The sequence below is a fragment of the Bradysia coprophila genome, unplaced genomic scaffold (genome assembly GCF_014529535.1).
Source record: "Bradysia coprophila strain Holo2 unplaced genomic scaffold, BU_Bcop_v1 contig_151, whole genome shotgun sequence".
Classification (NCBI taxonomy): Eukaryota; Metazoa; Arthropoda; class Insecta; order Diptera; family Sciaridae; genus Bradysia; species Bradysia coprophila.
The window spans coordinates 9,767,862-9,903,006 of NW_023503423.1; the positions used below are offsets into that span (position 1 = coordinate 9,767,862).

Below are 135,145 nucleotides of genomic sequence, written 5' to 3' on the forward strand. Positions count from 1 at the left end.
TAATCCAATAAAAATCCAATCTTCGAACTTCACTACCCACTGGTCGGAACCACCAGAAAATATTTAATGTCATGTAAATCCATGCTTAAACTTAATTTCAAAACTCACTTTTCTGAACTACGACCGAATGAAGTTTTATAAGACCCATGTACCTCCAAACCACAGACTACGTAAACCCTTATCTCTATAAACAATATGGACAGCAATTCGTATCATACAATTAAATTTCGTCTTTCAATGATTTCATGTGTATTTTATATAAACTCAATTTCTAGAGCATAATGACTACTCAACCACCCAAAAAAAAATTTCGCGGCAATAAAAAGAAAAAAGCTGTGTATAGAATTACTCCCATCTCACTACTTCAATATTGTCCATCTACGAAATTAACGTCATGATTTTCGTTCTCCATCGATTAAAATCAAAATTTTGAAAATCGGTAAAGAATTACTTGAGTTATCGCGGAAGCAAGTGTACGGACGTTTTCTGTATTTAACGTTTTATGCCAATGTAGAACATTTTCAAAATATCATATTGAACTTAGCGTTACGTACATTAAGGTTATTTTCTGTCATAAAACCCTGACTTTCATATTAAATGCAAAATATTTTTGAATTTTTTAAAGGAACTTTTTAGGAATTTTTTAAGAATTTTTAAGATTTTTGAGAAATTTAAGAATTTTTTAAGAATTTGTAAGAATTTTTAGAATTTTGAGTACTGAAATTCCCAATAATAAGCCCTGGTTTATTTTAATCACTGTCACTGTCACATGCGGAAAGTTACATGAAATGAACACTTTTCGCGGGGGAACATATACATGTAATGTTAACTTTCCGCATGGGATAGCGATCAAAAACCTTTATGGGAGAGGATTTGTTTCGGATCTCCATTCTCGATATACTCAGTACACCCGGCTCTCAATATACTCGAATGCATCCGAATACAAAAAAATACCCGAATATTCATCGGTTCTGTCTGGTATTATTTCGACTTCCGTTAAATATGGATTTCGTAACACCGTTCCCTTGAATTGATAATGCCAGAGTGGCCTGGTTTTTAAATTGTATTAGAAATTATCTTAAATTTTGGTTTCTTGTACCGTCCACAAGAGGTAGACAAATTGCACCGCAATTGTGTTTATTTATAATTTTGGTTTGAGGTATCTTTAGCCTGATGATCGATAGAACTACTGTCCAAACTACGGCAAGAAAATCTTTACAAAAATTATATAAATTGAATGCCAATCAAGAAGCAAACAAAAACAATTTCAATAAAGTCCGTCATTGCTAATTTTGTATCATTAGTTTTTGCATTAGGTTAAAACTAATGGATTGACACTTATAAATTTCTGAGGAAAATCTACAATTAAAATTGTATTTCAATAATTTGCAAGACCAGACGAGTTTTAATTGCACAGCACTGTAGTCAACCGAAGTAGTTTGTTCTGTTTAATTGACAATAGCACTGCTGTCCTCATTTTGCAAGACATTCGAATTTCAGTGGAAGTAACATAAACTGACTCTGACACATTTCAACGGTGTAATGCAAGAGCTTCAAGCAAAAATAGAAATAAGTCGACATAGTCTTCGGATCCGATATCATTCTGCCTAATTTCCCTCTTCGTTTCAAGTTTAAACTTAACTCATCACGGAAGAGATCCGGGAAACAATTGCAGTTTTGGATTACATTGCGCGGTGTTGTGAGATCTTCACGTTTAGCGGATATGCCATATAAAGCTTCTTTTTTTAAAACCAAACAGTCTTTTGATATTAAAATTTTCAATAACATTGGATTTATGTAAAGACAGGATTAGATGAGTCTCGAGTCAGTTTATCTGAACTTGACTTAACCTGAACCTGATTGATCGAATTTTGACCTGCCATGACTCCACTTGAAATCTGTTTTGACCTGAAAAATAATAACTTGACTTGACCTGGCTGGTTTTCAGGTTATCTGAATTTTTTATGTAATTTTTTTTTATTTTGCCAAATCACGTGATATCGGGTCGCGTCAGGTCATCAGAAAATCAGGTTAGCGTTCAGGTAATTTTCATGAGGAACCTGAACATAACCTAAAAGTCTACGGTCTGAGGTTCAGGTCAGGTCAAAAACGACCTGTTCCACAAGGATTAAGCAAATTAGACATCACATAGGAACATGTTCAATATATGTGTTAAATGCTTTGTAATAATCCTCATTAAAATGTACAGCCAGTAATTATGTTGAAGAAAAAACGAAGAAAACATAATATGTTGCACAACATTCATTTCCTGCATCTCAACAAATCCAGATATCCAGATATACGGTCATGTCAAGTTGATTTTATATATTTTAATAATGTCGAAACCACATAAACCGTCGCACAGCCAATATATTAAAGCTCAATTAAACTTATTAGATTGGGATATGACACGGTCCGTTAGTCTACACAGAAATAAAGAAATAATTTATTTGACAAATTAATAAGGGTTTTCCAAGTCTAGAGTTAATATTCGAGTATATTGAGTATTTCCACGGCAGATAAAAAAAAAACAGGCAGGAGCGGTTCATTTTTAAAACGTCAAATAAGTGACCTAATACACTGTATAACAATGCAAAATATAAGGCTTCTAGATAATTCGTCAAATCGAGCACTCCTGCCTTGTTTATTTTACTCGCCGTGGTATATTTAGTATATCGAGTATAAATCGTGAAACTGTCAATAGGAAAACAAATAAATTTTGACTCGACGGATTATCGTCAACCAAAATGCCACAAGTTCCCACATGTAACGGCCGCTTTCCGCGGGTGGGAAATGCACATGTAAAAACAATATTCCGGAATGGAGAGATGGAAAAGTCACACTAATGCAAACTCACAATATGTACAGTAAAATTTAATTGTTTTTCTCTTAAAGGTGTTGTCATTTATACGATTTATACTCGATAAACGGGATATTCGTAATATATTCGAATATACACTAGAGACTTGGAATACCCTTAATATTTTCGGTGATTAAGCGAAACTATGAATAATCGTAATTCATTATCCGTGTTATGAAATAAATTGTTATAAATATTAGCAACCAAATTAAACTGGATAGCTTTTCAAACTATACTATTGAATTATGACTGGTCTGTGAAACAGGGTCTATTTTGGAGAAATTGATTGATTTATTAAAAGTAAGAGACTATTGCCATTAGCCAGAGTATTATAAAGAAACTATTGGCACCCAGTGACATTAGCCACAGTATTACAAAAAGACTATTGGCACCTGGAAAAATTAAAATTTGAAAAAAAAGTCCGGATTGTTCGATCCTGAGGAATTCATCCTTTTACGAAATGTAACGTAAAGGTATCGAATCCGCCTTTACGTTACATATCTCAATAGGATGAATTCCCTAAGATCGAAGAAACTACCTTTACGTTACATTTCGTAAAAGGATGAATTCCTCAGGATTTAACAATCCCCCTTTACGTTAAATTTTGTAGAATGACGAATTCGCCAAGATCGAAAAAACTATCTTCACGTTACATTTCGTAAAAGGAATAATTTCTTAGGATCGAACAATCCGCTTTTACGTTACATTTAGTAGAAAGACGAATTCCCTAGTATTCTACAAAACGCATTTGCATTATATTTCGTAAGAGGATTAATTCCCTAGTTTCGAACAACCCGTCTTTACGTTACATTTCGTAAAAAGACGAATTCTCTAAAACATCGAACAAACTACCTTTACGTTATATTTCGTAAAAGATTAATTCCTTAGGAACAATCCGCCTTTACGTTAAATTTCGTAAAAGGACGAATTCCCTAAGATCGATCAAACTACCTTTACGGTACATTTCGTAAAAAGATGGATTCCCTAGTATTCTGCCGTAATTTGCATAAGAAACACTTAACGGTACTTTACTATTATTATATTATTTTTTATCAATTTTTAATCAAGTAGTTGATAGAAGAAACTTTTTCTACAAATAATTTGCAGAAGAAACACTTGTTTCTTATACAAATTACGGCAGTATTGTGCACAAAACAAGTTTAATTTTCAAAAAATCCAGATTTTTTATTCAAATTTTAATTTTTCCGGGTGCCAATAGTCTCTTCCTATTATTCTGTGGCTAATGGCACCCGGTGCCAATAGTCTCTTTAATAGTAAAATGCATGTTTAAAAAAAATGAAATACAAGATTTGCAATCAACCGATTAAAAATACTTTGATCGATGGAAGTAATAGATCCGATAATAATATTGGTCATATGCTTGATAATAATATTGGTCATATGCTTACCGTCTGTAACAGGTTAAGCATACTTCGTTCCATTGCTCTTTATGCTTCTTTGAGCTTGCTCTCGGATGCTTTCGTTAGTGTTAACGTTTCTGCTTCATACGTCAGCACCGGTAGGACACACGAATCAAACACTTTTTTTGTTCATTTTGCCATTAAAAATCATCCTTAGTTTTCCGAACGCTGCACATCCAAGATCAATCCATCTTTTGACCTCTGCTGTCTGATTGTCTAGACCTACTTTTAACTTGTGGCCAAGATACACATAGTTGTCGACTCTTTCGATGTCCCTGTCATCATCGATGTTTGTCATGATTTTTTTCTTTGATAAGTACATTTTGAGACCGATTTTGCCCGATTCTTCGTTCATCTGTTGTAACTTATAATTCCCTTTAAATGGGCGAAATCCTGACATTTTGCTAAACACCAAATGTCAGCCCTTCCAAGTGAATGCGTTAACCACCATGTTTGTAACAAGTTGAGTTCGACTCACTGAGCAACGGAAAACTTATATTGTGGTTGCTCAGATATGCCAAAGAAGCTTCAAAACGGAATAATCTTGGTTATAACACAAATACGTTAAAGTCTTAGCATTGATAATACATGTGGAATGAATAAAGTGAATTGATTGAAGTTGTGACATCTCGTTTTTCTCCGCTGTAATTCGTGTTTTCCCAATTTTGTGATGGCAAATAGATCATTTTCACAGTAAATACACATAGCCAAGAGCCAAAACAAAGGAATTGAGGTTAGATTTTGGTATTATGTCTGACAGCTCCTTTGTTTTTACTGGTATTGGTATCGTGGCTGACGTTTACAAGGTCAAGAAAATGATGTATACTAGCAAAGCACCTAGCAGGGTAATAGAGGTTTTTACACGTCAAATAGAGTAGTATTTTGATACCAATGATACCATTAGCAGCCTTAATGGTAATTTTGCAATGACATTACGAAAAAAAAGGTATGGAAATATTCGCATACTCCTGCTAGGTGCTTGATACTAGCCTAAATTCAAAGATGAGCAAAATCGGTAAAGTATGTTCAGAGATAGGGTCGAAAAAGTGTTATTTTAGAAGGTTTAGTAACAGGACTACAAGAAAAATATTTCACCGTGATCAGCCTAACTAAATAGTTTTTTTTTAACTTTAGTTATTTTCACGTTTGTTCAAACAAAACCACATAGAACAACCAAAACACAGGTGTGATGATTCATGCAGCGAAAATTACAACGGTTGAATCAACGCACTGCTCCTAGCATGAACATAAGAAATATTTGGAGGCTGACGAAGTCACAGTAAGCACTTCGTTTCTTTCGTAAAGACTGATGTCTTGTTTCGTTGTATGAGTTAAAACACACAATACAATCAATCTTAAGCGGTAGCTCTCATCACAAAAGCCTCCGAATTGGACATTTGTCAAAGTAATGTTCATGCTAGACGCAGTGCGTTGGTTGAACATTTTTTCTAGCGAATGCTCTGCTTTCGTTTCAAATATCAAGCCAAGATAATAATGGAATAATTTAACAAGCTTTAAATAATGGGATAATAACGTGGGTATCTTAACAGATATATCAGAGGATTGTAAGGTGATGTTTCTGATTTGATTGGATTTTATTTTCGTTACCAGTTCTCTTTTCCAGTAGATCATATCGTTTAGTATGTATTTATTACGTAGGTTGATGCATCGGTTTCCAGAGGCTTATCATGTACCACTGGCACCAACGTGTACAAATTTAAAAATAATAAATAAAACCCACCGCTTTTTGAACGAGTAATGCGAGAACAAATTCCTTATTTTATAATATAAGTACCCAGAAACATCGGATTTAACTTCAATTTATATATTAATAAATTAAGTAACCGTATCACATCACAATGGGAAGTATCTGTGTCTTGAGCTCACCCACTAAAATAAATATTTTACGAAATAAAATCTGCACAAAGTTTAAAGCTCATCCCCCAAACCCAATGTCAAAAGTTTCAATAAAATGAAAATTTAGAAAATGTAGGGGACATAAAAAGCTCAGTTTACGGAAAATAGTCAGACGTACCCAGTAAGTTTATTATTTTATTCGAACCCGTAAAATAGGAACATTTTAACTTTATGTAAATAACAATGTTCCGACACATCATCATTTATTTGGCAAACGCACCAAAGGTTAACGACGTGAGTAGCTTTATCCAGGCTCAATACCAAAGTAAGATAAGAATGTTTTGTTTTTCGCATATATATACTTTTAAACAAGATTGATCGGTTTAATTTAAAGTTTATCCCCACACGAAAATGCTTTTCATCAACAAAATGTTCGTGCAAAAAGGTTAAGGTTTTTAGGTAAAGCATAACTTTGTTACATGCCATCCGAAATTGTGGGAAACCATTCTCTGATATGCAATGGTTTTAGGTTGTAAGGTAAGGTAAGCATTTATGTATATTATACGTATAAGGTAGGCACGGTGTTGTTACATAAAGTTTTGTGTACGCTAAGCCATTATAACAGACCTAATTTGCTCTCGTGTACGTAAGAAACGTAAAATGATTCGCCAAAACATTATAAATAAAAACCTTTTTCATTAAGATTTTTCATACATTACCATCTCGTACATACAGACAACTTTTCAACTTTATGTGCGATATTATATTAGATTTTCAAGTTTATTATTACATTTCATACACTTTATGGGATATGAGTAGAAAGTCTAAAAAAAAAGTTTTTTTTTCATTTTCATTTTGAAGCAGGATGGTTGCTTCTGCTGTGCATATACATACATCATAGTTATTTATGCCACTCAGCATCATAATATGCAAAATTTTCAAACTTTAGATGCCTCTGCGGCATAAAACGTTGTACTGCGGCCTCGTGTCATAATAACACATCTAGAGCCTAATAAAGTACTTTGCACTCGATGTCATAAATAACTACTATGCAATTCTGTAGCGGAATAATCTGTTTCTATGTTAAAACATAAAAACATTCTGCGCTACATAAATCATAGCCACATGGCCCCTGTTGGAATCCTGAGTAAAACTACAGTAAAATGCAAATGTCCTCAGCACCGCAGATCGTCAACATTTTCAATAAGCAGTAGGAAAAATCGTCTCCAAACTGAAACTCGATTTATCTTATAATTCGCTAGAGGCGCACATCCATAAAACTAAAACTAAGTCACTCTATATGGAGATGGAGAACGTTTTTCCCACTGCCTGATGAGACATGTAAAATGGTGCAAATATTTTAGATTTCTTCCCCGAACCCGGCAAAATGGGCCACAGGTTTGTTCGACATGGAGTGGTATCGAATCAGTAGAAGGAGAGAATGACTTACACTTACTTACTTTACATTTACTTTTCCAGCGTTACAGCCACTTGTGGGTTGAGAATTCGGATCCAGCGTGTCCGGTCGTTTGCTGCACTTTGCCAACCTAGCGCTTAAAGTAATATGTACTAGTGCACTAGTGCTAGTGTCACACTACGATTATCTTCGGTAATTATTCGATTTTCTTCATTGCATAATTGTATGCAACACGAATCGTATGGAAGTATATTATCGCACTAGATGTGAAATTGTCAATCCGATTCCAGTTACATAAAACTAATTGGAAGAGACTATTGACACCCGGTGCCATTAGCCACAGTGTTATAAAGAGACTATTGGCACCCGGTGCCAATAGCATATTCGTTTTACTATATAAAAGACCATATTACCCAGAGCTTGTATTCATTTTGGCGTCGTTACCGATAACAGATGAATAGCCGTATGTGGCAGGTTAAGATTTCGCTTAGAGATAAAATGACGAATCAGTGGATTCGGAAACAAACGAAAGTGGTAGACGTGATGGAAAGGATAGCATCTCTGAAGTGGAATTGGGCAGGACACATTGCGAGAATGGCAGACGAACGTTGGACCAAAGCCATAATGAATTGGAGACCACCAATGCACGACCAATGGGCAGACCACCAGAAAGATGGGCGAACTCGATCAAGCGAATGGTGGGGACAAACTGACAGCAATAATGGCAATGGATCGTTCAGAATGGAAGACAAAAGGGGAGGCCTACATCCAGCAGTGGATATCAACGGGCTGATTAACAAGAAGGAAAAGAAGTACAAACCCATAGCCCTTCGTACGGGTCTAAAAAGACTGAAACAAAAGAAATTTCAACAATAATCTTCGACTGTTCACAGAATCAGCGCTACGACATAGCATTGCTCCTAGCACGAAAACTAATTTTTCCAACGTCAAAAAGGCTACAAATTTTCAAACATATACGCGTGTACGATGGCGTGTGTTGTGTGTACGCACAAAGAATAATGACTTATGTATTTACAAAAGGAATGCAAGGACTATTACCAATAAATTCTAAATGACGAATGTGTGTTAAATTAGTTGCTATATGTTCCGATAGCAATAAAATGAAAATTTAGATTCGTCTAACGATACAAACAATTGACGTTGCAAGAAGACTGATGGAAGACATCCATAGCTATTTCCCAAATCAATGGATATATGGGAAGTTTTCTGCAATGGATTTATAGATTGACAATACTCTACAGCATTAAGAAAATCTAAACAGCCTCGATGAAGCGGGTCTCTAAACTCGCTTCATCGGGGCTGTTTAAGAAAATCTATTGAGGTTCGGCTCTGATCGCACTACATTCCATAAAAATCGTTAATCCACCAAATTTTGCACCCCCCTCCTTTGTTCTTCTCAGCTCACAGTCTAAATATTTCATTATTTCTTCTCGCATCGAGTTTGTCATTCTTTCTATATTAATATTGTATGTGCACAACCGGGATGGAGAAGAGGGCTTTTTTCCATCCCGGTTGTGCACATACAGTCAATCCGGTACGTCAAAATAACCTTGCTCGGTATAATATTACGACTTCATTATGTCTAGTGGTTTTGATGATGAACCGCACGGCATTCATATTGTAACAAAAATGACTTCTTTGCAAACACGTATTGTAAACATCAGATAATTTGCTCATCATCGTTCGCTCTATATTCGTCTTCTACTAAAGACGTAAATTATATCTAATAGAAAAAGTTCTTAGCGACTGGTTGTTATACCTACCTTTCTTTTGACAATGTAAACGTGCTGCAAAAGCCAATTACTCACACCACATATTCTGATTTTAAGGACTCATTAAAAAGCATCCGAAAAAGATTCTAAGGAAAAGGGTGCTTAATATCTAGCATAATGTTGTTTGGATGCCTTGAATGCTGAAATGTTAATATTATCTTCATAAATAAAGGCACAAGGATAAGGAAAATTGAGATTGTCGATGTTTCCAAGGATGATGTTTGTTATTTTAAGAATTTTTGTGGTTAACACAAATTAAGTACATCTTACGGAAAATAAACGGATTAATCAAAATATGTGCTCCGACATTTCCTTCCGACTGTATTTACACGGTAGAATATTTACAGATTGAAATATTTTCTGGATTATGTCGAATGACCGAAATACTTTTGCCATGTTGAATTCCATAGTCGAAAAGGTTATACTCGTGTTTAATCACACAGATAAATATTTGGATTTAATTAAACATTATACCGACACAGCTCTACAGTTCAACAAGTCCGAGCGGAAACCTCATTAGTGCCGTATGGGACAAGTGGGTTGGCCTGTAGAGGCGCCTCATTTTTTTCATAGTACTTCGTTCTCTGCGGCTTACTTTCATGTGAACTGTGAACCAACTTCACATTTGTCATTACAGAACAAATGTCACCATATGAAGTTGGTTCAGAAAATAAGCGCAGTAATTGCGCAGTAATAAGAGCAGTAATTTTATGACAGAATGTTTTATAATATTAAAAAATCTATTACAGTTCTTCTTAGTTTCTATACATCATTCTCCTATAAGGGCCCTGACCGTGATTTGTGGTGTCGTGACAATTTTTAACGTTGCACGCATCAATTAATCAATAATTTATTAATATTTAATGAATTTCTTTAATTAAGTCCATAATTTGTGGTATTTCACATGAAGTTTCACATAGACCGCTATTTCGTAGCATCCAGATTTTGACGACTTCTGATTTTTTGTCTGGATTTTGACGCCTCCTTACTTTGTGCCTTCTTTTTTTGTAGTGCCACCCAAAGCATGATGTGTTACACGTGTTGTAATTACATTTTTTCAGCACACGTCGCCAGTGAAGACTCTGCAACCGGTGCTGCTGAGTCGACACCTTGGCCAGTAAGTATTCACAACATTCCATGACAGTAGCTGAACTCTTTTACAAAATATTTGTCATTTAAAATTCACAAAATTTGATATGCCCAAATACAAACAAGCATAAAAGAGACCTAAACTAAAACTCGCGCAAGGACTCGTGTACGTACTCGTCACTTATATAATTCATTATAATATGCAGGCCTCTCACACCTCCTTATTTCCTTATTTTTCCTTATTTTTATGAAAACCTCCTTATTGCTCCTTATTTTCTTAAAAAATCCTTATTTTCCTTATTTTTCGCAAATTTCACCGACAAAAAAATAAAAATTCATTAAAAAAATTCGTTGCGCGACGTTTCCAAATTACTTTTATTATGCAACACAAAGAACTCTAATAGAAAAGTGAAGTGGGGGCGCATTGTCGTTCCAATATGATTGATTTACTGGACCTACCATATATTTTTGTGGTTTCCTTCGATAGTTAGCACCACCTAAGAGGTGGCACCTCTCGAGTAGAACTATTTTATTTACCATTAACATCACCTTTAAGAGCGATATCGCGAAAAAATTAGCACGTTGGAAGACAAAGGTTTTTTTAATGGAATGACTAATGGCTCATTTTATTTGCAAAACATTTGTTTTAGTTGCAAAACGATTTTTTCGATATAACTGAAGCAAGAGGCAATGAATTAAGTTGTTATTAGGTTAGAAAGTGGGGCATTAATAGACACAAATTTTGGTTATGGTCACCGGTTAGTTCCGATTGATCTTAGGAAGTTATATTCGAAAATAAGGTCGATTTTCAATCGAAATTGGAGGCTTGCAATAAAAGAGCTCTGCGAAACTTACCCATGACAAAAGTGGACAATAACATCCTATGAAAATAAAACCCCATGACTGTTCTATTGCAAAATTCAGTAGGCACTATAATTTTAAATTACAATAAATGACTCAAGAAAGCTTTCACCAGGATTTCTTAGATAAAAATCTGCTGAAAGTTTTCTGTAAAGATGACTGATTGATTCCATCAGAAGGTGTCAGGAAAAATAGGGAAAAAGAATATGAATTTTATGCACCCCCGTGAAACAGTTCGAGCCTAAAACCTCTGCTAATCAAATTACTATGTGCAATCTTTAGTCTATAGTATAAAGACTGCCCAACTTTTGAAGGATAACGCACCCTATTCGGTTCGGTAAATATCAATTTTCGTTGCTCGAAGTCGAGTAAACTCGGTCAACTCCAAAATACATGAAAAATCGATTTTGTACTTTTCGAACAGACACTTTCAGTTCATTTCCAATCGTTAAATTTGTAAAATTTCGAAAGTTTTAAGTTGAAAAATTTGAACTTTTCTCCTTATTTTTCCTTAATTTCAACAAACGATTTCCTTATTTCTCCTTATTTTTGTGCTAAATACTTCTTAATTCCTTAATAAGGAGTCCGAAATTAGAGTGAGAGGCCTGAATGTGTGCTGTACTCTACAATGTAAACAGCCCTTATGCGATGAATTTCATTCCATTAATTCAAATTTTCGTTGAGCTATCGATCCAGGTGTTATTTATTTGTTTAACTAGAGCAGAATGGGGAAAACTGACTTTTATACCATGCAACCTTCCCAGAAGTCCCGAAATAGATACAATATTTTTCGCCGCAAAGAGCTACTGAAAGTTGCACACCCAAGAACAAAATTGCTACTTTGTTCCCTCTTACTGTGTTGTGAAAATAATATTTGTGTTCGTTTCATTGCTGAACGAATTCTAGAATTCTACCACTCCATTTCAATTGTTCAACTCCATCTCAACACTTAACAGATCTTCATCTATAAATAACTATTATGGCAACTTAATACCATAGACGGGTTTCATTTAAAAGTATCTACAGAATTGCATTCGCTATGTAGGAACTGGGTGGAGATGTGAATCGCTTTAAATAAAAACCGTTTTACGAAAGCATTAAGAATCATATAGTCGTAAAGAGGTGTACAGAAGAATATTTGATAAATACATTTTGTACAGAAGAGCGTCACGTTCCAGTCATTACTTTGTACCATTTTATCACCAAGTTTAAAATGAATTTAGAAAAGCACCAGACAAACGGGAAATTACAAATGTAATAACACAAACAATTAATCTCAATTCAATTTCATCAACGTATATACTGACACAAATGCGGGATGGAGAAAAATGTTTAAACGATGTCATTTTGTAGCTGGTGTTTATTCTAAAAGGGCTTTTTAATATTTGATGAGGACTTATACACTGAAATATTGTCTCAGAAGAATATTTCGAACGAAGTGAGTGAATTCTAAATTTAAAGAGATCCCTGATGCAGCGTAAATCGTATCATCCGTGGATAGTGGTCGGACGAACCGTTCTAGTGGTCTGGCTCCGAGACGCATATTACACATTTTACTCCAACGCGGCAGGTTTTGTTCCTACAGGTATTTATGAACTCCTCATCTGGTAGTTCATAAATACCCGACATCCAACATCCTAAGATAGTAAATCAATTTTATTTTTTAAAGGAGAGTATCTAAGAAAATTAGCCAGCATTCGGTGGTAAAAGGCTAAATGACAATAGCAGGCAAGGGCTGTTTAGAACAATGTTTTACGTTCATTTTGTCGACAATGCTACAATCTATTAAAAATTTAGATTCGACCGTTTTAAATTTACAGTCTTTGGATCAACATTTACCTGGGAAAACTTAACCGATTACACTTTACTACACTTACACCTAACGGGCATTACCCACGCCACTACCCATTTTAATAAAAAGAAGATAGAAATACACAAATTAACTTCATACCATCACCGCTTTCGTTCAGATCTTTTAATGGTTTCAACGCCGTTGAAAAGAAAATTTATTTGAAAAAATGGTAAAAACAATTGAGCAAACATTTGTGAAGAAAAGCATGAAAAAAATAGAATGTGAAAATGTCAGAAGGGATTTGCAAGCAATATTATACTCTGGTGACTGAAACGTTGCTACTGATGATGATGGTGTATGTGTGTGTGTGTGCAGCATCGAATGAGTTTAACTTGAAAACTTTTGGCAACGTGAGCAGAAAAAACCCCTCTTAAAACCTCTTTCGAAATTATTTATATAAGTTTGAAGTAAGAATTGAGAATGAAAGTCGAAAATTTCCGATTTCAATGTACTTTTACAATTCCCTATTTTTCATTAATGGTTTAATGGATGTTTTATGCTCTAAATAAATTTATGGTGCTCTATACGGAATTCGGTTTATAAATGTATGTAACGTATTGATTAACAGCTCGTACGGATGAAGTGGTCGATCGTAAAGTAATTTTAAGGTTCATATCGATGCTACCGCAACCATTTACGGCTGCGTCCCAATAAAGCTTGAAAATACATGGAAATGATCGATTGTTTGATAACAATAATTTCCATTTCCACAGGGCTTTGTGAGGAAGTAACATTTCCATCATTTATCTCATTGGTAACTGATTGACTATTATATGCTTGAGAATCGAAAATTGTACATTACTTACCAACAAGGCAAATGATGGAAATGGAACTTCTTCTGTAAAATTTATCGATCGAGGCAAAACCGAGGAAAATGGTATTTATTGTGTGAAGTTCGACGCGAAACCGAGGTCGGGAAACACACAAGTACCATTTCAATGATTTACCCCTTTGCCATAATAATGATGTTACCTCAAGTTTTTGTGCGGAAAATCGTTGTTTTGAAGAGTGTGGAGTAAACCACACGTGTCAAAACAACGATTTCCGTACAATTATGTAAACTATTTTACTTTGCTAGTGAGGTAATGTGGCCTTTCCCTCACTAGTGAAGACCCTTTCCATCGCTCGTAAAGTAAAACGCCATACTTTACACGTGAAATAATTTGATATCTCGTATCACGATGATTCATCTGGATACGAGATATCAAATTACTTCACTGGTATAGTAATGTACTATTACCTCTTAAGTTCGGCGAAAGTGAATTTTTCTTTTGCAGACCCACTGCGAAAAATGAAATTTAGCATCAATCGCTCCAAGTGAAAACGAGGAAGACGAAGAAGAACTCTGGGTGCCCCTTCCTTACATTGGAAATGCTTCCAATAAAGTTGCGGGCTATCTACGGAAACAACTCAAATGGAAAGTAACTTTCACTCCAGGAGTAAAAGTACAAAATTTTTAGACCCGTACGAAGTACTGGGGTCTTATAGGTTTACGCATACGTTTGTAACACGTCGAATTGGACTCCCTGAGTAAGGGGAAACCTATTGTGGTTGTCTAGAGATGCCAAATCCGCGAAAAAAAAAATGTCCGTCTGTCCGTCTGTCTGTCTGCACGATAACTTGAGTAAAACGCATCCGATTTTGAAAATTCTTTTTTTTCCCGTTTGGTAATGTCAAAAGACAGGCTAATTTCGAAGATGAGTGATTTTGGATCGACCCCTCCCGAGCTGTGGCCCAATAAGTGCTTTACGGTTTTTCGAAGATATCTCCGGACATTTAAACGTTAAACTTGTAAGTGATACGTCAAATAAAAGGTATTTACAATACCGATCGACAAAAAAAGGTTTATGGAAATCGGATGACCGACTCGTGAGTTAGACCCCTTGGTGTGGAACAGGCACAGGGCGGCAAGCAGTTTTTGCTTGTAGGTCGGCCACATTTGAACATATTTCGTCTGTTTTAGCTTTATTAGATAGGTATTGACCGTACCAATCAGGGAAAAAAAATTTATGAAATTATGTTCTCCGGAGCGTGAGCTAGGTCTCTTGGAGTGAGCTCTTATCTGGCTACTCGGAAGTACAATGAACGTGGTGTATTTTGACAATATATCGAGTAAATTTTGACCGAATTTCATGAATTTTTTTTTGTTTGAAAGGTATTAACGAATGTAAAGCGTCGGTACTATTTCCGATGTCTCCTAACAAAATGGCTGCCGGCGGCCATATTGGATTTTAGTAAAATAGAAATATCTTGGGAAAAATGATACTTAGAGAGTTTCTGTTAACATGGAAATAATTTGTTATGTGTGTGGGGTGTTTCAGGCATTCCATATATGGACATCTATATATATCTATATGCAGCTATATTGAGCTATATACAGGCATATTGAGCTATATAATAGCATATTCCTCTGTGAAATGTTTATTTATAGTAAAATATAGTTAAATATAGCGGTATATAGCTGTTTAAATAGGAATTTATGAAATTTGTCTTCGTACGGGGCTGTCTATATTGCCTCCGGCAATTTAGTTGTATATGATAACAAGGCAAAGAGTGGATAATGTAAGTGATTTTAAAGGGAGAATAGTTTTTCAGCAGAGAAGAAAATGAAGTAAGAGAAATGAAGAGTTTCACATTAAAGGCTTTTGATACGAATAGGTGTTTCGTACGGGTCGGCGTTAGCTATGTTTTAAATAGCGTCAAAGACAAAGAAGAGAAAGAACCACCAGGAGTATACAAGATTCCATGCAGTTCTTGTGATTCAATTTATTTGGGTGAATCACTACGTTTCGTGGAAAGAAAAAACGATCACGAAGGAAATGTAAGACGACGGGAATACAAAAAATCTGCAGTAGCAAGACATGTTATACGTAACAAAAATCACAAAATCGATTTGGAAAATTCAGAAATAATAATAAAATAATAATAATTACCACCTGCGAAGCATCAAAGAAGGTTTAGCAATTCAGCAATACAACGGTAATTTAATGAACGTGAACAAAGACTTAGTTTTAAGTCGAGCATGGGCTCCAATAACTCCAAAGATATCAGACTTCACTGATTTCACTTAGCAATCCTTTCAATATCATTCACATTTTATTCCCTGAAGACGACAACTGTTTGTTTTACGAAAGCTCGGAAAAAATAAAAAATATTTCAAAATATAACCACGCATCCAATTATTAACAATGAATAGCACATAGGAGGTAAACTAACTTACGATTAGCTTTCTGTTTACGATAAAAGAATGGAAGCTACTCCCACTTTCCATTGTTAAAATTAATGGCACGATAAGAAGTTCCAAACAATGGCGTAATCTACTAACTATATGCTGACCGAAAGTAGTTCTTTAGGGGTCAGTCAAATTTTCTTGAGTCGAAGCGTGCGCTCCATACATTTTGATTTTCATTGTTCCGAACTTGTGGAATGTGTCAAACCAAGGGTAAATTATTTTGAAGCGTTTGACACTTCCAGCAAGTTCTTTGTCCAAGTCAAATTTCCCCTTCAAAATCCTACAATCCTGATTTTTTTAACGTGCGCAATATCTATATAAATTCGTTGCTTTTTAGAAAGAAACTATGGATAGCCGGGATAGCACAAAAATATGTTCTCTTTATCATAAATACTTTATGGTTTTCCGAACTTATCGTACATTTTAGAGAACCACATGCGGAACGAAAACAGACTGAACGACTAAATTATATTCTGCTGAGTAAAATTTCGATACGACGAAACTGTATTCTTAATAAATAAGAACTCACGAAATTGAAATCCTCATTGTTCCAGTGTTAACACATTCTTTGTGAAATGGGAATTCATATGCACCCCCACATAAATAATATAGTCTACAGTCTACACTACCAACAGCAAACGCAATAATGTACCTCCATTATTTGTCAAGAATTTCTCATCACCCCCAACTCAAAGAAAATGTCTATGAATGTTGAATGCATACATTCACTGTCACACCATTATCTTTATACAATGGAAACAGTAAAATATCAACTTTATTCGTTTCAACTGCAATAAAACAATAGAAAGTGAATTCACCTCATCTCTAGTGTTTGTTTTAATTGCATGGTTTATGCATTCGCGTTCCATATATGGGATAACTGACATGCATATTCTACATCTGAAATGTTGGTGCAGATAAAGTTTATTCATCAACCTGGATTTTTTTTGTCTTCATCCCATCCATTCGTAATATAAGTTGAACTGTTTAATGAAAATGTAGAAATAACAGTAACGCCGATGAATTTCTGATTTTCTTTTGTTAATTACACTCACTCGTCACAGAGAACGAAACTGAACTCTGTTGTAGAATGTAGAATCTGACTTGTGAGTTCACTTTTTATACCAAATGGGACAACAATGGAAATGTACTTCTTTTGTGAAATTTACCGATTCGAGGCGACGCCGGGGTTGCATAAAAATTGTAGCATGAAAGTTGTAGCACGAAAGTTGTAGCATGAAAGTAACGTTCTTAAGCACATCCAAGCTTACTAATCTGGGTAGTGGGGCATTCAGTGTACACGTATCTGAGTCTAAAGGTCTGCTAAAACCTATGCGGGGTTCGGAATTCACGTTAAGCATGTGGTCCAACAAACAGGTTATGGTTACTCACAAAAATGTCCTACTAGTGCATCTCTAAGTTATGACCTACCTCATACACGGGCTTCTTCAGAATGTGCATGGTTGTATCGGGAGCTAGAAGATTTATCGTATTTGTGTATTTGCTGTGCAAGAGGTTTCACTAAGTACACCGCATATGTGGGTGAGAAGTTCTCAATAGATTTACCAATTTAACTTCGTTGGGACTGTGAGTATATACATGTTTATACAACAAGAGAATTTATCGTTGACAGCATATAACGAGGTTCATTTGGCATATAACAATACAGCAGCTGTTTGCTCTGAATGGAAAACATGCGATTGTGTAAATGTGGGAGTCTCACTTACGATTGAAATAATTACCTCCAAACCGAACCAAATACCTCGCCCTCGGCTCGGATATACTTTACACTTTTCCGAAAGACAGTTACCGAACATTGCTGCTCAAAAACACACTTGTGAGTTTCCTTTCATCACAAAATTGATACGTCATGCAATGAATTACTTTAGCAGCATCTAATGTGCCATATAAGGACCTGCACCGTAATGACATGACGTATCTGCGGGAAAATGTGTTTACTTTCGAGAGTGATGGTTGTATCCAACATTTGTTACTCAAGAAATAAACGAAAAAAAAAACGTTCGAAAAAATCAAGTAACATCGCATACTAACTCTCGCAGTCTTTCCGTCGACTCGAGCTGAAATCGTCACACTTACCAAAATAAAACGTTCAAAGCAAGCACGTAATGCACTATTTATGTGCTCCGCCTTACGTTTCTTTTCAAAGTCGATTAACCGTTAATTACGTAATAATTTCGAAAGTATTTTTTGACGCACGCTTCCCGAACACACTTTCCGCCGAGTTTTCTGTTCGCGCAGAAATTTCAATTTCCTGTCCTGTAGCATAAGAATTAAAAGAGAATTTGGAAATGATTTTCACATATCCAGATCTGTAGTCATATAATGAAAGTGGACATAAAAAAGCAATTCACCAATGTGACTACAAAGCAAGGCGATATACGAAGGTGAATAAAACCATATCAAGTTTCTACAGCAATTAAAAATTCTGCACATCATGCTTTCAAACATGAACAACACCAACAACACAAGTTACACACGCTAATTTAATAAATTCCCTCATAAGTACCACTTAAACGTAAAGTGTATGTTTCCAGCTAGACATTTCAATTTAAGTACATGTTATGTTGCAAAAACACAATCACAAACTCTCTGTTCGGAATATATAAAAAAAATGGAAAAACATAAAAATTATGTTCTTAGAATGTAAACTTTGGTTCATTTCATGCTATATAGTAATTGCTATATATATATACACATACATTTCCATATACGAAGGCATAGCAATTAGATATTCATTTTGAAATTTGAAACATGTTATTTATGTGTGGAATGAATGAGAAAAAATTCATAGGAAAATTCTAATTATAATTGAAGGAAAACAGAGAACGAAAAAGGAAAAAAAAAACTTTTCATAATGCAATAATAGGAAAGGTATTTTGCGTTAATTATTCAGACAATGTTACGCTTTTATTGAGAACAAAAGTTAATTTTGAAAAAAAAATATTTCTGTTAAGTATCTCGAACACAGTGTTCAGCTCTGTGTTCGAATAAATATTTTTGGTACATCTTCCTCCCCCATATTCAATAACGTTTATTATCGCGCAAAAAATAAGAACCTTTTTAGCACGGAAAATTCGCGAGTAAATGAATTAAAACTTTTGTTTCAATTTTTATCAAACTAAGCTCAGGATAGTTTTTTGTGGATTTTATTTGTTTCACCCCATAGGGAAAGTGCATTAAGACACAGAATTTTCATCAGTAAATTCCGTAAACCGACACAACAGTTGGATGATTATGTTGGTCTGCCTTAAGTGTCCACTCCACTCAACAAAAAGTACTCCGTGAGAGAGCCGTGAGAGAGCGAGCTGCGAGCCGTCAAATAAACAAAGGAAAAATTGAAAAAATTCAATTTTGTCTCTCACACGTACAGGCTTTAACATTTCAAATGTCTCACTGTCATTTTTTTCAAAGAATGCCATTGTGAATTCGCAATGACACAATGAAATTTCTGAAAAATTCGACAGTGAGACATTTGAAATGTCAAAGACTGTAGTACTTTTTTCGTAAGAGGAAACTAAGCATTTCAGATGGAAATACAATGACAACGGCTATCTGCCTTTTGAGAGCACCGCTCTCTTTCCATTCCACACGTACATCTCTCTCTGCGTTTCTTTTGTTGACAAAATGTGGAACAGATGTAAAACGTAAAAATGTTTAATTGAGTTTGATTTACTCGAGAGGTAATAAGACATTTCCCTCGTTAGGAACCTTACCGCAATCATAAATTAAAATAGCATATCAGTGAGGTAACTCGATATATCGTATCACGAGGAGTAAAAGTACCTCGGGCTGGCGCAGGGCTGTATAGTTTAGATACGAGATATCTAATTACCTCCATGATACAATAATCTACTATTAATTTACTGAAAAATTTACTCAAAGTAGATACTCTATATGCAAACAAGCTTCTTAAGTGCGAAAGGAATTGTTTGTTATTCGCCCATGAGCGAGATTTAGTAGCGTGTTTCGTTATTAATAGGAGGACTGTTGCATTGATGGGAGGAATGCATAAATAGTTTTTCAAAAATAAATTGTTAGCTCGTAGTTTTTTCCAATTAATTAGACAAATTTACGAACATTTTTTATTGAAATTTTCATACTGCTTGTTAAAATATGTAAGCTTATTGTTGGAAATAAGTTATAGGTAAAATCGAAATAGTTTAAGTATCTATATCCAGTTGTTTTAGGGTTGGTAATTTTGTGTGTTATCTCTCTGTTGTGGTGGTGTGAGGAAGTTCATTCGGGTTTTATAATAATAATAGAGCTTAGTTGTATATTTTTGGCCGAGACCTTCTTCAAATCTATTTTTTGCCATAAGGGCTCATTTTGGTGCAAATTTACAAAAATTCATCTTGTTGTCTTTTAAATTTTTGTACATTTGCACAAAAATGAGCCCTTATGGCAAAAAATAGATTTGAAGAATGTCCCAAGCGCCCTGAAGCTGGTGTTGGCAAAATGGAAAGAAGCATGCAACAACGGTAACTTCATTCTAGCTGTATTTCCCGACTTGAAAAGAGCTTTTGAGACAATACATCGACGAAGGCTGACTGAAAAGCTGAAAAAATTTGGACTTCGTCCGAAATTGATTCAATGGTTCGAGCGATACTCACAAGGGAGAAGCCAGCGTACAAAAGTGAATGGACATTGTCCGGGACCTGTCAGCAGAGCCTAATATTTGGGAATCGTTTTTGGGAATTTTGGGGAATTTAGGGAATTTTTGGGAATTTAGGGAATTTTTGGGAATTTTGGGAATTAATTCCCAAAAATTCCCAAAAGATTCCAAAATTTCTTTTTTTTACAGTTCTATAATTAAAAGAATCTACACATGGCTAAATTGCTGCCTACATTTTGGGACAAAGTTATAATTATTTTAATGATAATTTTGGACTAGGATTCTTTTTAGAAAATGAACGACCATCGTTTGGTGTTAAAATGTGTTAGCTTTTAGTAAAAATTTAAATGTCTCTCAGTCCGAATCACGAAAATTGACACATATTTTGAGGTTTCTTGGATGTAGGTTGCATCCCCGCAAACATTTATATTTTTACTGAAAGCTAACACATTTTGACACCAAACGATGGTCGTACGTTTTCTAAAAAGAATCCTAGTCCAAAATTATCATCAAAATAATAACTAGGTCCCGGCCTTTGGCGGGTAGGTCCCTTGACTGATATTAGATAATTTGGGTTTACACAATAGATAGATACATAATATATGGGTAGTATTTAATGACATGTTGCAACTAGATACGGTTGTACCATGGGCATGGGCGTCATGGGCTTCAAAATTCGAGGGCGGTAGGCTGGGCATGGGCACTTTCATAAAACGTGGGCGCCCACCAAACTAGGACTTTTTATCGTACTTCATTCAATTCAAAATTGTCATCAAAATCATAAATCAAATAAAATCGATGAATTTTCAACGAATATCAACCACCTTGCATGTGAACTTCATTAAATGAGTCCATAATCATCTTGTAAGACATAATTTGTAACTTTATTTCGGTTAAAATTGAAAATAAAAAACTGCTTCAAAAATCTTTGGAGTAGGTCGACTTACCCACATATTTGACATCGTAAAGAATACGAGCCCGATAAGGAATAGGGCAAGTTTGATATTTTTGGACATGTGTGGTCTCAGGCTTTGAGATATAGTAGCAACAGAAGCTAGAGCCAGCAGTGGATGAGCTAGACATGACCAGAAAGCTTCCCGATGGTGAAAAAATCAGTGAAGGTTGTCCACATTCATACAGTAAAAATTTTAAATTTCTTGTTAGTGCATATAATTGCTCGGTAGACCAGAGTCAACCAGTACATAGCAACTAATTTCATTTTTAGTCGAACTTTTCCGTGCACTTCCATTAAAAAATCTCAGTAATCTAGGCACCCATAAAAAAAAATTTTTAAGATTTTTTGATATGTTAAATAAGATGTGCTACCAATAGTCAATAAACCAATAAAATGAAAAATCGGTTGGGGTGCTCATTGACAAAACAATAAATTTGGACTTTGATGCCTCACCGTGACTCACAGCTACTGCCTTTCGACTCGACGATACTTTTATTGGAAACATCCGTCAATTCTCTACAAACTACCTTTAGATCAAAATCGACCGGGTCGGTTAATTACGGGGTAAAATTTTCTGAAAAAGTCATGATTTTGAAATTTTCTTAGAGACGCCGCGAGCCGGAGAGGTCGTTTAATAAAAAAAAAACTTTTTCTACGGAATGGTCTTATCTCGTTTTTGAGAGTTTTATCCGTACGTTGATGTACACTTTATTCGTAAATTGTTGTACATTTAATCCGTACTTTTATTATGTGAAAATTCAACTGCCACAATTGCGATTTATATGGGACATTCCAGCTAATTTGTAAATTTTCGAAATATTTTCACCAAATGAAAACCGATTGCGGTAACCTTTTTTTTACTTGAAAGCTGTTGACCAGACGCGTCGTAAGCCCCATATTAGGTCGGTGGCCCAAAATCTCGGGGAGATACCACCATAAAAGTGTATGCTTTGTTTCAGCAAATTTTTGAAAATTCTAGTTTATTTCACTAAATCTGAACCAGTAAACTTTTTTTTTGCTGAAAGCTGACAAGACGCGTAGTTTGACACCAATATGAGGTCATTGGCATAATGTCGTACATTACGTCCTTGTCCTCGCACACGGTTGAATTTCTTTACTTTCGTCCCTTGTGATCCAAATAACTATTTGCTACGTCGAATCTGAAACTTAAAAAGTACCACTGTGCCACTTCGATTCTCTCAACGGCCTGTTAGCTCACCTGGAAAGTCTCAGTCTGGCGTGGGAGAGGTACCCTGTTCAAATCCAGTGAAAGCTTTTTTCTTTTTCCGCGATCTAGAGTATCTACAAGCATTTAGCGGCCTGCTCACACACTCAGATATATCAACCCACCAATCCGTATCTAGTCGGTCGGCTGAGCTCATTGACGAACTTAGCCCGTAGAATTCAATTACGATTCGATTGAAACCAATTTCAAAATTTCCTGTAAGAACTTTATTTCGAATTTTTTGGGCAACTTTTTTTCAAACTCATTTCCAACTTTTTCCAAAAAAAAATTTTGGTAACGGACACTCATTTCCAACTTTTTCCAAAAAAAAATTTTTTTGGTAACGGACACTCATTTCCACCTTTTTCCAATAAAAATTTTTTTTGGTAACGAACACTCATTTGCAACTTTTTTCAAAAAAAAATTGTTTTTGTAACGGACACTCATTTACAACCTTTTTCAAAAAAATTTTTTTTTGTAACGGACACTCATTTCTAACTTTTTTCAAAAAATTTTTTTTTTTTGTAACGGACACTCATTTCCAACTTTTTCCAATAAAAAATTTTCCAACTTTTTTCAAAAAAATTTTTTTTTGGTAACGAACACTCATTTCCAACCTTTTCCAAAAAAAAATTTTTAGTAACGGACACTCATTTCCAACTTTTTTCAAAAAAAAATTTTTTTTGGTAACGGACACTCATTTCCAATTTTTTCCAAACAAAAATTTTTTTGGTAACGTACACTCATTTTCAAATTTTGCAAAAAAAAAATTGGTAACGAACACTCATTTCCAACTTTTCTTCAAAAAAAAAAATTTGGTAACGGACACTCATTTTCCGCCGTTAGACCCTGACTTACAGTCAAGGGAATAATTTTGCCCCGAAATGTAGTCAACAATTTAGCCATGTGTATAATACTCTTAGATGCTCGTAAAACATCAGGAAAAGTTCAAAAACCTTTAAAAACTATGAACAAGCAAAGAAAAATATTTGGGAACTTTTTTTTTGTAATTTTAGGGAACCTTTGAGAATTATTTCCTAAATACTTGGCTCTGAAGGGTATAATTCTCGTAAATGTACTCGCACCAGCCAGGGGTGCGCAATTTTTAGTTATTTTTTTCTATTTTTGTAGGCCTCTCCAAAGCTGACATCAGTACAACATTACAATAAGTTAAAATAATTATTCTTGAGTTATTGCCGAAAAAACGTTTTCGGGACCCTCTGACATGCTTTTAACTTTGAACGCTTTAACCGAAAATTGAAAAAAATATTCGAAAAAAATGAAAGATTCGATTCTCTAGAATTAAAAGATCAATCTAACGAGCTATCACTCCTTAAAATCGGAGACCGCTTGTTCCCCTATCACTATCACCTGCAGTTTTGGCGATATACCGCTTAAGAGGCACCGGCACTTTGCTGAAAAGCATACATTAGGGAGATTTTTAAATGCTGGATTTTAGTTTACTTTTGATGTGATACCTTTCCACCAGAATCCTTTTTCAAAAATGTACGACCGCAATTCCGACCACGAATGTGTTAGCTTTCTACAGAAAATAGATTTGGTTGTAGCAGTTTGACCAGCTCTGAGAACAATGAGCAGTTTATGAAAATTTCGTTAAACTGCTCACTTTTCTCAGAGCTGGTCAAACGACTACAACCAAAACTAATTTTTATTTAAAGCTAACACATTCGTGGTCGGAATTGCGGTCATACATTTTTCAAAAAGGATTCTGATGAAAAGATATCATTAAAAAGAAAATACGAAACACGCGAATGTAGGCTACAGTGCGAACTTTTCTTTGTATCTGGTTTCAAGGACCCAAAAATTGTTGATGCATTCGAACAAGTTGCTCCTCGTATTCGGATAACCGAAAAACATGAATTCGAAATATTAGGCGCACCTATCTTTGAGGAAGGCTATCCGATTGCTTTTGGAAAAAAATTCGAAACTCTGAAACTTTTGGCATCAAGACTTGAAGGAGTGAATGCATAAACCGCTTACTGTCTACTAAAGAACTGTTTGTTTATCCCGAAATTGACCTACATGTTGAGAACGTGTGCATTTTGGAAGTACAGAAGCCTAACATCGGACATGGATAATTTCTTAAAAGTATGCATGGAGTGCGTAGTTTGGTGTCTCACATATTACACAACATGGACAACCAAATTACATTACATCATTATAACGAATCTTTGGACTACTGGAATACAGTTAACCATGGCGAAGTTCCGGAAAACAAGTCGATACAAAAACAATGGGATTTAATCAATGTAGAAAGAATCATTGCCGAAGAAATTAACTACGAAAACGTCAAGGATATCACCCGTTTTAAAGCTGTACAAACACCAGAGTCAGGTGGCTGGTTATGCGTTATCCCATCCAGCAACATTGGTACGGCGATGAACGATCAAGATTTTCAAGTTTGTGTTGCTCTCCGTCTCGGTGTCAACTGTTACTCCGCACACAAATGCATATGCAATTCGTTAGTAGACGAATCTGGTACACATGGCCTTAGCTGCCCGAACGCTAAGGGAACATATCCAAGACACGTTATCCTCAATCAGATCTTCAATAGATCTTTGACATCTGCACGTCGTGGCAATTCATTGGAACCGATAGGCTTTTCACGTGACGATGGTAAACGCCCAGATGTCGTCACACTCGCACCATGGTCTAAAGGGAAACGATTAATTTGGGACGTTACCTGTGTCGACACTTTGGCAGCATCATATCTTCACCTTACAAGCAAGGTAGCAGGTTCAGCGGCTGAACGAGCATGCCAACAGAAGCACAGTCATTATACGAAACTCAAAGCGTCAGGTTTTCTGTTGGCTGGTTTAGAATTCGAAACAATGGGCCAGTGGTGCAAGGAAACAAAATTATTCGTAGATTCAATTGGCAAAATGATAATTGAAGAAACTGGTGACATTCGAGCAAAACAATTCTTATACAACCGTTTATCTTTGGCTATTCAACAAGGCAACGCAGCCAGCATTTTAGGTACCCACCCAACAAACAATAAGTTTGACGAAATTTTTAAGTTATAAATATTTAGAACCGACAAATGTAAAATGATCATAATCAGCTTCGATAAAATAAAAGACTTTGCTTCTTTGAAATATTTGTTGTTGTTTTTTGGGAATTTTTAGGAATTTTTGGGAATTTTAGCGAATTTTTGAGAATTTTGGGAATTTAGAGAATTATATCCCAAATATTAGGCTCTGCCTGTCAGTAAAAATCTTGGGGTCACACATGGTTCGGTTCTGGGAGCGATTTTGTTTATATCATACATAAATGACATTCCACAGCAACTGAAACAATCGTTCATTAACCTATTTGCGGATTACACATTATTATATGTGTGTGGGAACGACATCGACGAGTTACGACGAATACTGAACGAAGACTTGGTGAGAATCAATGATTGGCTACGACTCAATAAGCTCAAACTAAACGTGGGAAAAACTAAATGTTTAGTTCTTGGAAATTTACGCGGCGAAACGGCATTAAACTCAATCATTGTGGACGTAGAAGAGATCGGAATAGTTAACGAAATCAAGTATTTTCGAATAATCGTCGACCAGGATCTAGACTTCAAAAGTAACAAGTAACACCTTGCAGTCCTTGGACCTTTAGCCATTCGGTTCAGGAATGAAGAATTTCATGTACTTTCCTCCCTCATAGTCACTACATCGCTCTGCGCGCTGAGCCTTCAGCCAATCCTTGATTGAGCTATTTGGATTTGTGGATTGATAAGTATGCATTGAAGATCCTGTCATTGTTATCGACCTCTTCAATAAATATCTTGGTCCTGAGTGTCTTTCGGCAGCACTTCACTGACAAGTTATCCTACCTTCTTCGGTCTCTCGAGCATAGATTAAATTAAGTCTTAGACTTTTTCGGCTTTTGTCAAAATAAATTTTTGCTAAAAAGAAAGAATTACCGCATGTCGGTTCGATAAATTTCCGAATAACGCACACTTTCCACATGAACGCAAAACTTTTTCCGTTGCCTGACGGTTTTCGCAGTTTAAGCACCGACAATATTAAAAAAAAAGAAAAGAAAGAAAAACTACATAAATCTTGAATGATATGTCTCATCATCATTGACCATAAATTATCTTCTAAATTATCTACAGAAATGAAAAATGCTTTCGAGGTCACATAGAATATATAGACGGAAAATATCAAAAGAAATTTTCCGCTCAATAAAAACTAAACTAAAGCAAAAGTTGTTGTGTGTAATGTACCTACTTTACTTATCAAGAACCATCTCATAAATACAACAACTGATTTGAATAAATTTGCTTAAAAATAGGGAGGAAGGAAGAAAAAAAAGTTTTCTTTTTTGTACTTGGAGTCGTTTGTTAAAAAAATAAAATATTATGCAACGCCAAACCAACAACACAAGATACAGTATGAAGCCTAAAGACGAGCCGGTAGGAAGGTGTAGCTGATGTATCGCCGTAATGTATAAAAATGTTTGCGGAAAATATATACAATACAAACGAATCCTAATAAATAATTCAATTCTCCTGTGGGTAATGGTATTTTTCTCTTTCATTCTTTTTTTTTGTTACCAGAAGTAATGTTATGATCCATCAGCCCGTGGTGTGATGGTTTCTCTCGTTTTTGACAAGGTTTTATGATATGATAGATTATTTAGTTGATGACTGTGAATACGGATGCAAATAATGCCGGTGTAACGGCAATTTTAATGAAATTTGAGCATCTAAGATAGTTTACTGTTGAAATTTTTGCACGTGGATTCCACGTGGAATTAAGGCTCGGAACAGGTCGACCGAACCTGACCTGTGACCTGAAATTGGCTTACCTAATCAGGTCAGGTCAGGTTGCTTCAAAAAAAATGACCTGACCTGACCTGATTTTTGAAATAACTGACATGACCTGGTCAACCTGAATGACCTTATCGTAAATTCGAAATCTTCACTATAAAACAGTAATTTATCGACATTCCCGGCCTCTTTACTGACCCACAAAAAAGATTTCTTTAGATTTGTAATGTGAGCTCTAAATCTTATGTAAAATTTGAGCAATCAATCTTTGGGATGGCCAAAATTGTTGAATGAAATTCTGAAAGAACAACCGAAATCAAAACAGGAAAAGAAGCCTCAGTTATAATTCAGCTATGTATTCAAGAAAATTAAAGCGTGAGTTTACTAATGTGTAAAGATTAGTCAGATGTTAAAGAACTAAGCTTTTGAATCTTCGTAGCAGGACTTGACGCTCATCAACGCTGAGATTGTTTTTTCCTGCAACGATGCACAAGTGGGCGTCACGATGCACAAGTGGGCGTCACGATGTGCACTCGTTTAGTGAAATCTTGTTCCAGACCCAAATTGAATTGGAAGGAAATCTCTTGCAATCGCACTTAATCCAGAAAGTCTCTTTGATTTCCCTTCCAAAATTCAATCTGATCGACTTTGGAGTGCTTTCGGAGGTCATCGTCGTCGCCATCCATATTCTCTGCATTGGTGGAAGGGTGTTTTCTCTTTCGTGGCGGGTCAGGAGCTGAAACTGCTTCAGGTGCTGGTGCTGACGTCTCGTAGTTTTTGATGAAATAGTTCATTAAGCTACAAACGTAAATGAGACGTTTCATAATCCTTCGATGTTACATCGAGGGATAGAATTTATTGTTCAATGTGTTATAACCTATCACAATGAGATTTATTGAAAAGAGACAACATCTACAACTGAAACTAGCTTACATAGCAACATTCTGTTACTTGCAATATAGCATACGTTTAGTAGATCATTTTTGCGGCAAAAATTGAAACCAGATGTCTTACATGCAGCTTTTATAATATAGTGAAAAAGCTGAACTGCACGTTCTGCATATTTATTCTTCAGGTCATTCAGATTGACCAGGTCAATTCAGGTTTTTTCAAAATCAGGTTTTCAGGTTTTCAGGTCAATCAGGTCAGGTCAAAATTTAAAAGATCAGGTATCAGGTCAAATCAGGTTCAGGTGATCTGACTCAGGTTTCAGGTCGACCTGACCTGATTCCGAGCCTTAAGTGGAATGGAGGGTATTATCAAAGGGTATTATCAGGTTGGCTCTAATTGCTTTTCTATGTCATGCGTTCTGCTGTTCTAATACGTAGAACTAGCCGAGCTAGACCTAATAGGACTGATATCAGGCTCAAAGAAACATTTTCTCATTCTCTTAACCTTGTTGGATGCGTTCTTTGTCACATCTTTGTCTTAATCTCTTAGTTATTAACAGTTCGCGACCAACCATTTTTTGGAATTGGAATTAATTTTTAAATATTAGAACTTAATTCCCTCGAAAAATACTTTAATTTACCTTCAAATCATTAGGTACTCGAGTATTACATTTTAATCTTTTAGACTTTAGTTTGAAATCTAAAAATTTTCAGATGTAGTGACATAAATGTTTGCCGTGTTAAGCCTGTTACGTGTGGCATTGTGCTTTGGAGAGCTTTCGAGAGCTTTGACCTTCTTTTGGCAACACTGCAAACGTCAACAAGCGTTTTGTTTCTGTGTCTGAATTTAATTATACTTTTTGTAGTCAGAACTGACCAGAAAAACATTTCTGTTGACTAAATCTCAGTTATGAAGTGCCACGGTCGCCGGTAAAGTTGGAGTTCTCGTATAATCATCCAATAAACCAGCGTTTTCGTGCGGCTAATGATACGGTGCTCGTCATAACCTCACACTGTGTACGTGTATAAGCATACCAGTGAAAGACAGTGACAGCTGGATCCACCAGAAATTCACGACGAATATTTTGAGAACGTGTTTCAGTGAATTTTTGGACGCTGTAAGCGGAATTTCTTTGCGGAGAGACATTAGGAAGGCTTGTCGAGATTGGTACTCTTCTTAGTGGTGTGTCACTACCAGGACTCTTAGTTGCTTTGCCTCACTCGCCAGCTTTGTCCTTTGGCTGGTTTATGGTCTAAAAGTTTACTCAATGATGTGGCTAGGTCCTATTTTGCTTCTATATGAGTAAAATGATCCGGACTATTCAAAGAGCTTAGGCTTTCGGGCTATAGAGTGGACAAGGTCGACGGATGGATTGGTGGTGTTATGCTGCTGAGAGATGCTAGTTTTTACCGGCTTTTATTTTGATTCCTCGCAGAGACAGCATACACTCATTCAGTGTACAGCTCTCTGAATTTATATCCGGGGAATGTACTCGATGTTGTGCAAAACTCTTTGCAAAGGGACGATATGGTCGCCGTGTCGGGTCGTTGTGCTATTCAGTAGTGTGTCATAATCTGGACAAGCTGTCACCTTACCTTTTGCACCGAAGGCCCTCTTCTCAAAAATGGCTGGTTCATCAGTCTAATTTGGAAGTAAGGGCTTTTGGGCTAAATAGTGGTAAAGTTTGGCGGTTGGCCATTTGGTTGCATGTTGAGTGACGCTTCTGCCTGGCTCGGCTTTTATATTGGCTCACTGCAGAGAAAGCTTACGTTCGAACGGGCTAGTCTGATGAAATATGAGACTGGACAAGGTTAATATCGAGCGGAATGTAAATCACAGGCTTTGTCAATCTCAATGACAAGGACTGTGATTCGGGCGACAATGTTGCCTTACTTGCTTTCATTAAGAGACGCAGCCGTCCTCCCAGTGGCTTTCTGACAATCACAATCTAATGAAGCGAGGTTGACGCCAGTCACTCTTTGCTTTCTGCCCTAGAGATTAGCTGATCATTTTGGTACCTAATCATAGGGATCAGTTTGCTCGCCTGGAGTGATTCGTGTAGAGCGTAAGGTAATAGGTTGAGAAGGAGTTGAGGTCCTAAAAAGGGCTTCAAGATTTTAATGATGACAGGGGAGAATAAATTTATTAAAATAAATAAATTGTGCTGCCTACTTACAGAAGGTTGCTAAAAACACAGCATATCGATCTATCACAGTTGACAATCTTAATTCTAACATTTTGTTGAGGTAATTTTTCGTCGTTATTTACATATTAAGCTAAGCTTACGTCAATTATAAACATGATTCGTTATTATGTGTATAGTCTTGATCAAAATTTCCTCCGACAAACTTTTCAGTCGCGTCTTGTCTAACTTAAACTCATCAAACAAATTAATTACACTTGCTCCGAATGATCCCCGGCTGCCGAACCACAATCCTCGGACTGACCATTTCCTTACTCCAAATGTGTTGGCGTATTTCTCTTCGTAGAAAGGAATGCATTTTTTGTATATTTCTTCTTTCTCCTTCTGTACTTCGTCATCCTGTTGAGGGTTACTCGTTTCATACCGTATTGTTGGGTCGATTATGTATGCATTTGGCAGTTTGGGGTGGAACGCCACAATATCGCTGAACCGTGATTGACCTTCAGTGTCCAGAGCATGCACTTCCTCAAAACAGGTGAAGCCTTTTGCTTTCAGAAGTCCGATCAATATGTGCTTAATGCAGTGGTGTCTCGATGTGATTAGCAGGTTGTTGTGTGAGCAGCTTCCCGTTACATGTGCAATGGTTTCACTCTCTCTGTTGCATTTTCTACAGAGGAGGGAAGTGCTTCCAACTCCTGGTACTCCATTGAGAGCCGCATAGTTGCAGTTAAGCTTGATTGCTGATACCCATTCCGATGATGATAGACTGTTCTTGTTGTAGATGAAGTCGTTACTCGGCGTGTGGTTTTTAAACTTTTCTACGCCAGAGCCCTGATATTTCAGAGCACACCATTGGTCGAAAGTCTTGTTCCGAAGAGCCGTTCGAAGAGTTCTGGATGTTTCGCCTTCAACGTTCAGCTTTCTGGTGCAGTCGCTCATTTCCTCCGTGCATTGTGAAATGCTTTCGAACAGTCCATCGTTCACTTTCGAAAGTTTGTTTGCGATGGCAAAATGTTGAAGATAAACTTCCCATGATGCTCGGAATAGTCCCAGACCTCGAAGCCTCCTTGGTGCATAGAACATATGATCGTTCGTACGCATTGGCAGACCGATTATATCTTTCACCGTTCTACGTATCATAACATCCAAACCATCTGTCACGTAATTTGGTATTTTGTTCAGTGGTGCTGATTGAAGTGGATACACCAATGTCGGGAAGATGTACTGATTAATGACATTGAGTTTCTGATCTGGCTTCAGTAGTGGCGAAGTGGATAGCATTTTCAGGTTGGCGTTGAACTTTCCGATGCAGGAGTTGTCGAAAATCAATTCCGAGTTGAAGGAACAACCAAGGTATTTGATTCTGTCATTTTGTTTGACTCCAACGATCTCGCTTCCGTCGCATAACCGTAGTGAATCCTCCATCAGATTGCCATCTTGGATGATGATTGCTTGACTCTTTGACGCGTTGATATTCAATCCAATTTTTAACAATAAATTCTTCACCAATTCTATCGTACGTATTGCATTGGTTTTGGTCTCTGAAGTGACTGCTTGATCGTCTGCAAATCCTGTTAGACATAGCGGGTCGTAATCGTCGTTGAGACTAAATCCATTGTTCTGTGCGTATTGTGGATCGCATAGTTCTTCATACAGGTAGTCAATTGCTATGTTGAACAAGATTGGTGATAACGGTGCACCTTGGGGAACGCCTGTTTTGATTTGAATTGGCTTCGATGATTCATTGCCAATAGACAAAACGACGAAGTTGTTTAACAGAAGACTCATAATCAGGTTGTGTAGATTCTCTGAGACTCCTTTCGAACCAAGCGATTTTGATATATGCTCATGACCGATGTTGTCGTAGGCTTTTGATACGTCCAAAAATGCGGCTACACAATTCATCTTGTATTTTTTTGCTCGAGACAAACAAGCGTTCACTAGCCTTGCGTTGATGTGACAGCCTGCTAATCCTGATACGAAGCCTCGCTGATTACCGTTTATCGCGGCTTGGGTACGTAGAATTGCGTCTAGAGCTTTCTCAATTATTCTTCTTATCACAGAAAAAATCACGATGGGGCGCCAGTTGTTGACTGAATGTGGACAAAGGATCCCATGATCTGTGTGCATTGATCAGAAATGATCACCCTAACTGATGAAATCTAAGAGGCTTTTTTTTGCCAACGAGAGTTTTCCAGCACGAGCCGGAGGCGAGTTCTGAAATCGAATTTGCTAAAAAAAAACCTTTTAGCATAAGTAAGGAACAACGTTTTGTTTATAGCGGAAATGAGCGACGAAGTCAGATAGCCAGTAGTCAGATAGCACTGAAATGTATACTTTTGTCGATCTAAAGCGAGAATGAAATTCATTTATATTTTCCCGTACGAGCTGTGGTACTTGATTATTTGATTGTTCGTCGAAGTGATTTAGTGATTAATTTAGGTGTTTGTCTCTTTCAGTTGTCCTGTGCACAGAACGTTGTTTGTACCAAGAGAGGGAAGTGATTTTTTCAGCACACGTCCTAAACTGGTGCTGAAAAAATCCCCTTTTCCAGTTTTGGTACAAAAAATGTTAATGGTTTAAGACGGCAGTATTTTTATAAGCTGGGAAAGTGTTTTTCATTCAAATATGGACCTTCCCCACTCCAATCGACGTTCTTAACACTACAATTCGTTCTTAATACAGGCTTGGCTTACTTTTAGCCGATGATCCAAAGAAATTAAATCCTTGTGGGATTCTAACTGTTGATTTACATAGCGACGTATGCGTAAAATTTCGACCCAACAACACCAAACGTAAAGTTTTTCTAATACGACAACACTATAATTTCATTAATCATTGTTTTGAAATGTCAAACACGCATTGGCAAAATTGATTTGATTCAATTTTTCCGACGTATCTTTCCAATTCAGCTATTCAGCACTGGAAAAAAGTTACTAGTTTTTGGCGCATTTGTTTGTTTTGGTTGTTCGTATTTTTTGGCTTATGAAGTGAGGTGTAGTATAATTTTTTAAGCGACCCGAGGATGAAGAATGAATGAAAAATACTGTTCTCAAAATTAGTAGGTGATTGTCGAGCAGAATAATTTTTTTTTTATATTGATCCAGAAAAATGTGAATTGAAAATTCGTTTTACATAATATCTCGACTGATGAATTCATTGAGATTAGGCTTTTTTTATTTTTCAGAGGTCGGGTTCAAAGATCATGGAAAAACATTCTATTAATATGAGATGAATGGTTGCTGCTACACCCATTCGAAGGTATTGTCCTGATTATTCGACGATATGAATCTCACGACGACTTTCTGAAGAAACAGCGAGATCCTTAAGAAACATTGAGTAGTCGCTGTTCCTGAACTCACCGTTTCTTCGTAAAGACGTCATTCGTGTCGACGTTTCTTAACTTTTTTAACATTTCGTAAAAGGAATATGCCTTTTACAAAATGTCAGGAACCGACAACTTTCTGAAGCGGTGAAATCCTGAAGAAGTCGCGTCTACTCATTGTCTCTTCAGGAACTCGCTGCTTCTTCAGAAAGTTGTCGATATTCAATTTCGCCGAATAATCAGGACAATTTCGATGGTTCGAAATCATCGATTATTCAGATCTCTAGTGGCAGATCGAATCAAATTGATCCATTCAAAATATGAAGCTTTATGATTTTGTTCAACACATTATTTAATTGATATACCTTGCTCAATGTAATGCATTTAAGCATTAAACATTTAAACTTGGCGCAAAGTAGTCAACTGTCACCTGTCACCTGTCACTTTTACATTTCAATACAGCAATGCAAATTTAAACCATACGTCGCTATGTAAATCAGCAGTAAACGGGATTTAAATTGTATTTATGTAAAGATCAACTCAATAGACCACCCTTAGCTGGATATGCGTCACACACGCATCACAGTACACTTTATACACTATATTACTTATACAATTTATAATTCAAAATCTTGAAATTATATTTTTAAAATGACGCGTCATGACGTCGACTGTATTTTTAAATTGGCAATTATTGTGAAGTCAATTGTTGCTAAAATGGCAACAAATAACTTTCATCATCTGCCCTATTCATAATTTGATTATCCACCACTCCCAACGATTTTTTAAGCAAACATACCAAGTTACCGTCTACCGTATACATCCGTTTAGCATACACACAACAAAAAAAGCATGACCCTCAGAAATTGCAATCAATTTTTTTGCTTTCCCTTGATTTTTTTGCTGCTTTCATCAACAACAAATTCACTTTCATTATGAAGGAGGTGTGTCACCAAATGTAATAAAATGGGCGTTTATGTCGGAACCCCTGCAGACGTCTGTAATTCAGGTAACGGATGACAACATTTTATCCCGTAATCGAATTTTCGAGGTACATTCACTGACAAAATGTTTACGTTTTCGTGGTTGAGTCGTTGTGATAGATGACTGTATTATTATTGCTGCTTCTGATGAAATTTTAGCATGAACATATGTATACTTAATATGACCAGAATTTTAGAGAATGAATCGATCGAACAAATTGCAAACTGAAATTGAGGAGTCGGTACTTCCTTGTGGTCTCATTTGCTAAAATTATTTTATCTGAATTAAACTTTTTCAAGCAAGTCTCTAAATACAAAACAGAAACAAGGTCACCTAGGTCACCACGAGCTGTAAGATGACTGCCAAAACTTTTGTAACTTATACTCTTTACATCATCGATAATATTTTTACTATTTGACAGGTAGGGGAAAATTGTATCAAATACAACCCGATGACAACAAAAAGACAAAGAAAAAGTAGAGGTTACGTATCAGCCAATACCGTCTCTAGCAAACAAACTTTGTTTTGTCACTGTCACTGTCAAAATACCACCTTACCTTAATCCTTCGTTCGAAGAACCATGCACTGCTGACTAATTTCGAAAAATTCAAAGCCTACGTTGCATTTTTACCGCCTAATAAAGTACGTTGCACCTCGATTGCATAAATTACTGTCACTGACGCGGGATAAAAATGAAAAGTCTCGTTTTCGTGCGTTTATTAACCTCGGCTACTCCTTGGGTCAACAAAATTCACACGAAAACTCTTCTTTTCATCTTTTTATCATCCTGCGACCTCGTATGTCATAACTAAACATCTAGACATCTAGAGCAAGATCTAGAGCCTAATAAAGTACTTTGCATCGAGTTGCATACAACGTTTTATGCCACAGAGGAATCTAAAGTTTGCAAATTTTGCATATTCTGTTACTGAGTGGCATAAAATACTATTACATGCTTACAGGCTTTGAGAAGTGCGCTAAACATCATGACGTGGTGACGCCAGACATGTACCAGTACCAAAATGTACCAAAATTTAATCAATGAATTAAAAAGTGGTGGCCGACTACATTCGACGTTCAGTCCAACGAAAATAGTCGATGAAATCAAAGGTAAGTTCGCCTAAAATATTACTGGTAATGACATTGTTTATGCCTAAGAATGCGTTCCTAAATTCTATCGGTTTTAGTTGCCAGAGCGCTCTGCCTTTTATGTTTAAACATCCACACCCATGATAGTTAGGGGCATAAATGTAAATGCTCTTCTTCCAAATCCATTCCGATTCGGTTACGATTTTCTAAACTTTTCAATCGAAATGTAAGCTCCTTTAAGTTTGATTAAATATGCAAAAAAAGACTGCTCCTTGAAGCGGCCTTCAAATTTTTCCTAATTTCTCAATGAATTTCTTTGTTTCATGTCCCATACAGCCTAAAGTAAAGTCTCGAAAGCTAGAGGAGTAAACAAATAATTTTCTTTTAAACGCTTATAATGATTGTGTTTAAATCTTTCCGCAACATCCGCAATCGACCTCTGTTTCTTGCTAGATTCATTAACGTATGAAGGCGCCAATGTATCTTACTGTTACATCCCAAATAAGAGATTACTCGTGACTCCATGGAATCAGGGTCATTCCATCAGGTCGATATGTAAATCAGAGCCATAAAAGTATTGGTCGAAAAATTTTCTAAATGCCAATATATTACCTCACCGGTTTATTTGCCGAACTAAACCTGATTGCTTACTACATGCTTGCATCACCCTTTATTGTATATATACCTATACTACGGGGTTGCATATTTGTTTGATTATTATTTTGCATACGTCGAATACAACGTTCATAACATTCACCAATGATACACCTCCAAGGCTCTACGGCAAACAGTTTTTCAATCCCGATGTATTATTAATGTTCTCTCTGTACATTATTCATACTTTCAAATATTCCATTCCCTTATTGCTTTCCAATTGAAATAAAATTCCATTTATTATTGTCACAGTGTCACTTGATACCGTTATAACCGATCCAGCAACAGTTCGTCATCTTTTATTTTAACATGTTCGCCGACCCCCCCATACACGTTCGGATGTTTTGTCTGTTTGTGTATACATTGAGGTTTATTCTCCTCTATCTATACTTGTTGTTTCGTTGTCGAACCGGTAAGTACAGAGCATTATAACAAGAAAACACTTTAGATTGTCCCATAACGCAATAAAAACGGCAATAATATGAATTATTTACTATGGTTTTTGACGATATATTTTTCCCCGAACATATAAATACATCTACATGCCCTTGTTCAAATATGAGAAAGTTAATTCCCTACACTTTTGCACGATATTTATACGTCTAAGGGTAGGGGAAAAAAAGAGAAGAAATTGTAGGGACGCTTGTTGTATATGGTACAGTACACTGCGCCACTGTCATATTTCTCCATAAATCATCTGTGTAAATAATTAAGTATAGAATATCCTCTTTTGTCCCGAAGAAGTCAATATGACATCGTAACGCAATATTAAACATTATTTTTCCGGAAAATGTATGGATCATTTTTCGAAAAAGGGGGCCTATAAGACGTTCCGCTACTCACATTACCATACACACATATTTCAATGATGTTATATTCCGTTTTTTGCGGGGACATAATATTTTCTGGTTGTGGCATTATTTATATTCGATAGACTGCTTGCCATAAAAGCCGTTGACTATGTATACAATGCGACAAGTGAAAGCCGACACATAAAATAAATTTGCAAGAATGTGGGAAATATTATATCTCTACTACGAGCGCCAATAAATAATATTCTCGAGCATTCATATAAAGAGGATGGAAAAGCGAGGCAAGCAAGCGAAAAAGGCAAAAAATTTGTGTTAATAACAAGTTTAGGTCGCGTAAAGCTCCCACATCACGGTTCGGTTTAGTTTCGTTTGATATTATGGAACGTTGACTTTTTCCTGAAATTAATGGAGTTCAAAATTACACGAATTCGTAATCAAATCGCTATACCGAGAACGCAATAAAAATTCAAATTGCCATTTCGGTTTTATATTTTGATGGGGAACATTTTGGTAGAGACTTTGATATAAACTCGACGCAATTGTCAGATTACAAGAATGTTCATATGATCGTTCCTACAATGATTCTTCTGAAATGGTGCCGAGGAATAAAGCGCCGCGCGAGATTCCTACACTAGAGGTGGAATCTTGCGCCCATACATTTTCGACTTTACATTTTCAATATAAAGAAAAAGTGGAAATGGGTGCGAACTTGATTTTGGACACTTTACGAGTAACAGAAAATTGGAAATGGGTGCGAACTCAGCGAGCTCAGCAACACATCGTGTGCGCAAAACCCCCATTTAATAAGACGTGTTCTTAATCAATTTTCATAAGAAATCGCGATCATGAGCTTAGTATAGCAACTTCCATTTTGGTCTCCTGCACGCAGAGTTTACCTGGTGTAAGCTTTGGAATTATTCCACTCGTTCCGCCTTCGGCTCCACTCGTTCCACAAACTTTCACACTCAGATATATACACTCGCACACATTCAAACTCGTACAATCATGACTCACTTGACCAAGTATGTAACCCATTTTATCACATTAGCGTTCGGTAACGTTGAAACCACAACAATAAATTTTGATCATACACACACAACACGCAAGACACCATCGATCAATTATTTTAATTCGATGATTATTAACTGAGCCGCGCTATGTATACAACTATAAAATTTTTTGCGAGAACATTTTATTTATTCATCACAATGGCATAGAGTTCGCTACGGTTGAAAATCTAAAACATTGAATTTTGCAAACAGTGACCGAAAAGCACTTTGTGCCACCGAGAATTGAAATACGACTCTTTTCAGCACTCATTTTAGTGTTGTAAAGTGACTTTTTTCAGCACCCGTTTGATGGGATATTTCAACACTCAAAGCAGTGTTGTTATGGAATTTGTATGAGTTATTACAACATTCGTTTTAGAAAATGCAAAGCAATGTGATCGATCAAATTTGAAGTAGAGTGATTGTTTACCATGAAAATTATGATTTTTTGGGCATTTGTCTATTTCAATTCTCGGTTGGCACAAAGCATGCTTTGAGTGTTGTAATATCACATCAAACGGGTGCTGAAATAAGTCACTTTACAACACTAAAATGAGTGCTGAAAAGAGTCGTATTTCAATTCTCGGTGGCACTAAGTACTTTTGTGCCACCGAGAATTGAAATACGACGGATTTCAATATCGATAACTAGATTGTAATGTCCAAAATTACAACACCCGTTTTCATGGCTTATTACAACACTCAAACCAGTGTTGAAATGAAATTCGTATGAGTTATTACAGCATTCGTTTTAAAAAAATGCAAAGCAACGTGATCGATCAAATTCGAAGAGTGATTGTTTACAATGAAAATTCTGAATTTTTGTGCATTTGTCTATTTCAATTCTCGGTTGGCACAAAGCATGATGTGTTACACGTATTGTAATGAGATTTTTTCAGCACACGACCAAATTTTCCTTACTCGCTCCGCTCGTAAGGAAAACTTGGGTCTAGTGCTGAAAAAATCAACATTACAATACTTGTAACACAACATACTATACCATCACTGAGCTACGTTCAGCAACAGCAGTGATGTCAAGTGACTCTTACGAGAGGTGGTATCATACACAGCAAAATCAACTTACCGGGCGCTGATGTGATAATCGGTATTTACATGCTAAACATGTAGTAGAGTTTTCATGTGAATTTTGTTGATCCGAGGCGTGACGTCAATAAACACACGAAAAAGAAATACTATTTGTAGTGCTTGAAGCATGAAAAGTACGGCTTTCGACGACATTACGTCCTTGTTAGGAGATTTTTATTTTGCCTAGATGGGGTTTGTGGCCACGAGGGAAAATAACAATCTCCAAACAATTACGTAAGGTATTTTAAAAATAAAAATGATTTAACAGATAAAATTACATTAAACACACATTCACTTGCTAATAAAACATTTGGTTATCGTCAACACAACACTACACTCAATGCGTACTTTCAATCAAGTGAACGTGTGCTTTCGTGACATATGAGGACCGAAAGTAAAATGATGACAGTGACATTTACTTTCGGCCCGCAAATACGCAAGCCCACGGGGCGAAAGTAAAATGATGACAGTGACATTTACTTTCGGCCCAAGGCCTGAATTTTTTTACTTTCGGTCACCATTTGAGGACCGAAAATACAAACTTTCGCAGTATTTGGCATCACTTTCGCCCCTTGAATTGACATTTCTTTACTTTCGGTCCTCTTAGCAAGCATACAACAGTACATTTCGTACCTAGGACTAAAAGTCTTTTTTAGCGTGTGAGAAGTTTCCAGACGAAGTAGCACTTTTCGGGTCCTAGGTAAGAAAAATACTATTTCGAACTACGCTAGTGGTCCCGCAAACCACGACAAAATTTTCCGATAGGTCATTTTCGATTACATTCATTTCCGAGAAAACTATTAATCCCGCACCAAACGACCCATATTATTTAATGAAAAAATAATCAAAAGTAAATCATAGCCAATGTATACCTTTGATTCCGTAGCTTTGAATTAAATTTTAATTTAAAAATGTAAAAATCTCGTTTTTATTCATTAATAACTTTTCCCCGATTTATTAATTTGATGAATATTGAATGCATGAATTGAATATTACGTATTCTGTTGTAGATTGATATCTGACTAATGAAAATATTTAATTGAAAAATTTACAACCCATTTCAATTACATTGAAAACATATTTTCAACGGCCATACACAATTGACGTTCAGTTACATTTTGAATTTTTATTTTTAATTCTTAGCTGAAAATAATTCGAAATTAAAATTAAAATTTTATACGTCATCCATCATTGCGGGCGTATACGAATTCGTATTGGATGTGCCAGACAAAACGAATTTCCTCATTACGAAATATAACACCACACCGATCACCAGTTGACATAGTGCCACGATGACGATAATAGCCCAAGCTGGAATAGCCAATCCGCCTGCGGAAATAAGTTCGTTTTAATTTGAACAGAATAATTGTTTCCACTAAACTTTAGTGACTAAAGTGTTCTTACGATTGTAATGGCGCGTAATGGTTCTTCGTCCTCGCAAAACCAAGCGACGTGCATCAGTTTCTGGCACAGATATGCTCAAAATAACTGGAAGTCAGTAAAAAGAAAAACAAATATTAATTGAAGGGGCTTCAAATAGTCTTGCCAATCAGTGCGAAATTATTCTCCCCTTTAATTTAATGGAGTTCATTTGACTTTTGTGAAACTGAAATAGAATGGTCAGGTCAGGGTCAACCTTGATATCAATCGTACACGTGAAAAATAAGGCAATTAAAAATGTTCCCAAAATCTGCAAAATGTTGTCTGACTTATACAAACAAAATTGTCCATTCGTCTTGATTACGTTTTATCACTACCCCGAGCGTGCAGCTACTCGTATAAAGACGTATAAGTTAAGCAATTTGGTTTTTATGGAGTGGACCAGCTAAAAAACAGATGATGCAAATTCATGCCCAAATTTCACTGACGTCGACTGTGAGTCAACATCATTGTGTTACTTTTAAAGAACGCTCTGAAATTAAAGCACGAAACTCACTACACTCCGTTTACTTACCATTTACGTTATCACAATGGAAAGAGAAAACAGTTTTCATTGTTATTTTGAAAGCGGTGAGTAAACTGAGTGTAGTGCATTTCGTGCTAATGTATGAAGATGTTAAGAGGCATTGATGCTTTGCTGAAAAGCATACATTTGGGCGTTTTTAAATGGATTTTACTTTACTTTTGACGATATATTTCCACCAGAATTCATTTTTAAAAATGTACGACCGCAATAACGACCACGAATGTGTTATCTTTCAAAAGAAAATAGAGTTGGGTTTTAGCAGTTTCAACAGCTCTGACAAAATTGAACAGTTTATGAAAATTTCGTTAAACTGCGCCCTTTTCTCAAAGCCCATCAAACGACCACAACTAAAGCTAATTTTTATTTGAAGCTAACACATTCGTGGTCGTTATTGTGGTCGTACATTCTGATGAAAATATATCATCGAAAATGAAATAGGAAACACACAAATGTTTCTATCTAGCCAAATTAAACCTACATTCTCACATTCCAATTTCTTTCTTGTTAACAGCACTGCCTTTTTTATATTGAGGCACGCAGCAACAAAATATTTCCTACCCAGGCCAACCAATTTCAAGTGTAAATTTTATTCAAATTAAAAACAAAAAAAGACCAAAATATACCCTCGCCATAGTTGGAAAAGGATTGCAAGTTATGTTGCAATCAATTTTCATGTTGTCAGATTTGTTTAACCTAGTTTTTGAGGGAGGTTCGCTATGTGTATACGTGCTGTTGCTGTATGCATGTATGGAAAAGTCAAAGAGTTGAAAACTCACATAATTTTTGGGGTGCATGGCAGGAGATTCATATTCACACAGGCTGCATACACAAAAAAAAATCTGTACGAAAAGCTTTAAAGTTCATGTTGTTCGGTACATGAAATTGCATTAACTTCATTTTACCCTTTGAGCTACATAAAAGCAATGAATGCAAGTGGAAATAACATTTTGTATGCGGGGGAAATGGCAGATTGGTGAAATATTTTTTTTTTATCAATTGCCAATAGTGCACAATACATACGGTCTAATGTGAATACGTGTGACACAGGTCGTATGAACAGAACAATGTACAGTCGTAGCTAGACGAAAAATTGTGGGAGATTACTGCATAACAATGGAATTTTCATTACATTTTCAAATCATAACAAAGAGAATTCAATTACAATTTATTTTAACTTTCGTCTAATTATTCGCATCGAAACTTTCTGTAAAGTAATTTCACCAACAGATAAAGAAAAACTTCAGTAAAAACTTCTTTTTGATGAACTTGGAATAAAACACAATAAATTTACCGTTGAAAAGTGCACTTTTGAGCTTTCCACTTTGATTACGGAAAGAGATTAAATAATTTTTGTTTGAGGGCTCTCGGGGTTGTACTTTCAAGTTTTACGTTAAAGCGCACAGTTAATACAACTGTGTGTACAATGGGATGGAGTAATAAATTGTCAGTTTTACATACAAAAATCAAAAAGAACATACCGATATCGGACCGGAATTTTTGGTGGAATCATTTTTATGTGCCTAGACAGGAATTGAACCCCAGCATCAAAAACCACTTTCAAATTTTTCCGAAAACCGAAAAGTGCAATTTTCTTATCACAACAACAGCAACACCACTTTAAAAAATGACGATTTTATACAGAAATGAGTCAACTTTGGAAGGTCAACTTTCACTAATAACCGGGAATTATTACTACGCATACATGTAATGTAAGGTATCATAAGAAAGTTGAGACTAAGTACTGTAATACAGTAGCTGTATAGGTAGACTTCTTTTTTCTATCGAAAGTTGTTTTAGCAAAGCTACAGCACCCACCAAAGTTCACCCATTTCAGTATAAAATCCTCATTTATTTTTCAAAGTTAAGTTCCTCACTGTAGATGACATCGACAATCCCCATAACCTATGTTGGCCTGTAACTAGATGACGTCAGCTATCTAACATTAATATAGTCGGTCATGTGCCTCGTCGACAATCCCCATAACCATCGGGCTGAAGTTAGCCCAACGCCAAAATTTGGACTAGTAACAATATATGCTTATAAACACATAAGATGTATGTGTATGTGTGTACACTGTACATAACAAATCATATTACATAAAGAGTTATGCTATCGCTATTATGTACTTATGACTGCCTCGAATTTGGGTCGGACCCAAATGTTCCTTAACTTTAAATTGAATACATTTGGGTCGGCCCAATATGTTCAGTACTTATGACTGTAATATGATTTGTTATGTACAGTGTACACACATACATCTTATGTACTTATAAGCATATATTGTTACTAGTCCAAATTTTGGTTGTAACTAGACGACGTCAGCTATCTAACAATACTATAATCGGTCATGTGCCTCGTCGCCTGAGGGAGAAAAACAGGTAAGAAAATTGCCACAGTGGCCGGAAAAAAATTTTGAAATTGGTTTTGCATACTAAGGTTACTTTTACTGTCTAAGGAAATTCCCGACCCCAGTTAAGGTTTTTAGATTCGAGTATAAAATTTTGCCAGATCTAAAATATCGATGAATGGTTCCGTAATTTGTTCCGTAATTTTATAATAAATTCCACAAAAATGTGTCGACGGATCTTGATTTTTCTAAATGAAATTTCTTAAAGCTGATGTCTTTGAACCTTAGAGTAATTCTAATTACTCTAAGCTTTGAACCTAGAGGCATTGAGCGCTGTAAACTCGAGTATAAAAACTTAGACTGGGGTCGGGAATCGCCCTAATATAAAACAAGTTAATTATGTAACTGGTTAAGTTAAATTAACTGCATAATGTCGGAATTGCTCGAAGTGAAATTTCTTAGTCGTGCTCAATGCTTAGAGTAATTATAATTACTCTAAGGTTCAATGTTCATAGGAAAAAAAGCTCTGAAAACTCAGGCAATTAACGTTTAGTTTTCGATCAAAGTTGAACTATAAAACATATACCTTTCACAAAAATTGCAAATGGAAGCAAGAAAAGTAGACTCTCGAAGTCATAAAACTGAAAGAAGTGTGTCTGGCAATGGGCCTCAGAAAAGGATCTTGACGAATGATATTGAGGAAGAGAATGACGCAAGGAAGGATACAGCATCTACTCAAAAGCTCACTTGAGTCCATTGCAACGAAGCTCCGACTCTATAAAACGGTAGTCATGTACGGCTGCATACCGTGGTCACGGCCAATGACATCCAAACAAGAGCTAAGATCAAAGAAGGATCTCAAGATCGATATGTGGGCCGCTACATGATGCGAATGGTTAGAACAATCACAAATTTTACAAGAAAGTTTTTTTGAGTTTTTCCAGCTGATGGTTAAACGTAAAGTCTCTGATTGCGTTTTTGTGAATCGAACATTCGTCTAAATCGACTAACGGTGTTTGATTTAGTTTGTTGGGTGTCTTCACAAGCTGATTCGTTATTCGTTGTATGCGCTTTGATATTATATACCTCACATCGATATGTGAACTGCCAATGCAACGCACATCTACTTTCTATGAAATTATTTTTTACAGTGTTTACACTTGGGTGATACAGTGTGAAGTTTCAGTACCCTACTGGGAGTACCACGCATGCTTGAAAAAAATTTCGTTTATCTCGTTAAATCATTTAATTCCATAATTAACAAGACTGTAAAGTTCCAGTGAGCTGAATAACAATTTAAAGGAGCTACTTCTCACAGAAAAGAAAATGCTCATCGCAACTGAAATCTCACAAGTTTCCCAATGGGTTTTTCCGAATGACAGCCTATTTACGACAGTCATTTAATTAATTAAATTCTCAAAATTTAAGGATTTACTCAACGCAATTATCAAAAGCTAGGCTGGTCTCCGGTACGAGGTACAATGGTAGAACGGAAAACCGGGCTTGGACAGGCACTTTAGGAAAATAAGAATCTCGGATGCATCTGAGTGATTCCGTGGAATAAAAGACGAAACGGGCATCCATGTCATATGTGAGTGCCTTAAATTCTACCAGCCGAGGCGCAGAATTCTAGATAATTACACTGTGACACCATCTCAAGTGTTGAAATTGGGACCTGCCCGCGCTAGACAAAGGAATCTGTTGAAACAGGGAGGTTCTCGTGATTTGTGTGATGAACAAAGGAAACAAAGGATCACCAGATCTGTGTTTCAATATCACTGTGTTTCAATATCGGGCTCGTCTGGTGGTTCCAAACTTAATTTTGAGTAGCACGTAAAATAACTTAAGTATTCATCTAGACACTGTTATGTTTACTAGCACTCGAATTCAAAGCAGCTACAAATCTTCTACTCGTCAAAGTAAAAATATGCAAATAAGTGCACAATCCACGGTATAAAATCACTTGGCTCGAGTCAAGCTTCACCTCTTCGGTTTTTGATTGAACAATATGTGAATTGGGTAAGAGTGATTGTCGGTTCGATTTACGAGTGATTTTCCATCGCAACGCAATATCGACTTAAATTCCAAGAAATCCACCATCGTATGCAACGTCAACTCGGATATGTTTCTGAATGAGTAAAATATGTGGATCAAGCCATTAAAGAAAACCATTAAATCGAAAAATGCAGGAAATGGTAACATAAAAGCTTATTCACTTTTCTCGGAAAAAATCCATCAGTGACATCATCATTTTGCCATATTTGAAATAAGATATGACACTCCCTTCACTCCAAGCACACATTATCAATTCATGAAGATAAATTCGAATCGATGTGGTGCAATAATATAACATTGAATGGATGCTGTAATTGTGTCCTTTATTTGCAGCAATTTGTGTCAATCCGTTTCGTAAACGGATGTTTAAATGTTACAATGAAAATGCAACGCACTTTAAATGGATAATCACAAAATCCGCACCGGAGAAACGATCACGACAAATTTCATTCAATTTATTTTTTACAAAAAAATGTGCACAGATTATCTTACCTAATAGCACTGTGAAATAGAAAATCTTATTATTGAGAAGTTTCATTTTCGCAATTTGCAAAACGTATTTTCCAATTGAGCTCACACAAAGTACACTTTTCCACCGTTCGAAAATCTCGTTTTAAATAGATAGTTTTACAGAAATTTAATTTTGCTATTCGGTATCGTTGTAATAATATCTAACAGAAAATTACACTCGACGTCGTTTACGGTTTGAATGCTCGATGTACTGAGATATAGTAATTTCAACAAAAGTTTTCGAATTTGATAAACTGATAACGGATATAATGGCGAAAGAGATAAAAATTTATATTAAAACGTTGGGTGGTTACATGGGTATGAGTGTGGTGTAAATTGGAAATTGAAATCCAGAGCGCTTACTATCGAAATCCAATTCCAATGGCTTTTTATCTCTTTCGCCTTTGTGTGTACAAAACACTTATCTTGTAGTAAACACACTCACACATCTTACTTATAGAGTGAATGTATCGTAAAATAAATGGATAATGGAACAGGTGAGATAACAAAAGTAAATATTCGCTGAACAGCATGAGCGAACGTACAGTTAACAGGTTGTCCATCATTTCATAAAAATAAGCAAGTAGAACGAACGAACTATAAGAGTGGCACATTATGATATGGTTAAATGTGGATTTAATTGTTGATGTGTACATGCACACGAACTCTGCTTATTTTGCTGGCTACTAATTGTGGGCGGTGTTAAGTTTATGGACTCATCTAAGTAGTATGTTCATGCGATTTAGATCTTCCTCAACTAAAAGCGATAATAATTCGAGATAGAACTGTAGCACTCTCAATAAAATCAGATGAAAAAACCTAGACAATAAGGAAATGGATGTGGGTCAGTTCGAGCTAGTCTTGTATCCGGTTCGGGTAACTTTTTATTTGTGCATCTGACCTGCCTGTAATTTTCACTTACTTAGACTCTTTTTCAAGTCAAGGAGGCCTAATGTTAAATCTTTCAGAACGGCTAATCATCTTTTTATCAATAAGCGAAATAATGAAGTTTTTACACGCCAGAGTGAAATAAATAGAGCATAGCTCATATGAAATAATTTCGCTCGTTGTGTCCCTTCGACTCCACTCTCTGCACGAACATTCACTCATATTTTCTAAAGAAACGCTATATTCCGCGACGAATTCTTTTAATTTTCAGCTTAGAAATACTAGAATCGAATTGGATTTGAAATAAAAATTTTGAAGTGCACGGGTGAGACACGAACTCACAACCTTCAACTTGCCGGGCTGATGCTCTTGGTTAGAGCATTCACTCATATTCAATTACACATTCAAACTCGTGCTCATGATCATTTTTTTTAATTCTTGTCCACTGTTGACTTATGCTCACTATAGTTTCAGACTTTATACGTTACCTTCTGTAGTGAATCTCCCTATACTAAAATATAGCTCAGGATATCTTGTGGGAAAGGCAGGCACCTACAGAGAAAGTGCTCTGCGGTCTCTGCTTCATGTTCACACAGGTCACAGCAGGGTCTAATCCTTCACCAATTATAGTTAGGTGTTTGTTGAAGCCGAAGTGTTCTCTCTTGGTTCCTGTGTTGCCTTGTTCTGCTTTTGTTAATTAAGTATTTGGCGTTTTTATCGGTAATTCTTAAACAGCTTGTCCACAACTTAAAACCGAGTTCTAGTATTTGGTGAACGCCCTGCTTCTATGACCTTTAGTTTTGTTTTATTTTGAGAAGGCGAGAAATGCAGTATTGGTTCAGGACTTAACGGAGTTATTGATGTCGCAATCATCGCGAGTTTATCAGCTTTCTCATTGTCGTGGCAGAAATAGTTCTAAGTGCTGAATAGCTGTCAGAGCAAATGTAGACTATATTGTCAGAGATTTCCTGGTCAGAAATGATGTGGCATGCCTGAAGAAGGTTGTACTATTATACGTCCGTGGTTCCAGATTATTATTTTGACGAGTCCATTATTATTGTTTTGTATTATTTGCATACTTCACTTGCCCTCGGCTCGCTACACAACCCTCACACTTGCCGAAGCAACAAATTTAATAATATCAAACTCTCCACGATATTTTGAACAAAAGAAGTAACAGATTCAATGGTTATATGGAAAAACGCTTGACGTTTTTAAAAGTATGAAACCGGTAGATCAATTAGGGGTAATTCAGAGGTAATATAGTTCATGGAAAAACATAAAATGAGACGAAAAGAACTCGCTGTGCATAGAAACTTGGAAGCATGAACATAGTGTATGAATTCATAATCACCCAGCTAATAACCTCACACACCTTACACATTTACTACTAACGACTTTCAATTTGTAAATTAAATTGAACAGACACTTGTGTGTGTAGTCGTTATCTTATCATAGACGTTTCACAATCTATTTTCGTTGTTTATGCGATGATTCAGCCGAAGTGCTTGGAACTATGACAACTTTTATGCTGAAAATATGTTACACTCACCGTCTTAAAAATTAAGCCGAATCAAGCAGAGATTCTTGATTTATCTTCGTAATTACAGTCAAAGTCGCACGATACTTTTGTCACTCAAAATTTTCTTTATTTTTTTCTCAAAAATGTCACACACTCACCAAAACAAAAATCATTCCAATCAATCGTCCAATTGACACAGTGCGGCTGTTCCACGCATAATCCAATGCTGCGGTAATTTCTTGGTTTTCAGCGAAATGAACATTACGAAATTGGTTGAATGGCCCGTTGTCGATAGTATGCCACGCCGTTCGCTTGTTTTATAAATTGGAGCTTCATAGACACCAATTGGATCGTCGATTTTGTCTGCTTTCAGCAATGCTTCCATCGTCAATATTGGCATTGCATCGTACAAAATTTTTTGGTATGATTCGTCCAGACAGTTTTCTTGCCGATTCCATCGAGCTCCTTCAAGGAAAAGACCCTGCATGGGATAGGAATGTTTGGTTTTAGTGGATATAAGCTTCAAGATGAAAAAAATGCCAAGAAGAAATTGGTGCAAATCGGAAGGGTATGGACATATTGCTCACATAAATTTTTTTATTTTTGTACACGTTGTGCAGGCATGGAAATGTTTTATATCCCATAACTGAGTTAAAGTTCCGAAGTAGCCGCAAATTGATTGCTAATGGCTAACCAGCAATTTCCAAACGAATTCTACTTCTCGAAATAAGGCGTGAGCTGTCTATTTCCCAATTAGGCTTCCTAAATCATAAGGTCAAGGTCAACTTTCCAACAAGATTCTTTCTCCCACTCACACGTGACACCCAAAGTACACCGAAAGTAATGCAAATACGTAAAAACACATCGAACTCAAGATCCGGGTGAATTCGAGTGCAGCAATAAGTTTAGCACCACATCGCAGCACTAGGATTTCAATAGAATTTTCGCATGTTGAAGTCCATTTCCAACACAATTCTATAGAAATCGATCGCAGCGCTCGCACAGTGTCCTACTTTCTTAGTTTGTCCTACTTTTTCGAAATTTGTCCTACTTGTCCTACTGTCCTACGTTCAGGAACTTTAATTAAGTAACAATCAAGCGGATTTTGAGCTCTGAAAGTAAATTCAAATAATTTTCGACCTAACTTCATTTGATTATTGGCTTAGATTATCAGAGATAAAAGATATTCTTGGACATTATAAATATACAGTTATTTCGCGACTGGCAAAAGCGTGTTTTTGTTTGAGCCAGCCACGTAAATGCTGTATTCAGAACAATCCTTCTAGAAAATAAAGAGTCGATACAAGGAACAACAGCCAGTCAATGATGGTATTGATGCATATAAGGGTGTTATAAATATTCCCATAACTGATCGTCTGCTGCCACTTTGTCACATACTTTCAGGTTTATTTAGATCTTCAAAAATTCTAAGCTGAAAAGTGGTAGAAAAAAAAGCAGCAGGACGAAAGAGCTGATCGTAAACGTAAGGACAAAAAGCGAAGGAAGACAAGATAAGGGAAATCGATAGATCGATTGGTCAGGAATTGGCAACGTTAAATGTGGCGGAAAAGTTGTTGATCGACAGTAACAAACGTTTTAGCAAAGCTTTAAATTCACGGCAGAGTAAAATAGACCAGGCAGGAGCGGTTAATTTTTGAAACGTCAAATAAGGGACCTAATACACTATATAAACATAGCTAACGCCGACCCGTACGAAACACCTATTTGTATCAAAAGACTTTACTGTGAAACTCTTCATTTCTTTTACTTCATTCTCTACTGAAAAGCTATTCGCGCTTTAAAATCACTTGCATTATCCACTCTTTGCCTTGTTAGCATATACAAATAAATTGCCGGAGGCAATATAGACAGCCCCGTACGAAGTCAACTTTCAAAAATTCCTATTTAAACAGCTATATACCGCTATATTTACCTATATTTTCCTATAAATAAACATTTCACAGATGAATATGCTATTATATAGCTCTATATGCCTGTATATAGCTCAATATAGGTGAATATAGATATATAGATGTCCATATATGGAATGCCTGAAACACCCCACACACATAACAAATTATTTCCATGTTAACAGAAACTCTCTAAGTACCATTTTTCCCAAGATATATCACTTTTATTAAAATCCAATATGGCCACCGGCAGCCATTTTGTTAGGAGACCGGAAATTTTACCGACGCTTTACATTCGTTAATACCTTTCAAACAAAAAAAAATCATAAAATTCGGTCAAAATTTACTCGAGAAATTGACAAAATACTCCACGTTCACTGTACGGCCGAGTAGCCAGATAAGAGCTCACTCCAAGAGCTCACGCTCCGAAGAACATGATTTCAAAAACTTTTTTTCCCTGATTGGTACGGTCAATACCTATCTAATAAAGCTAAAACAGACGAAATATGTTCAAACGTGGCCGACCTACAAGCAAAAGCTGCTTGCCGCCCTGTGCCTGTTTCACACCAAGGGGTCTAACTCACGAGTCGGTCATCCGATTTCCATAAACTTTTTTTTTGTCGATCGGTATTGTAAATACCTTTTATTTGACGTATCACTTACAAGTTTAACGTTTAAATGTCCGGAGATATCTTCGAAAAACCGTAAAGCACTTATTGGGCCACAGCTCGGGAGGGGTCGATCCAAAATCACTCATCTTCGAACTTAGCCTGTCTTTTGACATTACCAAACGGGAAAAAAAGAATTTTCAAAATCGGATGCGTTTTACTCAAGTTATCGTGCAGACAGACAGACAGACGGACAGGCGGACAATTTTTTTCACTGATTTGGCATCTCTAGACAGCCACAATACGTTTCCCCTTACTCAGGGAGTCCAAATCGACGTGTTACAAACGTATGCATAAACCTATAAGACCCCAGTACTTCGTACGGGTCTAAAAATGAACTCAAATGAACACTGACATAAATTGAACGAATTTTATTGGCATAAAAATAAAGGTCTACTAGATTATTCAGGTCCCCAGTCAAATGAAGCACTCCTGCCTGGTTTACTTTACTCTGCCGTGTGTAAATTCCAACGGATGCATGGAAATAAGTGAATTGATTAAGACACATGCAGTTCTAACAGCTGCAATCCAGCAAATAAAGACGAAAATCGAAGAATAGAAAAAACAGAAACCCTAAATAGAAAAATAGTTATTTATGCAATCGAGTTACAAAGTACTTTATTAAAGGGCCTATCTAGTTGATATTTTAAAATTGAAAATAGGCCGTTTGTACTTTGCATTGAGTCAAATACAAGATTTCATGCCACAGAGGCATCTAAAGTTTGCAGTGGCATAAATGACTATTTTGAACCTTAGTTGGAATGTCAGTTATTTTCATTAATAAACCTCAAAACAATGTCCTACATGTCTTGCGGTAGGACATAAAAATTTTAGTGGGACCACTGGCGATGGACATCGCTACACTAACTGAAATTTGACGCAGCACTTAAATATACCCAATTGGTTTCCGTATTTTTTTTGTGTTCCGCTGAAGCTTTTCCTAATATATGACCCTGTGCCTCGATTCTCATGCTGTTCGTAACTCCAAATATTCGTAACTTGACAGTTGCATGTATAAAATCCGATAAGGGCTGTTAAGAAAATGGATTCTTAAAGTTACGAACAGAATCGAGGCCCAGATTCTCGTGAATTTAATAATTCGTAACTTGACGGTTGTCAAATTAATACTAAGACTGGTCCAGACGATTCCTAATTTTTAAGGTGACAACTGTCACGTTACGAATAATTAAGTTCCCGAGAATCTGCGCTCTGTAAGTATTGTACTACAAACGATTGCGAGTAGTCAGCGGAGAATTTGTGTGTGTACACTTTATTCCATTTGCACCCGGGTGCGTTTAGTCCAAAAAATACTATTTGCACTTAGGTGCAATTAGCCTAAAATGCACTATTTTAACCCGGGTGTAAGACTATTCCAGCGGTTTTTTTTAGTCTAAATCAGATACTCTATCGGAAAAACAAAGTGACGTGACACTACGTTCTCGCCTTGTGTGCACCTTAGAAGTCATCAATTACGTTCAATTACGTTCCGATACGAGTCACAAAAATAGAAATTCAACAAATCGAATTTATACCTGAAAGATGGAATATTCTACACCAACCAGACAATAGGTTGAAGTAACGAGAAAACACAATCATCAATAATAAATCGCAATACAACATCTGACAACCCATCGCAACCGCAATTTAACTTAATTAGTGTCATAGAAAATCTCCCCGCCTTCTTACCTAGTCCCCAATTTCGAGCCCGATTCCGTTACATAGACCAATTGGATGTTATATAACAGAGACGATCAATCTTAACTAAAAAACATTGCATATCAAAATATATGTATAATATGCGGTGCACATGCGATCCAATGCAATAAATTGTTAAATCAAATGACAAATGGTTTTTGAGAAATACATAATCGTTTTTCAAAACCCGGCACACAATAATGAATGTAATTTTCTGTGACATTTCAAATTCGGTTATTATTTTCCGTTACTGCAGGACATAATTTATGGGACATGGTTTTTATATTCTCTCTCTCTATCTCTCTCTGCTCGTATATGATGTATCTACATTGGGTGACTCATGTATGGGGAGCGCTTGATTATAGAGTACCAGTCAAGTTGTTTTTGTCGCCCAATAAACTGAATGTTTAAATAATCGACTGAGTTTTTTTGTATGTTCGATGAGGTTAACTATTTATATGCATTCGAAGTAGCGATAATTTATAGTTGACACGGAAAGTGAAACCCGATATCCTTCGAATGAAATTGACTATTCGCCCTAAAATTGAAGACATTGCTCGCTTGCCCACTAGGAGTCGTCCATAAATCCTGTCCTTTTCTGAGGAGGGACATATGAAAGTGGGACAAAAGTATTGGAAAAGTGAAGTCTAAAAATCTGGGGAACGGGATTTGTAAACGACCCCTGACATTGCTACGTGTAGTGTGCCATCAACAACTGCCTGTGCATTAGATAAATTAGACAAAAACTTACATCGAAACTAACAAAATCTTCATTCAAAGATTGTTTATCCTTCGCAGCGAAAAGTAAAAAAAAATTTTTTTTTTCAATTTCAATTTGAGACGCCAGAACAGTCGCCGTAAACTCACCCGAACAAAAACGCCAACTTCGCTAGCATCCCGAACTTCGCTTTCGTATTGTGTCACATCGAATTGAATGGTGACCAAGTCGATTTGCAACTTATGCTTTCTGGAATGATTCTGCAGGATGCCGGTGATAAAAGACTGTGTGAAGAAGAAGCCCGAAAACCAGTACACCGTCGGTTCGCCATTGTCGATCCAATTTTGTAAGAATTTTAGTCGAGCCATTAGATCGTTCACGTAACTTCCCAGCGGCTTTAGTGACGCATAGCTCTTTCCTTTCCAACTGTCTGGTATCTTTCCAATCGAAATGGCCAAGTGAACACTTTCGATTTGCGGTATCATTGCGATTTCACCGACAACGGCACGTTTAACATTTACCAGCGATCCTCGGATAAATCTTAACAGTTTGTTGAATCTGAGTTCAAATAGCGGAACAATTAGACCACAAACCAATCTCATTGTGTTGCAAACGTCTTACCGGATAATTTCCTGTCGAAGCACTGTGTTCATCGAATTAGTGTACGTAATGGGAAATTTCTCCGACACTAATTCCGTATCGAATACCGGAGGCAGACGATTCAGAATATCATTGCAAATAGTCAGAACGGGGTCTTCGGCAGCAGAGCAACTGCTCGACGTTTTAACGGATGCTAATAAGGCAGTTTGAGTTCGGAGAACGCTGTCCACAAGCTGTAATAGGAGACAATTCATTGGTGAGCAAAGAGGTAGAAACGCAATGTACGCTGTAATCAATGTACCGTATTGGTTTCATTGTTGTTCTTGCTGATATCAGCATTTTCGTGAAGACCGAACACTTCGGGCTCTGGACTAAACGGAAATGTGGACACGTACTCTAAGCTTTTCTCTTTATTCGGCAGCAAGGGTACAACGTAGTTGCCAGAGCTTGATAGCTTAAAACTGTTAGAAACAAAAAGAGAAGTTGGTATACTAAGTGAAGGCAACTTAAAGGACGAAACCTGGAGATGATACGCACCTATCTTGAAGTACTGCTTCCTCATTGTATATCAACCGTAGCATTGTCATCAACAATCTTCGATCTTTATCATCCGTTACTCTTCCACCATAATTGCACTCTCCAGTCAAATAAGAATGCCCCTCAAACGGTATAGTTCCCGTTTGCTTCAGATACATTTTCAACTGAGTCAACGAAATTCTCAAATCAGAATCGTTGAATTCGTACGGAATGTTCCAGCCCAATGGTCCAAACTGCCGGCGCTCTTGTGCCATCGCATGGAAAAATACCAAAGCAAACGTACCTCGCAACCAATACTGTTCGGCGTCTCCGGAAAACGCATTGGAAAAGAACTTATCGCTCGACAGTGGATCGGTGGTGAACGATCGGATCATATTCATTCTGAGTCCCTTCGGTGGTTCGTTGGTCATTTTGACGCTGTTCTGAAGCACAGACACTGGAAACTTATCACTCGGATATGACGTACACCACAAGCGATAGTCGGGATTCAATTTGTCCATTAATATGGCGTCCATGCAGATTTTCTCCAGATCATCCATCCAAGAAATGGCAACGTGACAATTTTGTAAAATGATCCACTGTCCCAGCTTCATTCCTTCGGACATCATCGTAGCCGCTAGTGGTCCTTGGCCCTGGCCAAGTGAAATCGACTTTATTCTGGTAAGGAAGCAAAGGGTCAAAAGGTTAAAAATTCAGGTCACTACTGCTGCGTTCCATAGCATACTTATCGGTCATGTCATGCTCGGCAGCAAATGCATATAAATTAGTCATAGGATCCGATCCAGGCGACAATAAAAAGATCAAAGGAGTTTTCGGATCGCTATCGTCGAAAGACGCTTGCAGATTAAACGATGGAGGATCTACATACACTTCGCCCATATTCGATACTATGTAAGACTGAAAATGAATGTGAACTGTTGAAGCTAATTAAATTCTGATGAAAACTACCACACCAACTTACTCGTACAGCAGGAACGATCTTATCAGGTCGAATACATTTCAATATAATTAGTTTCACCATTTCACCGCTCGAATCGTATGGTTCTGGTAATATCCCGCTATCTGGATTAGTGAGCTCATAATATGATCGCCATGCATCGATATTGGATTGAAAATGAACGTAGAAATCTTCCAAACTGAATTTGTACATCGTTAGCTCTGCCGTAGCAATGTTAATTACTTTGAAATTCCTACCCATCCACGTTACTAGCTCTGACGATTTCACTCCAGGATTTCTCTGTCAACCATTCGGGAGCAGGATTCGGGTGCGGATTGTCCAGGCCAACACCACCAGTTAAGAAGAATATCAGTTGATTGTCGAGAATTTTTTTCTGGAATTAATTCAAAGCGGAAAGGATGTTTCTATTGCGTAAATATAAGTAAGTGTTGCGATTGTTGGGTGTACTGCTATTTAGAGATATGCGGATCGCCCGACATTGCAAGGTTCGAGCTGACCCAGGGTTCGAGTTTTAAATTCATACAACTCAAGAATAGTGCGTTGTGTTGCAAATGTTGTAATATTGATTCTTTCAGCACTAGCCCCAAGTTAGATATCAGTTATTTTCGTAGCGAATGCTGCTAAAATGCTTTTCTAGAGAATGAGAGGTTTCCAGCTGTGCCAGCAATGCCCACACGTCTCGATAAAAATTTTGGCAAGAGATGCATAATCTTATATTACCATGCGTTATGAATGGTCATGTGTATGCACGTATATGCGAGTTATGTGCTTGTTAGGCATGTTCACGGAAAATCAACCATTAAAATCGATCATCAATGAAAAATCGGTTCCTACAAAATGTAACGAAAAAACTAGATGAGACGCATGAAAAATGATCTGCTATCAACGGACTCGTAACCATTAATGCCTACGAGAGATAATTTTTGTTTTGTAAATAAAAACTTTTTTAAGTTTTACGGCAATGACACTTTTATTATCGATAATAGTCGATGTTCATTGTGAACAGTCGATGTTAGATATTTCCCGATTATCGATGAAACATTCGATTGCAATTTGATCAATCGAATGATTTACCGAACATGCCTTTGCGAAGTTAATTGGCGAAGTTAAATTTATACGTCAGAGAGAGCTTTTTTCTCCTTTGTTACGATCTGTCAGTTTTTCTATTTTGCGATTTAGTATGAAAATGAAAACTAAAATTGAGATATGTTTGCTGTTTTAAGTGGTTTTTCATATTTTTTTTTGACCAAAATGTTTTAAAGTGTGTTTGGAATCGATTGACATTAACAAAATAATAAAATAAAAAAAATATTTTCAAATGCCAATCGATTCCAAACACATTTTAAAACATTTTGGTCTAAAAAAGTATGAAAAACCAAGGCTGTATACTTTGGGGAGGTCACGCAGACCGCCATTTTATTAGATACGCGGGAACACACCACTTCTGATGATTTTACATGTAAAAAATTTCACCACATCATCAAGACGACGAGAATCATCAGAGTAGGTGAATTTTTGTATGAAATCGGCCATTTTATCATCAACTGTGGTGTGTAACCCGCGTATCTGTATCTGCGTGACCTCCCCAAAGTATACAGCCTTGTGAAAAACCACTTAAAACAGCAAAGATATCTCAATTTTAGTTTTCATTTCCATACTAAATCGCAAAATAAAAAAACTGACAGATCGTAACAAAGGAGAAAAAAGCTCTCTCTGACGTATAAATTTATACGACTAATGGCGTGGATTGTTATTAGTTCGAGTTTTGGCTTTGGGCTAACTTCATCCCGATGAACATTTTTCATGAATCATAGCCCTACGTTAGTGAAGGGCCGTGACGCAGGTCCGTTCACACTGAAAAATGTGACAAAAATTTTTTCCGCAGGACTGAGGAACATATATACACAACTTTTTTGACTTTTCCCCCTCCGCTCCTACTATCCTTCACTTATTTTATTCGTAATCTGGGCGTCCATACGAGTTCAACGAGCTATCACACGCCTCATAAGGTTAAGATTTGGCCGAGATATTAAATTTCAAAACTTGGAAATTTGCAGAAATTTGTATGAAGAAATGGAATTTCATACATTTTGAAATTGATGAATTTTACCAACCTTTGTTACTTTGTCACTTTGTCACTCTGTTACGGCGAAACTTTTTAATTTACCGGTGAATTTGGCTGAAATTTTCAGGGTATGTTAAGGACGTAATTCTAAGAAACTAATTTGAAGGAATTTTTATAAAAGCTTATAATTTCGGAGCTACGAGCGTTTTGAGCCATTGAGCTATAGGACCCATAACTCAGAAAATATGGCAGATAGAAAGTTCGTTTAAAAGACAAAGTTATAGAGTGTTAGATTCTAGTCGACATGTGTTTCATGGTTTTAAGAAAAAGGCGTCTATTTGGGAGCTACGAGCGTTTTAAGTGCGAGCTATGTCAGCCATAACTAGGAAAATACGGCAGATGGAAACCTCGTGTAAAAGACAAAGTTATAGAGTTTTAGATTCTAGTCGACACGCGTTTCATGGTTTTCCTAAAAAGTCGTCTATTTGGGAGCTATGAGCGTTTTAAGTGCGAGCTATGTCAGCCATAACTCAGAAAATACGGCAGATGGAAACCTCGTGTAAAAGACAAAGTTATAGAGTTTTAGATTCTAGTCGACACGCGTTTCATGGTTTTCCTAAAAAGTCGTCTGTTTGGGAGCTATGAGCGTTTTAAGTGCGAGCTATGTCAGCCATAACTCGGAAAATACGGCAGATGGAAACCTCGTGTAAAAGACAAAGTTATAGAGTTTTAGATTCTAGTCGACACGCGTTTCATGGTTTTCCTAAAAAGTCGTCTATTTGGGAGCTATGAGCGTTTTAAGTGCGGCTATGTCAGCCATAACTAGGAAAATACGGCAGATGGAAACCTCGTGTAAAAGACAAAGTTATAGAGTTTTAGATTCTAGTCGACACGCGTTTCATGGTTTTCCTAAAAAGTCGTCTGTTTGGGAGCTATGAGCGTTTTAAGTGCGAGCTATGTCAGCCATAACTCAGAAAATACGGCAGATGGAAACCTCGTGTAAAAGACAAAGTTATAGAGTTTTAGATTCTAGTCGACACGCGTTTCATGGTTTTCCTAAAAAGTCGTCTATTTGGGAGCTATGAGCGTTTTAAGTGCGGCTATGTCAGCCATAACTAGGAAAATACGGCAGATGGAAACCTCGTGTAAAAGACAAAGTTATAGAGTTTTAGATTCTAGTCGACACGCGTTTCATGGTTTTCCTAAAAAGTCGTCTATTTGGGAGCTATGAGCGTTTTAAGTGCGAGCTATGTCAGCCATAACTCAGAAAATACGGCAGATGGAAACCTCGTGTAAAAGACAAAGTTATAGAGTTTTAGATTCTAGTCGACACGCGTTTCATGGTTTTCCTAAAAAGTCGTCTGTTTGGGAGCTATGAGCGTTTTAAGTGCGAGCTATGTCAGCCATAACTCGGAAAATACGGCAGATGGAAACCTCGTGTAAAAGACAAAGTTATAGAGTTTTAGATTCTAGTCGACACGCGTTTCATGGTTTTCCTAAAAAGTCGTCTGTTTGGGAGCTATGAGCGTTTTAAGTGCGAGCTATGTCAGCCATAACTCAGAAAATACGGCAGATGGAAACCTCGTGTAAAAGACAAAGTTATAGAGTTTTAGATTCTAGTCGACACGCGTTTCATGGTTTTCCTAAAAAGTCGTCTATTTGGGAGCTATGAGCGTTTTAAGTGCGGCTATGTCAGCCATAACTAGGAAAATACGGCAGATGGAAACCTCGTGTAAAAGACAAAGTTATAGAGTTTTAGATTCTAGTCGACACGCGTTTCATGGTTTTCCTAAAAAGTCGTCTATTTGGGAGCTATGAGCGTTTTAAGTGCGAGCTATGTCAGCCATAACTCAGAAAATACGGCAGATGGAAACCTCGTGTAAAAGACAAAGTTATAGAGTTTTAGATTCTAGTCGACACGCGTTTCATGGTTTTCCTAAAAAGTCGTCTGTTTGGGAGCTATGAGCGTTTTAAGTGCGAGCTATGTCAGCCATAACTCGGAAAATACGGCAGATGGAAACCTCGTGTAAAAGACAAAGTTATAGAGTTTTAGATTCTAGTCGACACGCGTTTCATGGTTTTCCTAAAAAGTCGTCTGTTTGGGAGCTATGAGCGTTTTAAGTGCGAGCTATGTCAGCCATAACTCAGAAAATACGGCAGATGGAAACCTCGTGTAAAAGACAAAGTTATAGAGTTTTAGATTCTAGTCGACACGCGTTTCATGGTTTTCCTAAAAAGTCGTCTATTTGGGAGCTATGAGCGTTTTAAGTGCGGCTATGTCAGCCATAACTAGGAAAATACGGCAGATGGAAACCTCGTGTAAAAGACAAAGTTATAGAGTTTTAGATTCTAGTCGACACGCGTTTCATGGTTTTCCTAAAAAGTCGTCTATTTGGGAGCTATGAGCGTTTTAAGTGCGAGCTATGTCAGCCATAACTCAGAAAATACGGCAGATGGAAACCTCGTGTAAAAGACAAAGTTATAGAGTTTTAGATTCTAGTCGACACGCGTTTCATGGTTTTCCTAAAAAGTCGTCTGTTTGGGAGCTATGAGCGTTTTAAGTGCGAGCTATGTCAGCCATAACTCGGAAAATACGGCAGATGGAAACCTCGTGTAAAAGACAAAGTTATAGAGTTTTAGATTTTAGTCGACACGCGTTTCATGGTTTTCCTAAAAAGTCGTCTGTTTGGGAGCTACGAGCGTTTTAAGTGCCTCGATTTTCGTCAAATTTTTGAATTTAGTAATATTTTCGATTTTCGTCAAATGAAAGCTGGAAGGTAGAGATTAAAGAGAAAGTTATACAGTTTTGTAAGAAGAATATTTTCGTTCAAACTGCACAATATAATTGTCTATTATCTGCGACCAAATTCTAAAAAATCTAAACTTACAAAAGAGCTGATATCGCCCAAAACCACTTACAGTGGAGGTGTGACGCAAGTCCTGTTATCCACTTACAAAATAACTGATATCGGTGTAGGTGACGCTTACAGATTCGACAAGCAAAAAGATATGCGTCACAAATGGCAGCTGATGAGGAAAGCATGCGAAAGTTTTATCAACAAAAATTTTACCCGAAAAATTTTAGGAAGAAAATTATAACAAAAAAAATTTCGTCAAAAAGTGGCAGATGATTCGGCTTTCTTCCGTTTGAATTCCATTCTTTAAATCAATATATTTCACAATTATAAAAATTTCCTTCCTCAACATCTGCCACTTGTGACGCAAATTTTTTTGGTTATAATTTTCTTCCTAAAATTTTTCGGGTAAAATTTTTGTTGATAAAACTTTCGCATGCTTTCCTCATCAGCTGCCATTTGTGACGCATATCTTTTTGCTTGTCGAATCTGTAAGCGTCACCTACACCGATATCAGTTCTTTTGTAAGTGGATAACAGGACTTGCGTCACACCTCCACTGTAAGTGGTTTTGGGCGATTTTTAATAAAAAAAAAAAAACGTCGATCCGCACACCTTGAATGCATTTTGTCATTTCATTTGGTTTCACGAATGTGAAAATTACAAATGTAATCCGTTCTGATTAATTTAAACAGAAAGTGGATATTATACTGCCATTTAAAATTCCACGAAATAAAAAGGATTTTACACCACGTCATTTAAAATTCTACGAAATACAAACGAATACAAAAATCTGGCATTACTTTATTAATTTTTATAAGCTATATATACAGTTCAAAGAGATATATATATATACGCTTGGATATAAAGTTTCACGGAAATAGAACAGGCTACACGGCACCGTACTCTTTCAGAGCACTGACTATCGATGTCCTAAAATAAAACGTCAGATTTCTAACTAGATTTAATTTGTTAGTAGCTGAGCTGTGGAATATTCCCATGAGAGCATTGTTCTGATACAAAAAGGTATGAAAAATTCACTCCGTTTTGGTCGCCGTTTTTAACAATGAAATGAAAATAGCGTAAACGGTGAGTAAACGGAGTGTAGTACGTTTCCTCCTTTACTTTGCCACCGATTCGATTGTTCAAGGGGTACTAATTTTACACTTATTGGGAGGCCGTTTGCGTTTGTATTATGGAGTGTACCGATACCTAATGCTTAGTTTCCTCTTACGAAAAAAGTACTCCGTGTGAGAGACAAAATTGAATTTTTTCAATTTTTTCTTTGTTTATTTGACAGCTCGCTCTCTCACGGAGTACTTTTTGTTGAGTGGAGTGGACACTTTAGTCTGAGAAGATATTACTTTTTATTTCTCGAAATCAGAAAAATCAAGAAAATTCGAGAAATTTCATGAATCTGCTTAGGGTTTGTCGCATTTCTCAAATCTTAAGTTTTTTCATAAAAAAACGTTCTCAAAAATGGGTCGTACGGCAAAATATTGTTTTCCTTTGTGACTGCATTTGCCATTTTACAAGTGGGTTTCTATCATTATTCGATACACGGCGTTGGTGGGAATCGCGATTTTCACAGATAATTTTACTTGTAAATTGTTCAGTTAAATCTATCACTTATAGTGATTCAAGTTCAATTCACGCTTCAAAATTTTCTTACGCCAAAAATTTTTGAAGCGTTAGAGAAAGAAATGGACTTTAAGGCATTATTTGCAATTAATAACAAACTCGCAAATAAATGCTAAAAGCGAAAACGGCAAACATATACTTTGTACGTTGCACAGGTTTGAAAATCCCTGATTTTATATTTGCCTGGATGAAAATCCATATGCGAGATTCGTATATTATGATTTTACCGAGAATCAAAACTAAAAATTTGATGTTCCACGGCAATAATATCAAATAATGTCGAATGGATATTAGAGCAAAATATTGAATAAATGAATTGCGTTCCATCCATTTAGCTACGGGGAAAAGTCAACAATTGCTACCAGGGCCTATTTTCTAGAATAATTTTTCTCAACTTTACGAACTACTTTACTCATGAACTGGTGAAGTTAAAAACACCTGTTTTCCGCCATGCATCTAATTCCGGCCATTCTTTTGTGTTCTATTGTTTAAATAATAGATGTCACTATCTAGATGCATAGCTAGATAAACTGGCGTTTTTACCCTATTAATACTCAATCATATGATCTGATGTTCTGAGAAATTCTAACTGAAAAAGATAAATACCAACACACCACAAATGACGCTGAAGCTGTGTTTACATACCTGCGATCTCATTACCCCAATGCACATGACGAAGGAAAACACGAGCTTATGTTGTTCGAAAAGTGATCGACACACGTTCTCATAAATGGTTTTCGTGAAAAAGTCGTTCAAACTGTTCAATCTTTCCGCCAAATCATCGGATTTCGGCGCTTTGGCAATTGTTGCCACGAACAAATTGATGAACCACGACAACGAATATTGGTACATCGGATCGATGCTAGCCAATTCGGATATGCAGAAGAACAGCACCGACGAATATGCGGCAACCGGGACATATCTCTCTCTAGCCTCATCGATCTCCTTCTCCGTTATCACGGACATTGCCTGCTTTTCGGTAATTTCTTCGGATAGAACTTTACTCGACGACAATATCGTGATGGCGTTTTCGTCCTCCAAAATGTTTCCTTCCGACGCCGACAACACTTCCAATATCTTTGATTCGAGCGCGTACAGCATGTCTTTGTTTTTGGCCGATTCAATAATCATTTTCTCTTTCTTTTCCTGTAAATCCGGCCGTTCCTTAACGACAACCGTTGCTAAAAGCTGTTCGCGGAGCCCCTGTTCGGTTATCATAAAATTCAACAGTGTCACCATTACAGATGTTTCGGGTAGATAATGTGGATTCCGTAAACAGGTTGTCATATACAAACGAAAATTGGCATTGTAATCAATCATCCCATCGCCAAATTTAATAAACTTTCCACCCTTAATCGTAACCACATTACGCTCGAGCACCGAAAACAACATTGAATCAATTGTTTCGCCTGAAAATGTTTAACACAATCGATGAATGAATGAAAAACACTGAAAGCAGATTATTCGATTATGATGAAAGAAAAGTTGGGGCGCGTAGGAGAGAGAGAGTGTGAAGAGGAGGCGAAAGATAGAAACCATAAATTTTACTTGAAATTTTTACAAACCAATATTTTCCAATAAAACAGGAAATCCAAATCGAATAGCATTCTCCACAACGTTTGCGTAGTTATTATCTGTTTGCTTTATGACTTTCAGTTGGTTTTCTTTTTCCATATTTTTAATCCATTTGTTTGCTTGAGCTTTTTTGTTCATATAGACGTGCCCCAGCGATTAAACATTTTCATACCAGAAGGAAAGTGTATATGGAAAATGGAGTAGAAAAAAAGTAATTAAAAAAAATATTTGTTTGGGTGGGTAATTAAGGCAAAATTATTGCTTTTCGGGGAGTTTGGAGTGTGCTGCCTTTTTTTCTGCAAATTCTGGCCTCGATTTTTGCTACATAACAGATTTCCAATGCACCAATGTAAATCAATGCAAAAAATAACGTTGAACTGAATTATTTTCGGTATGTGATTATGTGAATGTTCCGACGTGGAAAAAAACAATTTTTGGAACATTTCCAATGCGCCTGAGGCAAAGAAAATGATTTTTTTTTCTCGTTAAATAATTTTTACGGAACAACTAAAACTCGGATATGGAAAGTTTGAACAAACATAAAAACGGATAAACATTCACATCCATATCAATGCTCCGACTGGTTTTATTTACATCGCGAGAAATAAAACGTTTTTATTGATAGAATTATAAAACGATTCGCCGAGGGATATCAAATTGAATATTACCGTAGCACCAAGTCAATAAGGCACCGTGACGCAAGTCCACAATACAAAAAAAAAATTAATCTTTTGGCTTTTCCTCCTTGGCCAAGATGTTACATTCAAATAGTAAGTTACAGTGCATGCTGCGAAAATGATTTATTACATGAGGGAACAATTTTGAGACAAGAGCAACCTCACAAGTGTATTGAATATCGCCTTCGGCTCGGATATGTAAACTCTACACTTGTCATAACTAACAGTTACCGAAGCTTGTTGATCAACACACGAATGAGGTTGCGAGTATCTCGAAATTGTTTCCGAATTATGGAATCATGCCAGCAGCATGGACTGTATTCTATTTTATTGCTTGCCCATGCGAAAATTGATTCTTAAATATCAATTTCTTAACGCAGAACTTCTGTTAATATATGAATATATCCATAGACAAAACCAACAAAACAAAACATTTCCAAAAAAATCTAGTATACCGCCGAGGTCTGCTCTCACTTTTACAAAAAAAGATCCCGAAAGTCACTAATGTCACGTTAGTATTGTGACAAAAGTAATCTCAATATAAGTCACAACGATTGCAAGTTGGTGGCATGTAGTCACCGAAATCCCTAAGGGAATCCCTAAGATCGAACATACTACTTTACGCTACATTTCGTAAAAGGATTAATTCTTTAGGATCGAACATCCGCCTCTAGTATTCTACAAAACGCATTTGCGTTATATTTCGTAAAAGGATTAATTCCCTAGTATAGAATAACCCGTCTTTACGTTGCATTTCGTAAAAGGACGAATTCCCTAAGATCGAACAAACTACCTTTGCGTTACATTTCGTAAAACGATGAATTCCTCAGGATCGAACAATCCGCCTTTACGTCACATTTCGTAGAAAGATGAATTCTCTAGGATTGTGTACAAAACAAGTTTAATTTTCAAAATATCCGGATTTTTAGCCCCGTACGAAGTACAAAGGGGCTTATAGGATTACGATGGCGTGTGTAATTGATGGAATTCGAAGCAGACGGTAAGGGCAAAGTGTTTGCCTATGTTCATAGATGACGAATCTGCAATAAAAATTTTGTCTGTCCGTCTGTCCGTCTGTCTGTCTGTCTGTCCGTCACGTCGATATCTTGAGTAAATCAAATCCGATTTCAAAATTTTTTTTTCCCTGAAAGATAGTCGAAATAGTGAGGCTAAGTTCAAAGATGGGCATATTCGGGTCGGCCCTTCGTGAGTTAGGGCCACCTAAGTGATTTAAGGTCTTTTGGTGATATTTATGGCAAAATAAACGATGGAAATGTAAATGATAGGCAAATGATAGGTATTGAATACCAATCCAGGAAAAAGAAGTTTTTTAAAATCGGGTGAGTGGACCGTGAGTTAGGGCCCTAGAAGGGAAAAGCTACTAGGGCCCAATGTGTATTTTACATAGAACTCAAGTAAATTTAATTCGTTTTTCGTAATTTTTGTTTCATTTGGAAGGTAATCGAACGCCGAATAGAAAGTTGTTGAAAAAAAAATTAAATTTGGGTCCTTGGACTAAGGCCACTACTAGGGCCCTATGTGTATTTTACATTGAACTCGAGTAAATTTAATTCGTTTTTCGTAATTTTTGTGTCATTTGGAAGGTATTCAAAGGCCGAATAGAATTTTGTTGAAAAAAAAAATTAAATTTGGGTCCTCGGACCAAGGCCGCTACTAGGGCCCTATGCGTATTTTACACACAACTCGAGTAAATTTCATCCGTTTTTCGTAATTTTTGTTTCATTTGAAAGATAATCGAACACCGAATAGAATGTTGTTGAAAAAAAAAATGGGTCCTTGGACTAAGGCCGTTACTAGGGCCCTATGTGTATTTTACATATAACTCGAGCAAATTTCATCCGTTTTTCGTAATTTTTGTTTCATTTGGAAGGTAATCAAAGGCCGAATAGGCCGATACTAGGCCCTATGTGTATTTATACTCAATAAATTAACATTTTAGGGCTATTTGAAATTTTTGTTTTATTTGAAAGGAACGTCGTACGGGGCTTCGTAATTGCGCTATGCGCAATTTCTAAGATGTACACATTACATAATAATTTTACTTTAACTACATTAACCGGCGCAATAGGCTTACGGTCAAAGTAGGGTGACAGACGCACTAGGGTCACGTACGCAATAGATATACGGGTTTGTACGGGGCTCAGTCGCAGCAAACGCTCCGACTGTTCTGATGGCTCGTTTATTAAGATTTTTTCCGGGTGCCAATTGTCTCTTTATAATACTGTGGCTAATGGCACTGGGTGCGATTAGCATTGGTATAATAAAGAGGCTATTGGCAACCGGTGCCATTAGCCACAGTATTATAAAGAGACTCTTCCAAAAAATAAAAGGGTTGTGTGTGATCTTTTTCAACTCGAAAATGTTTTGTTTGCTTCTTAAAATTCAGCGAATATTGGTGGCAAAGTTGAATTTTTGCCTATCAGAGCTTTGAGTGTCACCCTATCTGATATCAATACTGTTGTAAGTAAAGGACTTGCGTCAATCTTTCCAAGAGGATATATTTTACATCATACAAGTTAAACGGAAAAATATGAACGAAATTCATTCACAAAAACAAATTTATGAATTTTCACTACAATTCGCAGAAAAACAGACAGCTAAACACACACTCCAACGCTCGTTTGCAAATTTCACAAGTTTGAAATTTTCAAATCAAAAAGTTTTACCTTGCGGATCAATCATCAACGGATACCGTCTCGCATTAGCCACAATTATTCCATTTTCAATGGAAAAATTGTCAAATGGTAGGCCAGACAGTGTCCAAGCCCGTATTTGCATCGGATCACCCAGTGTGTCAGCCAACGAGAATTCAACGGAGCATGGTATGTTCTTCTTTATACAAGTTTGATGCCACATTTTCATGATTGCTTCACGGTACTATAAATTTTGTTGTGAATTTAAAAACAAATTTTAATCGCAAAACCTGAACATAAAATGGAGACAAAATACGACGAACGGGCTAAAAAATTTTTTATTAAAAACTCAACATCGTATCATATGCATGTAATATTACGAGTGAATGTTACAGCTAGCAAAACATGAACATTTTTTTTGTTTGCTTGTTATTTATGTGAATGAAGTATTTTTAAATGTGTGGTATACGTACATCAACAGTAAAACAACCCAGATATGCTACACAGCCGCCAGCAAGTAAAACGTCACCCAACACATTCACCAGGGAATCGTTCAAAGCGAGTGCACTTTCTGACCAACGATCCTTTTCGCTACCAAGGCTACCAATTAACGTTTCTGCCCTTTGATGATAATTTGTAATTTTAATTTAATCTTTATTTTCGTTTCCAACAAAAGTAAACAAGAACCGAGAAAACAAGCAAATTGTAAAGAATAGAAGAAAAAAAGGTTTTCAATGAGTGAAATGCAAGGACTTTTTTTGTTAATTTTTTTTTGGTTCAAATTAGAGTACAGGACAATTTCAACAAATTTTTTTCTATTTTCTAATGGTGTTTTCTTTCATCTACATCTGTCGCTTGTGACAGATTTTCTCTGGTAAAATGTGTGAGCTTAGAAGCAGAATGCGTTACCTCTAACGATATCAGACATTTTGTAAGTTACTACATAAGAACTTGCGTTACCTTCACCATTTGAGGGTTGTTTGACTAATATCGTTTCTTTTGGAAGTTTCGGGGTTCGGCGAAGTTTTCACACAGTACGGTTCTGGGGGTCTTTCTAACTTGGAAATCTCAAAAGTTTCCAAACAAATTTTTTGACCCACCTCAATAATCCCAAAAGGGAAGAAAGTAACTCAGAAAAATCTAAAAAAATCCATCAAAATCCAGAAGTTCTAGAACTGCGAGGATGGTGAACCATGTGGAGGAGGGATGGAATTGGAGGAACCGACCTAATACCACAAAAATAATCCCAAAAGCTGTGGAAGAAGGGAACTTGAAACAAAACCGTAAAGCTCTCAAAATTCTAGAATTACGCAAGTAGAAGAGGTTCGGTAGAAAGACTGTTTTCTCCATTCTTCCTTATCCGATTTCGGGAATGCACATAAAATCCCTGAAAAACCACCATTTTTGTCATCTCCAACCCTATTCCCGGGATAATAATCTAGATACTCACTCCCTTTACTAACGTACGAGCATGATAAGGTCTTACCATTACCACGCACGTGCGTGTAACTATTTCACCCGTATAAAACCCACTAAGAACTATTGTTTGTATGAGTGGACCGGATTCATGGCTATAAATTTCACTGACGTCGACTATACTCAAAAAGACTCCATGAAAGTTCTGAACTTTAAAATTGCTTTTTCTGTTTGAAATGTAAGAAACATTGTTGGAATTTACCTCTGCAACTTCTTCTCGCACATATCAATTCTGTCTTCCAGATTTTTCTTCTGTCGTGCCTTTTCAGCAAAATAATCATTCAACGCCTGCAAACTGTCTAAAATCACTTGCAGCTCAGCACGCTTCGAATTCAATTTCTCCATTTGTTCGCTCAATTCAACTTCAGCGGCATTCAAGGCAGCCTTCTTGGGCGCAACAATTTTTGACACTATCCGGGAAGAATGTTTCACATGAACCGTTAAAATATGTACAAGACAACGGATTTGTTTGCGCACAGCATATCATATGTTATACCTTTATCGTACACATCCATAGCACGCACCCAACGACACAGACCTTCGCAGGCCGTTGATACGGTTCTGATTTTTTCCGGAACAAAATCCCGATCTTTAATGAACCTTATTTGAAAGTAGAGAAGTGGAAAATTGTTTATTTTTCTGCTGTGAACTGGAAAGGGGAATAACGTTTTCAAAATTTTCAAGTACTTGTCTCGGATTTTCTTTATAAGCGGCGGTGGAATGTTGTCTTTGTCGAATGTTTTCAAATTTTCCAGAAATTTAAAATCGCTTAACATTTTCAACGATGGTCCCCAATAGTCTTCGACCATTTTTCCGGCTTTTTTTTATATTTCATTTGAAATGGTAGAACAGGATGCGAACATGGAAATACAAAGTTCATGTTAGCAAAGCATGTAATACGAACGAAAATTGAGAATTTATATGAAAAACGATATAGAGCGGTAGAAATGTCCGGTATGAAAACATAACAATAATGTGCCACTTCAAAGCATATAAAGAGCTTAGAGTGCACTTTATGCTTTCTACTTTTTTTTTGTTCTTCCAAGAAATCATATAATACCTATTTACTACACATATAGAAACACAAAAATAAAAGAAGAAAATAAATAAATGAAATGAAAGAAAACGGTGCTTTTAAGGAGGAAAAAAGTTTTTGCTGGAAAAAAAATAAATTTTATTTTTGTGCGAAATGAAATTTTCTTTTGAAATCCGGAAAAGTTATTACAAGCCAGCATTTGGCAGTTGGTTGTTCGGTTGTTACAATCACCATCTAGCCGGTGATACTCAGTTTTACTTTATTAAATAGTCTTTTGGGTGTAATTATATGTTGGTGTGAGGCAGCATATTTTTGCCATATAATCATTTCGAATGGTATTTTCATTGTGATTGTTTAAGGAAATGGGAAAATGGGATAAGCTGCGAATGACTTCCGCGTCGAATTGGGAGTAAATTCTTGTTTAAATGAAGCTTAAATGGTGTGTGAATTGAGGAAATTCGATGTGCGGTTTTGGGGGTAGCGCTACAACTGGAAATCGCTGGCAACTCAAATAAATCCGAAAACCTAATTTCGTTATAATACGAAAACGTTCCGCAAACAATTTGAGTTTTAGAAATGAAATTCAAAATATTTGTACAGGAAGGCTGGATCGAGCTTCATACTTTTCATGCTCCAGCATCGTCAAGTGTTCGATACAATAGTAGATTACATTGCTGCAGCAGAAGTAATTAATTACCTGAGGGGTCAACTTTATGATATAATCTGAACTCACAAGTATGTTGTGGCGTGGCAAGGTGGCAAGCATTGAAAACTGTTAGCTATAAATCTAGCCCTTGACCTGGATTCTCAAGCTTTATACTCGATTTACTTCGAAATTGCTAAAACAAGGCAGATCTCTTTTTTAGACCCGTATCTAGTAGAGGGTTCGTATACGTTTGTAACACGTCGAGTTCCAATCTCTTAGTAAAACGAAACCCTCCAATGCCAAATCAACGAGAAAAAATAGTTCGTCTGCCCGTCTTTACTGTAAATTGAGCTATTTTGTTAATTCCTTTTTCCCCGTTTGGTAGTGCTAATAGGAGTGCTAAGTTCGAAAGATTTGTTCTTTTTACTCTAAACGTTTTAGAGACCTCACCAACAAGTACAGTCTTGACCACCAGCTTAACATGACTTCCGAACCGCGCCTCGAAGTATGCAAATACTCTCTGAGGAAAGTCAGGTACTTAATCGTATTGAATCGGACACATTCATCGTACTTGGGTTACGTCATACGACTCATTCAGTGTGTACATCGTTGCAGCCACCAAACCCACTGCAACTACCCAAATTATGAAGCTTGAGTGAGCTTTAGGACGTTACCAACGACATAATTGCTAGATAAATTCCATGTGGAACAGGAACTGTGTGACAAGGGATAGGAACCCGGAAATTTCGCCTAAATATCCGGAATTTTCCAACGTTTTCAGAATAAATAATGAAAAACCTATCAAAATCGGATCATGAGAACAGTTCGAGGAAGTATAGTGAGCGACTGAACTCTGACCGATTTGAATAAAATGTTCTTTGTTTGTAAGGTACTGAAGACCGTAAGACAATTGCCTAACAAAATGGCCGCTAGCCACCATCTTAGATTTTATTAAAAATGGTAAAACTCTTCTCTTAACTCAAAAATGCAGAATAAATTCTCACTTTTCACATCTGCTAATGCGCTACCGCAAGAATTTATTTAACTTTTTTAAATTAATTTCCAAAACACTATTGTTATACTCACATGGGTCTGGTTTACGGTCCGGTTTCACATTCCGGATGACACACACAGCTGAAAATTGTAACGTTATGTTTCAGTCAAACGCTGCAAACATTCATTGTTCACAGCAATTTAAAGCTACTATCATTTCCACAATGGCAACAAAACGTTGTGGAAATGAAATCGCTTGCATTTTATGGATACAACAGCTACAAATTACGTTATACGGTCGGTGGTATACAATTTACCTTCCATAACTAACTTAACAGCAGATGGTGGATTTTTCATCGACCTGACGATGGTTATATCCTGTGGTTTTAATGTATTCAATGCACTCAAGGCAGCATTCAATGCCGGTATCGCTTCCTGCAAATCGCTATCACAGTCGTCTTTGATAGCTGCGAGTTATTTCGGATGGATTAATTTTAACCAATTTCTAGTGACGAAGACTTGCGACGGATAATGTGAAGAGTGCATTACAAAGAACTTACCTTGAGCTGCAGCGGCTGCTTCGTTGGCAGCTGCCTCATCAGCACCTACGACTTCTTTTTTCTTTTCCGCCTCGGCTGTGTCTCGTTCAATAGTGACCATAATTTTTTCCGTTTCCTCTGATAGTCGTTTCAAATCGGGCTGAAGGGCAATCAAATCTTCCTGCATTGTGCCCACTTGACCAGACGCATTTTCTAACTTATCTAAACCGATTGTGTATCTGGAAGAGAACCCTTTGATGCTGTAGCAAATGTAATGGTGGTATGGTGAATAGGACATTACCGATCACGTTTCTTGGTTATTTCGGCGTACTTTTGGTTATAGAGCAATTTGAATGAGCGAAACATTTCCAGATATGATGTGGGCGTGACATAGTTTATGCGTCCAAGTTCTTGGAAAAATCTTTATGGAAGATAGAAGGTAGACTTGATGAACTGAGTAGCTATGTCAGCATTATGATTACCGCGCGCTAGCTTCTTCGATGCTGACATTGAAAAACATGACCACTTCAATGATACTCTTTTCTACATCAGATAGAGGAGATTCAATCACTTCAGAGACTTCAGCTTGACTGACTGTTTCAACGGACGAATTCTTTGGAATGGAAACTGGATCGGACGATGGAGATAAATTCATGCTTCTGATAAATTTTTCTGCTACACGATGTAACGCATCATCTGGCCATGTGGTGAACCTGTTAGTGTCATTTCAATTTTCTTTTTAAATTGAAATCGTGTGCGAATCGGAAATGTGCACTCACCAGTCTATAGTGCAGCAATTGATAAGCGAAGGATAGACCCTGAGTCGGTTTTTGAAAGAGTCGCCAATTGGTGAGAATGCCAAAGCAATACGTAGTGAACCTCGTACCCTTTCCGTGAAGAAGCCATATAGAGCCAGTGGAGTGCTTTCGATTTTCCGATCCTTCATAGTAGACAAACACGAATAACAGTTAATGGAAAGAAAAACATTTCGAACTTTACCAGTTGCTTGGCGGTGGTTTGCATAGCTTCAAGAATGATCGCTTTCTCTTCTGATTGGAATAAATTCGGTAGGTCGGATGTGTTCAATAGCGAATTCAAATCGTCAATAAAAACTTCATCTTTTGCCTGACAGAAAGGTCGGAAAAATTTAGGAAATTCTGCAGCATACAATGGAACGTTAAGTGAACTGTACCTGAGAATCACAAAAGAGGAACACCACAGTTTTAGCGGAAATTCCCACTTTCATAAGCAATTTCTTCATATCTTCTCGCCACTCATTGAACCCATACGACTTGCTGACTTCGACTTGGAATAGATCAGCTTCGTTTATACCTACAGTGATATGTTGAGTGAATTAGGGTTGTCGTTGCATCACAAACAACATTAAACATACATGCAGCCAGTTTAACAGCACTACGACGTCCGATCCCACCAAGACCAACCATAAGTACATTTCCGCCGGGCATTTGAAGTATTCGTGCCACTCTACAAAACACCCAGTACCAACATAAAATCCATTATAAGGTTCCTCAAGACAACGATATACCTGGAAATGTGTTCAATTGCAAACCGGAACAGCACTAAGTCCATTGGTGAATTGGAATCGGCATTATATTCGGCCATGTAGTAGTTCATGACATTTTCCAACTTATTCCAGTCCGTTACTTCATCATAGTATTTGGGATCGGCATCCGGTTCCATGTAACTACCGAAGACCAGATCTCTCATGGTTTGATCGCTCAAACGTGTTCCCTCCGGCAATCGTTGAGAAAGCGCTGAGCTAAGTTTCAATCGAAGGCAATTTTGACACGCATTGTTAACCATGTCGAAAAATGTTTCGCGATCTTTCTGATCGATTAATCTGTGTACGGGATACGAAGTTAGTTAAACGAACCGTTCAAAACTCTCACATAGTCAACCTATCATAGAATACGCGATAGGTTTCATGAGCCCAAAGTCGAGCCAATTTCTCTTGGTCTTCCAATCTTTTGGCCGGTACCAGAACAATGCCTTGTACCACTCTGGTGATATCTCGTAATGAAAATTGATAGTGAGACTTTGCGGGAGTGGGCAATAGTTTTGAAATGGCTCCCCGGAAAATTTCTACATAGGCTGCACTGAGACCCTGTATGAGATTAATTTGAAAGATATGATCGAACGGTAAAACAGACATTTTGTACTCACTCGCGATAGATTGGCAATTTTTTCCGTGTAGCCTTTGGAGAAATGCCATTCGTTGATGGAAGTAAATATTAGATTTAGCGTTGGATCGTCAAACGAATCAATGGCCACAACGAATGAGTGTCGGTAAAAGCGCGGAAAAATGTAGTTACTTCCACCCAGGGATCCCATTGCAGAAATGAGCAACTAGAAATAAATGTGAAAAACTTGAATCCAAACCTAAAAGTATCGGAAATTGCATTACCAATTCGACTAGTTCGATTTTCGATGCATCTTTCAGGTCAGACCAATAACCATGATTCAGCCACTGTCTGATCAATTCAATGGGAGGTTGAGCGCCATATCGATCCAATGCTGGCATTGCTATGTCGTCGACAAATATAGGACACTGAAAGCGGAAAAGGCCAAGGATGTTAAGTACCTTAACTGAAGGTGCAACATTTTCAAGTTACCCGTTTTCCAACTGGAGGACCGAACACACCCTTCCTACGTCGATCTAATTTCGACATAACCAACTCTTGCATCTGTTGAGCCGTAGTCCGTGCCGAACAATTGATAACATTCGATAAATACTCTTCCTTGGGCAATCTTTTCAAATAATTCATAACTGTGGCTGTTTTCCCCGTCCCTTAAGATAATAACGAATTCAGTTGACGATGTTATCGTGATATCATCCAGGGGTACTGTGAGACCGTTTACTTTACCTGTTGGTCCAATGAAAAGAATTGGCGACGATATCGAGAAGCATACATCCAGCCAATTGTTTATGTAACCAGACTCCTTCGTATTGATGATAATTTCCGCTAGGGTCGCATCTTCCGGAATATGAACATCATCCGCTTTCAACCACGGCCACCAGTTTTCCTTGTTATCGAAGCGATAGTCCATGAGATTCCATTTTTCCGGAAACATTTGACCACGATTCAGTGAGAAGTGTTTGGGTTTCGGATGTTCTTCGGATGCACCATACAGAATGGGTCTCAGTGATGCGTCCAAAATGCCTCGACTTTTGTCTGGGGGGGTGTTCAAACATCAAACCAAATTTGCTTATAAAATTTGCTATCAAACCTACTGTCTAATGCTGAACCGTATGCCCATGCCACTGTGTACAGAAATGTTTGCTGAAACCATGTTTGGTTCAGTTGGTCCTGATTCTTGAGAAATGCCATGAAGAATTTCGAGTGAATCTGATGGACACAAGCGAAATGTAAGCATAACACAAATACCTAAGGCCTTTCACAATCACCTGATACTGATGCATGTTCGACATACGCAAAGCCGTTTTACATTTCTCTAAAATTTCTAAAATTGCTGGAATCAACCAGTCAACAAGAGACTCATACAGTGCCATGTAAATCTCATTCAATCCGAACTCAGTAAGTTGGATTAGAAATGATTTATGTAAGGCGCTCCAGCCCAGTTGCTCCGGTTCCATATAAATCATACCCACACGCGACACCGTGGCTGGTGATGCCTGCTCCAAATCGGCTGGTTCAAACATCATGTTCATAAGTTTTGTCATTTCAATAATTTCGCCGGACATGAGACACAGTTTTTTGTTGTCATCTGAATTAGTGATCAGAAGGTCAAGCCTACAAAGCACTTACAAAGAAGAAATAGCTAACGTACCGAGAACAGTGTTCAAATTCTCTATCCAAACGGCATCAATTGGACCATCAAACATAATCCAGCACCGGGTGTCATACGAATTATTCACCATGTCGCGAAAGGTTTTCGCCAGAACACCGTCCGTCCATTCATGAGTGTATGGATCAAAACTACCGTACAATTGACCCATTGATATTGCTTTCGGATTTATGATCCTGTAGTTTACTTCATATTCCTTGCACTTTGACGTAGGATCATTGCGGACTTCTTTCAGAGTTTCCGCTAATGTCTGCCATGCATTCGTTTTACCACCCATCGTACCACCCACAACCGTTAAACCATGTCTCACCAACATCATTTCGTAAAATTGCAACACCTTTTCCACATACCAAGGTGTGTCCTGAAGCTTTTTTCGTTTCAATACGGTAACCAGCCATCGTTTAATATCATCTCTGGCTGGCTCTGGAAGTTCGGTTCCGGGAAACAGGTCAGTGTAGATTCCTTTAAACAATGGCACATCTTCTTTGAGAAATTTCGGTAAGTTTACATCGACGATTGCACGTAGAACGACTTTGTCCTCTTCCATTAGTGGATGCATTCGCTTCAATGCACCAGATGCTAAAAGCACAGATTTAACGGCTCTCATTCCGTAGTCATAGTGCGATTGTGAACTCAGTTGTTCGGAGCACAGCTTGTATGTGTGTACAATTTTCTGTGCCAGTGGTCGGGCCATTTTGAAGCCATTTGAGTAGAGTGTTATTTCGCCAATCATGGCATAGTCTGGAACCATCATAGCCACTGTTCGGAATAGAACTTTCAAATTGTCGGGCAGATCAGTACGGCCTGTTTGAAGAGAATCGTTGACCATCCATTAATTTACATAGAAATTGACAATTTACCGGCATAGCCAGGGTTCATAGTGATGAAAATGGTGCAGGTCGGATCCAACTTCAACATTGTGTCTTCGAAGTAGAACTTAACCAATTTCTTAGCTATAGCACGTTGGATTGTTAAAATCTGCTGAGCCACGACCGACAATACCTCTAACTCGATACGGTTAAATTCGTCAAAGCATGCCCACGCTCCGGATTGAGCTAAGCCCTGAATGAATGAATTCAAAGAATGATAGATGTTGCTTTTATCAATCGTATCGACTCTTCGTACCTTGAAAAATTTGCCTAAAGCTTTATAGTCGAGCCCGTCTGAGCAATTGAAAACAACGCACTTTTTAGCGACCGCTTTCGCTAAATCTTTGCATGTTTCGGTTTTACCCGTACCGGCTACAAAAAAATAATACTTACAATCAGTTCCTATGATTTCGAAGCAGTAATCCTTACCTGGCCCTTCTGGTGCACCACCGAGATTCAACTTAAAAGCTCCCATTAATGTCCTGGAATCGAAATGTTGATCAATTATAAATCATAGACTGCAATATGGATTAGTAGCGAAAATGTAACGTAATTACATTGAATAAACGAATTTGATTTCGATTCATGCAACATGTTTTAGCGTCAAAGCTTTAAAAAATCTTTTTCTCAACTCAGTGACTAAACGTAAAACTTTCGTTGCCTTCAATGCTTCATTGAGAAGCACGTAGTATGCAACTTGGAGATCAATATAAACTCGGCGTCACTTTATCACTCGGCTGCATGGTGCATGGACAAAATAACAGTTATTTATGACATCGAGTACAAAGTGCGAGAAAGGAATATGGAAGAATGGATGTTCCTATCGTCTCGCTTATTGAGAGATTCAAGATTGCTGCAGTTGCACCACGAGAGTTAGGTCAATATTACAATTTGAGACTATTGCAGGTGCTCCGGTAAAACGTACAAAAGGGTAAGAGGGAACGAAAAGAAAGGTAAACATAGATCGATTTAAAGTGGCTGCAGGTATTACTGCTGAATGCATATTGACTGTATAATCTATATTGTATTGATTTAGTAGCTGGTCCAGCCCAGACCGAGCGACGCGACTGTTGTTAGTTACCACAGTAATAAATTGTGACATATAAGTGCAAGCATCTCGAGTGGCCGCCAGGGCTGCTTTGGCGGAAGTGACTATCATGAGTTTTTTCTCATTAAAAAGCAACCTTGATCGTTACGATGTAAGCTTGTGGAACCACGAAGCTCCATAGATTCTGCCTGCCCATATCATTAGCCTCTTAAAAATGGGATCCATACTCTAAAAGAGCCTCGAGCAAGCTCGTCTGAGTCTCAATCTTTATGACGTCGAGTGCAAAGTGATTCATTAGACCATAGATGTGTGATTGCAATGCCAAAACATATCGTGTATGCATCAGATGCATCAGAAGTGTTTGAGCTTTGTACGTTATAATGCTGAGTTGCATAAATAACTATAAAGCCATCCAATTTGTGACGACAAAAAATGTAATTTTGTAGTGTCGCTTCAACAAAGGACTTCCTTCAGCGTTTTGCTTGCACGTGACAACATTTTTTCAAAATGTTCATATTTGAATTTCACTTATCACTGCCCACCCGTAAAGAGCGACATCGAGATGGGTTACAAAGGTTATTCGCCGTGCATGTCTACTATGTGTCCCTATAGTCTCCATAGCATAAAAAAAACACGCAAGTAGTTGTTCTGTGACATATCTATGATGCTAGAAAATGTTCATATGCATTTAAAAAAAAACGAATTCAATTTCTATCAACCTTTGACCGACTTTGCACGACTTCCATTCATAATAGACAGCTTCAATTTTGTAATTTTTTTGCCTCGATTTTTTTCTATGTTTGATTGATGGAACGAGAGTATAAGCAAAACGTACCTGTAACACCGATCTGTTAGAGGTGTAACAACCAAACGGGAAATATTTCCCAAATACTCCATGCCATATCGTACATCGGTGGTAACCATGCTGACACAAACCGTTTCAATTTTTTCTGAAATCAAATAGATACGGGACGTTGATAACATGTAACATATGAAGTGAACATGGTACAGAATATTGGAAATAGGTGGGATGTTCCTCGTTTTTTTTTTCCTTTTTGATTTTGTATTTCATTTTCACATTTTCAATTTGAACACGTTTTTGTGTGGAAATTTGTATCCTTTTATAACTTTTTTTTTCAAGCATAGAAAGAAAACAATTTTAATTAAAATTTGAAAATGATTTACGCAGTTGGATATTTTTTGTTAATTTTTTTATCTAAAATATAGCATCGTTCTCTCCATCTTTTATTATCCTTTATATAGGAAAAATGTGGTGTAAAGGAACAGAACTAAAGTGTTGCACTACAGTTAGTTATATAATAGTTATTTATGCCACTCAGCATCATAATATGCAAAATTTGCCTCTGTGGCATAAAACGTTGCATGAATCTCGGCGTGAAGTACTTTATTAGGCTCGCGATGTGTATTATGACACACGACCCTCGTGTCATAATTACACATCTAGAGCCTAATACTTCGCACTCGATGTCATAAATAACTATTATACGATTATTGTTACATAATAGTTTATAATGTCACTAGCAAACAAAAAGGTTTGTTTTGATGGTGAAAATGTCCGTGCATGAAGCGGAGCGAGGTCTTTTTGTTCCAAGTGACATAATACTATTTTTTATTAAGGCTGACCAAAAAGTCACATTTTATTCATAACATGAAATCCTGAGCAATACGTAAAATTGATGTCAATGGGAACGAAAAGTGATGTCACTGGGAGCGAAAACTCCCGTTCCAGACAGACACCCCACACCCACACCCATGACTGGAATATGTGTATGATTTGCCACGGTGAGCTTGAATTTTTTTTTATTCGACCCTCTCGTGGACTGAAATGTTTTTAGTGGTTTTTGTAGAGGGCGGCACCACGAGTAAGAATAACATAACAAGAAAATATTTCGATGGGAAAATTTTTAATTAGATCGATTTTTCGTTTTTTTGGGACCTGCGGGAAGCTTCGAAGACTGTTTGGACCCTACTGGTGACTTGTTTGATCACAAAAGTATAGTAACTCTTTAGCCTGAGGTCTAAGCTTTACAGCGATACCAATCATGACATTCATGACTACCAACAAACATCTTTTATGAAGGAAAGTCATTCAACTAGGTCGATGTGAATTTGCATGTTGCATGATTAGCCATTTCTGAAGGCCTTATTATTAACACTAATCTATATCTGTTAGGGTGGGTGGATTGATTTTACCAACTTGAAAATCCGCACCCAGCCCCACTGAGACTATAGAATGCAACACCGGTTTAAGGCAAAACAATACCGGTATCAATGCCGGAAAATTCAAAATAGGCTTATTAGGAAAAAAACGAACGATCGTTCTGTCTAAGTGCAAACCGAAAAATTTGTGTGAATTTTCGATCGATAGTACGAAACGAATTGTACGTTATACGCGTTAAGCAGAAGGCACTTTCGTCAAGCTCAGGCTTTCACTTATAGTTTTCACTCTTGAGTTTCACATTTTCTTTCAATTCGGAAAATACTGAGGTATTGGTTTTCTCAATATCGAATACCGGTATTGTACATTCGGTACGGCATTCTGAGCTCTGGACTAATCTTATTGTATTATTACTTTTTCGAATTCTACAGCAAAGCTGTCTGAACGAAATTTCGGTCTATCGGAAAATTGGAAGGGTGGTGCCACTCTGGCAGACCATCTAAACTTAATGAAAGCTGTCTGTAGTGAATGAATTTTCCTTCACTTCTCCAATGATACCCCCATATACTCATGTATGGACACATGGAAAAGCTGTTACTGCACCAGTATTCGAAAATAAACTGTTACAGTTAAAGTATGACCTAAATAACCAATTATTTACAGTAATTTACGGACAGTTTTAAGCGATGAGGGTAAATGCTTCATAGAATTCCGATAAGAATACATTAAAAAACAGACTCATTACTAAAACTGATACTGTTCAGCACACGTAAATACTGTCACTTTCGAATCTAAGCTGTTTTTGCTGTTAATCTCCGCTTCACTGGTTTCTCTAATTTAGTCTGTTATTTCAAATGGTAGGTGAGAGAAATCAGGAAAATTGTGAATAATAAGACCAGCCCTTATATCCAATATCTTTAATCTTCCTCATCTCCAATTTGTTTTATAAAAAAATCGTTAAGTTTTCGAGTACTGCTGTAGAACCATTTTTTAGTTAGAATGAGCATGTCTACCGATTAAAAATTATATTTCAGGAAATAGTCACAAAAATCCATCGGGGAGGCAACAATTTAGCCACTTTATGATCTTTAAAAAAAGTGTATTTTTGAGACATGTCGTAGAACAATTTTTCGTTTAGAATTATGAGCTGCATCGATTAAAAATATAATTTTTTTTGCTGTTTCTTGACTAATTCTTTCAAAAGGTTTAGCTACAATTTGACATTTAGACCGATGTGTGCACCACATTGGGAACCTAAACATCACAAATAGACACATTTATATCTGCACAGACAGCCAAGTAGCGCTTAAAGCTCTATCGGCATTCGTATTCACGTCAGAATTAGCTCTAAACACATGGAAAGCCCTAAATAAGCTTTCATTAACACATAAAATCATTTGGATTCCTAGCCGTTCTGGCTTTGAGGGAAATGAAAGAGCAGACGAACTAGCTAAGATTGGAGCTCTTAATTTATTTACTGGACCAGAACCAATAACAGGTATACCTGAAATTAACAAATTAAGGAAAAAAGCATTTACACAATATTGGCAGAACATTCCTGGATGCCGTCAAGCAATGCATCAATATAAATAAGAAAAACTCAAAGTTTCTAATAAATATCAGCAGAACAAGACAAAAATATTCACTGGACTGGACATTATGGCTTCAACAATCACTTATGTACCATTGGAAAACGAATTATTTCAAGCTGTCATTTGTGTGATTACCACACAGATTCAGTCGAGCAATACCTCTGCAACTGTCCGGCTCTTACCGAAAGTAGGCGAAAGTTCCTAGGGGGCTATTTAATCAACCACAAATTGATTATAAGGTAAAAGCAAAATAAAATGATCGACTCTGGTTTTTGACAATTGAAATTCAATTGTCAAAAACCAGACTCGATCATTTTATTTTGCTCTCATTTTACATTTGAAACCACAAAACATCCTGAACTACATAGCTAGTACAGGCAGATTCACTTAACCCACAAATGTAAGGAAATAAGTAATAGTAAGCACAATAGACTCACACAGATGGCCTCCGTGCGTGTTCGACTAGTTCGAGCTACTTTCTTTAATAAAGAAAATAGACTGATGAATCTCTAATGTTAACGTATAATATAATTGTCTGTATCTGTATCGGTAGCTTAGTTGCACCCGTTTTCGCCACCATTTAGCTAAACGGTCCCGTATTGTTTCAAGTTTTGTCCAAAACTTTGAATTGAATAATTGTGTGCCGATTCTAACTGAATTATAAGTTGGAAAACTATGTTGCCAACTTCGTATAGTTTTGAAAATGATAACCGTAGATTTCCATCCGGAGCAGTAATGTACAACTTTAACAATGCATCGCAAACTATCTTAAATTACATACGTAGGCTACTCACACTCACTCTTTCCACTATAACTAGGTCCCACCTTTTGAAAGGGTCAGCTCCCTTGACTGACACTTCTCTAAATGTATTTTTGACGTATTCATAAAAACTTGTCACATTTAATACATAATATATTTACTATATTAATCACTCCACGCAAATGACCGTAAAATTTGACAAAAAAAATTTCTTGGAAACTATCGAGCGTAAGGTGGAATGATTACTGACAACTTTTTCTTATAAATTTTCAATTTTCAAGATTTTCAATCAACCTCAAATCATAAATAAATATGACTCGTGTAGATTCCCACTCGTATGAGCTGTCTATTATTCTGTTTGATTGCCTTTTCGTTAAATCAGAGTATATGCGAAGTATGTTAATGTGGAACGAGGACTTTTTCACAAAATAAACGAACAAACGTCAGAGACGAACATCTTCTCTTACACTTTTGCGTAAAAAGAGGAAGTCCCCTGTACTGGTACTTAATACACCTTCACATGGTGACATGGTAATAAATGAACTTTATTAGTTTTTGGTTCATCGTTAAAGATACCTCAGTTTACCAATATTTTCGGTAAATTGGTACCAATTTCGACTCTATAATGGTAGAGGGATTTAAAATATTTGTAAAAGGAGAAATTTATTGGTAGACCGAGAAAAAAATCCCTCGATTTCCCATTCACAAAAACTTCAATCGTGAATAAAATGTCACGACTCGTGCGAATTACGGCCCTCGCTTTGCTCTGGCCGCAAACTTCACACTCGTGATTTTTTTTACAATATTCTCTATGATTCAATTCCATGTATTTAAAAAAAATCAGAAATTAGTTGAGATAATTCATCTTATATTGCCTAAAAAAATTTAACTTTTTTATTAAAATTTCTTACACTTTTTAATCAAAGTGTGCTAATGTGATAACAGACATTTTGCTGGCGTAAGATATGGTTGTACAGGGAGTAAAAAACTACTTACTTGATAAATGACAAACAACTTGATAGTCAACTATCAAATTTGTTAGTCAACTATCAAATTGTTAGTCAACTATCAATTTTGTTATTCAACTATCAAATTTGTTAGTCAACTTAGTGCTACATAGCTCATCTTCGAACTTAGCCTCGGTATTTTAATTCCACGTATTAAAAAAAGATTCATCCAAATTGGTTAAAAATTACTCAAGTTATCGTGCCCTCAACGATTTTTTGTTACCCACATTTAACGTTTTTCATAGCATTTCATACATTTTCAATCACAGTGAACCTTTGTGTTGCCCACATTTTTCGATATTTTCTGGTGTAAGACCCTGACTTTCAGTCAAGGGAATAATTTGATATCCATACACTCAACTTTATGTTTGTTACTCCTAACTGTTTCGTTAAAAAAAAAATGCTTTAAACATATTTAGCTCGCGTAATACCGAAATTATGATATCCATTGTATCAAGTTATAGTTCGGCAATTAACAAACTGAATACTATGGATACGGCAAAACTTCCAAACACACCAAAACTCTAATTGAAATGCATATATGTTGCTTCCATTTTCAGTCAGACGAATTTGTATTTTATTATTTTAATTACTGAATTATTCGTGCATTAAAACATATTCCGCATAATATGCACACGTCTGTTACAAAATATTCAACTAATTTCTCTGTTATACTCACCAACTTCATCAAACTTCCAATAATATCGTAATTGTGAAGCCCAATCGAAATTTCCGGCTTCTTGAACATCTTTGTCCACCAAATGTTTGACGATATCTCGTGCTAGAATACATAACAATTCGAATAATTTTTTGAATGAATAAAAGCGGTTTGTAACTTCAGTCTATTAAAATTAGACTGCATGGTTTGATTCTGAATAAATAATTGGGAATGAATGGAAATGTTAGTGGTGAAATTACTAGCGCCTTTCCTGTTGTAATATATTCAGACTTGTCTATTGAAACTATGTGCATCGCGATATTGTCGTATTAATTAGTATTTAAATTAGTTTGATATTCGGATGGGTGTTGTAGTGGACGATATCTCATCCATAGACGGACGGACTAGATGTTATTATTCGTAGGACCGTAAAGGAAATGCACATGAACGGTAATTTGTTTTATATATTTCGTCTGAGCGTCAAACCATCTACCATTCCTCGAACATAGAAAGCCCTTCACAATTCTTGTAGTATTTAATACTGTCACGTACCGCGACGACTGAGAGGCCTCGGTCTAGTCCGGTCATAGTAGGAAAATCTACTACACTTTTATATATCAAAACGACTTTCTAAAATAGACGATCATCTCATTCAAAGCATGGCTGACTGTAGCGAGGAAATGATTTCTTGTGTCCAATCATTAACCATACAAGCGACAGCACAAAAGTACTAAAGTACCAAGTCTGCGGCGTTCAACACTTTCAAAATAACAGCAAGAGCAGTGACTTCGTATGATAGTATGCAATAAAAATTTGATTAAGCACAACATCAGTTATGCAAATCTGTTCGGTGTTCCCGGTGTAGAGAGGTCTTAAACTATGTCACAAATGTGGCCGATAGAATGAACCGATTCCCCATGTTGCCGAAAGTAGCCCATCTAACAACCAAGAAATCATCGCCAGACGTAAAGCACTCCATTACCAAATTACTGCGGCAAAGACTTTCAATGTTTTGAGGAAGTTTACGCTGTGGACAAAGAGGGACAGTTATGTTTTGGCAATATTGTTGCCTTCGTCACCCTTCGTCGGCTGACGCGTTTATAGTCGACCCGAAAATTCGGTACGAAACCAACAGAGTTCATCAAGATTCTAAAACAGTGACCGAAAAAGCGAGCAATGCATCCCATTATACGCTGAAAAGTACACATCCACATAGGGAGCCCTGGTCCTCACATTCATCTAAATCTAAAACTTCGAGGAGACCAATACAGTAAGCATTTGTGGGATGAGAAAAAATCAAATCTCATCAAATCATAAAAACGTTTCTGAGGTAATTACGTTCGATGTATATTTATCATCAAATTCCTTAACCTCCAAGTGCACCTTTCTTTATCCATTGCTAATGATCGACTTGATTTATTCTCTTAAAATCTGCTTTAAGGCAATTGAATTCGAATTTTGAATGGAACAACAAACAAGAAAATTTTGTAGACTCGTACCAATTTGCGGAGTTAGTGTACTCGTACTTCCTTGGCAAAATCAGTCAAATAATTTTGTAAGAAACGAAAAGGTATGAACAATAAATTAAATGTGAACGAACATAAGAAGCAAACTTATCCTTCGCGGTTGGAATATTACTGAAGCATTTTTGACGACAATTGCCAACGCACTGCTCCTAGCATGAACATAAGAAATATTTGAAGGCTGATGAAGTCACAGTAGGCAAAGATAGATGACTTGTTTTCGTTGTATGAGTTAAAACACACAATACAATCAATCTCAAGCTGTAGCTCTCATTACAAAAGCCTCCAAATTGGACATTTTGTCAAAGGAGTGTTCCTGCTAGGAGCAGTGCGTTGCAATTGCTTATTGTACGTTTTTGAAGGCCCGCACTACGAGTACGATAGGACTTCGGAGATAGCCCTATCGATACTAGTCATCTGTGGTATATGAACCGAGTCGAGTCGACACAATTAGCTATTCGAAAGACAGAAATGATGATGATAGAAAATCACAACTCGAGCGACCTCCGATCTTGCTGGAATTAACAGTTTTGTCTTTGGAAAATGGTGAAAATAGAAAATTGCAACAAGAGCTATATTTGCTGCCCGAGCGAAATTAGAGAAATTTCATATTTCTCCCGGAGGTGAACCCAACGTTTTTCATGTGCTTGGTTAACAGAATTTCTCCACGAAACAAAAACTCACATGAAATGTAATTCGTCAAAACACAATTTTCTCGTGGCCAATTAGAAAATACGATTAATCACACCAAAGCAAGAAATAGTTATTTGTTCACCGAGGGAAGAAAAGTAGGAAATTTGATTTCGAAGTTGTTGTTTCTGGAGGCTTTGTTGTGTTGACCTCGGAGAAAATGTAGGAAATTGCATTTACTCGGGTGACAAACATCATCATCGAAAGAAAATTTTTCCAACTTTTCTTCCCTAGGTGTCTATTTCTCACATCTGATTTCTGGTGTATTTGTTGTCAAGTTTAATGAAAAATGCTACGAAAACAACGAACTATGCAATGTTCAAGGTTCGTACGGGTCACCTTTCGCCCACACGCCAATATGTTGTTTTTAAGTTGCTGATCTATCGACTATAAATCATAAGTAGATGAACTTAAAATATGCGGAACGAAGTGGATCGAAAAGGTATAATAATTGGTTTAAATGGCGAAAAGGGTTGCGAGCAAACATCAAAACGTAGTAACTACACGAACAGCTTTTCCTGTTATATGTAATAAGTCAAGTCCTTTTCCAACTAATTTGGTTGGTTAGACATCAATGGATGATGAATGAGAAAACTGAACTCGATGGTGGTCGATTAATTATTTATCTGTTTGTGTGTGCAGAGAATATTTGTCTGTTTTGTGAGAAGGGAGTGCTGTCAGCTAAACTATAATGATGAACCAACGTAAATTAACATTTAATTTCAGCAAATATATAATGAATACTTCGCATACCGTGTACGTCCAGAACAATAAGAGCTTCAATTGTAAGCGTAATGCCAGGTGATAAATTTCCTCTGACCAATTCAACAATGGCATCTATTTGATCATTGCATTTCGAAAGGTATGACTGCAGGTCATTCGCAGTAATTGCATCTTCAACCTGTATTAATTGAAGAGGACACACTATTTGTCAGTAATTTGATACTTATCGATGGACAATTACAGCAATACCGCAGGAAGGGCTGTTGTTAGTTAAATTTATTTTCAAACAAAACACATTGCATGTTGTAATGGGAAATGCATTTTAGTGGAAATTCTTTTGTGCCGATTGATGCGATGATAAAGGTTCGAACGGAATATGTTCTACTATTACGAACCATGTACTACTTACACCATACCATTCTATAAAGCATATGACACTAACCTCTTTTGTCCAGGTCATGCACGAAATAGTTTGCACAACTTGGCCCGGCCATGACATTACCCATACAGTTCGTTCCGCATTCCAATAATCATCGTATGCTGCTCGCAATTGATATGCTACACTTTCAAACATTACCAATTGCACTTCTCTCAGCCATTTCTCCACCAGACCCTGTAGATATTTTGCCGATATAATCAGTATAGTGCTATCGATATGGTTAATGTTATTGATCGATTATCTCTGGTATGGAGGAGGCAGAAGTGTGAAAGAAAATGTAGCCACCACATCCTTTGGATATTTACAAAATCATTTGAAAACAAAATTGTTCGCCTTTTGAATAGGAATCGACTTTCAACAAGTAATACATTACAGATACGGAGTCAAAAGAGGATTTTTTGTTATTAAACGGATGCGTAAGAGGCTGATTACTCAGAATTCCCATTGGTAAAAATGCTAAAGATTCAAATGTTTTCTGGCAATTTAGGTTTTACATATACGGCTTCGTTCAGTTACACACAGACGAATTTTATTATGCCAGAATCTACAGTGAAAATTGATGAAAATAACAAACGACCGACGTATAATCCGTTAATTTATTGCTCTGTTAATGAGTACGAAAACAGTGGAACTTTTCTTTTGTTAGCCATGACAATTGCAAAAAAAAAAACAAAAAACAACCCCGGTCTAGCCAACGATAATGAAATAAATTATTTTAAAAGTGTCACCACAGAATTATTTACTTTTATGGGTACATGATTGTTCCGAGTCGAGACAGTCATATTAATATAAGCTGGTGGCGGTAGCTAAAGGGAATGACATTTTAAGTGCAACAATTTTGTTTTTGCAACTGCGCTGCGAAAATTGAATTTTTTCATGTGTCGCGATCGAAGGGTCTTTTTTTCATCGGTTTTCTATGTTTTACTTTTCGTCACTAGTGGTCAAATGGATTTACTTTTCACCACACCTTCTGAACATCTGAACCATTAAACGTAAATAAAAATTCTGCCCTGACCAAATTTCAAACCACCGACAACAAAACCCAATGCTTATCGAGCAACACCTCTAACTCTAACCATTCGGCTATTGAGATAATAGAGAACGTTAGCTAAATGGCCGCTAACGCTAATTTCCAACGCTAAATCCCCCGCTAACGCTAAAATCAACGGTAATGCCCTGTCAATAAATGGCACCATTGTGAATGCATACACATGGACGACGAAATTTTCGATTTATTTTTCATTTATTATTTTAAAAGGTCATCCGGATCAATATTTTATTACTGCAATCCGTAGATCTTATTTGCAGTAAGGTAGCGACACTGTGCTGGAAAAAATCTATTCACTTTACAATGCGCTGTTCGACGACAAACATCCTCCACTACACTACAAACACGTGGTTAACCTGCAATTGAAACACCTGAAAATAATTTTGTGATTATTACTCCCACGATGTGATCGGATTAACATTTTATTAATGGAATTAGTAGATCTGACTTATAGGAAGCCAGCGGAATAAAGTTGGAAAAGTTTTATTCACTTTTGATTGCAATAAAACGTTTTACGAATCACATTTTCCAACTGTATGTTCGTCGTGTGGAGGATACTATTTGTAACATTAAAAAGAGAATAAAAAACGTTTCCAGCTCAATACCGCTTGCTTCCTACAAGTCAGATCTACTAATTCCATTGATAAAATGTTAATCCGATCACATTGTGGGAGTAATAATCACAAAATTAATTTCAGGTGTTTCAATTGCAGGTTAACCACGTGTTTGTTGTGTAGCGGAGGATGTTTGTCGTCGAACAGCGCATTGTAAAGTGAATAGATTTTTTCCAGCACAGTGTCGCTACCTTACTGCAAATAAGATCTACGGATTGCAGTAATAAAATATTGATCCGGATGACCTTTTAAAATAATAAATGAAAAATAAATTGAAAATTTCGTCGTCCATGTGTATGCATTCACAATGGTGCCATTTATTGACAGGGCATTACCGTTGATTTTAGCGTTAGCGGGGGATTTAGCGTTGGAAATTAGCGTTAGCGGCCGTTTAGCTAACGTTCTCTAATATAATCGCAATGAACCAATTTGAAGCGTACATAAATGCAGTCTACTTGATCGTTCATAAAATTTTTCGTTTATACAGAAGAATGTATGTTAGAGGTAGAGTTATGCGATCGCCCAACGATTTTTGTGATATTTGTAACGTGATTTTATTGTGATCTTATTGTAAGACTGAATTTTCTTAAATCCAATAAACGAAATTGAAAAATGAAAAAGTTATGTTTTGCATTTCAAAAGTTCATTTTTCGCAGCTTGTTGAAATTACTAATTCAATGACGAATGAAATGTTTGCGAAATGGTTTTTTCTTTCTTCATAAATTCGACTATTGGTTATAAAAACATTCATCAAGCTGAAAACAGACGGGCAACAACAATTGTTCTGAAGTTTGTATCCTGCGTTTCTTCTGCTTTCTTTGAGTTGTTACTTATTAGAACTCCCCGTACTTCCAGAAGATGCGGGAATATACAGAAATAAGTAAAATAAGCATAAATATGTGGTGTCACAGTGCAGTCTTTGAAATAATTCATAATTATCAAAAAACGGTAAGGTTTTTTATGGAAATATAAAATTTGACGTGAACGTAAAGAGAAGTGTTCGGACTGGAAATCATGCCCGCACGTTAGTAAGCGGGCGTGACGCAAGTCCAATACCAAAAATGTCTTACAAAAAAATTTTTGGGGACGGCGGAGCGTATTTACAGCAACTTTTTGACTTCTTTCCTTTGGCTCCAATGGCCCTTAAACTGGGATGTCTGGAATCTTGGAATCCATCAATCAACCGTTACTGTAGCTTCAAAATTGGCCGAGATATTGAACTTCGAGATATTGATGTTTGTATGAAAATGAACAAAATCTCGAATTTTCAGATATTGCAAATCGCCTACGTTAGTTAGTTAGTTCCTATGGAAAAGTGGATACAGCAACTCCTAAACGTTTCTATAGATTTTCCTGAAATTTTGGTTATAGGCTAATAATGGTCCAAAAATAAGAATGGAATTTTCAAAAATTGAAAAAAAATCCATATCTTGGGAGCTGGAGCTCCCCCTAGTCTCCATACAAATGCTATATAAAAGCCAATTTGTATGGTAATGTGGTGAAAGGTATGTGTTGTTTTGGGATGTGTTTCTTGTTGGAAATTGTGTGGATTGTTAAGTTATAACTTCCACTAGGTTGGTTCCTAAAATTTGGCATGACAGATGATTCCTCTGGCACTTCCTAACTTCTATCTGTTATTTTGATGGATTTGGGTTGTTTTCGATATAAGTGAGGTGTTCCAAGGTTGGTTCCTAAATTTTAGGATGACAGATGATGCCTCTGGCACTCCCTAACTTCTATAGGATTTTTCGATGGATTTGAGATATTTTCGACATGAGTGAGGTGTTCCAAGGTTGGTTCCAAAATTTTGGGACAACAGATGATTCCTCTGGCACTTCCTAACTTCCGGCGGATTTTTCAATGGATTTGGGTTATTTTCGATATAAGTGAGATGTTCCAAGATTGGTTTCTAGATTTTAAGATTCAGACTGATTTCTCTAGAATTTTTTAACTTCCATAAGGTTTTTCAATGTTACAAAAGTGGTGATATCAGTCAAAACTTACATATACTTACAAAATAAAACTTTTGCGTACGGCACACAATGCGTCACCCTTATCATCTATATCGTCTATATCAGTTATTTTGTAAGTAAGATAAAGGACTTGCGTCACATTTACCCTTTAAGGGTTATTTGACTGATGTTTCTTTTTATATTCACGACCTATTTTTAAAAAAATGCGCTGTGACACTGGGTAGCTATGCCTAAACAGAGTCGATTGTACTTATTCGCCGTTTCTGTCGTTTCCCGCATCTCTTTGGACAACGAAAGAAATGCGTTCATGAAGAAAATTGATCTTGGTATTACGTTCACAACAACATACATACAACATACACAACAACGTACATATTCTTGTTATGCGGCATAGGCCTAATACTCACATTAGCTGAACTCGGATTAATCCTTTTTTTCAATGGTACCTCTTCACCCTCGGCCGAAATCATAGCCGTTATCTCTGCGTTTTCGTCAAACGCCAAAGAGTTTATCTGAAAAACCAAAAAAACAATTTATTATCCGATGAATTCACAATTTAATTAGCGATGAACGCCGTCCATCTGACACGTTTATTTCCTTGTTTAAGAGTTTGTCCGTTGACGTGACAATGGAAAGGGTGGACCATATGCGACTGCAGTGTATCATACGCGACTACAATGACTACAATGTCGGTCAGAGAAATTTGTGAGAACTTGAAAATTATAAGTAACATCTGGAAAGTGCTCCAATTTGATTTGCATATTTTCTAGATGGGACGATGAGTGCTCAACAGATTTTCAAAATTTTTGTTTTCTTTATTTAAGAATGTATGCTTTACAGATGAACGAAATCGATCTAATGTTCTGGAAGTTTATTCCCGGCAGAATTTTTTCCTGAATATTTAATAGCCGACAACTACAGTAATGCTGGACCGATTTTCTCTGTTTTAGAATAGAGTAAAAATTGCCAATTATTTTTGGATGTTCGCCCACGTCCTGTGGTATTATCTCCCAACATTTGCCTTCGGCTTAAATGTTTCTTCTTACAATCATTTTTAACTCATTGCAGCGCGTTTGGGCTTATGTATTATCTGGTAGAGAATGGAGTTTTGAAATTAAAATAAAAGAATTTTCAATGTCATAAGTTCATCAGTCAATGGACCTAAGGTGTGACCTTTTTTTTTTAATTAATGCTCTTGAAGAGGGATGATTTTGAAAAATAGCCGACCGAAATCGAGCGCATTATTATCCAGTGGAATTTTTTACATGTGACCACAAAGGTATTCGACCGTAGAAGCTAAAATCTTTTTTTTTTAATTCTTCGAAGATTGTGTTGCTAGTGGGACATGGTCAAAAACCGAAAACATGCACTTTTCTGACAAAAAAAAATCCATTTACACGAGCCATACAAGGTCGTGTGGGGTGTCATTAGAAAGGTAATTTTATGTACATCCGGAGCAAATCAGGTCTTATTGGCCTTAACATTCTTCCACACTGGGACATGTGCAGTTGTAGTTTTCAACCGAAAAACGGCTGAAAACTTACAGAAATTTCTCGAGGTACACGAAACGTACATGATCGTGTTGGGTTTTGGAAGCACTTACGATGAAATATTAGAAGTTGAAATGTTTGAGTGCTCATATTTCAACGTAGATGCTTCCAAACCCCCGTCCTACTCGTCCTGAGACAACATGACACCCCACTCGAGTATGGATGACTTTTAAACCCAATAAGACCCTATTTGCCCCGAAAGTACATGCAACTACTGTTCTAATGACACCACACACGACCCTGAATGGATCGTGTAACTGGAGAAACTTCTGTAAAGTGCATGTTTTCGATTTTGATCACCTCAGCCATACAAGCTTTGAAGAATTTTGTAAAGAAATGTCCAGAAAGGTGACACATATAAAAAATTCCACTGGAAAATGCATCCGATTTCGGTCGGCTGTTTTTTTCAAGAGAATCCCTCAGATTTAGGTTGGGCTTTTATGCACCCACACCAGTTTCATCCACTCAATGACTAATTAAATTTATGTGCAACTGAAAAACAATGAAAATCCATTGAAAATATTTTATTTTTCTATTAATAGATTAAGGTTGTATGTGTTTATTACGCAGGTGGAAGCACTGGTTTTCAGTTGGTATAGAGTGTTTAAGTAGAGCGAGATGGAAAGTCAACTCGGGGTCTGCTGTCATCGATAATACAAAAGAATCTGACAGCAGACCCCGAGATGGAACAATAGGTTATCGTTTTGCCACTCTATAATGTACCAATACGCGACTCGCTCGACAAACGAATAATGAGAAACAAATTCATTACCCTATTGCTGTTTGTCGGATTGGTTGTTTTATTAAAAACGTAAATTTAAATTGAACAGCAGAATATGACGATGAAAATTAATCATTTTAATATATTTTCCAGAATTTTCCAGCATTTTTCACTTGCTATTTTAAATCGGAATGCAAATTTTGTATTGGTTGTTGACGTGAAATGCGAGATTGCCCGTACTGAAAATTTTCACTTTAACATAAATCGATTTTACCCGGAATCCATTTAAACACCGATACCGGTGTATCACGCTTTACAATAGTGGACAATGTAATTTGGAAGGAGCGAGGCTACAGACATTTTTCGTTTACAGGAAGAAAAAAAAAACTTTTCGTTCATTTTCATTAAATGACAAAGAATTAATTTGCTTTATGCTTGTTGCCTTGAAATGGAGACGAAAATATTAAGCGAATATTTACATTTAATGTTCAAAATTTTCGTTTTGTATAACGAACAAAAGAGAGACCAAGAAAATATCTTATTTTTATATTTCCTGCGATGAAAAATACTTTTCGGTTGGAGAGATGGGTGGAATGGGGGAATGAGAGAGTATAGAGGAATGTAATGCTTTTGGGGGTATAATTGTTGCGGTATTAGCGTATAGCCACGATTTTTTTTTTTTAATTAATGTTAATATCGTTGTCTTATGCGAAATGGATCCAAATTAAAATAGCATAGCTCATAATATTATCAGCATTTAAATGGTTTTTGTTTCTTTGGGGGTGCGGTGGGTATATTAAAATTAAATTTCTTGTGAATTTTTGACATATTTATAATCTTCGTAATGAATTTTAATTAGGATGAAAATGGGAATTTAAAAGCGGCAGAAAAACACAATCCATATCCAAAAAATTTGAGAAGAGCTCAGCAAGATTATTATGATTTGTATAAATTTTGTAGTGGAGCAATTTCAAAGCAATAAAAACTTACCCCCTCGAAGCATTTCTTTAAGTGTGGCTGTACTCGTTTTGCGTCCTTTGTTTCCGATAGAATTTCCAACAATTCGTCGTTCGATAGGAAAAAGAATCGGGCGAAATAGAGTCGCTTCTTTTCCAGATAAGTATTCAGTCCTTTCTGTACGCCTTCCAAGTCTGTGTGGGACTGACGTAGTTGTTGTAACATTTTTGGATAATCGGTTGCTTGGATAACCCGTCGATCCTGAGCCGTACTGGCCATTATTTTTCTCCATATTCTGTCGACCTGTTTGATGAAAATATTATGGAGACAATGTTTTCATGTACCGGCTGCAATGCCGTCTTTAAGCAATTAGGGCAATTTTTAAATGGGCTTCAAATGTGTATGTTACTGCGAGTCGAAAAAAAAAACTTATTTTTAGACTCAGGCGTTAAATGTCTGTATCAATGGCGATTTCCCTTTTTGCCCATATGGAAAAGAAGACACTGACTGCCTGCCGTTGATTTATTAATTTTCTTCAATTTTTTTGAATTTTCATGAATTTTCTTGGAATAGAAAAAATCAAGAAAACTGGTGAAAACAATTTAAGTTTTTAGATGCCATCGATTCTTCTAAATTTTCTTTTATCAAATTCATCAAGAAATTTCCCAGAAAAATTCCATGATTTTCCTAAAATTTTCTCAATTTTCTTAAATTTTTCGAAAAGGCAAAAAATTATCAAAGGACAGTGTAACGTCACAATCTCAGTGGCGCCGAGTTTACGGGGACATCTACCGGAACAAAGTGTCGCACTTACGGATTTGAAATTTCTACCCTCTACCGGCATTTGTTTCATTATATCTTCCGAACTGAATATGGGCTCCAAATACATCCATGTCGATTGCACCGACATCCAGACATCCATGATATCTTGCATAGAAATTAACTTATTTTCCCAGTTGGTCGCTTTCTCACCCAACGCGCTTATAAACGGTGAGCTTCGCATTGATTGCGACTTCAAGATGTGATCGTCAAGCAACGCTTGGATGTCGTCGAGTGCAGCCAGAATATGAGTGTCCGAGTCCCTAATTTAGTGGTAACTGAGTGATTCATACATTCCATGCTACAGACATTGTTCTACCTGTAGTTCATTAATTCAAACGAAACTTCTTTCCATTCGGCCTTCATGTTACTCAATTGTAAATTCAATTCGAACTCGTTACCGGCAGCATTAGATATTTGTTCCAACCGTGTGGCAATGCGACCGATATCAATGTCCATCATATGACATAGTGTTGGATATAATAGTGGGTTGCAGGGCTGGCCTAATTCATCGGAAATCATACCCCAGTGACGGTCAGTCATGCCTTCACGACAAATTGAATCCAGTATCGGAAGGATAACTTTGAATTTGTCAATTTTTAAGCGAACTTGATCGGCAATCCTTTTCGCTTGCATGTTTCCACCAAGTGTTTTGATCAATTTTCGAATCGCCTTGGACATGGCATCTACTTGTTCTCGTATAAGATCGCCGTTCAGATCCTCAAATGAACCATAGTACCTGATAAATGCAGAAATATTTATGCAACAATATACTCTACCAATGGAAGAGTATAGGATCGTCATCACCATACCAGACTTCGTAACATTTCTCGAATTGATAGGCCGTTTGCCATAGTGTCTCAATCGGAGTCATTTTGTCAATCATTTCAGCCAATATCGGAAATGGAGTCACGAAAATTTGCAGCAACGTTTCGTCTTTGTTAATAGACTTTGCCTCCTTGGTACAGTTCTGAAATGAGTCATTACAATTGAAACAAAATGTTAAATAGAGGTAGTTCTGGCACGGATCGGAAGGTTGATAGTGAAATAGAAATCAAAAGAAGTAACTACGGTCTATGGAACAGTCCACCTGTTCTCAGAATACCAACATGTCCCTTTATGTTTAATATTCTACATGGGGATGTCAGATCAACGAAAGAGATGGAGAAGCAGCTCTGTGGACCCCACATTACTTTGAGTATTTCAAAAGGCCACGGTTTCAAACCAGTGCAATTACCCGATGTTACGAAAAACATTCGTTCTACGACTTTCAGTTTAGGCCATCCTCGTTGGGGTCTTCGAGGGATCAAAAATAAAAGTTTAAAGTTGGATGATGCAATAATATGGCATAAAATTCACACCGTGGTCTTATGAGAGCCTAGGGTGAAGTCGGGCACTAGTCTACGAAGAATCGTGTCTTTGATATTTTTTAAACATCGACAATTTTAGTATCTTCTTATTCGAGTATTCGAGTATACTACTTCGTACGGGGTAAAAACAAAATATTCTTTGAAGTAAATCCTCAAATTGAGAGAAAAACCTTCAAATCCGACAAAGAAAACTCCACATTCCATCTATCTGTAACATAAAGTTTGATGTTTGTTGGTTTGTTTGTTTATATACTTGAAGTTAAACTTGGCATACCTACTACTGAGGAAAAGTTGAGATTAATGTTTCAGTTTCATGCGTTATTTGACGCACGTTTTTTTCCTCATTTACTTCGTCGATGCGTTCTCTGTACGGAGAAACATTTTTGTAAAGTGTGACAATTTTTGGCACGTGAAAATGTTTTCTGGGAGACTTTATGTTTGGCAAGGCGCAAGGAAAACATTTTCCACTCGGGAAAAAAATTTGACGCGCGAAAATATTTTAAATATTTTGCCATTAAAGCCGAGCAAAGCCGGGTACTCCACTAATATTTGATGAAGCAAGTAAATCTTTGTTTAACCTCAGCCAGTGACTCTCATTTTTCAAATAGCACGTTATATTACATTAATCGAACGAATGTTTATCAATTCAATTTCGTTCAAATAAATTTTAATTTTTTTTTGCCCATCATAAATTGCTGACCTAATCAACATCGATCATAATAAATCAATTTACTCATCAAAATTAATGGTTCATCATCGTTTTTTTGCAACTAATAAATTGATGCTAAATTTGTACCTCTAACACAGTCATTATTTTCTCCGTCGCATCGCATTTATCTTTCATCTCATCGACCGACATAAACTCTTTAGTCTCTTTGATACGGAACGCTTCCATTTTCGTTTTTTCACTGAGCAGATATTCTTCGAATGCCGCTCGCTTATCCCTGTTGTTAGAATAAATAATCGAAAGTGAGGTGAAAATTGTGCTAATAATTTAAATTAGGATTTTTTTGCGATGTGCTACATAATGTAAAATTGCAAATTCGTTTGCTCTTCAACACATAAAACATTTAACGGTAATGAAAGCGGTTTCAACTTACTTCAAAGCCACTTCCAAATTCTCTCTAACCACTCCCAATCTATAACCACTCAATTCCAATACCTGCTCCAATTCATTTGGCCATAGAAATGTACGTGAGTTTAGATAAATATCATCCTCTGTGTATTGTTAAAGGTTTATTTCAACGGCGGAAACGGTGCGGAGGTAGATTCGGTTAGATGGAAATTGTTGAGAAGAAAAAGAAAATTATTAGCTTTGAGGTGGTAAATTTTCGGATATAGTCGAAATATTCCGATATAAGATAAATGGTTTGATGTATACCGCATATAAATTTGGCGCAAATAAAATTGGGTTTAAAGTTTATGCTGCATTGGTCGGATATTACAACAACAAAAAATATTAATTTATCATCCCAAGATTTTCCCTGAAAATTCATTTTGTTGGTCGTAGTCAGAAGACACATTGCAGACTTTTCGTTACTGTTTTCATTATTTAGCGAGAACATGGCGATAGACTCGCATTAGACTGAACTTGTACCGAATACTTATGGCCTGTTGCACAAATCACGTCACACTATCTTGCGGATTTTTCGACACCCTACTGGTAAACCAACTGGTAAAAAATTATCACAAATTTGTAATGAGAAGAGACGAAGCATTGAGAATCTGTGTCCATCAAATATTTAGTTGTTCTGTTCTCAATGCTTCGTCTGTTTTCAGCATAAGAAAATTTGGTCAATTTTGATAAAAATAGTTATTTGTTTACTGGGCGGACAATGTCTTGACAAAATTTTGACGTTTTGCTTGATGACAATTCGTGTAAGAAAATTTCTATTTTCTTCCCATGGATAGAAAGTCGAGAAAGAAGAAATTTCCAATTACATCAATATTTTAACAAGGCATATTGAGTGGAGCAATTAAGGTTAATCACACCGCACATATAAAAGTGCATCTATCATGCTGCCACACTTGTCTGATTTGTGTGATTAAACTGATTTTCTCCTTTTAGAATACCTTGAGAAAAAATAGCATTTTGTTGATGCTTAGTGTGATGTCGAAGGCAGTGGTATCAAAATTTCTCTGTGACGCTTCGCTTTGTCCGCAAAACTTGGCTCTTGATGGAATTTTCCCCTAGGTAAACTAACTATGGAAAACTCTTGAAATTGATGGAACAGCAGTAGAATCGAGCCTTTGTTGCACTATAACTACGTGACATAATCTAATCAATAAGCGTACATGCACCTCAGGCCTTGTAAAAGAGATTTCTGAAAAGAAATTACACTTCATCGACCTTCGGAAGCCCAACCATTATCTGCCTAGTTAGGACGAGATAGTGCTAAAAACCGTTCATCAATTGCCTTTTGGGGACAAAGAATCCTCGTCCGACATACCAAATCGTTTTCGAAATGATTTCGGTTTCGGAAACGATTAGCTATGGCTAATGTGTATCATATAGCAAACGGTAGATATGTTACAAATCAGGTAAAATGTCTTGAAATCGGGCTCGGTTTATAGGTCTGAAGGAGTAAACAGATAATTGCATTCGTTATATGCTTCCTAGCTGCCTGCACGCGTGAGTGAAACGTCCCTATTTACGTTTATTTGGTTAACAAAACATGTCATAGTTGAGGGAAACATAAAACTTTAGAATGTTAACCGTATGAAGTAGTAGATTACATTAGGTAATGCGAAGGTAAATCATTGCTTAAGTGAGCAATTTGTAATTAGACTAGACGAACTCACAAAGGCTGGCTTTAAGAAACAAACTTTGGGAACTGTCATTTTGGCCAGTGCCGTATCTTCAAAGAGACCAATACCATGAGCCAGGGCGCTGGAGGATACAGGAAAAAGGATACAGGAAAAATAACCACATAAAAACTTGTCTAATTTTGCCGGTAAAAAAAGGGCGCTGGAGAGTTGAATAGTCCAGTAAATATGCTAGGTGCAGCACCAACAAGTGTAAATTTTGCAAGTACAAGTCGAAGTCTAGGTATGCAACTACACATTGAAAACATCGAAATTATTGGCCGGCGATTTCAATTGTGTTTTCGAAAATGCCAGTTGGATTCCCTACAAACTATGTATTGCTGTTTCACAAGAGACAGTTGATTTTAGGCACATTCTCATGTTCTCATGAACAGAACGCAAAAAACTACTATTTTACTTCACGTTTTTAGAAAAGCAAAGGATTCAATGGCATCAGTGACACTACTGTCATTACCACGCGCTAAGACAACCTTTTTTTTAACAGTTATTACTGCCGTAAACATACAATTTATGTACACGTACAGCACAGCAATTTCAATTTAAATATTTATCTCGAAGGTTTATAATCAAACAGTTACCCAAAGTGTGGCTAATAGGAACCGTTTAATAGCAATTTATTTAAGTGATTCACAAGTAATCCAACTGAACTCATAAATTACCTTTAAACAAAAAAAAAGAGAAGCTAACCGAACATAAATTTTTGAATAAAATGTTATTCAATCCCTGAAAGCCGGCCTGGATAGAAGTAGAGGCAGATATTCTAACAAATCTCACGACCAAATAACGAATGCTAATGAAAAACCATTAAAAATGTGTTAACGCTCCAGTGCGTTTCATTCAACAAAATAGCTAAAGAAGCAAAAAAAAAACAAAACATTCACTCATTGAAAACTTTACGAAACTTTAAAAAGGAAACTTTCGAATGGAAAATTCAACATAAAATCCATCAAACTTTACTTCATCACTTACCACTCAGTACAGCATAATGTAATAGAAATAAAACCCTTTCGGCAGCTTTTTGAATATCGCCAGTTAGATTGTATACTTTCTCTTCACGACAGATTGTAATGTAATTTTGTAATTCAACTACTTCTTCCGTTTCCGTCGGCCGTTCACCAGCAACTATAGACATTTCTTCGAATTCATCGCAGATCCTTTACATTGGGACAAAGAGATGGAAAACTAATGAATTAATTTTTATTTACATGTTACATGCGTCGAAAACCGTACTTTTCATGTTTCACGCACTCCTCAGAAATGTAAAATCCAAGTAGAGCCATATTACCATATTACCTCCCTAGTAAAGTAATAGTTATTTACATAACAAGGGATAAAAAGTTGAAAAGTACAGTTTTCGCGTCAATTTTGTTGATCCGAGGCACACAAACACACAAAAACGAGACTTTACGTATTTTTATCACGAGTTATGTAATAGTTATTTGTGTATCAGATTTGGACGATTTACTTCAGGCAATGTCACGAGTTGTGCATGCGAAAATGCTTAAAATCAATCGTCCAAAACAGGCACTCAAAAAAATTTTGATGTAAGGGGCCGAAAACCAGAGAAACATCTCAAAACTCCCTCATTTTGAGGGCATCAAAAGTAGTGCTTGAAACTTGAAAAATATGGTTTTCGACGCATGTAGCATGCATACTGTTTATAACAAGTGCATATCGCCTTCCATTATTTTTTTTGTTTTTGCTTTGGAAATTAGAGATTTTATTTATTTTTCATGGGAATTCCAATCATGTATTGTAACATTGTAAGCCATCAATTTATTCGTGGACGATTATTATTTGCTGAAGGCTTTGTTTTTTGCGCTATGCGATACGATTGAGTTTGAAAATACTTAGAATAAGCTGACTGTTTTAATTGAAATACTGAACTATTATTGTACCATTGATATGATTTCCGTATACGCGCTTTGATATTTGTAGTCGTCGATGTGTTGTACAGTTTTAATTAAACAGTAGGATAAAAAAACTTGAACAACTCTGATATCAAAAGAATCATAGTAAATGACTGTGCAGTCCCTACGGCTTTTTATTTCATCTGTAAATTGTAAAACATACAAGAAAATTTAATACAAACTTCAAAGAAAGATTGAACAATGCCTTCATTGGAAAATTATGAATATTCTCACTCTCTTCAAGTTGAACTTCCGCGTGGAATTTACGCGACGTCGTAACACGGAAGGTGAGTGGAATATAAGCACGTATACTTAAACGGTTCGAACAATATAATCTGCTTTAACAAAACCGCATTAGGAGCTCGATCATTAATTTACGCGTTCCCTTGGAAGGGCCGACATTTGGGGTTTAGGAAAATGTCAGGATTTAACCCATTCTAAGTTCCTGCGTTAAATAGTTTCGCTGAGGGAGCTGCGGGAAATGAATATATATCATTTGGAATTTGGGTTCTCTCTTTTTTCTATTTGGTTTCTAGTGATTATTTGCGAAATCACATGAGGTTGAGGTTAAAAAGTTTGACGGAGAATTGCTGGATTGTTTTTTAAACCACCTATTTCGAAATAATAAAAAAATATTAATGTCTGTATGAATTAGACGTGTAACGAGCTCGTCAAATCCTAAAACTGGTCACTTTTTTGCCTTTTCGTTTAAGCTACAAGCTACAAGGCTATGAAAAGCGCTAAAAAGATTAAAATTTGCTCAATGAAAAAATCCTTTCGCCGCTATTTTTAAACGCAAAGAAAAATTCCAGAATTCATTCACACTTCCACATCAGTATCAACCAACGAAAGAAATAAGTAAAATTCGCTCAGCGACGCTGCATTTATCTAGAAAGACACAACTAGAAGCCCAATTCACTATTAAATCTATTCATTTCCCGCATCTCTCTGCTTACGCTTCTACTTTGAGATCCCTTCCTCACCGAAATATTTTTTTGTGTCAGTGGTGCAATCTATGTACTAGGAACTATGAACATAACTAATAGGACGGATTTTACTAATCTCACAATCGGTTTTTTATATGTCTACTCGTAGACGTATCAACCATTACGCCACTGAGTGCATTCAAACACCTTTTTCGATATATAAAAGTATCAAAAGTAACATATCATAGGGCATTCCCTTGGAAGGGTTGACATTTTGGGTTTAGGAAAATGTCAGGATTCCGTCCATTCTAAGTTAATGCGTTCATAGTTAGTCAAACACTCACATACCTTCGATTCTCCTTCTGATTCAATGCCTTAAAGTAATCGGTGACGAGATCTTGTATCTCCCGGAGTAACGTTATCAAGACTCGATTCACACGACGGCAATCCAGCATGAATAAATTAAATTTTACAAAATCGCGTAAGTAGAAGCATTCCTCAACAATTCCATTCAATTTTTCCATGAATGCAATGAATGTCTGAAATAATGAGAAAAAGTTAAACAAACTGGAAGAGGAAAACAAAAATTAGCGGAAAATCTCGATGTAAACAGTTACATTTTATACGGGTTGAATGAATGGTTACAGTGTAGTTATCTGTAAGTACAGTGATATACAACAGCGCTGACAGAACTTTGTTTTTATCATGCCCGCACGTTAGTTAGCGGGCGTGACGCAAGTCCACTACCAAAAATGTTTTAACAAAATTTTTTTGAGGACGGCGGAGCATATATACAGCAACTTTTTTACTTCTCCCCCTTAACTCCAACGACCCCCAAACTTAGATATTTGGAATCTAGGCATCAATACGAGCTCAACGAGCTATCACACGTTACTACAGCTTCAAAATTGGCCGAGATATTGAACTTCGAAATATTGATGTTTGTATGAAAATAAGCAAAATTTCGAATTTTCAGATAACTGAAATCGCCTACGTTAGTTAGTTAGTTAGTTAGTTCCAGGATCCAGGAACTCCTAAACGTTTCTATAGATTTTCCTGAAATTTTGGTTATAGGCTAATAATGGCCCAAAAATAAGAATGGAATTTTCAAAAGTTGGAAAAAACCCATATCTTGGGAGCTGGAGCTCCCCAAAGTCTCCATACAAATGCCATATAAAAGCCAATTTGTATATGCGTGTGTGCGTTTTGTATATTTTGGCACATGAAATTGATGGCCATGTGTGTTGTTTTGGGATGTGTTTCTTGTTGGAAATTGTGTGGTATGGTTGGGCAGCTGGAAAAATTTAGTCAATTTCGGTGTATGTTGGGCAGCGGGAAAAATTTGGTCACTTTTGGTGTATGTTGGGCAGCGGGAAAAATTTGGTCACTTTCGGTGAATGTTGGGCAGCGGGAAAAATTTGATCACTTTTGGTGTATGTTGGGCAGCGGGAAAAATTTGGTCACTTTTGGTGTATGTTGGGCAGCGGGAAAAATTTGGTCACTTTCGGTGAATGTTGGGCAGCGGGAAAAATTTGGTCACTTTCGGTGAATGTTGGGCAGCGGGAAAAATTTGGTCACTTTCGGTGAATGTTGGGCAGCGGGAAAAATTTGGTCACTTTCGGTGAATGTTGGGCAGCGGGAAAAATTTGGTCACTTTTGGTGTATGTTGGGTAGCGGGAAAAATTTGATCACTTTTGGTGTATGTTGGGCAACGGGACGTATATACAGTTATATTGACATATATATAGCTATATTGACCTATATATAGCTATATTGACCTATATATAGCTATATTGACATATATATAGCTATATTGACCTATATATAACTATATTTACCTATATATAGCTATGTTGACATATATATAGCTATATTTACCTATATATAGCTATGTTGACCTATATATAGCTATGTTGACCTATATATAGCTATGTTGACCTATATATAGCTATGTTGACCTATATATAGCTATATTGACCTATATATATCTATATTGACCTATATATAGCTATATTTACCTATATATAGCTCTGTTGACCTATATATAGCTATGTTGACCTATATATAGCTATGTTGACCTATATATAGCTATGTTGACCTATATATAGCTATATTGACCTATATATAGCTATATTTACCTATATATAGCTATGTTGACATATATATAGCTATGTTGACATATATATAGCTATATTTACCTATATATAGCTATGTTGACCTATATATAGCTATGTTGACCTATATATAGCTATGTTGACATATATATATAGCTATGTTGACCTATATATAGCTATGTTGACCTATATATAGCTATGTTGACCTATATATAGCTATGTTGACCTATATATAGCTATATTGACCTATATATAGCTATATTTACCTATATATAGTTAGTAGGTGACTATATTGACCTATATATAGCTATATTGACCTATATATAGTTAGTATATAGCTATATTGACCCATATATAGCTATATTGACCTATATAGTTAGAATATAGCTAAAATTTTAATTTTTTTTTTAATTTTAAAATTTTTTTCAAAATTTTAAAATAATTTAAAAATTTTAAATAATTTTCAAAATTTTCAAAATTTTTCAAAAATTTCAAAAATTGACAAAACTTTTCAAAAATTTTCAAAATTTTCAAATTTATCAAATTTTTTAAATTTATCAAATTTATCAAATTTTTCAATCTACTAATTCTTCCAAAAGAACTGATATCAGTCAAAAACACTCAAAAGAGTAAAAGTGACGCAAGTCCCTGTGCATACTTCCAAAACAACTGATATCGCTGGAGGTGACGCATTCTCCGCTTGTACGCAAAAACTGTAACAGCAAAAATTTGACCAAAGAAATTCTAGAAACAAAATTTTACCAAAAAAAATTTTGCGTCACAAGTGGCAGATGTTGAGGAAAGTACTTTTAAGAATTTTTTTTAAATAGGCAAGAATACGTCCTAATACGTCCGAATCATCTGCCACTTTGTGACGCAAATTTTTTTTTGGTAAAATTTTGTTTCTAGAATTTGTTAATATAAACAGCTAAGAAGGGCGAAAGTATAGAACTCGTACTCGTACTCCTCTTACCCACCAAGAGCGACATGAAACCCAGACCGTAAAAATATGAAACAAATTGAAATTATTGCATGGGGAACTATCACCCACCTCAATTGAATTGTCATCCGTGGAAGACAAAGATATTTTTATCAGGTAAGTGAAATTAAATCGATATACAGTTCCTATCTTAGTATGATGACTCAACTCAAGATACGAGAATTTTTATTGTACCGTCGCTTAGCCGGGTGAAAATTCCTGAGCGACAATTCTCTGGGCGCCAGTTTCCATCGAGCTGGGTGATAATTCCTGCGCGATAATTTAACGAGTGATTCACATCGATCAGTGTGATAATTCCTCGCACAATAATTTCGATTTATTTCAGTCTCTGCGATAATTTCTTGTGCGAAAATACCAGTCAGAGATAAGAGAGAGAGAGAGAGAAAGGGGGGATTTTTTTCGATAATACTTTGTAATGAACACTTCTACCAACACTTTTCGTGCTGTGAACACGAAACACTGGATGTTTTATCTGAAGTAAAATGATGTTTATTAACAAAAGGGAAATTGTATTGTAATGAAGCTGGTCACTCCAAACCACAATCAAAATTGTAAGTTCGTCAAAAATTGATTTTTCAGTGAGTGGAAAATCACTTTTCGAGCATTCAACGAAATCTATTGTCGTTTTAGAGGAAATGGAGGTCTGTGTTTTCATTTCCATTATTGAGAAAATGACATACATAGCATGTATACAACACAGAGACTAGCAAAAATACCAACTGTCTTTACCGATTTCTATGTCGCCATTGTTAAATAAAAATAATTTTTCAATTTCAATTACTTACCGGTAGCTCTGGTAATTCAGTTTGAACAAATATATTTTCCGTCATTTCCTTTAATTTATTGCTCAATAACGGAAAGTAATACTTATAAATGGGATATAGATACGACTTCGGTCCGGTTTGATTTGCGGCCACTATTTCTTTTACTTCATCGTATAGTTTTAACATATCCACATGATTTTCGTCGATATACATCAAATAACCGAGTTGTTCAACTTCTGGAATGGCAATCATTTATAAAGGGAATGGAGATAAAAATGATTGTTTGGGAGTGAATGCAGTGGAAGAATGGTTACGTTTTGTATTTTGCTTTAACGAAATTCCGAATTGAAATTGATAAATTACCGTTGGTCATATAATATTCCAGTCGTGGTATTTTGTATCCAACTTTAAGAATTTTCACAAAATAGCTGACAAATAAATTCGGTAAATTTTCCAAGAACGGATCGACAAACATCTTTTGCACGGCATTCAAACTTTCCGCTTCATCCCCACTGTACATCTTTCCGTTGTTTTTCATTACAAATGCTGAATTTTGGTTCATTGTAGCTGTCTGGAATATTAAACAGATTTATGGCTTACGCAAAATAAACTTCGACTTTCAGTTCTTTCTTCTTCTCTTCCATTCGAAAGTATCGCAATTTTATATCGTCAAATAATCAATATAAATATAAGTCAGAATAAGAGCACAATAAAACACACTAACCGAATTCATTGTCAATATATTCGGATCGTTCTCATCGATTTTATATAAAATTGAATTATTTCTGTCCTTTAAGTCGTCGAGAGTTTCATGATATTTTCCCACAACAGACACATTTAATGTCATAAATGGTCGTTGCTGTAATTTCGGATCGTACATGTTGTATTCCTTTACAGCATTTCCGTCCTGCATTATGCAATGATTTGTGTTACACAAATTGAAGCTGTCATTTTCCAATAAAATGCATTTTCCTTACCTTGTACACGTCTATCGTTTTCAGTAGATATTGTAAACTACGATCAATTAAACCCATTATTTGCCGCGACATTAGCGAATGAATACAGTTGAATAGGATTGTGGCTCGGCCACCATACGACGAATTTCGTGGTACGAGATCTTGCCAGAATTTTCTCATTGCGTCGACCAGATCAGCTACTCTAGGCAACCAGTCGTTGACTAGAATCTATCGAAAAATTACAGTGGGCTTCAGGTAAATTTTGATTTTGCTTCGGCGGTTTTTCAGCTGGTCCACTCATGCAAACAAAACTTAAATAGGTGTAACAGAAACATGTGTGGGGTAGTTGTCTATCCGTATGAAGGCTTATGAGCAGTTTTGTTTGTATGAGTGCACCAGCTGAGAAACAACCGAAATTCATTCGAAATTTTCTTGGAAAAATATTCGTCGTAAATGGTTAAATAGGCAATAGGTAAATTGTTCTCATTGTTTCAACAACCATGTAACAAAGATAACGGAATACGGTAAATTTAAGCACAAGGCATTCCAAGAGAATAGTTATCAGTGATACTGGAGAAAAGGGTTTGAAGTGGTTTGAAGACGAGTCATTGAAATTACAATACATTACGACATGTTTCACATACCCAAAGGCACCTCGGGCGAGAGAGCGCTAACATTCTAGTCTCGTTGGAGCACCAAGACCCAAAAAACGAAAGAAATTGTGCTTCTTTGCAATAGGCTCTTATAAACAAGGCATCAGAACAGTCGGAGCGTTTGCTGCGACTTAGCCCCGTACAACCCGTAATCCAATTTTGTCCGCAACCATTATACGTCCGTAGCCCTAATAAGCTCGGAACCCTAATACGTCCACAACCCTCTAATGCGTATGTTACCAAAATGCAAGTCAAGTTGCGCATTGTCAAATTTACTGAAACTGTTCATTTTTAAAATTGCGCATAGCGCAATTACGAAAGCCCGTACGAAGTACCTTTCAAATAAAACCAACAATTTACGACATTATTTTAGAAACCCAAAATTTTTTGCCAACTTTCCATTGGGTATTCAATTACCTCTCAAATGAAACAAAAACAAGCAAAATCGGTTGAGATTTACTCGATTTATGTGCAAAAAGCACTTAGGGCCGAGTAGCGGCCTTAGTGCAAGGGCCCAAATTTGAAACTTTTTTTGCCATCATTCTATTCGTCATTCAATTATCTCTCAAATGAAACAAAAACTAGCAAAATCGGATGAGATTTACTCGATTTATGTGCAAAAAACACTTAGGGCCGAGTAGCGGCCTTAGTCCAAGAGCCCAAATTCGAAACTTTTTTCGCCACGTTCTTTTCGGTATTCAATTAGACTCCATAAAAAACTAAATCTAGCAAAATCGGATGAGATTTACTCGATTTATGTGCAAAAAACACTTAGGGCCGAGTAGCGGCCTTAGTCCAAGGGCCCAAATTTGAAACTTTTTTTGCCATCATTCTATTCGTCATTCAATTATCTCTCAAATGAAACAAAAACTAGCAAAATCGGATGAGATTTACTCGATTTATGTGCAAAAAACACTTAGGGCCGAGTAGCGGCCTTAGTCCAAGGGCCCAAATTTGAAACTTTTTTCGCCATCATTCTATTCGGTATTCAATTAGACTCCATAAAAAACTAAATCTAGCAAAATCGGATGAGATTTACTCGATTTATGTGCAAAAAACACTTAGGGCCGAGTAGCGGCCTTAGTCCAAGGGCCCTAATTTGAAACTTTTTTCGTCACGTTCTTTTCGGTATTCAATTACCTTCCATAAAAAACTAAAACTAGCAAAATCGGATGAGATTTACTCGATTTATGTGCAAAAAACACTTAGGGCCGAGTAACGACCTTTGAGCCCTCCCAACAAGCCCACGTTGCATCTTACCCAAAAACAATGTTCAGCAACTTTGTTCTACTCGTCAATACCTTTCATTTGATATATCACAAGCAGCTATTGCGTGCATATTTCGGTAGATATCGTCGAAAGACTGAAAAACACCTATAGGGCCCTAGCTCTGGAAGGGCCGACCCTACCATGCCCATTTTCGAACTTGACCTTACTTTTGTCGATACCAATCGGGGAAAAAAAGAATTTTGAAAAAAGGTTGCGATTTACTCTAGCTAGAGGGGTCACGGACGGAACGGACGGACGGACGGACGGACGGACGGACGGACGGACGGACGGACATTTTTTTTATTGCGGATTCGTCATCTATGAACATAACCAAATGCTTTGCCCTTACTGTCTGCTTCCAATTCGACGTGTTACAAACGGCATATTAATCTTATAAGCCCCCAGTACTTCGTACGGGGCTAAAAAGGGATATAAAATTGAAAAATCCCGTTTCCATGCGATTATTGGGCACGACTTCGCCTGGATTTTTCAACTTTTTATTTCGCGGAACAACTTTTTTCCATCTCTTTGAAGTATCGACCAAACTTTTGCAATGACAAAAACAATCCGTTACTAACTAAAGATGTAAGACAATGAGATCTTGTATGAAACGCCAAGAATTGTAAATTGAAACTATAGAAGTAGCAGATTTCATCGTTTCATCACTGGTCGTATATAGAAGGTTAAAATGAATTTATTGGGATAAAGCATCCTGAAATTCTATCAACCAATTACAAAAAAAAAGATTCAGAAAATAATTTCCTATGAAAATGTCTTTTTTAAAGATCTGAAACATTTCCATTCACATTATTTTACTCAAACCACATTGCATTTATTTTTAATTTCATCAAAGCGCAAAATATAACGATGAGTTTTCGTTTATTTTTGCCTTACATCATAGAATTCCGGGTCGTTACATTATTCAATTCTCAGAGTACATTTAATGAAAGCGAAGAGTCAAAGAGCATAATGATATTGAAAACTTACATCTCTGGCAACCATACAGCAATTATGAATGATTTCTGTTAAAACATCAAAATGCGGTGGTATTTCATCTCGGTAGCACTTTGTAGTATCAAATACCACAAAATCGTTGTATCTACAGTATGCGAGGTGAAAATGTGAAATTTAATTTAAATTAAATGTATATTCAGTTTATACGACTTCACGGAAATATATCAGTCGAAGGTCGAAGCATACCAAAGGCTTTTATGCTTGCGGCTAGAAAATGCTTCATTACCGTCGTTCAAGGCTGCAAGCTTAAAAAGCATTATACTGTCTTGTTATTTTGACTTGTGGGATTTAATCGGCGGCTTCAGCTGGCATTACAAACCTCTCACACGTCAAAACAACAAACATTCAAGCTAGACAGTGATGTACTATTGGGGCCGTTCACTAATGACTTCAAGCTAGAGGAGACTAACTTCCGTCAATTTTGACTCTATTTGTGTAATTGGGAGATTCGACATTTCCGTAAAATAGCGTGACGTCATTTGTGAACGAACTCTTTCAACTAAATCTAAAATATGGAGAACTGTTTTCTTACAATTGATCCCAGAGCATGGATATAGCCTGCAACATTGGATGTGTATTCATCAACACTTCATGCAGTCGATTCTTTGCCAATTGAATGTTACATTTCCACGGAACGGGTCCTTTTATAGTCACAAGCGGAAATTCAGGTGGTTCGGGTACTAGTTGAAAACGTTTTTGTTCACTTTCCGATCTATTTCGATAAAAGCACATTGATCAGATGGTTGGTCAAGCGACTTACGTCCTGCTTTTTGCTTACGAAAGAATGTATTTTAGAAAAGCTCTTTTGACAAGGTACTTATAGTCTTCCTGTAAATCCATCAGTGACACAATAATGGTCAACGCTTCACCATTGTTTATTTCATTGGATTGGTCGAACAAGAAATCCAAAAGCATTAGTTCCGGATGTACCTTGGGCCACCGTTTCTGAAAAAGATAAAATCATTGACTTCACTAAATGCCTTTAATTAGACAGATTCTTTTGACACTTTTACGATTTTAGTTATTGTTGGAACGCCGAATCCAAGTGAACTATTGTAACAAAAAAACAGATCAAGTTTTCTGAGGAAAACTCTGTTAGTGAAAAATCAGGCAGAATAAATACGACAGTACAAAGGGCTAGACGCCCAAAATACGTGTTTCTTCTCAACCGTAACCTGCAAAGGCCATAAAGTAAAAGCTAGCTGGTAGCTAGCGGTGTTGAAGATTCAACAGTTATGCTTTACTGCCTTTTAGGTAGTGAGGCTTCATATGTTTGCTATAGATCCCACGGCTATATAGCCCCTCATAGTGTAGACTGGTCTAAAAAGGTTAGATTTTGCAAGGCCAAACGAGGGTAGCCCTAAACGTGTCACACATCGAACAAAATCAAAATTGGTGTCGAAAAGAAGGTAAAAGACCCAAATGAAGAATCTAATTGGAAAATTGGAGCACATCTTTTCGTATAATAATCGTGACCTCCTCAAATTTTACAGCCTTGGCGCCAATTAGCCTACACGGCCTTCCGAAAATAAATAGTCATTTAAAGGTCTCCGCCAGCTTCCCTTGCACCCATGGAACTAAATTCTTGCAGCATTGCTACCATATTTCCTACCCCCACTCGCAGCCCCAATCACTTCTCAACCACTCACTCTGTAGCTCTGGGGACCATAGGATCTGTGGAACCAATGGGTATGGTAGACAATCAAAAAAAAAGAGAAAAGTGCATTAAAATGTCAATTAAATTCCATTCAACAACATCGTGCAAATATATTCGTCTTACACTTCGCGTTGCCATAATGAAATAAATCTTGTCGATGTGTAAGCAAATAAAACGTTTCAAGAAATGACTTACCCGTTCCTTTTGAATAAAATCGTGAGCTTTTAGCAGATAGACTTTCCGACGATCAATTTTGGGTAGAACTTTCATCAAACGATTAGATGGATACGTCTCAATTTTCAAAACCGAAATCTATCCAAAATATTCAGTTAAAAAACGTGACAGTGTTATAGCAATCAACATGATGCAACATTCGATTGCTTACGTGATGGAGCAATGTTAAAGTTCTGTTTCGCATTTCGTCCGTAAAAAAGACGGATGCAGTGGCAAATTTTTCGAAATATTGTTCGTATAACACATTCTTCTGATGGTCCGGATCCACCGGCAATAAACTTTGTCGGTATTTGAACATCCTTGAAACAAAAACAAAAAATTGAATTAAGAAAACATCGAAAGCAAAAGCAAATATATAAGGTGAGGACCGTAGTTGCTGGCTGCTTGGGATATTTTTTGATTGGTCAGTTGTTCTTTTTACATTTACATCAGGTTATGAGCATTTTAACAATTTACGGACATTCGTAAAACCGTAAGACCGAATGACTTATTTTCGACGAAGACATTTTTATAATGGATTTTTCATCGTAATGAATGGCACGGTAAAAAATCGATTTTGTGCACCGGACAACCGAAATACGACATATTTTGCCATGATTTTTCGTTGAAAAATGTCAGTTTTTCCCGACCGATATATCTTGCGGGAAAAACTTCTTTCCTTTATGATTTATAGTGTTTATAGAATTTAAAGTACAAGATTCTCATATAAATTCAGTTTTTATGTTGGTATATAGGCCACTGCGTTACAGACGTTCCATACAAAATAAGAGGCCAATAATGACCGGTAAAAAATATGTTCTTGTGCCTGTTATTGGAATGCGTTGGTGGAAGGAATTACATGAATTTTTCCATGACAATACGATTGATCAAAAATATGGTGAATGTGAGGTGTGTATGTTTCATTGGTATGTTTTGTCTATTTCAGTTGTCCGATACACATAACGTTGTTCATAGCTCGACAGGAAATGGATTTTTTCCAATGGATTGATGCGGAAAAAATCGTCATTTCCTTTCGTGGTACCAAAAATACTATTATATTAAATCTGATCTGTTGTAGCCCGAACGAAGCGAAGTGAGGGCGACAAACGAAAGTGCCTAAAGTAAACCGTCCACAACAGATGCGCATACAACTTTTCATGCTGAGGGCCTAAATTACAGCTGATTTTTTTTATAAAAATAATTTTTAACCGTTAAAAATTTGAATTTTGTATGAAAATTCAAATTTTTTTTCGTTGTTATGTTGGATTTTCATACAAGCCTGTCTGTCAAAATTATTTTTATAAAAAAAATTCGGCTGTACGAGAAAAATTCCGTAATTTATGCCCAAAGGTATAAAACTGTGTGGTTTCCAAGATATTGAGATAAGGAAGACGGTTTACTTTTCGTCAGAATCAATTTAGTCTTTTGGCGGTTTGTAAACTTGCAAATTGACAGGATATTCATCTTGTCAGCTATGATTCCCAGCCAGAGATTTAAACAGGAATCGAATAATAAATTTTTGCTTACTCCATTTCCTTTCTCTTGAGCGCTTCCATGAATTCTTTAGCTGTAGGTTTTCTTCCTCTTTGTTTTATCTAAAAAATGGATTTTTTATTTTTTGTTATAAATGCCAAACACTATAAAATTAAAGTGCACGTCAAAATATTTTCATTTTAAAAAATATTTCTCGTTTTTCGATGTTTTTCATAATACTAAGTACTTTTTTGTTTGTACGATGAATTTTCAGCTTAGCGTTTCGAAATCCATCCCATTGTTTTGTAATGTGGAGTTTACAAAACATCGCTGTTGTATTGTTTGTATTATAAATATAAATATTTACGATACGCGCCTTATATTTTCAAGTGTACTGTATAAGTATACTTACAAAGGTTGAATTGTAACTCAAAAATTTCTTTAAAGTAAAATTTACTTTTAAGTATTTATATTTGTAAAGAAAATGCATTCAACGAATGACGGTTCAGTCTTTATGGCAAAAACAGCAAAGCTCTTCAGTATATCATATATATTTAAGAGTATAATTGTACATAGAGAGAAAATTGCGAGCAAAATTACGTAAAATATGTGGTCCCAACATGAAATACGAAATGTTTGCCGGTTTGCCCTCTCAATTAAGTGGGCAAGTTGAGCTATAAAATCGTTAGCACGTACATAGATTGGTGTAACATTCTACCTAAAATCGTACGAAAGGTACATCTTATACAAACTCATGTTTGGGTTGGGGACCCATTTTATCGTACGAAATACCAGTCTAGGTATTATGTATCTAGGTAGATCATCATTTTTATTTCGTGTCAAGTTATCTTTTATATCCCGTACGAAATACTGAGACCCACCTTCTCGATATGTTAGGTCGCTTGACCGACTGATTTTCTCAAGTTTTTTTTTTCATTATTGAAAACTAATTTTCAGAAAAACGTAACTATGACTTACAGCATCAAACGAACGATGCTTCAGCTCTATTATCTATTTAAAAAAAAACACAGAAAAGATGTCATATTTCTATTTTACGAGACTTTTTAGCAACTAAATCATCAGCTGAGAAGTTCTACCATTTATCTATTTCCTCATGAATAAAGTATGCAACTCGTGCGAATTAATACTCAGGCATTTTCAATAAACATGGCTAGTTAGGATTTTTTTGTTGAGACTCTTACTTTCAGTCTGGCAAATGTCCACAATCGTTTGTAATATTCGAACTGTCGATTCCGGATATTATTAAAATTTCCTAACAAGATATGACTTTCGTCGGCTCTCAAGCATGATTGGGATTTTATGTAATGAGATCCTGCCTGCAAATAGGCAGGCAGAATCACTTATCAGGTATAATTTAATCGACCTAGTCGCGGCCGTCAGCATCGACATCTCGAACAGCCACCGGCAATTTTTAATCGGCTCTCATCTGAGAAGAGATCATGAACCGAATATTTTTTATTTGGGAAATGTCTTTTTGTGACGGTTAGTGCACAACTTTCCTCATCTGATCCCAATACTATAAGAATTCTTAATCGATTTATATCCCTAACCCCACTTCAGTTTCGTTAAATATTTCGTTTATTCATTTCTATTTATATTTTTTAACGTTGATGTATTTAAAACGACATTGAAGATGATCAGATCACATCAGTCTGTTTGCTGATGCTTTTTTTCTACCAAACAAATGATGAAATAGAGCACGTTAATATAATCATTTACATCTGTTGGTCGTTTTGTTTAAGAGGCACCGGTACTTAGCTAAAATTGTAGCCTACATTTGCGTGTTTCGTATCTTATTTTTGATGATTTCTTTTGATCAGAATCCTTTTTGAAAAATGTACGACCGCAATAACGACATCGAATGTGTTAGCTTTAAATAAAAATAAGTTTTGGTTGTTGTCGTTTGACCAGCTCTGAGAGAAGCGAGCATTTTACCGAAATTTTCATAAACTGCTCATTGTTCTCAGAGCTGGTCAAACTGCTACACCAAATTTATTTTCTATTGAAAGCCAATACCTTCACGGTCGTTATTGCGGTCGTACATCTTTGAAAAAGGATTCGGGTGGAAAGACATAATCAAAAGTAAACAAAAATTCAGTATTTAAAAATCGCCCTAATGTATGCTTTTCAGCAAAGCACCGATGCCTCCTAAAGTTTCAACAAGTGCTTCATGCAAAATCCTTTAACTTAATTTGTTCGTACACATGTTGCTTTCGATATGAGAAAACGTTAGCCAGAGTTTATCGTTTATTTTTTATCATCATCCGATTTACGAGCCGTACAATTTCATGTGAAAATTTATAATTCATTTGGACCAAAATGGGCTTTTAGTAGAGCTTAGGATTATCTATTAATTTTGTGGCTTTTAATTACCAGTCAATACATGGAAACATGGTTTTGAGAGGATAGAATACAATTATTATTTAATTTGGTAATGCTATTGTTGCTATTGGTGAATAATCAATACGTGTTATTAGCATGAAATTTTGAAAATCCCGTAGCGACGATTTTATAAACCTCCTCCATTTAATACAAAAAGATTTTTAGACCCGTACGAAGTACTGAGGTCTTATAGGTTTACGCATACGTTTGTAACACGTCGAATTGGACTCCCTGAGTAAGTGGAAACCTATTCTAAATTTTTTTTTTTCTCATTTGGTAACATTAAAAGAGAGGATAAGTTCGAAGATGGGTGATTTTGGATCAACCCCTCTTGAGCTGAGGCCCAATAAGTGCTTTTGGGTTTTTCGAAGATATCTCCGGACATTCAAACGTAATACTTGTAAATGATATATCAAATGAAAGGTATTTTCAATACCGATCGACGAAAAAAAAGTTTATAGAAACCGAATGACCGACTCGTGAGTTAGACCCCTTGGTGTGAACTAGATACAGGGCGCCAAGCAGTTTTTCCTTCTAGGGCGCCCGAATTTGAACATATTTCGTCTGTTTTAGCTTTATTAGATAGGTATTGATTGTCTTAATCAGGAAAAAAAAAAGTTTATGAAATTAGGTTCACCATAGCGTAAGCTAGGTCTCTTAGAGTGAGATCTCATCCGGCCACTCGGCCGTGCAGTGAACGTGGAGTATTCTGTCAATATTTCGAGTAAATTTTGACCGAATTTCATGATTTTTTTTTGTTTGAAAGGTATTAACGAATGTTAAGCGTCAGTACTACTTTCAGTTTCCTAACAAAATGGCTGTCGGCGGCCATATTGGGTTTTAGTACAAAGTGATACAAAGTGGGAAAAATTGTACTTAGAAAGTTTATGTTAACATAAAAGTAATTGGTTATGTGTGTGAGGTGTTTCAGGCATTCTATATATGGACATCTATATATATCTATATACAGCTATATTGAGCTATATACAGGCATATAGAGCTATATAATAGCATATTCATCTGTGATATGTTTATTTATAGTAAAATATAGGTAAATATAGCGGTATATAGATGTTTAAATAGGAATTTATGAAAGTTGACTTCGTACGGGGCTGTCTAAAAGCTTTTCAGTAGAGAAGAAAATGAAGTAAGAGAAATGAAGAGTTCTGCATTAAAGGCTTTTGATACGAATAGGTGGTTCGTACGGGTCGGCGTTAGCTATGTTTTTTTATTCAATTCTGAATGTTAATAGGCATCCATCTAGATTATGACTCTATAGTATTACTTAATCGCCCAAAAACCATTTTCAATGCAAGTGTGATGCAAGTCCCTTTATCCACGTACAAAATAACTGATATCGGTGGGGGTGACTACGCTTCCAGCTTCAACACACAGAAAGAAATGCGTCACAAATGACAGATGAAGAGGATAGTGTAAACAACTGATTCAAAAAATTGGTTATTAAAATTAAGTTTACTGTTTCATTCTAAGGAAGATGTGTCATACAGTGGCCGATAATTCGGCTTTACGATTCAGCTATTTCTTCCAGGACATATTTACAGTGATTTCCGTAACATCTGCCACTTTTATTATAAATAAACTTGTATAAATTCGGTAGTGAGAGCTAGGAGCAAAAGGGGATAGTCAAAAGGTTAGTGTTATATTAGGGTGTAGCGGTTTTACAAAATGTGTTAGTTCTTTTGAGGCTCAGCCGGAAATCCACTCAGCTGGTCCATCTGATCATTTTATGGAAGAATTTTTTTTTTTCAAACTTTGTGCTGCCGCCAGATCGATTTTTGAAAATTTCGTCGTTTTCGGTCCACGTCACATTTATCGATTTTTTACGGTGGGCTCAGCGTACATAAGAAGTTGAGTCAACATGGTAATCTGATCTCCAGGCTTCACAGATTATTTTAGAAAAAAGATCAAGTCTAAAAAATATTTTTTGAGTTCATGACTGATTGTCAAAGTTCCCCGATGGTGATTTTGAGACTTTAATCTCGCCACACAATTTGATGAAAATGTGTAAAAATGTAAATTAAACTTTAAATATGCTAAATACACCCCGGTGAGTCAAACACAACATCTGATTTGAATTGGGACACCTAAATTTGATATTTATCTGACAAAAAGTTGTGTTTTTGGTACATGGAATATTGGTGGCGAAAGTCGAATTACCTCAAATCAATAATTTTTTAGCTTAAAATGTATTCCCAGGTTCTGACAATGCAAAACCTTCAATTTTAAGCGTTTTCTAAGCTAATTTACAACATTAAATACATTAAAATTTAAAATTTGACGTGGACCGAAAACGACGAAATTTTCAAAAATCGATCTGGCGGCAGCACAAAATCAAAGTTTGAAATTTTTTTTTTCTTCCATAAAATGATCAGATGGACCAGCTGAGTGGATTTCCGGCTGAGCCTTAAAAGAACTAACACATTTTGTAAAATCGCTACACCCTATTATATATGCTCCTTAGTCCTACGTTGTTTTTGTTTTTTATTTTTTAGTGACTCAGAATTTGCCTTAGTCAGGTGGAGTCCCGAGGTTTTTTTATTTTTGAATTTTTTTAGTGTATCAGAACCTGCGTCACGGCGCACTACGTACGTAGCGCATTGATGAAACTATCGTATGTATACATTTACATATTTGTATTATACACAAACGAAGTGACGTTAAAGTTTCATTTTGACGTCGATTCCCTAAAAAGACGTCTGGTAAAATGCATGCAATGTGAACGCTATAATTATTTTCAATTAAAATCAAATTCGAACAACTACCCACAACAACTTCTTCAACTGGAAACACTATAAAATTCCATTAAAAACCATCCGAAACACACCCACAAAAGACGCCGTACAACCAGCGTGTATTCAAAGCGAAACAAAATTTACTTTTCTTTTTTAATTAGAAACCCAACAAAACTCACTTTGCCTTCAATTTGCGGTCTTAACGTTAGTTTTCGTTTAGTCACTTCCGTCTGTTCCTGTTCATATTTTTCCACCTGTGGCTTTATTAACTCGTCTATAACAGTTCTCATTCTTTCAAGCTCTTTCCGTAATTCTGTGTTCACATACAACAAAAATATTTATTAAATATTTCGTTAAAAATGGAGGGAATAATATGAGAATATGGTACACAGTAGTGGTAATGGCATTATCGTCGTTCGTGTAGATTGAACTTAAAGCTGATAAAAAAAGGAAGAACGAGAGAACAAAACAAAAACAATAAAATGTAGTTTACCACCCGGTTTTCGCAGTTTCCGTTCGTCGCTAGGATTAAATTGAAATTTTATTCGCTTTTTCGGTGGAATAGATGTGTTGCTACGGTTTAGTCTCGCATTGGTTTTGTGTTCTGGCAGTGTCATTAACAGAATTGAATAAACTTTATAAGCAGCCTTTGCGTATATTTTCAGAAAAATACGAACCATTGTACGGTCTCATAGCAATCCGTTTATTGCTTCGAAATATCTTTGCTCGTTTAGCAATGTAGAGATTTACTATTTTTTCCGTCACTTCCATTATTCGGTCATCAGCCGGTTTTGCATCACCTGGTTAGTTACGGTTAGTGTGGTAAATTATTTAAAGAATTCCTGCGTGCATTTGTGGATTCAGTCATAACAAAATATAAGAAGACGATACAGTCGAAGGAGGTAATGACGTCCAATATCGAAATGTATCAATACTACTAGTGTCTGCTGAGACAATTTTGGTTGAGGCGTGTGAGAAGGTTGTATTTCGAGCTGAAGGCGAGAAATATATCTCACACGTCCTAAAGGACGCAGAACTGGCACTACGAAAACCTATACACAATTAACTGGTAAACACATGGTGCACAATATTGAGTAACTTTCCTTAGTGGCGTTTCCAAGAAAATTTAAATACCAGGGTACATCCATAAATCACGGCAGCACCACTTTTTCCAGATTTATAGACCTTTGTGAAAACAAAACTGACAAAATAGGTGTACGTCCATTTTAGGTAAACATCCTCCCTCGTCTTCTTTGGTCCTATTTTCGGCGAACCATCTCCCCCTTCCGTAAAGTGCCGACGTGGTTTATAGATGTCCCCTAATTCGGTATTTCGGTTTTCATTTAAAGAGTACCGTTAGCAGGATTCTGTTATCCAAAATTGCGAAGTGTTCATTTCGCAGCCACATTGTGTTTCTAATCTATTTCTAATGAAAATTGCCATTTTACTTCATGACTTCACGAAAAATGGTATTTAATAATATCGCAAAATCAACAAAAGAAAACTGTAAGAACACACAGGATACCCAAACAATTAATTAAAAGTCTACTTCGCTTTCGCTTTAAACCCATCCCAAAATAATTAAAAAATTCAAAGTACAGACGGCACTAACACATTAATTTACTCTTTTAATTTTCGCTCTGTTAATGCTTCGTTTAAAATAATTGTGTGAAGAGAGACCGTTTCTACATTGGACTGGTAAATGATATAGGTCATGTGATGGTAAACAAGGAAAATTGTTTTCCCAGCATTTTGTGTGGAAAATAAATAGAAAATGTTTTTCTTTCTGAAATTAATGAAATGATTTCGTACATAATACATACAGTGTTTACACAACAGATGCGGCTCCGGAAATGTTCGGTTTTCCGTTCCCTTATAAATTTGTGATAAGTTTTTTTTTTAAATATTTTTTGCCTTCTATCGAACATGTACTGATTCGATCAAACAAAATTCAAAATTTGAATGAATCCTCAAATACACCGACAATTCATGTTATTTAGTCATTAAAATTCTCACCATGATTTGATGGCCAGTTCAAAGCAGAAGTTTCTGTTGAAAACGAGTCATTCAAATCTCGTACTTTCATAATTTCCATCATTTGTGATGGTACAGTAAATCCATATTCAATTGGTTCGGTTGTGTTATACCGGTACGAATGTAGGTTCATGTCATCTGCAAATTCTGGTGGAAACATTGTTCGCCGCATTTCTATAACATTTGAATGCAGAGAGATAGACATACGTTAAATCGAATTACTTCATCTCGTAAGTCAACCATCACAAAGAAAATAATGTTCAAGTTTTCAATTTAATTAAAACTTGGGTTGCAAGCTCTAGGGTCGGTGATGTGATAATGTAAATGTTTCAAACTTACGGATTTTTTGCAAAATAAATGGTTTTGCTGGATCGAGTGGTAGATCATCTACACCGTACTTGTATAGATAAAATGGGATATCTTCAATATGCCGACGTTTAACTGGTTTTTTATTCAATTTGTGTGCTTTCCGCATTTTGTTTGTTTTTCTTTTATCACAAAAAAAATTGAACTAAAAATCATTCGGTGGTTGGTTGCTTAGTTGAATTGACTCTGGTAACCAAAACAAAGTACGTACATAATATAGCTACCAAATCGATCGATAGACTCGTTGATGATGGGTATTATATATTATATAGCCCAATGCAAATTGAATGTTTTCGTTGAGTATTTTAAGTACAGTCAGTGGTGGATGAACCTATGGGCAAATCGGTATACCATCAAACGAGCAGTCAGATTGACCTTTACGTGCATGTTGCACAGAATATTGTTTCTTATTAATTTATGTCATTGGCGTATTGTTCGTAATACAAACATTTACTTATCTAATTGTCTTTAAAAACTCATATTAAAATTGCTTCATGCTTGATTTCCACGCCACGCCGTTTACGCTCCGTTTGCTCTCCATTTATTATTTGAACAAAAGAAAATACCGTGGGTGGGTTCGCTATCAACGGAGGCAAAACGGCGTAAGTGGAAATCAAGCATAAATCAATATTGAAAGCCCCGTCCTTAGTAGAGCTATAGCCACGTAATATGAGTGGTATACACGCACAAAATGACCAAAATGCATTACTTCCATACGATTTGACAGATTTGTCATAATATTTACTGAATGTTTTGAACATGCTTGTTGCTATATAAGACATTATGAGTCAGACCTTGTCGATAACAGATGGCAGCGGTCTGTAACAGGTTGACTGATCTCGATGGGGGACACCCCCAGACACTTCAACATACAATATATGTGAATAGCGTGAATAGTGTCACACCCGTGAAGGGGGACATGTCCAAATTTCCAATCCCGCAAGTACAGCAATTATTCGTCAACATTCACTATAGGGATGGGAGGCGTTCAAAATTATCGATAATATCAATCGAAAGAAATTATCGATAATCGATTAATCATATCGTTATCGATAATTTAATAATTATCGATAATTATCAAAATATCGAAATTTGATAATTATCAAAATATCGATATTTTGATATTTATCTGAAAATTCATGATAATATACCGATATATCGGAATATATCGATAAATATCGGATTTTCTGACCGAAATATCGATATATCGAATTATCGATATCTTGATAATTATCAAAATATCAATAATTATCGATTATCGATATTTTTTTGATAATTTTCGATAAAAAAAAGTCGATAATTATCAATTATCGATAATTGATAATTATCGATAATCATTTTCATTATCGCCCATGCCTATTCACTAGCGAATTTTTGACAGTTTTAGCAAAGCTACCCATATCGCAGATATGGGTAGAGTGTTGGTTTTCCAGGTTCCAGAGACTAATAAGCCAAGATGTAGGAAATATAAAGAATTTATTCATAGACAACCGAATAGATCCAGTAGTATAAACGGACTAACTAGATTCGTTGTAACTTAGCAAATCGAATACTAGATCATGAAATTGTAAAACCAACACACCTCCTCAATATTATGATCTAGTATTACACCTCCTGAACTATAAAAATTAGCGCACCTCCTTAACACTCTTGACATCAAAATAACGCCATTCAGTACCGTTCCCATTTCCCGTAATGTAAAATTTTGATTTCTCGTCAAATTCCATAGAATTGTTCCATAGATTCCATTCGTGTTTAACAATTCCAAGTTTGTGCCGATTCCGATATCGATTCCGATATCGATTCCAGCCGTGTGCCCAGACAATTCCGATTGCTGATTCCAATCGTGTGCCATTTCCAGCCAATTCCGATTATTGTTTCCAATCGTTTGCCATTTCTAGAGCCAATTCCGATTGTTGTTTCCAATCGTGTGCCAATTCCATTTCCGTTTTTGAGCTATAATTCCGATCGTTTGTCGATTCCAATTCCAATCGTTTTCTAAATTCCAAACGTGTCCTTAATTCCGATCATGCCTTAAATGCAAGTCGTAGGCAAAATTCAAAATTCCAAGCGTATGATCGAATTCCGATCTTTTGCACACTTGTTCATTTTATATTCCTGTACGTGACCGCAGTCATCCTCCATCACAAACTTCTGGTGCCAATTCCGATCGTGTAGCGCTTTCCAATGGTCCACAATCCAATCGTGTACTCCATTCCGATCGTGTCAAATTCCGGCAGCAGTCAATATTGTAATGACATTCCACAATTCCGTATTAATGAAGAAAAATTTAGCTTAGTCTTCTCTGCCATAATATTCCACGTCACCTGGGCCCATAACCTGTTGGTTTTCCAGGTTCCAGAGACTAATAAGCCAACACAAGATGTAGAAAATATAAAGAACTAGATTCGTTGTAACTTAGCAAATCGAATACTAGATCATGAAATTGTAAAACCAACATAGAGGAGAGAGATGGACTTGACAGTTGTCACTTAACGAAAAACAATTGATGTACGCGACCTTAACACTGTATAGGTATAGGTTTCTTCCAAAGTGAAATGAAATGTCAAATCGTCATCAATAGAACAATAACCGCAACACTAATAACAATGCAATTTTCAAAATAACAAAGAAAAATAAGTTGTGGTTTTGGTCCTACGGATGACATCGGTCCTGTGAAATCTATGGTTTGATGTCAAAATTTGTATGGAGCGGAGGACAGTGTAGTTTTCGCATATTTTGCATGTGTTTGGTGAATATTGAGTGAAAGGTGAGTGATACAAATTTTGACATTAGACCATACCTATAGAGTATACTTTCATTGATTCTCTGGATCTTGACAGCTACTATCTAAATATCAATTTTTTCTAGTAATTATGATTAAAATTCAATATGGCGTCTGGCAGCCATTTTGTTATGCTTTTCAATACGACCAAACACAAGGCTGTATACTTTGAGGAGGTCACGCAGATGCAGATAAGCGGGTTACACACCACGTTTCATACAAAAAATTCACCACGCCATACAAATTCAATTTTGGTGAATTTGTTTGTATGGAAAAGGTGTGTTCCCGCGTATCTAATAAAATAGCGATCTGCGTGACCTCCCCAAAGTATACAGCCTTGACCAAACACGCATGGGTAGTGGTTGTGAATATACTCTTGAAGTGAAAACTTGATAATCACTTCCTTTACTCCTATATAACTACTTGCACACGAAAGATTTGATCGAAATACCAATTCTGTTCACAATTAGCTCTGGAATTGCAAATTTGCTTAACCAGTATAATATGTTGGCCAACACATATTATATCAAGAGGTAAAGTGTTAGTAACTAACGTAATGATTTTGGCTTCTAGTATGCAATATTACTCAATTTTTCTAGATATTCATAAAAAAATCCACTAGAAAATGCGTCCGAATTCGGTAGGTCCATTTTCAAAATTCATTCACATACGGCTATTACTCTGGGTAATGTAGTCCTTTATAAAGTAAAATGCATGTTAAAAAATTGAAGTACAAGATTTGAAATCAACCGATTAAAAATACCAAGGTGTGACCAAGGGGCGGAGGTGTGACACTGCACATCTGATTCGGTTGTATGTGGCATTACGTCCTCACTATATTTACCTTGAAAAATACTTGATCGGTGGAAGTAATAGAGCCGATAATAATACTGGTCATATGCTAGCCGTCTGTAACAGGTTAATTATTCATCTTTCCGATTCTTCCAGATAGCATTCACACCTAAACCAATAAATTATGTCATTGTCAATGCTAATTGTGATACCCGACGTTTCCCGACGGGCATATTGATGGATTTGATAGCCTAGGGAAATGTTCCTGCTTTCTGTGTGACGCAGATTGATAAATCGTATCAAGCTGTGAACGTTGTCGTGTTTCTGGTAAACTGGTTATACACTCAACCAGATCCACCGTTGTAAGCGATTTCAAACTATTTCATGGTAATGTTAACATGTTAAGTATGTGGAATGAATTTATAAGGTTGCAATGAAATACAATGATGACGGCTATAACCCTCTGATGAGACTACCAGTGCGAATTTTGTGAGATGTGGAAATATGACATTAAAATATTGAATTTTCAGTTATACAAATGGAGAAAAATTGAGTCGGTTGAGGACTTATTAAATTCGAAGACTTACCGAAATTATAATCTCGTTTCTATGACACTTCTTCTCTCACATCCTTTTGTAATATGATTTTTTTTTATTACAAGCGATTCCAATCCAGTCGGGTTTTCTTCTTCTTTATTTTCTTTGTAGAAAGATAATTTCTTCAAATTTCGTGTAACTCGTTCTTCAAACAGAAAAAAAAATTCAACCACATGGGACAATCAAATTGATATCAACGAATGTTCCCATCAACTGACTTAAAAGGTAAATGGTTAAACCGATTCTAGCATGACAACAAAAGGAATTATGTTCTTAAGTTGTAGAAACCTTAGTTTTCCTTCAAAGCCGTAAAGTATACCACAATACGAAAACAATTTTATTCGTCAAAGGCAACAAAAGAAAGGAAAGATCACAACAAGCAGATGACATTTAAGCGGATTCAGTAGCTGGTGTCTCCCAGTAGGTTGAGTCGTCATGATGCTCTTCCTTTGTCAATTTTCTCATGCTTGGAGATTTTAAAAAGAGTCCTGCAAGTCAACAGAAAAAGGGGACAGACGTTTTATCAACAGTTTTTAAAAAGCTCTTCTGTTTGACCAACCTGTTACAATTCCTGACACAATAGCAATCAATATTGTCAGTCCAATAGCTGCTAACTGATATCCTCCTTGTTGTAAAGCGCTGCGACCGAAACCCTAAAACAAAACAACAACAAAAAATCAAAAAAAAGGAAAAACATTTCTCACACACAAAAAAAATCTCTTTACCCCAACAACTGAAGTACCATTATGAGACATTGCCACTGTTGAATTCATATCGTTCATAGCCGGAAAAATGTCTGTCAGAGAGTCGTGGTAATTTTCTTTTTTCGCCAATGCAGCGTAAATTGCTGAACAAATAGCTGATAGGATAGCAGGCATACCATGTAGATTATTTACGCCGCATGTATCATGTATGCGAAGTTTTGATGTTAAGATTGGCTGTGTTGATTTTAGTTTCAATTAGACAAATATTTTAATATACAGGTGGACAAACGGATAGTTAAATTTAATTAGCAAAAAAATAGTTATTTGTTAACCAAGGGGAGAAAATAGGAAATTTCACTGAGAGCGAATGTTTGCAGGGGTCGCAATTCGCTCTAGATGAAATTTCCTTCAATTTGAAGAAAATAAAATAAATAACGTGTCTCGGTATTCAGCCTGGACATGCCATTTTAGGGTAGTAAATAAGTATAAAGTAGGAAATTTCATTTTCTCGAGTGATAGTTAGAGAAAACTTGCAACCAACCTTGCAAAATTCTATTTCAGAAATGTGTACATTGAAATCGGTAGCACTAAGTGGTCTGAATCTACCACCAAAAGTCCCAAAAAATCCCATTTCAATTTTCCGAGAAAATCGATAAAATGTGAAAAAATTGAGGTGCAAGCATTTTTTCGTTGTTCCACCAAAACCTGAGTTTTGAAAAATTTTCGTGAAAATTTATTTTTACCTCATTCTATATACCCCAAAGTATCCAAAACAAGTTAAAAACAGAAAAAATATTTTTTTTCACGGGAGAAATCAATTTTCAAAGTCAAAATTTCATGGAAAAATCGACCTCAGCGAAAGCAAGTTCTGACTTTGTACCGCCATATCGAAAGTCCGGATCTCCAAATTTTTGAGGAAAGTGGCTTAAAAACATCTTTGGACTATCCTGAACATTTTATAAGCAGCATGTGATAACTTTCCATCGCAAACAAAATGCATGTCAAAAATTCCATTACACCCTATAAAATCGCTGCTCTGCATAAATTGACGTTCGAAATATTCGATGAGTTTGTTCGACAAACTTTTATGAAATCATTGAAAATTGGATGCAAATGATTTTTCATGAGTTTATGACCAATTATCAATGGCTTTCAGCTATTTTTGTCCAAAATAGCTTGGAAAAACACAAAATTTAACGACTTTTTAATATTTTTGCAACAAAATTTAATGAAAACCTATTCTCCTGAAAATTGTAGGTAATTTGTGATGCAGCAAATGAGAGGTGCTGAATGCGTTAATCAAGAAAAAAAAGTCAATGAACATCGGTTCTCTGTATCATGAACTAGAGTCGTCTGAGTAAGTATCAATCCTGCTAGTCGGCCGTAGAATGAAGGGTGTGGTATTTTTTCATGTATACTGGATGAATTTTAACCAATTTTTATCATTTTTTCGTGTCTTGTTGAACTGAGCTGCATTCGGCATACTTGAGGAAGTGACATGATTGTTCCTAGATTTTGGGATTAGATGTTGGCACTTCTAGCACCTCTAGAGCTTCTTAACTTTCATCGAATTTTTTGATGGAACTGAGTTGTGTATGACATATTCGTAGATATGCTTGCACTTAACCTCAATTTTTTATCACATTTTATCGATTTTCTCGGAAAATTGAAATGGGATTTTTTGGGACTTTTGGTGGTAAATTCAGACCACTAAGGGATACCGATTTCAATGTACACTATGTACACCCTAACTATGACTTATTGCCCTTGCTACGCTCTAACCGTCGGAATGAAATCTCAACCTTTTTTCCTTTGGTGAACAAAATACGATTAAAACTGTGAAATCTCTAAACTAAAATGTTTGTGTGAGTCCATACCATCCACACTGAGTAAAGTGTTTTAATTAAAGAAATAATTCACGATTTATGTTCTCATTCTGGTTATTATCGCAACATTGCTCTTCGGATAAACATTTCCGATACGCCAAGAACGAACAAGACTCTTGTTACAAGAGAGTGAAACTATCTCACCGTTAAATATCTATATCCAACCACCGACAGTATTCCAGCAATAACACCTATTAATATCGCACCATGCGGTCCAATCAGTAAGTTGCAAACTGAACCGACTGCAACTCCACCTAAAAAATTGGTTGAATGAGCAACAACATTAATTTATGTAGTAAACAAAGTCTTTGATATGCTACATGCGTCGAAAACTGTACTTTTCATGTTTCAAGCACTACTTTCGACGCCCTGAGCATGTAAAATCCATTACATACCTCGGGACGTTGAAAAGTCTCAATGTCGTGTGTTTATTGACCTCGGCTACGCCTTGGATCGACAAAATTCACACGAAAACTCCACTTTTCATCTTTTTATCCCTAGTCATGTAATTAACTATTTTTTCTCTTTCTTCTTTACCTACCGGCCAATGTTGAGTTTTGTATGTGCACCATGTCCAGTTTATTTTCATGGCTTACAATTGCTGATACAACGAATGTGGTGACTGTGATAGAGTAAATTACATACAGTTTAGTAAAATCTGAGTCGGTATGTGGATGAGCGTAAATGTTGAACGTGTGTTTAACGAAAATTAATTAATTGCTAAATTAACTAATGGAATTCGGCCAGAGCAAGAATGAAATTGCATTTATAACCCGGAATGTTAGCAAAGCATTACAATTGAAGCGACTTCACTTTCAATGCAAAATGTTTGAAACACGGTTTGAAATTCACTTATGTTCATCCTAAATGTTTTATATGGTTCATGTAATCATTTTTGAAGCAGTATTTAGTAAAATACATTCTTTATCTCTGTTTAGCAGGACTTGTTAGTTATTTGCTTAGCAACATGTCGACAAAATCGGAAATTCCATCATAATAGAAGTTCATCCGAGTTGGAAATTCCTATTTTTCCCCGAGGTGAACACAATGTTTTATATGCTATATGCGTCGAAAACCGTACTTTTCATGTTTGAAGCACGTCTTTCGACGCCCTCAGCATGTAATAGTAGATTGCAGACTTGTGCGGAAAATCGTTGTTTTGAAGAGTGTGGAGTATACATAGGTTGGTATAAAAATGAAAAGTCTCGATTTCGTGTGTTTATTGACCTCGGCTTCGCCTCGGATCAACAAAATTCACACGAAAACTCCACTTTTCATCGTGTTATTTCTAGTCATGTAATTAGGCCCGTACGAAGTACAAAGGGGCTTATAGGATTACGATGCCGTGTGTAATTGATGGAATTTGAAGCAGACGGTAAGGGCAAAGTGTTTGCCTATGTTCATAGATGACGAATCCGCAATAAAAATTTTGTCTGTCCGTCGGTCAGTCTGTCCGTCACGTCGATATCTCGAGTAAATCAAATCCAATTTCAATTTTTTTTTTCCTGAAAGATAGTCGAGATAGTGAGGCTAAGTTCGAAGATGGACATATTCGGGTCGGCCCTTCATGAGTTAGGGCCACCTAAGTGATTTAAGGTCTTTTGGTGATATTTATGGCAAAATTAACGATGGAAATGTAAATGACACGGCAAATGATAGGTATCCAGGAAAAAAAAAGTTTTTTTAAATGCTACTAGGGCCCTATGTGTATTTTACATAGAACTCGAGTAAATTTCATTCGTTTTTCGAAATTTTTGTTTCATTTGGAAGGTAATCAAAGGCCGAATAGAATGTTGTTGAAAAAAAATTAAATTTGGGCCCTTGGACTAAGGCCACTACTAGGGCCCTATGTGTATTTTACATAGAACTCGAGTAAATTTCATTCGTTTTTCGAAATTTTTGTTTCATTTGGAAGGTAATCAAAGGCCGAATAGAATGTTGTTGAAAAAAATTAAATTTGGGCCCTTGGACTAAGGCCACTACTAGGGCCCTATGTGTATTTTACATAGAACTCGAGTAAATTTCATTCGTTTTTCGTAATTTTTGTTTCATTTGGAAGGTAATCGAAGGCCGAATAGAATGTTGTTGAAAAAAAAAAATTTGGGTCCTTGGACTAAGCCGCTACTAGGGCCCTATGTGTATTTTACATACTACTCGAGTAAATTTCATTCGTTTTTCGTAATTTTGGTTTCATTTGGAAGGTAATCAAAGGCCGAATAGAATGTAGTTCAAAAAAATAAAATTTTTAGGGCGATTTGAAATTTTTGTTTCATTTGAAAGGAACGTCGTACGGGGCTTCGTAATTGCGCTATGCGCAATTTATAAGATGTACACATTCCATAATAATTTTACTTTAACTACATTAACCGGCGCAATAGGCTTACGGTCAAAGTAGGGTGATAGACGCACTAGGGTCACGTACGCAATAGATATACGGGTTTGTACGGGGCTCAGTCGCAGCAAACGCTCCGACTGTTCTGATGGCTCGTATTACATTTCGTACCTAGGACTAAAAGTCTTTTTTAGCGTGTGAGAAGTATCGAATACGCTAAAAAGCACTTTTAGTCCGTGGTACGAATTGTATTTTTCATGCTTCGGGCCGAAAATGAGGACAGTATTTCAAATTTTCTCGGGTCTTCTGCCCTTTGCATGAACATTCACATGTGATTACCTATTTGGGACGGTTGATTTAAGGCACTTTCGCTTGTAGACCTCACTTCGTTCGGCCTAAAATCTGCGAAATTGCCTAAAATCAATCGTCCAAAACAGGTACACAAATGACTATTGCTACTGCTGCATTTCAAAGCGGTAATTAAATTATGTGCCAATAATTATTAATACCATGCATAAAAACTAGGAAAAAGAAATTTTGTTCACATAAAATCCGTACGAAATCAAAGTTTTATTGGAATTTGAAACAAAAATAAACATTAACACAATCGGGTCGGGATAATGTGAAACCCTTTCGCTGTTTTTGAGTTTCACATAAACTACATTTATGTTTTATTGTTGTTTTGTGCTAGCAATGGTGTGTTGACTGACTGGAGAAATATTAAGTTTGGACTTTTGTTTGTGTTATAAATCTGCCAAAAGCAAAAATTTTAAATTGCACAAAGTTTCGTTTTGTTTGAAGGTTTTTTTTTGGGCCATGATTTAGTTGTTTCAGTTTGCGTGGAATAGTTGCATTCGAGAATGGATTTTCAGATTATACTCCAAGTGGTATTTAATCACTTTTGATGAATTTAGCTTTGAAAAGTAAATTGCCAAAATTGAAATATTTTTTTTTGTACTACAGAGAATAGGATTCGCTTTAATAGATTAAGGAATTGGTTTATGTATTGCCCGTTGACAAGTCGATCGCCACCGGTGTAGGTGGGTTTTGATTTTTGTTTTTTACACGTTGCCACACGTTATTGAGAATTTGAAGATATTTTAATTGACGTTGCAATGTGGGCAACATAGAGAAACTCAATTTCGAAGCCCACCGAAACTCAGTGTTTCCATCTTTAAAAAAAAACACATACCGACCGAGCCAATCTCAATGTATTAGTTGGACATAGTTTGGGAATTTCACCCAATGAGTAACGTCTTTTTCTTCAGAAATTTTGAAGATTCGCAGGGCTTTTATTATCATGTTTGTCTTATTGACAATAGGGGGCCGTTCACAAATGACGAAATATTTTTGGTGATAGTAGTATTTTGTCCGAATCTTATGGTGTCACCGACATGAAATACGAATTATTTCATAGTGATCGATCGAACAAAGCTGAGCAATCGTAATACCAAGTGAATCGTAGATCCTACGGAATCGAAATTACTAATGAATCGTAATTGCAGGGAATAGTCCCTGTGGAATCGGAACTCCTAGAAAATCGAAATTTCTAGCGAATCGGAATGCCAGAGAATGGGAATTCCTATTGACTCGTAATTCCTAGGGAATCAGAACTCATATTGAATTTCTTGGGAAACCTTAGTGAAGCTAGATGAATCTTAGTGAAGCTAGGTGAATCTTAGTGAAGCTAGGTGAATCTTAGTGAAGCTAGGTGAATCTTAGTGAAGCTAGGTGAATCTTAGTGAAGCTAGGTGAATCTTAGTGAAGCTAGGTGAATTTTAGTGAAGCTAGATGAATCTTAGTGAAGCTAGATGAATCTTAGTGAAGCTAGGTGAATTTTAGTGAAGCTAGGTGAATCTTAGTGAAGCTAGGTGAATCTTAGTGAAGCTAGGTGAATCTTAGTGAAGCTAGGTGAATCTTAGTGAAGCTAGGTGAATCTTAGTGAAGCTAGGTGAATCTTAGTGAAGCTAGGTGAATCTTAGTGAAGCTAGGTGAATCTTAGTGAAGCTAGGTGAATCTTAGTGAAGCTAGTTGAATCTTAGTGAAGCTAGGTGAATCTTGCGCAAAGTATCTATTACCTGTGCATGCCGCCAAGCCCAGATAAGTATTGAGAATAGCTCTCTCCTGATCCGCTCCATCTAGCAGAGCTGAATTGAAACTCGGCCAAAATATCCACAAAAATAATGTTCCAATCATTGCGAATATATCGGATGTATACGACGACCCCTCCAATTTGCCGGCATTATTTTGTTCGATTTTTGGTCGTGTCATAAAACTCACGGCTAAACCGAAATACGCACCGAATGCATGAACGGTTATGGAACCGCCGACATCAGTCACCTGTATATATTCATAATGCCGTATACGTTTACGAGTTATTGAAACGGTGTCACAATATTAATTGAATAATGGATAATATACACTCATCATTTCCACTTGCAGATGTTCGTTGGCTGCAAATACAATTATTTCAATCAGTCCCATAAATAACAGTTGAATGGGTGTTATGCGTCCCAGCATAGCACCCATGCTAATTAAAACAGCGGCAGCTGCAATGTCCGCTCCAATGATATCGTCCAAAGACATTCTGTTTTTAGTAAAAAATTAGAAATTCTCTCTCTAACACAATCAATTTACCATTACTTAATGTATCCATCTTCGATGTCAAAGATGCCTCTAGCTATCACAGCCCATTGTACAACTAGGGCAGCCAGGAATAAATTAAATCCGGTTGCACTGAACCCATACTTCTTCAAGAATGTCATTAAAAATGCAAAACCAACAAATATCATGACATGAATGTCCTGAAAATCTGGAATATTTTAATGAAAATTTATGATAATTAAATTCGAAATCATTATCTTCCATACGTCTCGTCTCATACTATAGCATACATATGTGCTCCATACATGTTACGTTTACACCACTGTTTTAATATTAAATTATTAAAGAGGCTTTACATATAATGTGACTCAGAGGTGACAAATGAATAAATAATTGCGGATGTGACGGATATTACTACGGCAACGAAGTGGAGCAGTAAGTCGGTATTCGCCTAGCCGGAAAGTCACCGAAGTTATGGATTTTAATCAGACCGATTAACCTGGAGACGAAAGATACTCTGTTTCAAACCTGGTATCCAATTACCAAATTACTGTATAATGATACATATGTAAATACGAGAAGAACACTGCAATAGTCATGAATATTTTGAGGTATAGTTGTAGGCGTAATTCGTGGCAAGTAAATGTTGAAATTGAAATAATGTAAGTCACTTTTTTCTGGTATCGGTAGATGAATCATCAGAACCAATACCCTCTAGAAGCAACCATAACTATTAAAATTAAGGTGGTAAAACCAAGGCTGTATACTTTGGGGAGGTCACGCAGATGCAGATACGCGGGTTACACACCACGTTTCATACAAAAAATTCACCACGCCATACAAATTCAATTTTGGTGAATTTGTTTGTATGGAAAAGGTGTGTTCCCGCGTATCTAATAAAATGGCGATCTGCGTGACCTCCCCAAAGTATACAGCCTTGGGTAAAACTGTACGGCGTATTATGTCATAGAAAATTGTACACTTTTAAAAATAAATTAAATGAAGTATGAGCAGCGATGTCTTTTTTTGCAATGAAACTGTAAACCAGGTCTATTCATACAAACCGGGGGATATAGCGATTTCATACAAACATACTCACCTCTCATGAGAGGTGAATTTGTTTATATGAAATCGCTATGTCCTCCGCTCCATACAAAGTTTGACGTTTGAAGTTTGGCTACTAGAGAGGGTTTTGTGAGAACGCTCGACTCATAGTTTTGGTTCGTGTTCTGCTCGGCGACGTTAAAGCCAAAGATGTTTTATTTTAATTTCTGGTTCTACTTTCTTTATAAATTTAACTTTTAGCTTTTAAGTAAAATAAGTCAGTAAGTAAACCTTTAATGCCAGGCCGGTATATACAATATTACAGCTGTCACCTTACAATGTTTCATTTATTTGAAAGCAAAATTTTGGGAGTGACTGCACAACACAGAATGAATGGGTAATTTATTCATCCATCAATACAACCTTCACAATAACCACATTAAACATTTACGGACTAATTCTGTCGTTCTTTTAATTTACACGTTCTTTCACGACAGAGTAAAAAAAACCGGGCAGTAGCGGTTCATTTTCAAAACGTCAAATAAGGGACCTAATGCACTGTATGATAATGAACTCAAATGAACACTGACATAAATTGAAAAATTTTATTCGCAAAATATATGGGGTGTCTAGATTATTCAGGACCCTAATCAAACCAGCGCTCCTGCCTGGTTAACTTTACTCTGTCGTGGTTCTTTTAACAATCATGGCCCTACGTTAGTGAAGGGCCGTGACGCAAGTCCGTTCACACTGAAAAATTTGACAAAAATTTTTCCGCAGGACTGAGGAACATATATACCCGAACTTTTTGACTTTTCCCCCTTTGCTCCTACTACCCCCAAAGTATTTTATTCGCAGTCTGGGCGTCCATACGAGTTCAACGAGCTATCACACGCCTCATAAGGTTAGGATTTGGCCGAGATATTACATTTCAAAACTTGAAAATTTGCAGAAATTTGTATGAAGAAATTAATTTTCATACATTTTGAAATTGATGAATTTTACCAACCTTTGTTACTTTGTTACTTTGTTACTTTGTTACCTTGTTACAACGAAACTTTTGAATTTACCGGTGAATTTGGCTGAAATTTTCAGGGTATGTTGAGGACGTAATTCTAAGAAACTAATTTGAAGGAATTTTTATAAAAGCT

General features: G+C 36.4%; 3 protein-coding genes and 2 long non-coding RNA genes across 5 annotated transcripts in view; 1 reads left to right on the forward strand and 4 right to left on the reverse strand.

The window, feature by feature from the left end:
• The first annotated feature begins 5,556 nt into the window (after positions 1-5,556).
• LOC119074941 lies at positions 5,557-23,333 on the forward strand. The gene is made up of 3 exons (XR_005087276.1): positions 5,557-5,715; positions 11,171-11,182; positions 23,307-23,333. It is a non-coding gene; the product is annotated as an uncharacterized LOC119074941 (long non-coding RNA).
• LOC119074944 lies at positions 22,088-29,789 on the reverse strand. Its single transcript, XR_005087278.1, has 3 exons — positions 29,779-29,789; positions 22,979-22,988; positions 22,088-22,257 (listed from the first exon to the last, which is right to left on the reverse strand). It is a non-coding gene; the product is annotated as an uncharacterized LOC119074944 (long non-coding RNA).
• Positions 29,790-40,931: 11,142 nt separating this feature from the next.
• On the reverse strand, positions 40,932-47,132 carry LOC119075004. The gene is made up of 3 exons (XM_037181406.1): positions 46,883-47,132; positions 41,427-41,510; positions 40,932-41,351 (listed from the first exon to the last, which is right to left on the reverse strand). The coding sequence occupies exons 1-3, from the start codon at positions 46,926-46,928 to the stop codon at positions 41,197-41,199; spliced, it is 285 nt and encodes a 94-aa protein (XP_037037301.1). The 5' UTR covers positions 46,929-47,132; the 3' UTR covers positions 40,932-41,196.
• Positions 47,133-49,420: 2,288 nt separating this feature from the next.
• LOC119075005 (dynein heavy chain 3, axonemal) lies at positions 49,421-121,365 on the reverse strand. Its single transcript, XM_037181408.1, has 64 exons — positions 121,225-121,365; positions 120,868-121,059; positions 119,529-119,651; positions 119,345-119,455; positions 119,031-119,164; positions 113,750-113,817; positions 112,395-112,542; positions 112,205-112,321; positions 111,131-111,297; positions 110,885-111,064; positions 110,326-110,437; positions 107,438-107,644; positions 107,185-107,367; positions 106,824-107,031; positions 106,482-106,696; positions 102,931-103,121; positions 100,716-100,900; positions 98,021-98,138; positions 97,717-97,864; positions 96,363-96,520; positions 95,870-96,289; positions 95,546-95,813; positions 94,765-95,034; positions 91,911-92,015; positions 87,872-88,042; positions 87,460-87,607; positions 84,515-84,616; positions 79,133-79,247; positions 77,679-77,731; positions 77,506-77,621; positions 77,241-77,442; positions 76,363-77,184; positions 75,980-76,299; positions 75,806-75,920; positions 75,438-75,746; positions 75,186-75,361; positions 74,978-75,121; positions 74,737-74,919; positions 74,472-74,677; positions 74,099-74,413; positions 73,946-74,037; positions 73,745-73,884; positions 73,552-73,677; positions 73,332-73,492; positions 73,035-73,265; positions 72,854-72,973; positions 72,574-72,791; positions 72,331-72,480; positions 72,107-72,154; positions 70,026-70,155; positions 69,835-69,938; positions 69,541-69,748; positions 68,336-68,483; positions 67,896-68,106; positions 64,522-64,656; positions 63,602-64,365; positions 56,633-56,769; positions 56,400-56,574; positions 56,163-56,335; positions 55,439-56,095; positions 55,203-55,362; positions 54,923-55,134; positions 54,451-54,859; positions 49,421-49,791 (listed from the first exon to the last, which is right to left on the reverse strand). The coding sequence occupies exons 1-64, from the start codon at positions 121,358-121,360 to the stop codon at positions 49,489-49,491; spliced, it is 12,873 nt and encodes a 4,290-aa protein (XP_037037303.1). The 5' UTR covers positions 121,361-121,365; the 3' UTR covers positions 49,421-49,488.
• A 4,379-nt stretch (positions 121,366-125,744) lies between these two features.
• The window catches only part of LOC119075003 (ammonium transporter Rh type A), a 22,442-nt gene continuing 13,041 nt past the window's right edge, over positions 125,745-135,145 (reverse strand). Inside the window, exons 2-9 of the mRNA XM_037181405.1 lie at positions 132,990-133,158; positions 132,768-132,933; positions 132,425-132,686; positions 128,556-128,636; positions 128,159-128,268; positions 126,150-126,362; positions 125,984-126,077; positions 125,745-125,912 (exon numbers count right to left, since the gene is read on the reverse strand). Of these exons, the coding sequence (XP_037037300.1) occupies positions 125,815-125,912; positions 125,984-126,077; positions 126,150-126,362; positions 128,159-128,268; positions 128,556-128,636; positions 132,425-132,686; positions 132,768-132,933; positions 132,990-133,158 (1,193 nt within the window). The 3' untranslated portion in view covers positions 125,745-125,814. The remainder of the gene's footprint in view (positions 125,913-125,983; positions 126,078-126,149; positions 126,363-128,158; positions 128,269-128,555; positions 128,637-132,424; positions 132,687-132,767; positions 132,934-132,989; positions 133,159-135,145) is intronic.

What these genes read in the sequence shown, in the direction of transcription:
- LOC119075004 (XM_037181406.1), bottom strand. Translation starts at nt 46,928, where the DNA reads ATGAAACTTCTCAATAATAAGATTTTCTATTTCACAGTGCTATTAG. An exon ending in CTATTTCACAGTGCTATTAG is followed by an intron (nt 41,511 to 46,882) that starts GTAAGATAATCT and finishes ACTGACTTCCAG; the next exon opens with TTATTTTGAGCATATCTGTG. An exon ending in CATTACGCGCCATTACAATC is followed by an intron (nt 41,352 to 41,426) that starts GTAAGAACACTT and finishes TTATTTCCGCAG; the next exon opens with GCGGATTGGCTATTCCAGCT.
- LOC119075005 (XM_037181408.1), bottom strand. Translation starts at nt 121,360, where the DNA reads ATGCGGAAAGCACACAAATTGAATAAAAAACCAGTTAAACGTCGGCAT. An exon ending in TCCATGCTCTGGGATCAATT is followed by an intron (nt 110,438 to 110,884) that starts GTAAGAAAACAG and finishes CGCATACTGTAG; the next exon opens with ATACAACGATTTTGTGGTAT. An exon ending in TTAATCCGAGTTCAGCTAAT is followed by an intron (nt 88,043 to 91,910) that starts GTGAGTATTAGG and finishes AAATATCTACAG; the next exon opens with GGTCTGGTGGAGAAATGGCT.